Source organism: Cupressus sempervirens, chromosome 11 (assembly GCF_028749045.1).
Source record: "Cupressus sempervirens isolate cs-2001-9-10 chromosome 11, ASM2874904v1, whole genome shotgun sequence".
Classification (NCBI taxonomy): Eukaryota; Viridiplantae; Streptophyta; class Pinopsida; order Cupressales; family Cupressaceae; genus Cupressus; species Cupressus sempervirens.
In genome coordinates, this window is record NC_143128.1 from 301,972,834 (window position 1) to 302,117,012 (window position 144,179).

General features: G+C 34.3%; 1 protein-coding gene across 2 annotated transcripts; it reads right to left on the bottom strand.

Moving 5' to 3' along the window:
• Positions 1 to 26,101: 26,101 nt before the first annotated feature.
• LOC149529327 (protein TPR3-like) lies at positions 26,102 to 94,562 on the bottom strand. 2 transcript variants are annotated; one of them, XM_089808892.1, is made up of 25 exons: positions 93,877 to 94,562; positions 93,477 to 93,656; positions 87,106 to 87,219; positions 86,841 to 86,999; positions 77,027 to 77,201; positions 76,794 to 76,917; positions 76,463 to 76,545; positions 49,838 to 49,976; positions 49,612 to 49,721; positions 49,432 to 49,501; positions 49,227 to 49,297; positions 48,951 to 49,046; positions 48,773 to 48,868; positions 48,528 to 48,655; positions 48,190 to 48,424; positions 47,917 to 48,081; positions 47,731 to 47,829; positions 28,697 to 28,846; positions 28,163 to 28,273; positions 27,846 to 28,025; positions 27,621 to 27,749; positions 27,409 to 27,504; positions 27,100 to 27,288; positions 26,791 to 26,960; positions 26,102 to 26,567 (listed from the first exon to the last, which is right to left on the bottom strand). In XM_089808892.1, the coding sequence occupies exons 1-25, from the start codon at positions 93,954 to 93,956 to the stop codon at positions 26,360 to 26,362; spliced, it is 3,357 nt and encodes a 1,118-aa protein (XP_089665018.1). In that variant the 5' UTR covers positions 93,957 to 94,562; the 3' UTR covers positions 26,102 to 26,359. The 2 variants fall into 2 exon arrangements, with proteins under 2 accessions (XP_089665018.1, XP_089665017.1); XM_089808891.1 differs by having other exon boundaries at positions 76,433 to 76,545.
• Between the last annotated feature and the right edge of the window lie 49,617 nt (positions 94,563 to 144,179).

A 144,179-nucleotide genomic window follows, 5' to 3' on the forward strand; every position in this document is an offset into this window, starting at 1 on the left:
AAGTTGATACCCGATACCTGCAACCTGCATAAAATCCACGCATGTACAAACACAATATTCTAAGCTAAATAGGAAATGGTAGGAAGTGGTGCATCGTGGAGATCCTGACTAGCAAGTGACTATGAATCCCTTCCTTAACCACATTAGAAATGCCATACATAAAGAAAACGCACGCGCACACACACACACACACACACACACACACACACAATATGCATGTAGTATGGGGTAAGTATCCAAAATAAAACACATAATAATATGTCTAACTAATTATCATCAATAACTGAAAACATTGTAATAATCATCATGCATACATGAAGTATAAAGTACCAAGTAATCTCATCATATATCAACTGAATTTGAAACAATATCTGATAATCTCTAAATAATGCTACTAATAATCAAGCATAAAACTAGCCTAAAAGAGTTTGGCAATGATAACAAAATGTAAACTAGGGGCAGACACTACATCCACCCCCCCTAGACTTAGGCTTACTCCTGGAAGCTTACAAGAATGGTAATACTTAAAGAACTCACTGTCTGGGTCCCATTGGACCCTTTCCCCCTATAGGAGGATATGACTCCACTGAGAACACTCTCTGAGATCTACCCATGTCTCCAACTATAGGTTTTGAAGCTACGGGTCTCTAGCCTGAGAATTGTGATTTCCCTTGAGGGTAATGAGATGAATTGTGTCCACATTGCCCGCATGTGAAACACTCTCTCTTGAAACTCCTCTGCATCCTAGGTGCACTAGACTACTAAACACTACCCCCACTAAGATAAGATTGAACACTCTCAGATGGCTGATCATACCAGTTGCACCTATTGCATTGCGCCTATTGTGTTGCGCATTGCAGTAGTTCTTAGAGATAAAACCACCATTATCACCCTGAGTTGGAGGGTAAGATCCTCCTTGTTGTTGATTAACCCTAGAAGGAGGTTTCCTATTACCACCAAAGTTGTGGTTATCCTTAGGTCCTGATGTTAAAGGTGCTCCTACAAAATCCCCATGTCCTAGGTTAACACTCTGCTATACAAGAACGGCTTGGTGTACCACATCCTTGAGGGTTTTAGGTTCAAACACCTTAACACCCCCAACTAGAAAATTGTTAAGGCCTCTAATGAAATGTTGTGCCAACTGTGCTGGGTTGTCATTAATTCTTGAAAAGGGAATGAGCTCATAGAACTTGTGCTCATACTCTACTATGGTCATAGTGAACTGTCTCAGGTTGTGGAACTCATCTACTCTATGCTACTTCCATTCCTTTAGTAGGAATCACTCACGAATTTTTTTAAAGAATAATTCCCATGTGACACTGTTCATGTATATTCCCAATTTCTTCTCTTCGATAGTCCACCAAGTGGCTCTAAAGTTTTCCAGGTTGGTAATAGCAAACCTTGCTTTGACATTATTGTCAAAGTTAGAAATAGCAAAGACCCTGTCAAGAGCAATATGCCACTACTCGGCTACATAACCCGAACCCAACCCATTAAAGGGTTTGACCTTGGACCTCTTAAGGTCCTTCATTTGAGTAGATACAATCAATCTCTATCGATCCCTCTGAGGACTCCTAGACCTAGTTCTATGCTCATGTCCTGCCTGATGAGCCCCATCTTGACCAACACCTTGAAGAGGAGGTAACTGTTCAATGATGGTCTTCATCATTTTCCTCAAGTCAACTTCCTTTGAGTTAGCCTCCTGCTCTCCATGGTTCTCTTCCTAATGCCCACTAACATGCTCTTCCCTACCCTCTTCCTAATTAAGGTCTTCGTGGACAAACTCATGTACACTGATGTTTCTGCCTCGTCCACGACCTCTACCACAGCCTAGGCTATGACCTCTAACTGAAAATCTTGTCCCAGATACCATCCTACAATAATATCCAAGATACAAGATGCTATAATAACCATAAAACATACCACTAGAAAGCATATATAAAAGACACATGTTATGAAAATAGTATAAGTTCAGTTTTCAGTTTTGCCTATTTTTATGTTTAAGTATATTTTAGTTTTGAGGTCTAAATGTTCAAGTTTGAAAGTATGCAACTAAAAGTTTAAGTTTTGTTTCAATTCAACTAGCTCAAGTTCCAGTTTGGTATAGATACATATAACAATTTAAAGTTTTCATTTTTGTTCAACTAGTTAACACTAGTAGTGTTCCAATATACCCAGAGCTCCCAATGTAGAACTTGCGCTCTGATATCGGATGTAACGCCCTACCAAGGGATCCAAAAGAAATAACCTAAAGTATTACTAAGTTTTCCAAAAAAAAAATTTTGAACAAGAAGAATATCATATACATCAAACATAAAGTAACGAAAGCAATAACATACAATCATCTATAAGCATACATAACAGGTTACATTCCTTAAGGATCCCAAGACGTTGAGTCACATTTAAATTTAAATTAATACTAAGTCTAATAAATACCACATCCATATGAAAGAATAATTGAAAGTACAATGTCCATTTAAATAATTAACATTTGTTCCGAATGCCACTTGGCAATAAAATTCAGAATGCTCAATCATCCACTGTACATCACAAGGTATGAAAGGCTAAAAGAATAAACATTTGTAAAAATAGAATTACATCATCCTCCTCGAACTCATGATACAAAGTGCAATATAATAAATGAAAGCAACCACCATAAAAGATATATCCATCCATCATAAAAGATATAAACATCCATCGTAAGATATAAGCATCCATCATAACAATACAAAGATAAAGTAAAAAGGAAATGCATACAAGGAAGTTTCAGTTGTAGTAGCAATGGATAGATCTCAATGGTAAGAGTAAAAAAGCACTACCACCCGACCGCATGGTAACCCAAAAAGGCCCACTCCCACCGCGCTAAGGAGATAGTCTCAAGTCCCAAATAGGATAACAATCCAAATATCAAAAGTACTCTCTAAGTCCAGGAAGTTCTAAAATTAATCTAACTCAAAGGTGTTGGAATACAAACACCACTGAGAGGGGGGGGGGGAGGTGTAAATTAGTGGGTTAAAATACTTTGAAAAACTTGAAACAATTACAAGTTATAAAAATTTAACACATGAGCAAGATAGTTAATGAATAACAAGGTGACACAATATTTTAACGTGGAAAACCCCTTAGGGTAAAAAACCACTTTGAATTTGAAACTTTATTGTCCTCTTGGGAAAATCTTTTAGAGCTACAACTTTGGGAAGCACCAACATCTTGTTTTAGAAACAGCAATTTCAAGGAACACCAATCCCTTACACCTGAAGCACCAACTTCCAAAATGAAAAAATGAGATATAAAATCAGAGGATCATCTCTATTACAACACAAATCATGAATTACTAGTTTCAACTTCTTGTTGAAAACACAATGCAGGATATACTTCTATTCTCCTCAAAACATCCAATATCCAAATATATTTTCTTTTTCTATTAAAATATCTAATCAAAAATTGATATGAATGAATGAAGTAGCAATATATAACCCTTCTTTTACCTCTGATAAACTTCTTCAATAAAAATCAAATCACAAATATGATAATAGAAACATAAAGCATTACCCTCTTCTTTATTGTTAAAAATCTGCCTGCGAAGTGTTTGGTTTACAAGGAATTCCACACCAATTCTACAACTTCTATCAAAACCACCTATTGGATGTTCTAGAGGAATGTATCCTCTACTTATAAACTAAGAAAGTCAAAATTTTGGAGATAGCTACATACCCCAAACTTCCATTAGACCAAAACTGCTCAAAATCGCCAAAACTGTCATAAAATTTTGGTACTCATTTATGATAAACAAACCTTTTCTCCTTCTATACATGTGTTATGCAAAAACTAATGAAGACCCATTTTAGTTAACTCTGAGACCTTTCCAAAAAGGTATGATAGTTTGGACCTATCTGATAAAAAAGCTTGTCAAATTTCTAATAGACCAAAACTATTTTTTTTGTATTTGTTTCCAAAAACAATGTGAACATTAAGTGTTAATTATATAACACTTAAGTATTTGTCTTGAATATGTTTTGAACAATATTGAAGGACATCAAATAAGATAATTACATGATGTTAGCCATACCATATGCTCATTATTGACATCAATGACAACAATCAAAGACCAAATACCAAGGATTCAACATACTCCCCCTTTGGCATTGATGTCAATACCAACTTCCACCTGTATATCCATGTGTACCTATATATCTTATATTTGTACCTGTATACTTGTATATCCATGTGTACCTATACCTGTATATCCATCATGTAGACATCTTCTTCATTTTTCTCCCCCTTTGACATCAATGACAAAGGAGATATACCAAGGTTTCAGTGTAACAAAAAGATAAGCAAAATATGCTCTCCATGAAACTTTTGACTCATTTATGAACTTATGCAAGAGAAGAGAGGGATGACACCCCAATCTTGTTCTTAATCCTTCAAATGTAGCTTTTGAGAGAGGTTTTATAAATATGTCAGCAAGCTGATCTGAAGAAGGAACAAATTCTAATTCAACATTACCATTCAAGACACATTCCCTTATGAAATGATGACGAACATCAATGTGTTTGGTGCGTGAATGCATAACTGAATTCTTAGAAATGTTAATTGCACTCTAATTATCACAATAGATAGGAACTGGTTTAGACACTATTACTTTCATATCAGATAAAGTTTGAACCATCCAAAGAACTTGTTGACAACAAGAACATACGGCTATATATTCAGCCTCTACAGTAGAAAGTGTAGTAGATTCTTGCTTTTTACTATGCCAACATACTATCATATTATCCAAGAAAAATGCTGCTCCTAAAGTACTTTTTCTTTCATCTAGACAACCTACCCAATCTGAGTTAGTATAAGCAACAAATTTGAAACCATCATGTTTAGGATACCAAATCCCATAATCCAAAGTACCCTAAATATATCTAAAAATTCTTTTAACTGCCATAACATGAGATTCTTTAGGTGAAGATTGAAATGTTGCAACCAAACATATAACATGCATGATATCAGGCCTTGAAGTTGTGAGATATAGTAAACTACCAATCATGGATCTATAAGTAGTTTGATCAACATCAAGAGAATAATCATTTTTAGTAAGTTTACATCCTATTATCATTGGTGTTCCCATAGGCTTACAATCTTCCATATGAAATTTCTTTAACATTTCTTTTGCATACTTAGTTTGGGATAAGAATATACCATTTTCCAACTGAGAAATTTGCAACCCAAGAAAATAGGATAGTTCCCCAAGCATGGACATTACAAATTCAGATTGCATAAGCTTTGAAAAACTTTGACTTGAAGCATCATCATTGGATCCAAATACTATATCATCAACATAAACAAGAACAATGAGAACATCATCAAATGTAACATATATGTACAAATTGCTATCAACATCACCTCTTCTAAAACCATTTTTGATAAGATACTAATCCAACCTAGAATACCAAGCCCTCAGAACTTGTTTCAAACCATAAAGAGCCTTTTTTAACCTATAGACATGATTAGGATAGTCTTTATTTTCAAATCCTTCAGGTTGACCCATATAAACCTCTTCATCAAGATAATCATTAAGAAATGTCATTTTAACATCCATTTGGTACATTTTAAAGCCCTTGAAAGTTGAATATGCAAGAAAGATTCTAATTGCTTCAATTCTAGCCACTGGTGCAAAAGTTTCATCAAAGTCCACACCTTCTATTTGTGCATAACCCTTACAAACCAATCTAGCCTTGTTCCTTGATATCTTTCCATTTTCATCAAGTTTGTTTCTAAAGACCCATTTAGAACCTATTACATTTTTATCTTTAAGTCTAGGCACTAATTCCCAAGTTTTATTCTTTTCAATTTGACTTAGTTCCTCTTTCATAGCATAACCCAAAACTCATCCATACTAGCTTCTTGATATGATTTAGGTTCAATTTGAGATAACAAACATAGATTAGCACATTCACTAGATGTAGTTCTTGTTCTCATTTGAATACCTACATGTTTATCCCCTATAATCTGATCTTGAGGATGATACTTCTTCAATCTTGTTCCTGTAGCCTTTGTACCTATAGGTTCTAGTGTTTCTATTTGATCCTTTATCTCTTCTTCACCTTCATCAACCTTATTATCTACTTCTTTTCCTTTACCAACTTTATTACCAACTTCTTTCAATTCTTTATCACTACCTTGTAGTAAAGTATTATCCATTTGTATTTCCTTTTTATCTTGCACAACTTCATCCACTTTCACATGTACACTTTCAATAAGTTTATTCAACCTTTTATTAAAATATTTGTAAGCTTTACTTTGAGAAGAATATCCTAAAAATATCCCTTCATCACATCTTGAATCAAAGCTTCCTATTTTATCATCAAAATTCTTAATGAAGCATCTACTTCCAAAAATTCTAAAATGCTTAACAAATGTAGGATGTCCATACCATAACTCTTAAGGAGTGCACTTAGTTTTTACCCTTATTTGTGCCCTATTTAAAATATATATTGATGTTTGAACTGCTTCTTTCCAATACCTGTTTGGTACTTTAGATTCATCTAACATAGTCCTTGCCATTTCTTTCACTATTTGGTTCTTTCTCTCAACAACTCCATTTTTTTGAGGTGTCATGGATGTTGCATATTGTCTTTTGATGCCATGTTTTTCGTAATAATCAACAAATTCATTTGAAGTAAACTCACCACCTTTATCTGATCGTAAGCATTTAATCTTCATGTTTGACTCATTTTCAACCATTTTCTTGAAAATCTTAAACTTGTTAAATGCCTCTGATTTATGCTTTAAGAATGTTACCCATGTCATTCTTGTATAAATATCTATAAAATCCATGAAATACTTTTCACCATACTTTGAATCAATGGTTTAAAATACTTTGGAAAACTTGAAACAATTACAAGTTATAAAAATTTAACACATGAGTAAGATAGTTAATGAATAACAAAGTGACACAATATTTTAACGTGGAAAACCCCTTAGGGTAAAAAACCACTTTGAATTTGAAACTTTATTGGCCTCTTCGACAAATCTTTTAGAGCTACAACTCTGGGAAGCACCAACACCCTGTTTTAGAAACACCAATTTCAAGGAACACCAATCCCTTACACCTGAAGCACCAACTTCCAAAATGAAAAAATAAGATATAAAATTAGAGGATCATCTCTGTTACAACACAAATCATGAATCACTAGTTTCAACTTCTTGTTGAAAACACAATGTAGGATATACTTCTATTCTCCTCAAAACATCCAATATCCAAATATATTTTCTTTTTTCTATTAAAAGATCTGATCAAATACTGATATGAACGAATGAAGCAACAATATATAACCCTTCTTCTACCTCTGATAAACTTCTTCAATAAAAATAAAATCACAAATATGAGAATAGAAACATAAAGCATTACCCTCTTCTTTGTTGTTAAAAATCTGCCTGCAAACTGTTCGGTCTACAAGGAATTCCACACCAATTCTGCAACTTCTATCAAAACCACCTATTGGGTGTTTTAGAGGAATGTATCCTCTACTTATAAACCAAGAAAGTCAAAATTTTGGAGGCAATTACATACCCCAAACTTCCATTAGACCAAAACTGCTCAAAACTGCCAAAACTGTCATAAAAATTTGGTACTCGTTTTTTATTAACAAACTTTTTCTCCTTCCATACATGTGTTATGCAAAAACTAATGAAGACCCATTTTAGCTAACTTTGAGACCTTTCCAGAAAAGGTATGATAGCTGGGGCCTATCTGATAAAAAATCTTGTTGACATTCTAATAGACCAAAACTTTTTTTAATATTTGTTTTCAAAAACAATGTGAACATTAAGTGTTAATTGTATAACACTTAAGTATTTGTCTTGAATATGTTTTGAACAATATTGAAGGACATCAAATAAGATAATTACATGATGTTAGCCTTACCATATGCTCATTATTGACATCAATGACAAAAATCAAAGACCAAATACCAAGGGTTCAACAAAAGGTTTCAAGATAAATTGACATCTAATCCCAGAGGCACATAACGACATGTAGGAAACCTACTATGTAAGCAGGCAAGTGTCATCACACGAATCATGTTAGAGTTACCTTGGTAGTCTCTCAGGACCCCCGCCCCCTAGTGATCCCTATGCGGTCACTAGTATCCTCTCGTACTGATAAGGCATACTACAGATGCAAGGTCACAACCAAGTGTTCTCTCTACTCCCATCCTAGTTTGTACTAGCACTCAAGGCATGGGCGAGAACATACAAAGACTCTTATTAGGTTCATTTTATTTCCATTTAGTATAGTGTTTTCACTTATTAAACAACTTATAGTGGGTTACCTTGGTAGCCAAATAGGGCCCTGACCCCCATTGCAAGCCACTTCCCAACATGACATATAGATAACCTACCCTCGGATCATAAAAATATAAATCAAAGAACCATATAAAATCACCTCAGTCCTATACAAGTGACTGAAAAGCATCAAAAGATAAATCACGGTAATACATCAGTTCTCTACAAGCAACTGGAAAGCATCTCCAAAAATACTGATCGAAGACTCAAAAATGGTTATGTCAAGTATGTCATAACATGACATCACCAAGAAAAAAACAAACACTTCAGCCTTACACAAGAACACTAGAAAGCAATGACAATCAATAGACCAACACACATCTAGACACATTACCATGGTTGAGTATAAAAGATCGAGATCAAACATCATAACATCACAATCACATAACTCCCAAGCCTCTAGTAACATCCTGAGACTGGTCAACACTCTAGTCAACCCAAACCCAAAACATAGACATCACATAGAAAATAGAATAGTCTCATAGTTTGGTTTGATTTTGAAAACATATAGTTGAGTTAAAAGTAAGGTATCGGTTTTTGTTTTAGTGTACGTTTTCAAGTAGATAAGACTTACAGTTTTACCCTTCCAATTAATCTCATTCTCGTTCTTATAATTTAAAAAATCATAAGATGGCTTAAATGTAATAATAATCATCTAGTAAATTATTAAAATAATAACTATCAATTATTAAATAAAATAACCCCAATTCCATTAATAATCAAAATATTAAGCATCAATAATAATAAATATAATTAACATCATTAATTGATATTTATCATTAATTTGAATTAATTTCAATAATAATTTAAATTACAAAATTAATAATTATTAATTAATTAATATTCATATATTATTAAAAAATTCTCTAATAATTAAAATTTAATAATCATTAATTAGTTTAATTAATAATAATAAAACTGTTAATAAAAATAATTAATAATTAATAAATTAAAAATAAAATAAATTTAATTAAATTAAACTTTAAAAAAAATTTAAATAAACTTTTAAACGCATATATAAAGGTGTTTAGGGCCCGCTGGCCAGCCATAAAGGCTGGCTGCTTCCATGGCAATGCCACTGCCATAAAGTCAATACCTATTGCTACGACAATAGTCATAGCTGTTATGCAGCCTAAAAAACATGCGTCGTGGGGTGGGGGGGTAAAGATAAGAAGGGGGGTGGGGAGTTAGTGGCCCCCGCCTACTCCATTATTAATATATATATATATATATATATATATATTTAAAATTGTATTTTGTTTATATGTTAATAAAACAATAACCCCCTCCCCAATAAAAAAATTAAATATTTTTTTAATAAATTTTCTTATTGATTATTTGGTAGGAAAACTACAATGAACCATTCAAATTTTAATTAAAAAAATTTATATTATTTCAAAACCCTTTCCTATTTATTCTTAAAATTTAAGATTTACTAAACGAGGGTTCTATTGACATTTGAACTCTGCACATACAGAAGAAATTTGATTTGAAGAATCAAAAGATACAGAACAAAGAATAGAAAGGTTCATACACATGAAACTTGGAAAATAGATTCCACAAATAGGTTTTAGACAGGAATACCAAGTTACATAATTCATTTAGCGATTGAAACACAAGACCCTACCTGAGCTTGATGCTAATACGCAAACCTCCAGAAGATTTGTGAGAGAAATTTCTTCTCTCCAAAACCTTCTTTCTTCTGAAAATTCTCCTTCCAAAATTCACAGTCCTTCCCAAAATTTTGGTCCCTTGAAAATGAACCCTCAATTGGTGATAAGGAGTTCTCTCCTAAAATCGAGGCACTAATTGTGTGATCACTCGAGAGAAATCTTTGCTCACAGACTTTAACTCTTCATTAACTTTTCTTTATCTTTTCTATGTATGTTTATTGAATTATTAAATAACTTTATTTAATTTTCACTTGACTTCTCTTTTAATTTATTTATTAAATTTTAATCTCATGCACACATTATGCAATTTTGAAACTTTTAGTAAATTAATATATTTTTCACTTCTTAATTTATTTTCAAATGTTAAATGATAAAATATTTATTAACTTTAAATAATAATATTATTTAGTATTTATTTTAAAATAAATTCTAAATATATTATTATTAAATTAAATAAATATTATCACATTATAAAATTAAACTTTTAACTTTTATCTTGATATTTAATTAATTTCCTAATTAATTAAATATAATTAAATATTGAAATACCATAATAATTTTTCATTAAATTAAATTATTAATTTAATAATTTAATTTGACTTAATAGAAAAATCACCAAGGACTCATAAAATAAAATATGAAAACCCATCATAGAAAAGCACATACAAGATCAATCTAAAGGGTTATAATCATGAATTAACATCATTCGACACATTCAAAAGTTACTCGACTTAGATACTTGTCCTAATTTTCTAGGACAAATGGCTTAAAGGTTAAGGATTTGGACTTAACAATTTATCTTCCCTCTCTTACCATTGAGATAATGCGATACGGTACACTCATCTTGGCAATTTAGAGAAGTCGATACCCAGAACCTGGAACTTGCATAAAATTCACACATGTACAAACACAATATTCTAAGCTAAATAGGCAATGGCAGGAAGTGGTGCATTGCGTAAATCTTGAATAGTAGGTGGCTATGACTTCCTTCCTTAACCACATTAGAAATGCCATACATAAAGAAAACATACACGCACACCATACACATGCAGTATGGGGTAAGTATCCATAAGAAAACACATAATAATCTGTCTAACTAATCATCATCAATAACTGAAAACACTGTAATAATCATCATGCATACATGAAGTATAGAGTACCAAGTAATCTCATCATATATCAACTAAATCTGAATCAATATATGATAATCTCTAAATAATGCTACTAATAATCAAGTATAAAATCGGCCTAAAAGAGTTCGACAATGATAACAAAATGTAAACTAGGGGCAGGCACTACAACAACTGTGAAGAAGAAGCAGTGCGCTAACAATTAATTGCTAGTTTCTATTTTAGAGCATTCTGGAAACACATTTTGATGACGGTTCAACTCCCAGAAATACCTAGAGAATGTTGAGCTTCCATTTTTAGAGCTTCAAGAGACTTTTAGATCATCTCATGGCTCCTATCTTCTTGTCTTCTCATTCTTTTATTGTTTAAGTCATGTAAAGGCTCATGCACCCATTAATTGATATAAACAAGGGTGGAGACCTACTTAGCACCATTTAGAGAGTCAGTTTGTATATAATTAAATTTATTTTATTAGTTTTTAGCACAAGTTTTTATTTTAAGAGCTTTCACTCCTAACACAAAGGGAGGAGATGATTTATTATAAATACATGGATGTAATATGTACTCCAGGCTGTTATTTTGATGCAATAATATATTCTATTGGTGCTCTTATTTTCAATGTAGTTATTCTTGCTTGAGTGTGTTATTTTTGTGAATGCAAGTTCATGAATAATAATGGAGCCAATGGTTTTATTGTGTTGTTATGATTGCACAATCTTTTAGTTCTGGTATTTGCCTTGTGTTTACAAATTCTATTGTTGTGATGAATTGGAGAAAGGATCATCTATTATTCTTGCATAGTTTCTTGTATCGTATGAGTGCACTTTCTGTGGCCTTGCAATTTGATGAAACTTGAATATATTTCAATATATATTGAGTACCCATCGATGATTGCATCAATGGAGTTGAGGAAGCGCTAGTCCTAATTTCATTGGTTTCCTACCTAATCCTTTTGATGATTTAATTCACAGACGTGTTGTTACCTTGCTTTATGTCTGTTATGAATTTCCCTTTCAATTATTTTCTTTAATCTTGTTACTCCATCTTGTTATTTTCTTTTCAAACATTTGATTAAAATAGGAATCCATATAGTCACATTGATAAATTGCATTAATCATAAAACAAAAAATACAAAAAAATATATCTCTTTTGTGGTTATGTTTCAAATAACAACAAAATATGCAAATTGGTTTTGAACCAGCAAAGGCCTCCTCATGAACATTCACATTTATCTTCAATTGAGCGAACCCATTCGGTTGAAAATCCCACCTGAAACCTTGGAGTTGGTCCTTGATAAGCTTTTGAAGAGAGGGATTCAAAAAGATCCATGTTGTTCAACATCATGCAAAATGACAGCTCAACAATTATGATACCTAATAACAAAATAAGTTACATAAGCCAATTTGATTTCATAAGTGTCATTAGACACGTATAAAATATATTACAATATCCATAATATGCTATCATCTAATAGATTAAGATAATCATAATCATCCAAACAATCTATTTCTTGACTGAGTTAGCTAGGAAATAAATTATCTCACATTATCCAACAAGAAGATGAATTTTGAATCACCAATCACCAAGTAATCTACAAAGGCACGTGAATGTAATCTTTAAGAAATATCTTGAATCATAGACTAAAATTTTGCTCCATCAAAACTCACTAGACAAAATATTAAACCACTATCTGAGACAATTCTTAGTAAATACCGCCAGTAACTAGTGTTTAGTAATTCCTCTATAACTTATTTGAATCAAATCATGAACACCTGTGATGGAAAAAATTTCATAACATTTGCAACCTCAAGTTCAGAAAATGGTATCTTCATTGAAACTCTCTTTGCATTGATAAACAACAAAAACATTGCCTAATAGATGGATATGTTGATATTAATGACAAAACAATAATACCAAATAGAACCAATCATAATTTCACTCTCCAAAAATCTAGCATACTCCCGAATAATCACAATCTCTCCAACACCTAAGACTAGGCAAGTAGATAAAGACAATGTAGACAAAGTCAAGATAATATGGAAGATAACTAAAGGTATGTCCTAGGAAAAATACACCTTCTAATTTATCAAATGTCTCAAGAAAGTATAGTACCTAACCCTAGGGTACATGCAAAGTTTTTTGAAATTTTTAGATTTTTCAACACTAGAATGTTGACTATGCAAATAAGAAATTTTATAAATGTGAGATGTGATTATCTAAGTATTCTAATTGAAACAAATTGGGATGAAAGATTAGTGCAATGTTTACGACTCATTTTGATTTTGTTTTCTCTTTGCAAGACAATATTGTAGAACAAGTATTGACTTAGTTTTCTTTGTGTAGGACAATGTTGTATGGAAAATTTGAAGATGTGTACAAACTCAATAATCATAAACTCAAAATGGCTACTAGATTGACTAAAACAAAAAAGAAATGATCAGCGTATGTTTATCACCCTTTTCAAGTTGCAATATTCTCAAAAGGTCAATCAAAACAAAAATAATGTTCAAACATTCTAATATAAGGTAAAATGACTTCAATTTTAATAGTATAGGCCCACTATTTGGTATTTTGTTTGCTCGCACAATTGTGTCATACAACTACTAGAGCTTAAAAGTCCTCTTGAAAGTGTTTGTGTTCTTGTCTTTTTCCATATACCAGAACTATGTTAATAAATATTTATTTCACAACACAATACTCTGGGAAACATATGGGGGGAATCTTGGAGGGAGAATCCTCCATCCCCTTGCACTATAATAAGATAATGATTTGGAATTGAATAGGAGGGCTCTCAGTAATAGGGTTTTAATAAATTATGTGAAATCTCTCCAATAGGTTTGTACACATATGTGACATTTACATCTCTAGTGGACCACATTGACTCCTTAGGCACATAGGTCCAATCTAAGCTATCATCCACACACCTTGTGCGAGCTTTGTTAGATTGAAATGATTCCAAGATTTATCCTATGTCTTATTTATATCTCAACTAGAAGGATTTGCCTATTTGAGGTCATCCTCTAGTGGGTAAGCACACCCCCAGATGGGCCTTTTAGAAAAGCTCTAATCTTATAGAATGTGTAAGCACACCAATCACTTAAAACACGCAGTTAATTGAATTGAAAACCAATAACTAAATGCTATCTAATTTAAACCATCCAAACAAATATTTTTACAAGCTAGGGTTGTCATTGGACCAAAAGACCGACTTGTCAATGCCCAATACAACCACTAGACTTATAGAACATAGGAGGTTGTTAAGCCATGTCACAAATCTTGAAGAGGAATGTTAGTAATTAGTCCAAAAATTTACCCCTCAACATTACTCGAGAAGATTCGATCATCTGACCAAGATCTGATGCCACTTCTTACAAGCTAAGGTTGTCATTGCGTAAAAAGATCAACCTATTGGTGCTTGATACAACCATTAGACTTATTGAACATGGGAGACGATTAATCCATATCATAAATCTCAAAGGGGAATGTTGGTGGTTAGTCCAATAGATACACGGGTTCAAATTTAAGCCTAAACTAGATGCAATTTTCCTTATTCAATTTAGTGCACCAATCTCAAATGTATTTTTCATTATTCAAATGTTCAACCACATGTCAATTTTAAGTACCCAAGATGAAATGTGAATTATGATGTTTGAGCATGCATTATTTATTTTAAAGCAATAAAGGAAGGATGAATTGTTTAAATTAATTAGAAAAATATTTGTCGATGTCACGTGCTAAAAAAGAGAAATGTTAGTACAAAAAACCAAGCAACTAGATTTCGTAATCAAAGAGTGCACTAGGTTTAGCATAATAACAATCAAAATATTTGTGTTGAAAAGTCCCTCATAATTGATGTGTGCTTATAATTTATTGGTTCGTAGTATGCAAGATGGTATTTTGTTTTTCTTAATCTCTTTCTCCCTTATGCGTTGCTCAACGAGCTTTTGAATTTTATCGCTTTTGTGTTTTGATGGCCCACTACATTTTTGCATTAATTGTGTTTTTTGGATACAATGATTTCATCAAAATATAATAGAGAATATAAAATACAGATAGAGGAGACAATTTAATGATAGAAAAATGTGTTGCTTGGTTTTTGTGTCTCTGGCTCTGTAACCAAATGTCTATGGCTTTTTGAGAGTGAGAGAGAGAGGGGGGTCTAACAAGTGACACAAAGCGTCAAAGTTCTTGCCAATAGTGCAATGCATTTGGATCTTCAAAAATGTATAGGGCTTTCTGATTTGAGCATGAAAAGTTGTGAGTACTAGATTCCCATCCTTGTGAGTTGGAATGTGATAATTTTACACGACAAATGTGTAAATTTGTTAAGCTTGTTTCGAACAAGTCTTTAAAGAACCATCTTATTGTTGAAATAAGTAGCATATCAATAGTAGCATTATTAATTTGAAATCTTTTTAACAATTAAAAAACTAAATAAATTATAAAAATAGATTAAATGTGAAATTTATGTTTGACCATTTTATGTAAAATTGATAATATCTATATATATAAAAACTCATTCATTATTATTAATATAATTTATTTTCTATTAGTTTAGAAAAATGTCAAGTTAAATATATGCCAATAAATATATTTATTAACATAATTGTATTTAATTCTAATATTGTAAAAGTACACAAGTCAAAATAAGATTTCTAAAAAACATCTAATTAACCCAATGGTAAAAAGATAAAGTTGTTATTAATGAATGACATAAAATCATCATTAATGAAATGCCATCTTTTCATATGTTGTGAAAAATCTAATTACCATATGGTAATATAAAGTTGATATTAATGCATGACGTAAAGTGTCATTGATGACATGACGTGGCATATACTTTGTATTTTTTTTTCGTTGAGGGTGATTTTTATCCCACCAAAATTAGCATACACCAATAGGATTACTAAAAAATGCGAATTATTTAATCTTGAAAAATAAAGATGTAAACATTTGAAATTCCTTTTAACTTTTTAAACTTTATTACCTAATTGGTCAATTTAATTGGAAAGTGAATTGAATGAATGCAATAGTATCCTGCCTTTGGCAAGAATTAATAAAAAATATTATTCACATCATACATAAATCATTTATGTTAATTGAGTGTTCTAATCCTATCCACTAGTGTGACAACATAATGATCTATATGTGGTGATAACATGTTACAAGTGTGACGATTGCAATAGCCAAGTGCGACAATTTTAATAAAAATGTGTATAGATTTATTATATTACCTATAAAAATTTAGAAAAGTCAAGTAGACAAATTAAAAAATCTAAGCCTCAATGTTCTAGAACATGAAAACCTCTTGATAGATAATCAAAGTCGTTATGGAAAACTAATAAACGAAAACAAAAAACTCATATTGTATAATAATAACAACATAGTGGTAAAAATCAACACGTGTCACATTTGAATATGCAGTGTTTGTGTTTGCCATCTGCATATTTGCAGTGTGTCTTATGTAGCAATCTAACGGTGTGTGTGCTTCTTTGTAACCCTACAAGTCTGTCGATATGTTTTTAATATGTAAAAAAAAATTAAAATTCAATTATTGCAAATCCCAGTGTTCGTGGCGAGTTTACCATTTGTATTTAGCATAATTCATTAGTCTTAAACCTGTAAAAAATGGAAATCTCAAACCACAAAGAGATTTTTTAAGCAATTAGGACTCCAATATCAAAAGAAAAATAAAATAAATAGAAACCATAATCATTCTATCATAATGAAATCAAGTCAATGCATGCGGATATACAAAGCAATAAGTACCATGGCATTGTTCTCCTTCTCCATGCAATGTTGGGTTCTCAATATTGAGCTCAATGTGTGTTATCATAAGAATTCAATGCATTTTTGTAGTCCCCAAATTAAGAGAATTAGGTCTTTATTTATTCAATCAAGATTCCATGATTAAAGGGATTGATAATCTATGATAAGTTAATAGAATGATTGTTGAGTTAATTGAGTTGGTGTTTATGTTCACATATTAGATTGATCTCTAAGATAATTTATTTATTAGTGAAATAATTTGATTGTGGAGTTGACTAAATTGATTGGATTGGTAACTTATTAGACTGATTTGATAACAAATTTGCATGAAATAGAGATTGAATTGATTAGATTAACAACTAATTAGATTTATGAGTCAAGCAAGAGCTAACAATGTTGATTGTATGGTTACGTATTATGATTGACAAGCAAACAAAAAAATTGTATGAGCTAGAATTAGAAGGATAATTATGATTAAATAAATAAAGAGCTCATTTATTTACACGTGAGTTTGTAAATAAATAAATTTTTGTTTATTTAAGAGAAGAATAATTTATTTAATTAAATAAATATCATTTATCTTTGAGATAAGATAGATAAGATAATTTATTAATGTCCAACAAGAGATCACAAACGTGCCTAAGGGACTGAAAATACAAGCAGAGGCCAAAAGGCAACAGAACCCCCAAACGGTGTCCACGAAAGAGCAAACGTAAAAACAAAAGCAAAAGAAGAAGAGAGCAAGAATCATTGGGATGTTATGACAAACAACGAACAAGCGAGGGTGACCAGGGGCATTGCGATATCGAATAGTGCTACAGGAGGAGAGTTGCCAGCGAAGAGGTACATCGCGTGTATAAACGGGATGGTGCATGAAAACCCACACATTGAGCTAGAGATAAGGGCAAGAAGGAGGTTGTAATAGTGTGGTAAGGCAATGGAGACAGAGCATGTCACTTGGCCATAGAGGTCGACCTCAACTCCCAACCTATAGGAAAAGTGTCACGAATCAAGTGGCCTTGAGGTTTCTGATCATCACCCACTTACCCCCATGACGAGCAGCCACAACAAGAACCCGAGAGAAAAATGATTAAAATATTACAAAAATGTGACAACACAAAAGAGAGGGGAACACCCCATGACACAACGCGCTTGGGTTTGAGTCTACTCAAGCCACATGTTGATATTGGCTTGAGCCTATTACCAATCCAAAAAAAGAATAATATTAATTAAATATAAATATTTTTTGTAAAGTATAATGATATAGTGTATGATATGAGTAAGTAACATTAATTATTTAATTATATTATAGATGAATAATTGATCAATATCAATATTGATTAATTATTCAGTAATTAAAGTACCTAACTAAAATCACTTAATTATGAAAATAATGAGAAATGGTATTTTTTAATTTGGAATATATAATAGAATGATGCACATGATTACATGATAAAGACTACTTATTAATTTAAGACATGATACTAAAATTATCGTGTTAAAGCTATTGGTCATTTTTAAGTGAACATTCTACTCGTCTTTGATATAGTGTATTTTAAAGCGTTGATAAGAGCTCACATGATTGAGGACAAAATAAAACATATATGCATTTATGCACACATGGATACAACTCTTTAATATAACCCCAAATACAAAATGATTAACACAAACATAACTAGCACTTGCACCTTTGATGGTGCAAGGGGTTACACCGATAGCCTTATGTACTTTTGAGTATTTTTTTGAGTATCCTCTTTATGTAATATGTTTGATTTAATTGTGTTATTCTGATTTATTGTCACACTCAAAAGACAAATGATTTGTTTGAAGAACTATTTGATATAGGCAGTCCTCCTTTTGTTTGCATGTAATTGTATATGGATTATTTTTCATTTTTGAGTATCTTTCAAAAGTGAAAGCAAGTTGGATACAAAGACCGTCTATTTTTTTTAACTCTAGATATAGCTAAAAAAATGAGTCCTTATCTTTCCATTCCACCAACTCATCTTGATTCCATGGTGGTCCATTGTAGTTTTCAAAATGTATAACAACATACATGGACATGTCTGGTGGTTTGGTACCTATTCTATAGACAATATATGTGATTTCACCAATCGCTCCATTGACGAGTTTTGCTTCTATCCAAATGTTTGTTGTAAGCATTACATATCTTTTTAGTGTACACGTCAACTCATTTCCCCTTCCTTATGTCTATCTTATCTTATCCCTCTCTTTACCATTCACCTCTCATTATTTATATTTCATTTTCTCTATTTATCTTTTATCTTCTCTGTGTATCTATCTATCACCTTACATATCTCTATCAAATTATATTTCTTTATCTGCCCACTCTCCTATCTCTTCTTCCTATTTCTCTCCCTCTCGCATCCTTCATGTTTTCCTTTCCCTCCCTCATATGTGCACTCTCTCTTTCTATTTCTCCCTCCCTCTAATTATCATTTTGTAAATGATTTAGATAACCTAGCCTTCTAAAATGCACTCAATATATCATCTTAATACAACTTTCTCTTTCCAAGAGGCTTTATATCTGCATGTGACCTTGTTTTCTTTCTTCTATAAACATGTGTGCTTAGTGTATTTTGTGTCTCTCTAAACTTGGTTTACCAGTTCTTCGTAATCATGAGAAATAATTGCAGCAAAGATCTTAGTTGTATTCAAAAGACAAGGATCATCTAAGGGAGAATGATATACTATATTATTGTAAAGGCACACATTCACAAATTCTAGGTAGTAACACACATATCAAAAAAAATTCCCTCGTAATGAATGCCATAATGAATGCCTAAAGACTCCAAAAGACTCCCTAGAAAGTTAATAATTCAATGAGTGACAATGATAATAGTATGATTAGTGTAAATTTGTATGAAAGTGAACCTTGGGAACTCTTAGGTAATTCAAACAATAAAATAGTCAAATTTATATACAAGGTATCCAATATATTTTTTGTATTTGATTTTGTCTATCTTTTTAATGTTAATGTATAGAGAAAATATCTAAATACATACCAAGAAGAAGTATGCAAAAGATAAAACTTCAAAAGGTAATATTTAAAAAAAGAAGTTATTAACATAATAGATAATTTATAAAACATATTAAATTCAAAAATATAAATCTCAATCAATTAATTTTGACAAAAAAATAATAATCACCTAAATTTTAATTATAAATCTTAATATTACAAAAATCAATTTCAATTTTAAAACTTCTAAATGTAATAATAAAATATATTTAAATAAAATAAAATTAAAGTAATTTAATATTAATTCAAATGAAATAATATGAAATAATCTTTAAAATATAATATAGGCAAGAGCCTACAACACAACGGTAAATTGTGAATCTCTTATTGAAGAGGTCTTGGTTTCAAATCTACTCGCTAAATGTAATCGTGTAAGGAAAAAAACTCACAACTGTCACCTAGAATTCAAATTAACAAATAATTATATATTTAATATTACAATCTCAATCCTACATCGAATACAATTTATATTGTTGGCTTCCACTCATTCCTCTATTTCCTGACAACTTGGTAATGGATGACTATCGCTCAATATTTAATGTGCATTTTACTATCTATCACCTCAAATATCTTTATTATATCTCTTCATCCCCCTACCCTTCTCTCTCCTCTTCATCTACCTCTCCCTCCTCCTTCCTACTGTTCTCTCTCTCTCTCTCTCTCTCTCTCTCTCTCTCTCTCTCTCTCTCTCTCTCTCACACACACACACACACACACACACACACACATTTTGAATCAGTGTAAAACTTTTCACCTATCTATCTCTCTTTATATTATTCATCTTATTCATTCTCTCTGGCCTCTCTCCCCTTATCCTCCCATATATCCATATCCACCCAATATATAATACTTCTATAAAATAAAATAAAAATAAACACTTACAAATCTGCTCGAGTTATCAAATGTATCAATATTTAATTTGTCAAAATATTTCATCTTATTCTCTTAAGATTTCTACATATATACTTTTAATATTGATTTCTCTAACCTTAAATTTTAATTCATCCCATTCATAAATATTAAAATATAATATAGTTCTTAATTAGAATTTTTTTTTAATACAAGTTAAGATCAAAGTTAAATCTAACATTGTTGTTAGTAGGTACCTCTAAATTTGAATACTCTCAATGTAATGTTCTATATTAAATGGCTTTGAATTAGGTCTTATGAGTTTTGAATTAAGCACATCACCACTCTAGAATTAATTATAACTATAATATGTTTAACATTTTCTATTCTCAATATTACTTTTTTTAAATTTTAATATTATTAAAATTTGAATATTGTTGTAGTTTTAATATATTATGTTCTATTATAGATATTTTAAATATATTTACATTCATCTTTATGATGTTGCATATATATTTTTTTAAACTATTGTAATCATTCTTGAAATGAACAAAATCATAAACCCTAATTTCACAAAACTAACTAGTCTCACACAACACTTGAAATGAAACAAAAGTATATTTTATATTTGATTGTCTTTAAGTGAAAATGGGAATGTTAAGTAATAGAGACACCTAAATAAATAGATATATATAAACTCTCCCCATCTACTTCCCTAACCTAATTCTTATATCTCTCTTATTCAGATACATGGACAATCCTTTCTCTATGTCTATTTTATCTAACCCTCTTTACCCTTTTCTACTATGTATCTATATCCTATTTATTTATTTTTCTTTGATACTCTATGTATGTGCTATGTCTACCTATCAATCTATGTATCTATGATCCATATATCACCTCAAATATCTTTATCATTCTCTCTTTTTATCTCCCTCCTCTTCTCTTTCTATTTCTCTCCCTCCACCTCCCCTCCTCTTTGTCCCTCCCTTTATAACTATCCTTCACCTTGATATTCAATCCTAATCCATCTATCTATACACTGACTCTTCCTATATTTCCCTATCGATTTTTATCTCAATCAATCTATTCACCTCTCTACCCCTCTTTTTTCTTTATAATATTCATCTTACTCCCTCCCTTCCCCCTTCCCCACCCCACTCACTCTCTCTTTATCTCTTATTATAATTATATATCCCTCTAACTATTATTTTCAATATGAAATGGACAACCTAGCTATTGTTTCTATCTTGTCATCTCTATCATTTCCTCTCCATATTTCTCTATATTTTTTATATTTCTCTATTTTTATGTCCATATGTCTCTCTCTAATTTGCACATTATCCTTAACTACCTCCAAAGCATTTCCTTTATATATTTCTCATTCACACACATTTCTTTCTCCATCACTACCTTTATCTTATCTTACCCCTTTCTTCACCATTCACCTCTCACTATCTATATTCTATTTGTACTATTTAAGATATATATACTCTCTATCACCCCAAATATCTTTATTCTATTGCTCCAACTTCTCACTCTCCACCCACTTCTTTATCTTTCCCTTCATATTAATCTTCCTCGTAAATGCACACCCTCTCTTTCTATTTTTCCCTCTCTATTTTTTATCAACATTAATTTTTTTAGCTCTCTATATTATCACTATAATTATATTGAAATTCCAATGGAAGTATCAAAAAAAATTATTCAATCAATATATATTAAAATTTAAAAAATAATTTTTTTTAATATTATATTAATTATAATATATAGTACAACTAATATACTCTAATATAATTACTTTTGTATATGAAATTAAACTATTTTTAAAATCATAATATAATATTTCTAATTAAGATATTTAAATTTTTACTTAACCTCTATCTCTTTAACTTAATATAATTTACCATTTATCATTTACATTCATATTTATGTTATATATTAAAAAATAACAATATCACTTAAATCAATCCTAATAAATTATTAATAACTCTAGCTAAAATTTCTTTAAAACTATATTTTATAATTTAGTTATAAAATTATCAATAACTTAATCTTGAATTATATTTACTTTTTATATTATTAAAAATTTAATGAGTTAATTAGCCATAAATATTAATGTTCATATAAAAATAAAATCAAAATACACACGAACAGGAGGCATTTTCATGTACGAGTTCGGAAAGGACTTGACAATGATAATTTAATATTTGATTATTGTGTTAAATACGTTTTTTATTTTATTTTATTCAAATATCTTGTACTTGGGTTGGAAACCCATAGTTATCTGCAATTAGTTACGATTTTATTTGTTCTTAAAACAGTTAATGTGATATTTTGTAGGAGAAGATATATAGATTTTTGGTTTGAAAATAGTAGTTAATGGAAGGATACGCATGAATCCATGGCGGCGTTTGATTTAGATATTATGTACAACGAGAAGGCGCTAGGATGTTGCTCCTAAATCCTATTTTCTCGTGAATTTTTTGGCTCCAGATAAAATCCATCCATATGACATCGGAAATAGGGATCTCAAACTCTGCAACATCCATTATAATGATGTCAGAACTATCTCTCCTAAAATCTGTCTTACTGATCTCTAGAAGAGATCCAATGCCACCATAATTTCTTCTGAAATCCTACGTTTCCATGGCCAGATGTTTGTTCGATCTTTATTATAACGATGAAAACCATTAAGGAGAGATCTGCTGAAGAAAAATATAGAATGCGGTTGTTCACGATCTTGTTGGGAATGTCTTCGATTACACATACACTGTTCCTTATATTAGGGATACGATATTTATTTTTCTCCTACGAATTGGACTTCTACCATGCGGAAAACGAAAGTTTGTACTACTTACACAAACGTTGGACCCGATTTTCTACGTAATCAATGATTTCAGCTCACAAATTTCTTCAGACTTACAAACGTTGGACCCGATTTTCTACGTAATCAATGATTTCAGCTCACAAATTTCTTCAGACTTACATCTCCAGCTCACATCACGAAAAAATGACTTTCCGATACCTTTCTTAACTGCGGCAACGACTTCCGTTTTTGCGGCGTCCCACAACTCCGGAAAATCAGAAAATTCCGGCTAAAGTCCCATAGGGAAAAAGCCTATCGGCTTAATTATACAAAATAATGTCAGTATATACAAAATTATGTTTACGTAAATACAAATTATGTATCTACCTATACGTACATATACATCATTATGTTTACGTATAATCATTTAAATATCATAAGGCCCTAGATCATATAGAAATAATTGGAACATTGAACGAAAACTTCCGACCATCATAAAAATGATGACAAAACAAAGCAAAATGCACATAGAAAACATCATTTTACATTATTTTAATGTAATCCTTTATACATAAGAATAAATAAACATTTAACATGAAAATGAAACCTTTCATGACAGATACAAACACAAATGAATGCATATACATATACATATATCCTCACCATATACCAAATATAAACATTTTAAGAAAACTCTATAAGAATGACAAAAATAATGTTCAAAGGAAGCATCAAATTTCATCATTTTAATGTAACCTTTCATGCATAGAAATAATAAGGGCCCCGTTTGGTTGCTGGAAGATAAGGGCCAAAACCGGGTTATCAGAGGCAGGTTTTGCAAAAAAACTTTGGTGTTTGGTTGGTTAAAATTATAACCTGGTTTTCAATTTCATCTTCCAATTTTGGTCAAAAATTGGAAGAAGTTTCTTCCAACAAAAAGGTGGAATTCGAAATCAAAACCAGGTTTTGAATTTTATGACAATTTTTTTAATAATATTGTGGGGTCCACAGTATATTCATCTTCCGTGTCAACCAAACGGACCATTGGCTTTCCACCACAAAACCAGGTTTTCGAAAACCTGGTTATAAGATAACCTGGTTATGTCAAAAAATCATCTTCCCCAACCAAACGGGGCCTTAACAACAAAATTAAACCATCCATATATATTACCCAAAAAAAATTGTTGTCTAAAAGAAACAAATTTCATCATTTTGATGCAACCCTTTATACATATGTACGATCATTTGAGGGCACCAAGTTAGCTATAGCCACTATACACTACATTCACATATAGTAATTAAATATTATTTTATTATCTATTTTACAATATTTGATTTCTAAAATAGGAAAATTAGGAATAAGATAATTTTCAAATATTCAAAATATAAAACTGAATTAACATATTACTTCTAAACCAAAAATAATGATTTAAATTTGACTCTAATTTCAAAATATTAGTTTTAAAGACAATTTCAAATATTTTCTTGCTGTTTCACTCTCTTGTTTTGTAAATCAAGACTGCCATCAACAAAATGATGTTGCCACTGTTTCGCTGAATTTCACAGATAAGCTGGCCAGGAGACAGGTTTAAGGGATACCAAAAACATTCTACATTTGGTGGTCACTTATCAAAAAAAAAAACTTGGTCTTTAATTTTTTAAATATTAAAACATTTAAAATACCTCAACAAACCATTACAAACCTAATGAAGCTGAAACCCAAAGAGTACGTAAATTTTTATTTAATTTTTTTTTTGATAGATGGAACAATAAAAATGTGAAATGTGTCATCATGCATAATAAAGAACAAAAACAAGCAACTCGAAAAAACCAGAGCCATCAGTTGGTTCACTTCAGCAACCGCTAATTTTACTCTTTCTTTGCCCTCTTCATTTTCTTCTATTTTCTCCCTTTCTAAGATGGATGCAAAACGGCACGAGGCATGGGTTTTCGGAGTTTTTTGGTTGAAAGCTTTTGGTAGGGTCCCAATTCCAAGATTTTATCTGTTTTAGAATGTTATTTTAATCTTCGTTTTTTAACATTTACTTTGTAGGGTTAGCCTACTAAAAGAGCCCCAGAAAGGCCAATATTTGGAGGTATCTCCCCCAAAGCCTCAAGACATTCAAGATGTCACATAGTAAAACAAGATGCTACTGAAAAAACTGTCACCACAGAAAATAATCCTATCTAAGTTAAAACCCCAAGGCCAGTGGATAGAGCATTAAGAAACTCAAAAGGCCAACGATAGAAGGACACGGAAAACTTTAAGTATAAGAAACTACTTTAATAAACGCAGGGCTTGTAAACAAGAAATAGAAAAGCAGAAATAAATGGGTCCCTGAAAAGGGATTCAATTGAAAATATTGACTGAACTAAATTTAATTTAAAATAACAGAGCCAACGAAATGTTACAACAAAATATCATTACCCCCTTGAAGAAAGTACATTAAATATCAAGGTTGCATTTGTAAATGAAAACGACACCCAATAGAAAGCTTTATTAAATAACATTTTATATTACCTTCTTTGTCCACAAATTACAGAACGGGTATATCCAAAATGAAATGCAGATGTAAAGAATCGGAACATGCAATTCAAGTCGGCCTTTTTGTATTTCTATGTACAACCCATGTTATATTCTTCAGTGAAAGCTACAAAGCGTTGACGATGTCCCATAATGTTGAAAATACTGGGACTAACGTCTGTAGGAATTGGTAGTGGCCACGTCTCGTAATTGGCCCAAGTTGTCTCACCTAATGGTTTGCTCTGAACTCGAATTTCCTGTCATCGGCACCCCAGAAGCAGCACCCCCTGTCCCATTTTCGGCAGACGTGCTGATCCACGTGCCCTGTGAATCCAAGGGTTCCAATACGTGCACAGTTCCATCTGACAATCCAAGGGCAAACTGGTTTGGCTCTGTAGGGTGAGCTGCAACAACAAGTGGGTATGCAACAGAGCTGCAGGACGTATAAACATTAGACATGAGATCTACATTTCTTTAAATTAAAATTTAATTACTTTCGTTATCTTTAAAACATTGATTTACTACACACAAAATACCTGGAAACTAGTTTACAGTGAACATGGTTCATTATGCTAATCTACAATTATAAATTTGGATGAGCTCAGTAGTAGAAACTGCAGACCATTCCTAGCAATGGAGATTTCGCAACAGCTCACCTAACATTTGAAGGAATAAAAGCAGATGGAGCAATGCGGCATCTAGGCCTTAATGTTTGAGCATGGAATATGCCAACAGCACCATCACAGAAACTGGCAAATATTAGTTGACTATCACAGGAGTAGGTAGCATTAGATATTGCCGCCGGAAGCAAGTCAGATGGTACCCACTGCAAAAAATCATCAAAATGCAAACTGCTAGTCAGGCAAAATATACAAACAGGCATATTTTATACAAAATCAGAAAGAGGAAGTGCATACAGAGGAACTCCAAATTCCATGGACTACAGTGAGGGAATTTATGCATACCTGGATAAGAAGCTCAAGTTTTGTCGCTTCATATATGGCCAGCTGAGTTTCATGTACAACCAGAAACTGAATTTGATCTTGATGAAACTGAACTCGAGTATCAGCCAAGAGTGATGGTACTCTGCCTGCAGGAATTTGCAAGAATTTGTTCTTCTGCTTGTCCCATCCATCTATTCCCCACACACAAACCTGCAATGGATATAATTCAAAAGTTTACATATACTAGTATAGAAGCCAGGTTTGTCTGCAATTTCAAAATAACAAAACCAAAAATGTAAGACTTTCCTAACATTCAATAACACAACACACCTGCGCATCTGCTCCTGATGAAACGAGAACATTTAATACTTGTGAAAATGCAAGGCCGGTAATTCTTTTTTGATGACCCTTGAGTTTCATTTTTACCTGCACCCAAACAGCCCATAGAAGAATCTTGAGATTTAGAGCATAACAATAATAAACACAACAATAACATTTTTTTATAATTTGGGGACTTTCACCAAAGATTGGAACTAGAGGACCTCATCAACGCGAACATTATAGATTTGAATTGTTGAGTCTTCCATGCCAATAGCAATTATGTTGTTGTCCTGAGGATGAAAAGCAAGATACGCTGCAGCTGGTGGTGCTGGCATGAATGTCGTCATTGTCTGTTGTCAAGATATCAGCAGAGTTAAATCACTCATGAAAAAAAGAAAAATGCTTTTGTACAGTTTCAAAAATTGAACAAATATTGCAAGTATTACCTTGAATGTCATCATATTAAACAAGGAAACCTTCCCGCCAGATGCTGACATGACATAAGAATCATTCTTTGATAATGCAAAGCATGGAATAGCTTCTTCAGGATCAGTGTCACCTATGTCATTAGCCATCTGGATGCCACTTGGTGGTTGCCATAACTGTGGAAGAATGCTTGCATTTGCCTGAAAAGAGATTTTGTTTTTACTGACTTGCCTTTTCTACTACAGAAGAAAATCCGTAGAATTTCTCAAACATAAAATTAATAATTAGACTCGAGCAAGCCTGAGAATGGAAAGAAAGCATTGAATTTGCACACGACCTTGCCACTGGGATGGCTGTCATTTCGCGGCCACTTCCAAAGCTTGTGGATAGCGTTGGAGGCCAAAGCCAGAAGTGCAACTCCTGAATTGGTGTATATCAACCTTAAAATCTGCAATTAATGAAAAGAAATGATATTAAAATTTAATAGCCAAAAAAAATGGTCACATTTTTGGTGCATTAGTAGTTAAAATTTAATAGCCAAGAAAAATAGTCACATTTTTTGGTGCATTCTTAGTTTCTCAAAATAAGACCCCTATACCTCTAATATAACAGATTTAAAAAGGCCTCTTGTTAAACAAATCATCCATTCAATTCTTCAAAGTTTTTGAAAATGCAATTAACAGGTTCAATGTGCTGGAATATAATGCAGGCGAGATTTGCGTTCAGTAATACAATCATAGTAGTTAGCATCTCCATTCCAGAACAAAATTTATTGTAGACAATGAACACCTCATTTAATTTAAACATGAATCTATTTTAGCATGTTTAAAATATTCAGCAAAAGATTTTGAGGCTAACAAGTAGAACACACCTTGCTTGCCAGTCGACTATCAGGGAGACTTAGTGATCGGCATTGAGTGGGCTCTGTAATGTCGGTCATCTTCAATATTCTACTTTTTTCAACAGATTCATCATCCACCTTGACTTTGACTTCACCAAGATTTCTATTATCAATGCCACTCTGAGAAAAATGTCAATAAATAGAATATCACGACTCGATGAGCTTAATAAGAGTAGGTGAACAGAAACATATTGAACACTCGCAATACAAAGAAACATCCATTGCTATAAAAATAAGATGGAGAATTATTGGTAACTTTCATTATTTCATTAAGATCAGAAGTGAACCCATGAACACCTTGAAGACAAGCAAAAGATTTGCATCATTCTTGTATCTCTGACATATTCAAAAGATTTGCATCATTCTTGTATCTCTGACATATTCATGACAATATGCACACACAGGACATCTATCAAAATAGCTTTTCTAGATCCATGTTCACTGTATCTAAATCTCAGAAAAAGACCCAGGCAACATGACAAATCTTAAGTTATTCAAGCTAGCTGGCACCAAAATTTCTTTTATAACTGAAACAAGTTCAAATATAGAATCCTTTGCATTGATATATAAAAAATGAGAAATGGGGAATATCATTTTGTTCAAAAACTATTCAAAAAGGCTATAACCATCCAGCAGATCAACTTCATAGTAATCTTGATTCTCAGGCATGGAAGTCCAAATTAATTATTATCCTTCACTTTAACTTTGAAGTTTGAACTTCCTTTGAATTCAAACAGATTCAAGCATTTCACATAAAGATGTCCTTTCCAAAACATAAAAGGCATTTTTTCCCTCTAGTAGGTGGTCTCCTAAAAGGCTACCCTGTCATATACTCTGCAGCAGTATTCAACGTTATTGACTCGAGTTTGCAGACATGTGTCATATTTATTTCTCAGTGTCTATAATAATTTTGAAGAAATTTACTGCTATAACATAGTCATTGTCAAAACAGGGATGAACAAGGAGCCCCTTCAATAACACCCAAATCATACCATACCACTTGACCCTCAAACACAGAAACATTTAAATCTGCAACAACCAGAAAGCAATTTTCAACAAGCAAATACAAGAAAAGGAATAGTTTTCAACTCTACGTCATCATAACCACTCTACACATAACATTTTCTCTTTTCAAATACAAGAACATGGAAGATATAGAAGCTTTTGATGTTTTTTTAGATGATTATCTTACTTGGTCTTATTTTAGATAGTTTTTACATCCGACTTCTGTTTATGTATGTTTCTTTTAGAAACATTGTAATATAATTCCCTATATATGTGGACTCCATTTTCATTATTGAATATACAATTACCATTACATGGTATCAGAGTACGTTGATGTGGTATTTTAGAGTTTGGCAAAAAATTTAATAAAAAATTCATGTGCAAGTCCTGAGAAATCTTCAAGTTCTTTTGGCTCGATTTTTTGGAAACAAATAGAAAGTTTTGAGGGCATCTTTGGTCTTGTAAATTCGATGATTTTTTTAATACTTTGGTGTTTTGACGGTTTTAGAGGTCCGCGAAAGTGTCTTTCAGCTATTTTATCTTGGTTTCGTGGCTCTATTTTTTGTGCCTACACTTCTTCAGAGTTTTGCAATCTTGCACACATTTTTCTCATGTTTTGTACCTGTGGGATAACTCAGATTCGTAAATATGGGTTTTCTGCTTGCAAAGCTGTGTATTTTTTGTAACTCATGCTTGCACGACCTTGCTCAAATCTTAAAATCTTATTCAAGGGTTTTATTTGTGCAAAGGAAATTGCAAATCATGTCATTTTTTGTGCTCGACAGTCCTGGTAGACTTTGGCCTGTGTCCAAGCATTTTTATTTTCTTTTGTGTGCTCACACAAATGGCATTTTTTGGCCAACACAATTTTTGGCCCTTCCCTGCGTTGTTTATCCCATCAGACACCAACATTTTCTACAACTCCTGTGCAATCTGTCTGGTTTTATTGCACTTTTCTATCGTTGTTCTTATGGTCGGTTTTTCCCAAAATCGAAAATCTGTGCTTTTCTTGACCGCAACCTAGGGTTTCATGACTGGTCTTTTGCAACCCATGCATTTTTTACCAACCTTATTTTGAGCACCAACTCAAAATTATTGAAACTAGGGCAACTCCTTTCACCACACTCTCATCACATCTATCCTTTGAAATAATCATGCCAAAATCAAATTCCTTCACATGGCTGTCAATAACACAAACTGTGACTCTCCAAATAACATACTTGAATCAGAAAAACATCACAGCGTCTTCACAAAGAATAACTACACAACCAAATCGCAGCTCAACTCAAACATAACACCCCCAGCTATACCTAGAACAAACCAATGCTGCTCCAAAATTCAGGCATCAAATCCTTTTTTCGATACTGGTGTATACTAGATTGCAGGAATACCACAACAGTGAGGAGTAATTTCTTAATGGTCAAAGACCCAATATGTATCATGCAACTTAATGATCTCACATGGTATCTCCATTACTAGCCCCATTACAAGAACTTGATTACTTTAATACAATCCCACATGATATCATCTAAAGAAAATGCCATTTTGCACACAGATTGGTCACATCACACATATTAATGCCCAACCAATCAAAAAATTATCTCTGCACACCCTCCATAACCATTTTAATATCTTTCACGTTCATGCCATATCATTTTCATTTTTTATTCAAACCTGCAGTTCTATATTCACTCCAATATACTTATTTTTACTGCCCAGACAAGGAAGTAATAAATGCACAATAACAAAAAAGAATCCATCATGCTCAATAATTTATCATTGAACAAAATACAGCTTAAAAAAACAGCTCCAACACTTGCAATAGAGAGTAACACGTCCTAGTCAGATAGTGTTTGTCTTCAAACACACACTTTCTTCCATATTATACCTAATCACCCAAAAAATATTCATTGACCCATAAATTAATATCAGGCATTACGCAGGCAGCCATGTTACTAAAAAAAGTGTTACTTCAGCGTGGGGGTGCGGCGGTGCGGGGGGGTATTGGGACGAGTTTCGGGTGCGGGAAAAAAAGGGCCTCAATTTGGGGATGGTGGGGGTGCGGAGGGGGGAGGGAGTGAGTTGCATAATATATATATAATACATATGACTGAAAATGCTAATTATGAAATGATACTTCAATATATTATATAACATACCAAATATAATTAAATAGAGAAAATTGAAACGCGCTTCACAAACCATAAGTTCAAACTTAAAATTTGAAACTTCATAACTATTACCAATGACCATTTAACAAATTAACTTAGTTCAAGATGCAAGATTCAAAATTCATTGTTCAAATATGAATATCATAAAGATGCTCATGATGACAATGAGTCGAGTAGCATGAAACAGTGAAATGAAATAATATATTATAGCCATGTCAAAGTGAGTACAATCAACAAAATGACAAAATGTTAGAGAATGGAATCATCCCAAGTACTCTCTAAGAATGCAAAAAAAACAAACTAAAAATGAAAAGAAAAAATTATTATTTTTATAACTTTTTGGGCCATTGAGCCAGCTGCACCCCGCGAGCACCCCCGCACCCGAGCAACCCGCAACCCACTCGAGTGCTCGATCGATGTGGCCGAGGTGTGGTGGTGCATTTTCGGTCAGCATGGGTACTTAGGTGTGTGACGCACCTGCACCGAGTGCTTCGGATTTTTGACCACACTGATTCTAAAAATAAAAAATTTGTTGTGTTACAGGAGACATTAGAAGAACCTTTTACACCTAAAGTTGGCTCTTCAAAACAGAATAATAAATTTGTAATCTATTGTCCTGCATTTTGTCACCAAAAAATGCAAGTAACAATATGAAACTTTTTCAAACTAGTTTCTCATTTCTCTAAGTTGAATTTGTTATTCAATTGATTGATCAATCAAATCCAATCCACGTAACAAATTCTTTTATTGAAGGCTTTTGTCAAGTTTTTTTCGTTTTTCTCTTTGTCGAGCCTATGCTTGATTTTTGAAGCCTTCAATGTCTTTTTCCTCATTTTTTTTTGTGTTTGGTAGCTTTTGGTCTTTTGGTTTTGTTCAAAACATTGCTTTCGGTTTTCCCTTTGTTTTGGTCTATCTTAGACCTTAATCGGAGTTGGTAGTCAAAAGATACGACCATTTTAGTGCCCAAAAGGTGGACTCTCCAGGTGCAACTGCATGATTTAAAAAATCATGTTATATTTTGAAGTTGACATTCACTTTTTAAAAGATATAACTTAAATACACTTTATGTTATGTTTTTAAGTTACTTTATCATTTAATTTTTCACTTAAAGTAACTATAGAGCACTTTATGTTATGTTTTTAAGTTGAGATACTTTTTAATTTTTCACTAGTGACTATATAAACTATATAGTTTAATTTAATTTTTGAGTTTTAAATTGAAATAACCTAGTAAATATAACTTTTAAAATAATATTTGCATACCATATGATAAAACATAGTGTAAATATTATTTATGGCCTAATAAGTAGTATTTCATCAAAAATTAAATAAACATATGCTTATATAAATCACTTAAGTTGTGCAATTTTAACTTTAGACTCATTTGCATATTTTAAAATATGCAAATGCATCTAGAGAGTGAGCTTTTTAATTAAAAGCATGTAAATGCCTTCAATTTTAAAACATGCAATGACCTCCCAAGAATGAGTCAAGCATATTGCATATTTTTAAAACATGTAATCAGTTTCCTAGAGTGCGTTCAACAAAGGTCAGCACATAAAGCATATTTTTAAACATGCACATGCATCTTGAGAACCCGTTTTTAACCAAGATGCATGTTTTTACAACATGTTAGTGCATTCCTAGAGTGTGTTTGGGCTTGGAGAAGCCAAAGACATGTTTTTAAAACATGTAATAGCACTCCAAGAGTGTGTTTGGGCATTCTTTACATGTTTTTTCTTGTTGAGAACCCGTTTTTGCTTCCAAGGCCAAAAACGACCCATGCACATGCTCTCCAAGTCCATGTTTTTGCATGTAAACACCAGATCTCTCCATTCCATTGCATGAAATTCATTCCACAAGGGGCGTTTTGCATTTCTATGTCTTTCCATGCTTGATACTTTGAATCCTTTTGCAAAAACATTGTTTTTCATTGCATTTCAAGGGCATGTTTTAGTGAAAAATGCCCAGATTTGGGCATTTCCAGCTTGTATTATCCATTAATGGAGGGTTGTTTCAAGTTTGGAGGAATTATTTGGTTATTGGAAGTCATGTTTTTGCTTTCTAAAGCCAAAAACACTGCATTTAGTGCCATTGTGAAACCACATTTTAATCAAAAACAGGTTCTACACATGCATTTTGCCAAAAATGCTACATGCATTGGAGGTCGTTGACCACATTTTTGGGATTGGGCATGAAAAATGCCTCTTTTGCAGCTCATTAGTTATTCCTCATTGAGAGTTGGAAGAAATCAAAGTTTGTTTTGGAAATTTTCAAAGATAGAGCTTCTTCCTCCTTCATTTTTGGATCATTAACAAGCAAGTCGACATTTTCAATTTTGTTCATTAATTCATACTTATCTTGCTATTTTCTTGCACATTTTAGCTTGATGTATTATACTTGTTGATAGAGATGTCATGAAAAGTGTATTTTTCCTTTAAATATGATGTACACTCTCATTTTCTCACTTTTGGATTTTCCTCAAACTCTAAATTTGGAATTGCATTATAAAACCACTTGTCTCTTGACATGTTTGAGTGTCAAACCGAAGGTATGTGTTTGTTTTGTCCTCGTTTTCTTTGCATGTTTGTTTGCTCTCTTGTTTCTCTTCATTTTGAAGAAATTGCAAGTTCTTTCCCAAGTGCTTGAACATCTCATTTCACGTTCATCATTACATATCAGAACGTTTTGCATCTTACTCTTCACATATGATTACATGAATTTCCATCCATCATCTGCACGTACATATAATCTCATTCTCCATTCCCACTTTCACGCATCTCACTCTACACACCTTATCGCATGTCATGATTGCATGAAAATTCCTTCACATGTAATTGCATTTTGAGAACCCATTTTTTACTGAAAGTTACTTTTAAATAGTCAAAAAAATGTCATGTGCACGCATTCCCATGTACTTGGACTTCACCTTTCCTCAGAGATATCTATAAGAGCTCACTTTTCCTTATTTTCTCATCATCACAATTCGCATTGCAGCCTTTGTATATACCTTTCAATATCATTGCACAAGAGTCCTTTGAGTATTTAATCCATACTCTACACATTTGTCTTCCATTAAAAACCTTTGTTGCTGATCATGAATCAGTATTTTTATGGAAGCAATACTTTCTGATGATTTGTACATGTTTTGGGATTTTCATATTGCAGCACAAGCACAAGAAATGCCCTCATCAGCAAAGACGAAGGGAAAGATGAAATATTTCTATGATAAAGAGTTGGCTCATGCAACTCCATCTCAGGTCACGTCTATTCTTGATAGTGTGTCGAATACAGAGATTGGGCACGTAGACATGGCGGATTTCTTGCACAGAATACAAATTCCTACCACTCATGAAATGAAATGGGTCAAAAGAAGTAATATTCATCTAGTGTCCACATTTCCTATGGCTGCCTTAGAATCGGAATTCACTCTAGGATTTGCAAAGCATTTTAGTCCGAAGTCTAAAACGATCAAAGATGCAGATGGTAATGTTGTTCTTAGTCTTGATCCTGAAGTTATTGAACAAATTTTCAAGGTGCCTCCAAGTGTAGAATGTGTAGATTTGACAAAAGAGTCATCTCAAGAGATATGGAATGACAATAAAGCGACTTATCAGAGGTATGTTAATTCATACTGGTTGGACTCCAAGAGGCACAACTTCTCAAGGTGACCTAAAACTATTCACAGATCTAGTTTCAAACAAGAGTATAAAGATTTGATTACTCTTCTCAGCAAAATATGTGGCCTCAAAGACTTTGGAGATTTTGAACCATGGATGTACAAATTCATTTTCTAGAGCATGGATAATAAAGAACCAATATTTTGGGGAGAACTTATTAGTACTGCATTTTTTGAACAGTTACTCAAAGTAGGAACTTCATCATCATTTTATATGAATTCCTATCTTGTTTACATTGTTTCTGCTTTGGGGTCTTTTTCAGGACTTTCAACCAAAAGAGATCATCTTCAGGTGCCAGTCTAGGAGTATTATGATCAAATAACACTAACAAACAACAAATACCATTATAGGAGAGTCCAAGATGCATATTTTGGACACTTCGGATGTTTATTTGATAAACAGGTGTTTGTCAAAAAAGTGTCTAATAAGGCTTGGGCTAAGGTTAATCAATATGGCTGCATATTCCTTCAATTTCCAACCGTATACTTTACCTAGGTATGCCACTGACAGAATCATTCTAATGGAGTTGGCCAAACAGCTCGTGGAGGTACAATGTGATCAAAGCATTCTACATAGGCTAGGTTTTGGTATCAACTCTGCTAAGCCTTTGGCAATTGGTCATTATACGATCAATTCAGTTTACAAAGCTAAGGCTATGGAAATGCAACTTCAGCTAATCACATTGAAGAAGTTCAAGGCCAGATATGACTTTGATCATCATGGAATGAATTCAAGAATTAGGTCGGAATTCACTCATGTTCATCACATAGAAGACGTTTGGATTGAAATGCGGACAGAGTTGAATATTATGAAGGTGGCCTATTGCAGGCTAATGTTGCAGCAGGTTGTTGATTTGAATATGATTGTAATTCCATCTAATTTTCAAATTGAAGATGATGGTAATGTTCTTGATCCAGAATATCATCGGGCTGGTTTTGACAAACAATGCCCTTTTCCCACACAATGGCAACAAAAGGAAAGCACTTCTATCCTTGATTGATTTTAATCCATTTTGGCAAACACAAACAAATGGTTGAAGATCAAAGGTCTCAAAAGGGTAAATCCTAAGATGGGGGTAGATTGTGGGAGTTTTGGTCCGCTTGCGAGAAAGTAGCAATTAGAAGTTGTGGGTAAAGATGGTGCATCCTCCTCCAATGTGAAGAAATCCCTCAAGTTCAAATTGAAAGATGGGAAAGTATTTAAAACATCTCAAAAACCTGCGCAAGCTCAAGAATCAAAAGAAGAATCAGATGAAGAATTTGATAAAGAGGATGAAGAAGAAGAAGGAGAAGTCATGATCATATCTCCTCCATGGCTTAATCGTAGTCAAGGACAATCCATCTAGTGGACACCTTTCTTGGGTGTAATTGATGATGATGTGGATTCATTCTGTACGGTCTTCACACCTCCTATTCCATCATCGGAAGTAAATACATTTGCACTTCCTATATCTTCGACATGCCCTCCATTGTAACTAAGCAATGCAAAAATCTCGGAAATGTGTTCGAGGATTTTCCAATCTTCATAGAAGGTCAAGTTTCCCAACTAAACTCTTTCATGACTGGCTTTGAGTTGTTCATGACAGAATCTTCTTGTCATGCACACATGAATTCAGCTGTGCAAATTGAGTCATGCTCAATTACAATAGAGATACAATTAGGATAAATGTCAATGGCCTCCACTGTACCTGCTTCTACAGATGAAAATTTCAGTTTGCCTGCAAGGTTAAACAGGATCACAATGAAGAGAAGAAAAGTTGTGATACCCCTAGATAACATTCCTATAAAGAAAACTAAGTCTAAATCTTTGAAAGATAAGATTGTTTCTAGAATAGAAATTGGAAAGCAGTCACGACTAGGTTGTTTACAAGATGGTCAAGACGCACTTGCCATTGTGTCAAAAAGTAACTGTGAATTATGGGAAAAGAAAAATCAGCTCAAGCAAGAGGTTGCTCGCTTAAATGAGGTTATTCAACAACAATCCTCACAACATGCAGTTGTTGAATCTCAGACACCTAAGGAGAAATGGATTCGTGTATGTGTGTCTATATATGTGTGTGTGTGTGTGTAGATTGTTAAGTTTGGCACTACTTATTCCAAGTTTTCCTTGCAAGTCCCCAAGGATCCGCATGGATTTGCATCAAATCCATGTCCAAACTGCATAAACTTCCATCGGGTCCATGTGCATTCGTGACCATTCTACAACGAATTCGCATAGGGTCTAGACTTGACCCTATAGGTCCATCTGGGTTTGAACAGACCCACAGGGTCAAATTTGACCCTTGTACGAATCCAAAACCAATTCAAATCTGAATCTGATTTGTGGTCTAGATACCTTAGTTTGGTAACGCAGAAAAAAAATCAGCAATAGAGAAAAAAAGTTATTGTTCTTCACTCACAAATGCATAAATGAAATAGGTTTCACCTTTCTAGAGTTTAGTGGTCAAAATTAGGTTTTGAGGTTGAGTTGGCCTTTTTAGGCAAAAAGAAAAAAAAAATTAAATGTAAAAAAAAACTTAAATAGCATCAAGTTTTTCTCGAGCTTTACAATAGGAGTACAAATTCTTCCCAGGTCTGCCCCTAGTTTGGCAAATCAAACTTATAGTCCATGGGAAGGAATGTGTCTGAAGCTAGATCTAGAATCGCATCTCGAAGAAAAGTTGGGTCAAAAGAATGCACTATAGCATGAATTGACTCGATAGTTATTTAATAAATAGGTATGTAAGACTTTCTTTTGTATCCCAAGTGACATGACTGAGACCTTTTCAAATTTGGTTATATAGTCTTCGATAAATTACTGTGTTAATTCTTTAAACCGTCTTTCAGGGTGTTTTTAGTCAAATTGGTCCATAAGCTTTGGTATAAATTTACTATAGGTTGGTATGTCTTGGTGCCCTTGAGTACACAAACCATGGTGCCACTAGTTGTATGCAACCCCTTTCAAATGTAATGTTGTGAATTTGATGGCATCTTCTTCAAACATGGGACTAAGTGATAGAAGTCCATTTTTGGATTTGTGAATGGACGACGACTTTTTCCTACTACACTAACCTTCTAACGTAAATCTTTATTATGCCGACCCCTTTCTCTTCTAGGGTTACTTCTTGTTCCAACCTCACAATGCTCTCTAAATGGAATATTCCTCATAATTTAGCATTTATGGTCAAGTCTCAAGTAAGCTTATGTACACTCATCTAAGTTATAGTTTGTTGTATTGATTTCTTCTTCTTCTCTTGATGGTCCCTCCTGGAGTTACCCAAGGTGTTAACCATAGTGAATCTCTATTTCATCGAACGGTTAGAGGTGGCATCCATCCCATAAGTTTGGTTGGGTCTAAGAGTGTTAATTGTGCTTTCATATTTTGAAAGGTTTGTAGGAGTAACTAGATTCCCTTCTCATTTTTAAAGCCCAAGTTGTTCTTTCATAGTGTTCCACGAAGGCCTTCAACTCATTTCCCAATTGTTTACCCATTTTAATACTTTTTGTAAGTTGTCTTCTTTCCCCTTCAAATGCCCTTTGAGCCCTTTGGCATAGTTGCATCAACTATCTTCACTGCCCCAAGCTAGCTAGAACTTAGCTTTGATACCAATTGTATCGTCCCCTTTTGGGATATTCCTAAATTTTTCCCTAAAATCACAATTCTAATTATAAGAACAAATATAATACATTTAAGAGTATGAACTCACCAATTGAAATGCCCTCTATTAGAGAAATCTTGGTTTTGGTCTTGCACATGATATTAGTCATTGGATATTGACATCGATTCATGTCATGCTCCCTGTCATGATATCATCTCTATATTAATATATAGGAAGTAGTATTAATAGCGGTTGGGCAGATTATGAATGACGACATTGGCGATAGAACAATTAGATTAGTGCACCAAAGCAACCTTAATTATGCAAAAAACATTTACATATGTTGTTAGCGATATGCAATCCACTCAAGAGGTGAAATTTTCAATTAATGATAATAAACAATGAATTACGGCTGGTCACCAATGGGGAGTCTTGACCCATCATGAAAAGACAACACACAAAGGTTGCACTTGCTGAAAAAAATGAGAGAATATAAATGTCATGACCCTACCATAAGAGGGGGAGAAAGGAAAATGGTCTTGATCCTAGACTTCTTGATTTCTCACTTGGAAGATTACACCACAATTAACAACTTGTCACATAACAAATGAATGAAGGATTAACAAGTTTGAGGGAGATTAGCTAACACAAGAAATAGTTCCAAGAAGAGCAATCAATAAGGGTCAAAAGGCATGAATACAAGGGACATCCATTACAAACGATTTCTCATTGGAAGATATGTGCCTCTTCAAAGCCCTAAGAAGGTATAAATGATAAGCCCAACCTCCAAATAGAGGATCATTGAAGGGTAGTTACAGAGATCAATCAAGAAGACAAGATCCCAATCAAGCATAGGAAAGCAATAGACCTCTGATCATTTCAGAATTGTAATAACAAGCATCTAACAATCTTAATAACTACTCTTGTGGTAAACTTTTACCTATACACTGGTTTCAAACCCAAGCATTCAACAATCAATCATCGCATGACTTTGAGGTACATTCTTGAAAAGGGTGCGAAGTTAAGGGTGAATTATTTTGTTGCTTCAAAGACTTTAAAAAGGCTTTTGATACAATCCCTAGGGACAAACTATGTCTTAGAATGGAAGAACTTGGTATTCTTCTACACCTTTGAGCTGTTGTTCATAGGTGATGATATCAAAGTTAAAATCAAAACTTCTGGTACTTCTGAATGCTTTAGGAGTGATATCAAGGTCAAACAAGGTTGTCCCGTCACCTACTTTGTTTGATCTTTATATTGACAATCTAGAGGAGTGGCTAAACATGCAGGATGGTGAGGGTGTTCAATTGGGGGTGAAGACACCTAAAATTGGACACATCTTTTAATCAAGGCTTTCACCAAATTAGCAAGGGTTTTTAACCATGGAGGAAACTCCGTAGTTAAGTGCGCTCAGGCTAGAGTAGTACTGGGATGGGTGACCTCCCAGGAAGTCCCGGTGCTTCACCCCTGTGAGCATCACCTAGATCCAATGAGTGTTAAGTGTTCCATTTATTCTCAGAAGAAATGGATTCATGTTTAATCACTAATCATGAAACATGGGTCAATGGGTTTGATTCAAAATCACACAATTAAATCCTAATAGCAATATCACAAGGGTTTTTAGGTTAAAATCATATGTATTTTGTAGAATTGAGGACAAATCAATCAAATTTGAATTAAATCAAAAATTCAAATTAATCAACTAATTGAACCCATTTGAAATTTACACATGAAATTCAATTTTAAAGAAATTAAAATGGGCATTTATTCTCAAAAATCAATTTTATATTCAAATATCTCGAAAATCATATTTTAATCAAAATGGGGGCATAAAAATCATATTTTAATCAAAATGGACCCAAAATAATAATTTAATATTTGAAGTGGGATTCTCCATTATGGATATTTTATTCACAGTGGATCTCGTGGATATTATTATTTTATTCAAAATGGACCCAAAATAATAATTTAATATTTGAAGTGGATTCTTCATAATGAATATTTTATTCAAAATGGCTTCATGGATATTATTATTTAACCTTTACCCTTGGTAAAAACCAAACTTACGCCCAAGCCCTTTGAAAAATCTATAAATACAAGGCATTTCTAGAGCAAAAATCATCAAGTTTTTAGGCACTGGTATTATAGATCATTTTTGAGAGAAGCTTATGCATTATTATTATCATTGTTATCATTACCATTTTTAGGATCTTTATTTGTAGAACAATCTCATATCTATGCTTTGTTATTGTAGTTCATAGTTTCATTTGCATGTTCATGTTAGTTTGTATATTCATGCTAGTGTTGCATCATTTCATGTTAGATATATTGTTACATCCCAATTTTTGACCTAATTTGAAATATAGTTGTTGAAGTTCACATGAAGTCAGTTGGCAGTTTAATTTGTTATAATCTGGCGAAATGGTAAGATAGTTAGTCGTTATGATTTCAAGTGAAGATAACATGCTAGTTGATCATTAATCACGAATTCATGGAATTGAGATGAAGGTTAACCATTATGATTATTTATGATTAAATAATTTATAATTAATTAAGGAGAATTTCCTTGTAGGAAACACGTTGAAGGGGTGGAAGTATTGTCAGAAAAGAATTATCCAGGAGCATCACCATCACTGAGCAAATGGGTTGAGGACCTGACAACTTGAAACAAAATACATCTGTGGGACCGACATGAGCTATTTAAATAAATAAATTGAGAAAATAATTGGGTTAAAAATATTAAAATCTATGTCAAAGGATTTTAATTTATCTTTCATCATATTATTTTAATAAATATTTATATACGTGCATATAATATAAAAATGATTTGGCACCATTATAATTTAATAATTTAATAACGTGATGTTTATATGTACATATAAGATTTTAATAATATTCGAATTAAAAAATAACATTTGAATTATTATAATTTTTGAATTACAACTTTTCAACTCTATTCTTCCAATTTAATATTCTTTCTTTCAATCGATTAACACTTGGTAAGATAAGGCAATTTAATATTCGACAATTTGAATGGTCTTATAATCTTTCCAACTTCTTTTCCAACCTTTTTATTTTCTTTTCCCTCTCTTTTTCCAAATCAATTTAATACTTAGAATTCGAATGGTTTATAATCTCGAAATGGCGGAAGCCAAGAGGTCACGTCTTCTCATATTTTGAAGTCGTGAGTGAGGGGATATCTTTTGGAAGCACTCGACTACTTTTTTTTAGAATTGTTTTTCTTTACAATCCCCGACCCTCTTTCTTTTCTATGGTGGTGTGTGAGCGGATTTTCATGACTCTGATAGTATTTGCATTATTAACGTTGGAAAGCGGAGGTTTTATGTTACTTCTCTGCAATATGTCTTTCTTCCACAAAGCAAGACTCTCCTACCAGTCCTTGTTTTGTATAATGTGTATCATGACCACAACATCTTATGCCAGATATCCTTGCATTCGGATATGACATTTTATTTGTATAGACTCGTGTAGACTACCGCCGAGGTCTAGACTGACTACCATCTTTGACTGCACACTTGGTTTGCAGACTTAACTGTGTACAGGTCATGCTACTCTTGATTCTAAGTTACTCCCATTTTTCTTCTCCAGTGATTCATTCTATGTGAAATTTAGAATATATTTTGCTTATGTGGTACTTCAAATATTATTATTTGCATAGCTGAATCCATCACAAACTTTGACAACACAATATAGGAACGAATCATTGTCATCTCATTGGGTTGATATTACTAATATATTTTTTAAAGTCTTGATCCATGATTTCAATTTGACTCAATGTAATCAAGCATCTGTGACTACCGCTGAAGTTAATCGACTCCTGGCTTCTAAGTGTGGCATGTTCATTCTGGTAGAACCACAGACTTCAACAAATGAAATTCAAGCCAAAGATGCGTTGTGGGTAATGTTTGAATGTAAATGAGCTCTTTACATAACAAGGTATATGTTGACCCAGCCATTACAAATAAACACAATGTGTATGTACATTTATCACTTACATTGATATATTGTTGATACTATAGATTTGATTCTCTTTCTAATTTTGTCTTGTTCATGGCAAGTGATAGTCAAGTAATCACAAATAAACACAATGTGTATGTACATTTATCACTTACATTGATATATTGTTGATACTATAGATTTGATTCTCTTTCTAATTTTGCCTTGTTCATGGCAAGTGATAGCCAAGTAATCATAGTATGGATCCATAGATCAGTATGCCAATGGAGATTAGAATTATGCAATAAATTATGCATTCTTTAAGAGATCTTTTTCAAAACATAGACTGTGAATGCTGGATGCATGAAATCTTCTAGTATAATTGACAAAACCAGTTGTTCTGAGAATTCCGAACACCTGGGACTCACCCGATCGTGTAGCCAAGGAAAAGGGGTGAAGAGGTGAGAGCAATGAATCTACAATAATATGAATCAATATCAGTTATAACATAACAAGATTTAATATTTTTAAAAGGAAACATTTAATAGCTTATGCAAGATCCTATTTAATGTTTCTCTTGTTGTCAAGTTGAGAGATGTGTCTAGACACCAGGATGCCCAGAGGATGGCAAGATGACCCCTGTCTATTCCGGGTAGGGAGGGCCTATCTCATTGGAGATTGTGTGGGGATAAGATTTGGTCCGAGGTTGGGTGGTTAAGCCCTTGACAATGTTTCACCTCTCCATAAGTTACTAGACGCACATCGGACAAAGATAAGTCATACATTCAATTGGTTGTCAGAAACAATTAAGTAATCGGAAGGAAAGGAATTTGAAGCCCTAATTAATTGAGTGATAAGCAGAGCCCTAATTGAACTCGTGGTATCGAAAGCCTTATTTGAATCAATGGTATCGGGAACCCTAAGTGATACAATGGTATCAGAAGCCCTAGAAGTTTCAATGGAAATTGATGCCCTAATGATTACAGTGGTAAGTGATGCCCTAATTTTATATAGTGGTATTTAATGATAATCGTCTTTTGATTTTTGAATTAACAATATTGGATGGAAGTTGTTTTGTGATAATGTCATAGTGGTATTTGTGGACTAACCTAGGTGTTTGTAGAAGCATCCCTAGTTTGATTTCGATCTTAGTTTCCATGGTGTGTGGATTTCAATTTCTGAAGTAAATTCATTTGGATGGTGTTTTAAGTTTTTAGTTAAGAAATTTTGTTTCACTGATTTTAACCGTCAATCCCTTTCATATGAACAAAACTGATTTAACTGTTTCCCATGAAAATGAAGAGATAATTTCTTTAAGTATGTTAGTTGTTAATTAAGACTTGGGAAAACAAGATGTTACATATACAATATCCCATTCTAGGATGTCACTAAGATGCCTGATCTGAGAGAAAATTAGCCATCGTAGATAGGAAGAGATGAGATGTTCTTGAGTTGAGAGAGTTGTTTCGTTTACATTTGCTACATATTCTTTAGATTAACTCACTCACACACACTCAAACTAAAGTCTCATGAATACGCAATTTTCCATTGTGTTTAGGGGGAATTTGTTATAAGGCTGCTCCTTATTCAAATGACCATATGTTGATTGTCAACTCTGCTTGGGGTTTGCAAGAGCATCTAACTCCCCTTGAGCATTTTTGGACTATGGTGGGAATGCAAGTCAACATCAACAAAACTAAAATCATGGTGTTCTCCTCCTGGAAAAAGCAGAATCAGCATAAGTTTTATTTTAATGGCAACACTCTTGAAGAAGTTATAGATTACAAATATCTAGGCACGAACTTTAACAAGCATCTAAGATAGGAAAGTTGTAGAAAAAAAAGAATTGTACGTGGCTAGAAGGCCATTCTTGCTATTCAAAACAAGTGGACAGTTTGAGGTTTGGGATTGGAAGACTACTTGAACCCTTTTTAGTCTTTTGGTGGTGTCGGATGTCCTTTATGGTTGTAAGGTATGGGCTAGCAGCACTTTCATTTCCAAGTGGAAGCAAATCAAGGGTATTCAAAAGCGTTTGATCACTAGCGAGTTCAAAACCAAGTGCATGGGCCTGTATGATATCATGTTAAGTGAAACAAGAGCTGCCCCCATTGAGGCTATCGCTATGATTCGTTTCCTATAACATCTTAAAAGAATCCAACAAATGGAAAATGGTAGATGGCCTGAGATTGTCTTTAATGATGTTTTGTGCAAAAGGAAGAGGATGTGGATGCGTCAACACATCAAATGGATGAGTAGATGGAACATTCATTTCAACACTTGTCCCACTAATAGGAAAGCAATTAAGGTCTTCGTTCTAGATAAATTTTGTAAGAGGAATTGGGGTAAAGTGATAGACAGGAAGAAAAAGTATTATATCAGCGAGTTTGATCCCACATAGTGACAAACTTCAAAAGCCTTAAATTGGTGCCAATATTGCGTTGGAAAAGGCCTAAGGAGGCTGGAAATGTAGAAACTGAGTACCATTTTTTTGTTGATTGTGCTGCTTTTAAGGACAACAGGGCCAAATTCACGGATTTTCTAACCGCTTGCTACTGGCATAACCTTTTCAAAGAGGAAAACATTGAAAAGCTTGGGACCCTCATCATAATTTTGTATAGGAAAAGACTCAATCTGCTGAAAGTGACAAGCTGTCCCATAGACTATGTTTAGCCTCATGGATGTTAATTTTTTTCCTTTATTTCACTATTTTTCAATATTCATCTCTTGTACACATATATGTATGATTGGATATTGTGAGCTACCATCATGTAAGGAAAGAGGTGTAAGGAAGAAGAGAAGGTATGAGTAAGGATGAAGGGAAAGCATGAGATTGTCATCTTTGTAAGCCACCTTGAGTGGATATCCATGATGCCTGACATTGGTGCCAAAAGGGAAAAGATCCACTCTTGTGTTTAGATAGGATGATCAAGAAGCCCCCTATTATGATCTCCTCTTCTACTTTGTTGTGATGTATGATTGATTTTAATCTTCTTAGGTGATGAGGTATGGAAAGAGAAAGTAAGTACAAGCACCCCACTAGGTAGACCACCCTAAGTGGGTGTCCATGTTGTTCTCCCTTGGGGCCAAGAGGTTGAGTGCCTACTCTTCGGCTCAACACAAGATGACTTTAAGTTAACCTATCATGCTTCTTCCTTCGAACCCTAACGTGCTTGAATAGCAGGGAGTGATATATATATATATAAAGATAATTAAATGATATAATCTAACCTTGATAACTGGAAGTACATACATTCATATGTCCTCGGTTATGATTGCAAGGTCTAAATCCATGCTCAACGTATTTAAAGGAATTTTTTTTCTTGGTAAAGATATAAACCTAACCCTAACTTGTTGAAATTGTGATTCTAAGGCAAATTCTAGGGTAAATCCAAAAGGGGACATTACAAAGCATAAGCCATGATAACATCTATTTTTACTGAGCATTATAGGCATCATGATATCACATAAACATTCCTATTTAACTCCAACTAAGGGAATGACCATTCCAAAGCATATTCCTATAATAAATCTCATTAGGAATTTGTGCAAACCGCATCCTCAAGGTTGGTCGCCCCTGTATTGCAAGAGCATGGAAGGTGGGCCACCCTTCCATCCCTCGACTCACCTTGGAGGCTGGTTGTCCTCCTCAACCAAGCTCAGAAGCACAATAGGATTCGTGGTTCATTCCACCCCCAGCCCATGAGCATGAAGGTCGGTTGTCCTCCGTCTCTCATAAACCTGGAAAGCTGGCTGTCATTCCCATTTATAATCCATTTATCCCAAATTCAAAATGGATTATCATATGAATCTACTAATATATAACAACGAGAAGCGTTTAGATTAATCATAATAGTCAATAATTTCTTTAAGTACCACCATTGTATGTACACATTTATATATACTGATAATTTTACTGTATTCATAGATTCATCTTTTAATTTAATTGCCGCTGATATAGGTATTCATTTCTGCTATTAACCCTGTTCTAATTTCCAGAAGTTTTTCTTGCTTGATGCCTCTTCCTCAAATGAGATTTCCTTCCTTTATACCTTCTTTGGTGGGAAAGATCGTGTCTTTTAGTCTTTGAAAAAAAAACCTCTGTTTGCAAATTCTTCCTTTCTCATCTGAGTCGCTGTGTGGTAATGGTTAGCCATTGGTTTCTAATGAAAGATAATTAATATCATTTACTCAACACAAACTGCTGACATCAATGGGTTATAATTCTTTATCTTTGTAGGGGCTTTTCTTAGCAAATATATTTGGTATAAGGTGATTATCCATTACATATAACCTTCATTGTAAGCTTATTATTTCTTTGGTTCTCAGGGCATCCAGTTTCAGAGTGCCAACACAATACAATGTGCCTGCATGCAATGTTGCCTTGTTGACTAGTTACCAAACAACCTTTGAAACATCTCATATGTGGGAAAATAGATATGACGACGAAGGCTTTGCAACAGAAAGCAACAGAAAAATTAGACTGTGGAAAGATTTATTTCAAGTTTTGGTATAAGAAGCTTCCCGAAGCACCATGAATAAAACAGGTTTGGATACATACAAAGTTAATCTCATAAACAAGCAAGATGATGTTAGAAGTTAAAACATTGGAGTATACCAGTGCACCCACAGACGCTGCTGGAGAACCTTGCCTTGCAGGCCCAATAGACAATCCTCCAGCTGAGGTAATAGGTATCACTGCATTCACCGCAGATGCCTGCAAGGTAAATTCCTACATAATTAATATTCTCATAAGTTAAAACATTAAGGAGCCAAACATTGAAAAGAATAAGTAGAATCTTGCCTTTGTCATAGGTTCTAGAGGAACTCTAGCAATTTCAACAGAACGGTTATCATACATGTGCAGCAAACGTTGCCCATCAGAGTTTGCTAGAATCTTGATGCTATTGTCATTTGTTGAAACTGCGAGTAAGGATCCTTCCTTGTTGAAACGAAGACGAGGGCTAGCCTGCAAATAGTGATACAGTAAAGAATCAAGATACAAGAATAAAATATATTTTTACCAGTTCAAATGGGTTAAAATACCATCTTTAAGAAAAGCTGTTTTGACTGATACCACTAGTCCACCATCCGCATCCACAGTAGTCAGAAGATTAACATTGTCCATGTCCCAATACTTGATCACAAATTCATCTCCAGCAGCCAAAAATCGATTTTTAATTATGTCGAATTGTACAACACCCAGTGAGCGCTTTTGGAAACCTTGATAGGTACGTTTTATTGCTCCTTCACTTTCATTCCATTCAACAAGATACGATTCACCCTCCTTGCTTGTTCCACAAGAGAAAAGTCTACAAAAACACAATAAAATTTCCTTCAAATAGTAATGAATAAATACAAATTAAATGGAAAGATATTTTCAGACAGAGTTTCCATTGCTGAAAACAACTGAACCTTGTTCCATCAGCACTGTAGGCCATTGTTGTACACCAACGTCCAGGGGCATCATAATCAACCCTTGGTCCCCCTTGTTCATATAGCCAAGCCTTTATCTTTCCATCAATAGATGTTGAAAAGACAAACTAAAACATAAAAGGTAAACATCAGTAAGGACTCAGTTGGAGGAAAAGAAGACACTTGTAGATCATATCTGTAGGCTTCTGCACAAAGTTATCAACCACCAAAGGAGATATTTTTACCTGAATATTTTCTTTATGATGAGGGCATACTGAATATATAGGTGCTTGGTGACCTTCAAATGTGTACTGCTTGCGACCAGTTAGTGCATCCCAAACCTGGAAGGATCATATAAATTTTATTATCCTCGTATCTATAAAAATATTGTATTTGCCAGAAATGGTAGGTAAAGTTATTAACCTTTATCATTTTGTCATCTCCTCCAGTCACTATAAAAAGTTGATTGTTGGGATTTGAGAATGCAAGATCATTGACACCCCCAATATGAGCATCTATCTGCCAAAAGTAAAATGGGTATAATGTAAATAAAGATTCAGACTTGATGAAGTTAGCATCTTAAGATTTAGAAGCAATTCCAGCAAGCTGAAATTCCCTCCCTCAAGTAACATACTCATTCTGTGCCCTGGACTCCAATTTTTAAACATAGAATGTAACTGTGTGAGCTTGGACATGTACCTCTATGTGCTGTCGCAACCCCCCCTTTGGATTAGCATAGATATGTACTATATGCTTTGAATAAGCAACTCCTGTTCAAGTCAGAAGACCGTAGAATTAGATGTTTCAATTTATCCAAACTTGTGTGAAGATAAGCATTTCATTCCAAAATATCAATACATAACACATACAGGAGAAAATCCAAGGTCCTGCTATAGTGGCATACCAAAAAAAATGCCATCCGAACTCCACACAACACGATTTACAGAAACACTAGGCTCCCTCACAAGTGTCGTCTGCTATTCCAAAATGTAGTATTAAGAACATTTTAAGGATTTTTAATATGAAATGCAAGAAATACATAATAATTTACAAAGCTTGAAAAAATAGATAGATAGGTTGGTACCTGCAAAGAAAGAGTGCAAGCTCCCAACTCCCACACCTTGAAATTTCTATGGGCCAATCTCTCCCGTGAACCTACATCCCATAAAGCAATATCGCCAACATTTGTACCAACTGTATTCATGAATACACTGTACATCAGCAGCAGCATAGAATTCACATTTTTGAGATACAATATATGGAAATATACATTAAAAGTCCAGAGTTTTGAGATGTTCACACCATCTTACCTAAGAGTATAGTCTGCTGTGTAGGGTGAAAATCCATACTCATAATGGAAGATCCCTGATTCAATGTTCGAGCAACAGTCTTGGGAAGATCATCTTGTGAATACAAACCTTGGGTTTGACTCTGGCCAGGATAAGTAGCCTGCAAAAAATTCTTACTATATGAATAATATTTCTAAATAACCCCAGTTTACTCTCTTTATTAAGCTAAGGATGTTAAAAGACACTTTAAATTTTAAACCAGTTCACCCTGCCTATTATATATGTGCTAACTTCGTACACAGCAAGCAAAAGCTAAGCAAAAAGTTGTAAGCAGAAACAAGGAAGAACATGATAGCAGGGAGAAGGGAAGCAATCGAACAGACAAAGCAAAGAAGAGGTGTGCATACTTTTACAGACTTTCCTTCAGGAGGAAGGCAGACTAGATGGCTAAAAACAGGTCATCCATACTCTAGTATTAGTTAAAATATCACCTCACATTAGATATCGATCATGATCTGATAAAAGAGGAATTAGTAAACAAGCCCTGATTTAACAATTTCCAGGTCTATAGCCTTTATCTCAAACCTTGTTAATGAAAGACTGCAGGCATACAATTTTATTGTAAAAGGGCCTTCATCCTAGCCACTTTTCCATTAGATGTTCTCCAGGGTTTCAAATATATGGAGGTGCGGGGACATAGGGGTCGGTTTCTGAGATGGGAGGCCCAAGGGCCTAAATTTGGGAACAGCAAGGGGACAACATCGGGGCAGTGGTGGAGGGGATGGTAATAATATACAAATTGAGGTGAATTAAAATCTTCAAGGCAAAATCTGCAATATAACATCTCTCGAAGTGCCCAACGAAAGGCAAACTAATTTTCTGAAATACAAAGTTGCCTTAGTGCGTAATGGCACGTGCCATGTACCGAGTGACATGGTGGCATCCCCAACAGAGGTGGCATAGGTGGTAGTTTTGTAGGGAAATGTTTACCCCAAGTAGCCAGAGGATTCTTGCAACATTAATCCTCCCAAGCCCAAAATTCCAACACCCCCTAAAGCACTCAAATTGGGTTTAAGGCATGAATCCAACATCACGAGTAAAAATAGAGCAAGAAATTGTTAGGGAAGGTCGAAATGAGATGTGTTTAACGCAAAGAAGTGTGAAATCATGTTTGGTGGAAATCCCCTGACCAAAGGATTCCCACTATGGAAATCCTCTCTCCAAAGGATTCACACCACATTAATCCTCTCATACCAGAATGTTCCCATTTTACTTCGTGCTGAAATTGGCTCCAAGCAAGAGGTAAAGGATGTTGTGTTGAAGCAAAATTCATGAGAAATGATGAAGTTCTAGAATGATGGAGGGAAATGAAGCATTGAGTAAATTTGGGGGAAATCCTCTGACCAAAGCATTACCACCATGGAAATCCTCCAACATCAAGAATTCCACACTATATTCTAAGTATATGAGCTCCAACGCATTTCAACCTTCTTAACCAATAATATATTTGTATGCTTTCCTCCATTCATTATATACGTGTTCTCACACAAAAGCAAACAGTTGACAAATTATTTGTTTTGCAACGTTTCCACGATTTTGTCTAAATTGTGTCGGAGCACATTCTTAGGGTTGTGGGATTTTTAATTTTTCTATTTTTTCTTCTCCATCAATAATAGGTGCTCATAAAAAATGAACCCCTTTTATTTTGACATTCCTTTGTTGACGGATTTGAAACGTTGTGACAATCTCCAAGTAAGCTACAAATATGATGGATGCATACTTAGAGAAGATTGAGCACATTTGACAGTTTGGAGTTTTTGAAACCCTTTGTTATTACCTACCATGAGTTGATTGGTCTTGCGAGATGTAGAATCTGAATACAAATAGAATCTTTAAAGCATTCGTGCACATTGTTAAAATCGTGATGAAAGGAAATTGCAATTCTTTGGTGGAATTGCTTCAATGTTCTTTCATTCTTTCCTTAACGATCATGCATATGCGCTACGGGCGTGTAAAGGGGCTCTTGCGGATGCTTTCTCTATAGGCTCTAGTTGTGTATTGTTGAATTTCATTGAATCATTGTAGAAGCCATGTAATAAGTAAATGTGCAACTCATGGATTACAAGAATCTTTTAAAGCATTCGTCCACATTGTTAAAATTGTGATGAAAGGAAATTGTGATTCATTGGTGGAATTACTTTAGTGTTCTTTCATTCTTTCCTTAATGATCATGTATATGCGCTACGGGCATGTAAAGGGGCTCTTGCAGATGCTTTCTCTATAGGCTCTAGTTGTGGCAACCTCTAGTATTGTCGAATTTCATTGAATCATTAGAGAAGCCATGTAATAAGTAAATGTGCAGCTCATGGATTACTAGCATATCCACAAAAGGTTATTAGCATAATGAAATTCTTTGCATATTCAATAAGAATGAAATTTCCTGGTATAATTGTATTCAGGCACAGGAAAGTCAGAGAATCTACGCAATCATATATGAAGCATTTGTTTCAAAATTTGGACTTGTTCTCAAACCTATGCATTGATATTGGTATTTGATGTGTGTCTTGACCCTAGCTATGCAATTCCTAGTCCATGGATAAAATTCATGCTTTGATATAAGTTCTTGGGATCTATGATATCGACATCCATGAGTGCATTTAGAGTTCGCCCACAAAATTGTATTCATAAAATACTCCTTTATCAGGTTTATTTGGTGCAAGACAGGTCTTCCCCATATATGACCTGCATCATAGCATGCAACATCACAGATGCTTGAAAACCTTAGATTGGGATATAAGCCTTGTGTATGATTTGTCTCTCAAGCACATTCCTTCACTAAACTACAGTCATGCCCTAAGATATTTGATGTTTGGAAAACAATTCCATCTTCGATGTAACTCAGGCTTAGGCATGGACATTTTTGTTTTGAATGTTCCTTTGTATAACTATATTCGTGCTTTGAGCACATAAGAAAAATTGAAGGGATCTGAATTGTTAAAAACAAATTTGTTTCTTTATTTTTTGTTCCTAGGTTTGAGCTTACGATGGGAATGAGGTCCTTCCTATAGTGCTCAATTTTATATAACAATAGTTTGGAAGACAAAGCTATGTAGAGTGCACAAATAATTCATACAATGGGACATTTGGGGATTTTGGGTACAAACACACAATTTGAAAGCTCTGACTTCATAAAGAGTTTCCTATTGCACACATTTGAATCTTTGAAAATACTAGCTCATTGGATCATGGTTGTGCGTAGATATATGAAGTATCTCTGACCTTGAATTAACTGTTTTTAAATGTTAGGCTCGTGCCTTTGGGACTTGAAGGTGAGTCATTTGTATCTCAAATTGTGAATGTAAAATTAGTGCTTTCATCCCTCAACGAGGGAAGTTTTGCAATTCATTTACCGACCCTATAACCCTTTTTCACTTTTCTCCATGCTTGTTAGTACTTGGCTTGACCCATGCTTATTTGATTTTACTACTCATACTCTCTTTTCAAGCTTTTTAGACTTAATGACTTTTACATTCATCTCTAGGTGCTTTCACACCCCTTGTTGCTCTCTTAGACACATTTAGAGCTCATCTACATCACTCTCAAGGATTGCTCTCTCTATGCTCATTGATTACTTGGAATGTCAAAATAGGGGTTATATATAGACTTGAAACCTTATTGGCTCACTTTAAAAGGATTCAAAAATCAACACCTTACAACACAATCCTGCATTGGGAAGAAATTCAAAATTGGTACCTTGAAAATGCAAGGAACAAAACTCAACTCAAGACCCAATCAAGACTAACCATTTCTCAACTAGAATGGAAGGAACCCGAGAAGGGTGAAACTAGTGCCACTGATAAAGCTAAAACCAAAAAGGTTAGACGAACAAAAGATAGGGGTCCCACCTTTAAAGGGTGAATAGGTCACAATACTACTTTGCTAATTGTTTGCAAAATGAAGACGAATAGTTTAATTGTAAAATCAATTTTTTTATGTCTCAGTTTATGAGGGTTTCAATTAGCTGTTGGACTACATGAACAATTTTTAGTTACTCAACAAAAGTTCTAACCATTGTGATATGTTTCCCTTGTGTCTATAAAAGGGGAGCACAAACTGAATAATAAGGGGTTCAGATTTGAGAGAACAAGATGTAATAGAAAAAAAAATGAAATGGAAAATGTAGTACTTTCTATAAATTGCGGCACAAGCCTTTCCTTTATTAGTTCAATTCATTGTAGTTTTTGAATCAAGTAACTGAATGTTGTTTAAATTCTTATAGAAGAAGTTATTTGTGGTAGATTGACTTATAGATATCAAGTATACTTTAAATCACTTGAAGAAATTAAATTCTTTATCTAGCTCGCTTGATTGGTTTTCTCAAGTAGGAGTTAAATTCAAGTGGATGAGTTATGGTTGCATAAGTAATATGATCTTCTATTTAGAATTAGATAGTTGATAGATCTATACAAGTTATAGATTTAAAAATTGTCCTGAATAGTTGCACATTAGGTTCTCAGAAAGAGGTGACTTTGTTACTCGAAGGAGAAGGGAACTACTCTGCAATAGTATTTAAACTTATCAACAAAGAACTAGAAGTAATGGTAGAAGTAGAAGTCAAAGAATTAAAAGTAGAAGAGTAAGAAGTAAAAATTGTTAGAATATATAGTCCACTGATATAACTGGGAGAGGAGGGGGGGCCGGTGTGAATCAGTTATCCAACTATTATCACAATCATTAACTTTAAACAATCTCAACCATATGAGTAATGTTAATTGAAACCACAAGAAGATACTCATACACAACTAACACTAGATATGTTAACTAGGGAAACCCTTGATCGGAGGGAAAACCCCAGTGGGGATGGCACCCACAAGATGATGTACTAATATAAATATTTCTTGTTAGAGGATAGACCCTATTAGGAGTCTATTACAACATTCAGTACATATGAGTCCCTGTTAGGAGATTCAAACCCTGTTAGGAGTTGTAGAAGACAGCTGGACCCACTACCCCAACAATTTCAAGGGCAAGACCAAAAACCCATTGTCCAAATGATCTATGTATTATTCCTTGCAGAATAATAGAACTGAAATGTACTTCCTTCCTCTGTCTCATCCTGTCAACCAGACTTCTGCTCCTTCACATCTTGTAACCAAATCTCGTATTACACATCCAATGATCCCTTGGATTGCTTACACACATTCAGTAAGCATTCTGCTCCTCACACTATGCACTAATACTTCGCATTCCACTTGATCCTCTAATGCAAGTTCCACTTTTCAAGCAAGGAAAACAACTTTCCTTTATACCATATCTTCATAATAATTCCTCGAGTCAGCCTTGAGGCTTTCCCAATTAATTAAAATAAGATAATTAATTAATTCACAATTACAATAGTACTATTGGCTCATAGTTTATACAAAAATTCACATGTGCGACTCCAGGTCTTACGTACTTGCTGACGTCATTACCTGACTGTCTTTTGTCAACTAACTGCACATCACCTCATTATATCTTGGCTAAAAGATATAACGCAAACATCACAAACTGCCAAACAGATGCTTTGTTTATGTGTTGCTCTCAATAAATCAAGTGTAACTTCGTACACCATCGACTCAGACTTAGTCCTCTTAGCCACGTCATCAGGACAACCTCAAGAACATGTCCTCCACTGTGCATCATCTGAAACTTCCTCAGCTTCTATGCATCATAAGATTATTGATTGCTATTCTTCCAATCTTTATAGAATTACTACTATATCGACATCAATGACAAATACAATCATGAATGCAACATATCACTACTCTTCAATGCTTAGGATACTCCCCCAATGTAGTATCATTAGCATTCATGCTAACAATCTCCCCCTTTGGCATTGATAGCAACATAGATGAAAAACATCTATATTCCAAGAATACCAAACTGTACTCTGCTGTTGTTGTTGCTATCATCTTCTCAAATCCTCTTCATCAATCCGAAATCTTATGGCCATGAGTTGTTCATGGTGAACAAATTACAACACTTTTTTGGCTTCCTCATAGAGATATCCTTCTGCGCACTAACATATTCATTTGCACACTGACATATTCTTTTGTGCTCTTACACAAATCTTTCTAAATCTCCCTAAAGAGATAATACTCCCCTATTGACAACTCAACAAGTGCCTCTGTCATATTTTCTCTCCCCATTGCCTAGGAGATGTTTTTCATGTACACATTATCTCCCCCATTGACATCAATGTCAAAGTTATCAATAAAAGTACATAATACCAATTGTTAATATACTTCTTTTAACTCTTTCAATCAGCGCAAGTGTCCAAAGACACTATTTAATACAAAATACCAAAATACCAAGAGTCCTCAATGACTCACTACATACTAGATACTCCCCCATTCAAGAAGCATCAGCATACAATCTAGTCTAACCATAGTGCTCTATACCACTGGACTGATGCACTCCTTGCATCATCTACTCTGAAGTAGGTAGGGGCATAACCCCTAGCATACCTCTTAGGTACTCAAAAAGTATCTTTAGGAAAAGGTTTCGTAAAGATATCTGCAATTTGATCTTTACTACTTACATACTCCAACCTTATCTCTTTTTCAGTTGCCTTTTCTCTTAATGGATATGTGTTTTGTATTAGAATGCAATACTAGATTCTTAGACATAATTACTGTACTTGTGTTATCACAGTAAATGATAACAGGTTTTGCAAACTCAATCCCAATATCCTTCAACATTTGTTTCATCCACATAACTTGATTACAGTTATTTGTTGCTGCAACATACTCTGCCTCAGCTGTACTCTGAGATATATAGTCTTGTTTCTTGCTCAACCAAGAAACCAATCTTCCTCCAAGAAAGAATGCTCCACCATTGGTGCTCTTTTTGTCATCCATGCTACCTGCCCAATCTGCATCAATATATGTGCACAAGGTGAAATCATTTGATTTATCATACCAAATTCCATGATCAGATGTACCCTTCAAATATCTGAATATCCTTTTTACTGCTGCATATTGATACTCTTTAGGATTAGCTTGAAATCTTGTTACAATCCCAACCACATTTGCTATATCTAGTCTGGCGTGAGTCAAATATTGCAATCCTTCAATCATAGATCTATACTTCTTCTACTCAACATTAGGTGTTTCATCTTTACTAGATAACTTGTGACCAGTTATCATGGGTGTACCAACAGGTTTGCAACTTTCTAAACCACATCTTCTCAACAAGTCTTTTAGATATTTGGTTTATGAAATAAATATCCCATCTCTGCTTTGTGCAATTTGCAATCCTAGGAAAAGCTTCATTTCTCGTATCACGCTCATTTCAAATTCATTTTTCATCTCTTCAGCAAACTTATCACTTTCTTTATCATTTCCTCCAAATATTATGTCATCCACAAATATTACAATGATAAATAAACCATCACCAATTTTTCTCAAATACAAATTACCATCTATTGTACCTTTGATAAATCCAAGCTTAGAGAAATACATGTCCAACCTTGCATACCAAGTTCTAGGTGCTTGCTTCAAACCATAAAATGCTCTCTTTAATCTACATACAAATTCTTTTTCTTCTGTCAGCCCAATCTGCATCAGTATATGCGCACAAGGTGAAATCATTTGATTTATCATACCAATTTCCATAATCAGATGTGCCCTTCAAATATTTGAATATCCTTTTTACTGCTGCATAATGATACTCTTTAGGATCAGCTTGAAATCTTGTTACAATCCCAACTGCATTTGCTATATCTAGTTTGGTGGGAGTCAAATATTGCAATTCTCCAATCATAGATCTATACTTCTTCTGCTCAATTGTAGGTGTTTCATCTTTACTAGATAACTTGTGACCAGTTATCATGGGTGTACCACCAAGTTTGCAACTTTCTAAACCAAATCTTTTCAACAAGTCTTTCAGATACTTGATTTGTGAAACAAATATCCCATCTCTGCTTTGTGAAATCTGCAATCCTAGGAAAAACTTCATTTCTCCTATCATGCTCATTTCAAATTCATTTCTCCTATCATGCTCATTTCAAATTCATTTTTCATCTCTTTAGCAAACTTATCACTTTCTTTATCATTTCCTCCAAATATTATGTCATCCACAAATATTACAATGATAAATAAACCATCATCAATTTTTCTCAAATACAAATTACCATCTGTTGTGCCTTTGATAAATCCAAGCTTAGACAAATACTTGTCCAACCTTGCATACCAGGTTCTAGGTGCTTGCTTCAAAGTTCAAACCATACAATGCTTTCTTTAATCTGCATACAAATTATTTTTCTTCTGTCAGAGGGAATCCATCAAGTTGCTCAATGTAGACTTCTTCTTCAAGTTCTCCATTCAGAAAAGTTGACTTTACATCCATCTGATAAACCTTGAAATTCTTGCTTGCGGCATAAGCCAAGAACATTCTTATTGCTTCCATTCTTGCCACAGGTGCATAAGTTTCTTCATAATCCATGCCTTCTTGTTGTGAGTAACCTTTGCAAACAAGTTTGCCCTTGTTTCTCACAACCTCTCCTTGCTCATTCATCTTATTTCTGAATCCCACTTGGTTCCTATAACATTTTTGTCTTTAAGTCTAGGAACTAATTCCCATGTCTCATTCTTTACAATCTAATCTAGTTCTTCTTTCATTGCTTGCATCTAGTGATTATCCTTGCATGCCTCATCTGTGATTTTAGGTTCCACTTGAGAAATTAGACACAATTCCTCAATCACTTTGTTCCTTGTCATCACACCTTTATCTTTGCTCCCAATTAACTGCTCTGGAGGGTGATTTTTTGTCATGCTTCTGCTAGAGGTAGGAGTTGACATCTCAACTCTTATCTCTTATCTAGGTTCAGGTCTCTGTTCTTCTCTATGCTCAACAAATACATCATTTTGCAAGTCATTGTTAATCTCAAAAAGAACTTCAGCATTCTGTCTAACAATTCCAGAATTATCCTCCTCTTCATCAAAATTATAATCTACCATCTTCTTTTAGTACCAAGTTTTTCATCAATCCTTACATTTGCACACTCAACTATTGTCTTAGTTCTATAGTTGAAACCTCTATATGCTTTACTTTTCAAAGAGTAATTAAGAAACATACCTCCATTGCTTCTAAGATCAAACTTTCCAATATCATCTCTCTTTATGTAACACTTACTTCTAAATATTCTAAAATACTTGACTGATGGTGAGTGACCAAACCATAACTCATAGGGTGTCTTGCTCATACCTTTTTTGACCTGTACTCTATGCTGAGTGTATAATGCAATGTTAACTGCTTCTCTCCAAACTGTCTTTGAGACATCATTCTCAAATAACATTGTTCTTGTTGCTTCTGCTACTGACTTATTCCTTCTTTCAGCAATCCCATTTTGTTCAGGTGTTCTAGATGAAGATAACTATCTTTTGATTCCATTCTCTTCACAGAACATGTTGAACTCTCTAAAGGTGAACTATCCTCCTCTATCTAATCTCAAACATTTAATCTTGACACCAGATTCATTTTCAACTCTATTCTTAGATATCTTAAATTTCTCAAAAGCTTCAGACTTCTCTTCAAGAAATGCTACCCACATCATCCTAGTGAAATCATCAACAGAAATATAAAGTACCTTTCACCATATAATCCTTTGGTTCTTGCAGGACCACTCAGATCTGTGTGAACTATCTCTAGTTTCTCTGTAGTAGAGAACTTCTTGCTAGGAAAAAACACTTTCCTCTGCTTAGCCAAAATGCATTCGTTGCAAATAACATTAGTAGGCTTAATAATCTTAGACAAGTCTCTTACTGCAAATGTACTACTAATTTTCACAATATTATCAAAGTTTATATGACAGAACCTTCTATGCCATAACCAACTGTTATCAACTTTTGCAACCAAACATGTTATTTCAATAGGATTCAACTGAAATACATTACCTCTAGATCTGATTCCAATACCAATCAGCTTACCATTGTTGTCAATCTTTGTCTTTGATAATGCAAGTTTTCTCTATGAACTGCAACTGATAACCTTTGTCTAACAATTGTCCAACACTTAACAAATTATGTTTCGAACCATCAACAAAGTAAACATCATTACTGTTAGTTTTACCATCAAGACTAATAGATCCAATCCCTGTGATATGACAGGCTGCATTGTTACCAACTTTAACAATACCTCCATCATGACTTCTGAACTTAAAAAATTTATTCATATCACCAGTCATGTGATGTGAACATCCACTATCAATTATCCAATCTAATTTCTTCTCGACTTGGGTAACTAGAGCTCTCTCTTCTCTAATTTCTCTATCAAGATCATCTTCCTTGATGGCCACAAATCCTAATTCACCATCACTTTCACTTTGATCTTTTTCATCACATTCTTCATCCTCATTAGCATTTACACAATTTCTATCCTTATTTCTTCTAGGCTTAAATTTTCCTCTAAACTTTCTCTCTTTTAGGACATTTAGATGCATAATGACCATATTCATCACAAGTCCAACATTTAAAGATTTTTTTATCATATTTCTCTCTTCTTACCAGAAGGGCTATTCCTTCTTCAATCTTTTTATCTTCTTTAGATCTGCTACTATTGGCAAAGTCTCATTTTGCGCTTGTACTTCTTGATAGATTAGGTTGAATGTTCAGAGTACTAAAAGTTGTCTCAACTCTGACTAGTTCTCTAGATTGTCTCATTTCTGCTTGTATAGATTATAATCTTCCAAGCAATGTTTGCTTTGTGAAATCCTTGGTGCAGGGCATTACTAGCTCAATCATCTAAGCTGTTTGCTTGACTAGTGGTGTTAAACTTTTCAAGATCTTCCATATAACCTCATCATCTTCTTTAGTTCCACCAAGAGATCGGATTCTTGCAACAATTTCTAATATTCTTCCTACATAACTTGTCAGAGATTCATCTTCCATCATTTTAGCATCTTGAAATGCACAAATCCAATTTTGCAATCTCATTCTTTTTGTATGATCATTACCTTTCAAAAGTAACTTCTAATGCTTTCCAAATTCCATGAGAAGTTTGAAATGTCTTTACCTGATTGTATTCATTCTCTGGAAGGGATGACAGTAGGGCTTCTCTAGCTCTCACGTTACACATGAACAGATCTTTTTCACCCTCACTGCATTCCTCTAGCTTTGATTCTTCAACAATTGCCTTCTTAGCTTTCATCAAAAGCCAATATCCTGGACCCATGCATAGTAGATGAGTCTTCATCTTTTCTTTCCAACTATCATAGTTGGCCCCATCAAATCTTGGACTATCCTTCCTAAACATATTCGCCATTGATCTCCCAAAGCTGTTAAGCCTTATCTTCAAGGACCTGATGCTCTGATACCAATTGTTAGAATATATAATCCACTGCTATAATTGAGGTGGGGGGTCAGTTATCCAACTATTATCACAATCATTAACTTTAAATAATCTCAACCATATGAGTAATGTTAACTGAAACTACAACAAGATATTCACACACAATTAACACCAAATATGTTAACAAGGGAAACCCTTGATTAGAAGGAAAACCCTGATGGGGATGGTACCCACAAGGTGATGTACTAATATAAATATTCCTTGTTAGAGGATAGACCCTGTTAAGAGTATGTTACAACATTCAATACATATGAGTCCCTGTTAGGAGATTTCAACCCTGTTAGGAGTTGGATCCACTGCCCAAATAGCTTCAAGGGCAAGATCATTGAACCCATTGTCCAAATGATCTTTGTATTATTCCTTGCAGAATAACATAACTGAAATGTACTTCCTCTGTCTCTGTTCCGTCAACCGGACTTTTGCTCCTTCAGATCTTGTAACCAGATCTCATACTGCACATCCAATGATCCATTGGATTGCTTACACGCATTTAGTAAGCATTCTACTCCTTGCACTACACATTGATACTCCGCATTCCACTTGATCCTCTAATGCAAGTTCCACTTTTCAAGCAAGGAAAACAACTTTCCTTTACACCATATCTTCATAATAATTCCTTGCGTCGGCCTTGAGGCTTTCCCAATTAATTAAAATAAGATAATTAATTCACAATTACAATAGCACTGTCGGCTCACAATTTATACAAAACTTCACACGTGCGACTCCAGGGCTTGCGCACTTGTTGACGTCATCACCTGACTGTCTTTTGTCTCTGGCTGACTGCGCATCACCTCATTATATCTTGGTTAAAAGATATAATACAAACATCAAAAATTGCCAAACAAATGCTTTGTTTATGTGTTACTCTCAGTAAATCAAGTGTAACTTCCATACACCATCAACTCAACTTTGTCCTCTTAACCACGTCATCAGGACAACCTCAAGAACATGTCCTCCACTGCACATCATCTAAAACTTCCTCAACTTCTGCACATCATAACATTACTGACAGCTATTCTTCCAATCTTTACAAAATTACTGCTATGTTGACATCGATGACAAATACAGTCATGAATGCAACATATCACTACTCTTCAAGGCTTAGGATACTCCCCCAATCTAGTATCATCAGCATTCATGCTAACAAAAATAGTAGAGGATTAGTTATATGCCAAATCAATCAGCTAGGAATAGAACTTACAAGACAGAAGTCTAAATCTACGAAAAGGATCACCAAAATTCAAAGATCTAATCAAGATATCAGATATGATTTAGCAAGGACAGAAAAGTAGGGGAATTAAATTATTTAATCTATCTCATTCATTGGCCATATCAATTGTGGAACCTAATCATATAGACATTGGCCTAGCCTCAGGGTTTTATATTCTGTTGATATGGGAACCAACAGAGTTGACAAAGTCTACTCGTGATTTTTTCATTCTTATGCATGATGCCTTCACATTTTTTAAATCATGGTTTTGCTTCTAAATTTTGTGGTTGGTTTGCCCTAGTTAGGGTTTTGTGGAGCTCTTATGTCTAGGTTTTATTAAAAAATTAAATAATGTCTGGGTTTTATAATTTTTTCCTCAAAATTGTCTAGGTTTTATAGTTTTTTCCTTAAAAAATTATGGTTGGGTTTTATAATTTTTTCCCTACAAATTGTAGGGGCTTTTTTATTTCTCCTCAAATATTGTGTCTGGATTTTTTTAATTTTCTCCTCAAACATTTTGTCCAAGTTCTTTCTTTTGTTTTCCAAAAATATAACTAGCATTGCTAGTCTCAGGGTCTTCTCATTTTTTCCAAAAATAAATCATTGGAGGGTTGACAATTTTTCCACAAAAACCATGGTAGTTGCAATTTTTCATAAACGCAATTGAGGGTTTGGTAATTTTCCCACAAAATCATGGTTTTATTTTTTTGTTAATTCTTTGTCAACAAAAAAACAATGTTTTTTGAGCAGTCAATCTCAAAGGGGTAGCTTTATTACCCAACATCAGGTTGGAAGGATTGTGATTATCTTCACCACATCCAGAAGTTCTATAGAATTAGGAAGGATCTCAACAACAAGCTCATGTCACAGAGTCTTTTGAAGAGAAGGGAACAACATTTTGTACATTTGTCACCAAAAAGCCGACGGATAATGTCTTTTGTAGGGTAGCTACAATGATGACCATCAAGGTGGGGTATTTTAATATTCTAATATTTTTGTAATGGTGATCTTAGTTAGCTTCTAGTTCTAACTTCAGTTCATGATTGTGTCATTTAGAAACATTGTCTTGCAATATCTTACAAATAGAGCCTTTCGTCTCTATTCTATATAATAATTTATAATAACAAAGTAGTACAAACTCAATTAGAGAGCTTTGAAGAAAAGGATGTCACTAGTATGAAAACAGCAAATGGAGGAGTTTGTTAGATGGGACAAGTCGATACATCTAATGTTCCACCATTCTCTCCAAGCTCGAGACTTTGTAAATTAGACTTGATAATTGTATACTATCATGCATTTCTCCAAGTTCCCCTTCATCATTAGAGAACATGTATTGTCCCCTTCTAGGATTTAAATGAATTTAGTCATGAAACAGCAAATCCAACTTATGTCAAGAAATGCATTATCCTTGGTAACATACTAAAATTGTCAACTCTAGGGTCGCTTAGTGGAATTATTTCTAGTTTAAGACCTACACATCATTAATCACCAAAAACTTACATAAGTACAATAAATATTAATAATCCATAATAGCATTTCATTCCATACATCCATCATTAATGTCTAATTTCCACATCAATATCATTTTGAGCAAGTATATTCCAACAGTCAATCATATTGGTAACTCATTAGGAATATCTTGCAAACTATAATCTCAAGGACAATTGTCTTTAAATTGTGAAAACATTAGCGGATCTCCCATCCATCCATCTCGAGGTGGTGTACATGATAAGACTCTCAAACCCAAGGGCACACAACACTCCTTGGCCCACGAGCATGGTGGTTCCATCCATCTTGGGGTGGCATACTTGACAAGATTCTCAAGGCCTAGGGCACTGAACACATCCTGGCCCACAAGCATGGTAGGAGCAAGATACCCACCATCCCTCAACATCCCCTATCCCACAAGTATAGTAGAAGTAAGAACCCCTTCACCCCTCAATCCACCTTAAGGGTTGTCCTTCTTGTTCAAGCACATGACCATTCAATGCCACCTAGTCCATATCTATGGCTCCAACAATCTTGGAGTGGCATACTTGATGGGACCTCAAAACTAGGGGACTAAGTGCCACTACCGCACGAACATAGCATTCATCTTGGGGTTGCATACTTGGGTCTTGTGAACTCAAAAGATGGTCATCCTTTCTATTTGCAAGATATTAATATAAATTCAAAAGACTGCTCAAAATAAATCTGCTATAATAAATGTTTATAAATACCTTGTATGATTTTGCATAATTTTATTAAACATTTCTTGAGCAACTTACTAGAATTATATATGCATATATATAATGTCAATTGCTTGATTTCACTTTATTTGTTTCTTAAAGGATTGATAATGCTTTAGTGATTGATTTTTTTTTTTAATTTGATGATAGAAAGATTAATAATTGAATATTTGGTGTTTGCATGATGGATGTTTGAATGATTCACAGCAGCCTAATAGAATTGATGGAAATAGTAATTGTGGCTTGTTTACTTGATTCCTTTATTCACAATCAATGATAAATGGATGGTTGTATGATTTCCTTTGATTTGATGGTCCAATATATTGGTGTATGATAGTTATATGGGCATTGAATTCATAGTGTGATGAATGATAATTAGTGTGTGCTGATTTGATGCATTGGTGAGTGATGACTGGTAAGTGATTCTTGAATGCCTAGAATGATCTCTCCTTTAAACTTTAAATCATCGAAGTCGCCATCCTTCATAACAACTAAGTCACCACTTCTCATTGCTGCCTTTGAGAATAATAAATTATTTTTCAAATCGATCTCCCTTGGATGTCCTCCTCAAATGAAACCTTCTCCCCTTTATATATCCTCAAATACCTTGTACAACCCTTATTTGTGTTCCATCTAACTCTTCTTGGTGGACTATAGAATACAACATCATTCTTTCAGATGGCCATCATTCGGTGTACGCTCTCATTCCGAGAGTTCACAAACTTGGATGGGAATGGTGTAACCTCAATCTTAGAATGATAGTAATAACAACAATTCATAGAGGCACTATATATTGTAGTCGTTCCTATTAGAATATTATAATGTTTCTTTAATGGTCTTCTTAGTTAGTCTTTAGTTTCTTTGTTTTTTATAGGTAAAAGGCCATGAGGCCCAAGATTGTATTTAGATTTTAAAAACCATCTCAATTGGGCACCAAAGATCAAAGATGGATATGTATCCTTGGTGTAGCCCTAACATAAATATTTGAGTGTGATTTATCCAATTTTAGCGCCTTTTTTAATTTCCAAATTTATAACATTGCTCTTGATTCTTCCTTGTGGGTACAACCTGAAAATTAAACTTGGATACGATCAATTTCTTTGAACTATAAGAAGTATACTTCATAATAAAATTGAGATTATCTCCCCTTAACTGTAATTTTTGTAAGAATTTGGTATAGCTCTGATACCATGTAAGAATTTACCTAAGGCAAGAATGAAATGCCAAGATTTAGAAGCTCAAGAGATAGCACAAGAGAGACAACATATAATCAAATGAGAATGGATTAATCAGATAATTGGATGAATACATCATAGAAGTGCCTTGTATATAAAGGCAATTGATATGTTTAGGAGTCATGCAAGAGATAAGCAATAACAACTAAGCACATGTCCACCAAGAGTGGATTATTCTCCATTGTGCATGAATGTACGTGCAACAATGAGAGGATAAGAATACAAAGGTGTATCTCGTAAAGAGATATAGTAGACAACATGTGCTCAATTGGAGTGCAAAAAACTGTGTTGTCAACATGACAACTCATATGAATATGCGAACTCCTAGGTGTCTACATGACAACTAATATGAATATGCATTATCCTAAGTAAACTTAAGTAAAGTGTAAATAGTAAATACTTATTTACACAAACAATTTTAAAATCAAATGGTATATGAAGATAAGTTTTGAATAACTGAAAATATGCCGCTTATTAACATTAAACTTCTATGATATAAGCTAAAGTTAACATGTTTAAATTGACAGTAAAAGTTCTAAACCAATTTCGCTTCAAGAAGTGTTTATCTTATACTTATCGTATTAGTTTGTCTTATTGGATTCTCTTCTTCATTTCCTCCTTTTTTAGTGAGATTATTTACTTCTCTATTACCTTCACTATAAATATGTTTTATGATTATTTCTTTGAATTGATCAACGATATCTAGGGCATATTCAAGTTTAAAATTTAGGATCTCTTTCTTTTTCTTAACGCTTTAAGGATAATTTGCAAGTCTCCTTCTATAACTAATTTGTTAATACCTATCTCTCTACTTAGAGTTAAGTCTTCTATCAAGGCCTCTAATTCGGCTAAGTTATTAGACATTACTCCTAATGGTTTAGCATGTTTCGCTAGGCATGATCCGTTATCTGAACAAATAATACATCCGAAGCCTACTGGACCTAGATTACCTCTAGAGGCCCCATCAAAATTTGACTTTGAACATACTATAGGAGGAGGTTCCCATTTACATTCTTTCCTAGCGATCTCGTTGGATTTTGTGTATATCATTGGTAGGTTAATTAGTTTGAAGCAATTTTTACACATCTGCGTCCTAGTCCAAAAAGGAACTTTCCTCCTTATATGAGTTTCTGAGATTATTGTTAGCTACCTCAATATTACAAGCCTCCAATTTATTAAAAAAGGATGTTAGATCCCTCTTTTCATTACAAAAAATTCTTCTATTTCTTTCTTTCCATAATTCTCATAGGGGTATGGAAAGGGATATTTCCATAAATTACTATAAACCTCAGAACAACCATGCTTCGGCCAACTTTTAAAAAAAATTAATAGGCTATCAAGGGATGTAGTTTGCCAATTTAATTTCTTACATAACCAATACCAACAATTCTTAGCAAAGGAATAGTCATAAAGCAAGTGTTTAAATGTTTCCTATTCTTTTTTGCAAAGTGGGCATTTAGATGGGTCCTTCAAGACCCATCTCGATGAACCTACATGTTGTTAGAATTTTCTTTTGTAAAGCCTATATGCTGTTAGAATTTTCTTTTGTAGAGCTGCCCAAAGGAAGATACCTACTTTCGAAAGACGCGCCGGATCCCATCATAGATTCAAAGGGGTGTCAATCTTGTCCCATTGTTGAGAATTTATTATCTTTTCATACCCTAGTTTGACTTTATAATTTCCCTCTTTCGAAGCTCCCCGAATTAATTTATCTTTCCTATCTTTATGATTTCCCTGTCTATTGTTTAAAAAAATGATTGAAAATGTATTTTTCTTGTGATGAAAGTGGAGTTTCATCTAGGGATTTCTATTGCCATCCTCCGTATTGATTATCATTAATTTTAATTTTATAAACACTTACATTCTTACTCCACGGAATTGAAAGAGTGTTTTTATTGTTTATAGGTAGATTTACACTCTCTGGAGAAGTAAGCCCATCCGAAAAATCTTCCCAAAATAAAGCATCCTTCCCTAAACCGATATCCCAAGTTTAGTTATTAGCTATTAATGGGCAATAGTTCAACATAAAGTTCTAAATTCTTGAACATTTTGGAAGATTTTTAGTTCTGAACAAAGACAGAGGATTATTATTGTTTAAATATTTGTGATATAAAATTTTGGCCCATTTACTATTATGTTCTTTAAACATTCTCCAAACAAGTTTTGCCCCTAGTGCCTCATTTTGCCTACTTAGATTTTTTATGCCTAGGCCTCTAATTTTTTTAGGTCTATATATTTTTTCCCATTTTATCAAAGCTTTTTTTTTCTCATCTCCAATTCCTTGCCAAAAGATTTTTTTTAGTTTAGAGTCTAATTTCCTTTTTACACCTTTGGGTAAGGTTAGACATGACATATGATATGTGAAGATGGCCAATAATACTGCTTTATCATAGTCATTCTACCAACTTTAGTTAACCATTTCCCTTTCCAACTTCCCACTTTTTTATCCATTTTTTCTAAAAGCATATCCCAAGTTTTACTTTCTCTAATGCCTTTTTCAAGTTGAATCCCAAGGTATTTGCATGGAAAGGTTCATTTTCTGAATTCCATTATTCTACAAATTTCTCTCTCCACTTCCTCTTTGGTATTAATAAACAAAATCTTTGATTTGTTAGCGTTGAATTTTTGACCTGATGCTTCAATATAATTATTTATCATTTGCTTTAAATTTGAGCTTCTTCAAATGTGCTTTCTCCTGGTAAAATTATATCATCTGCAAATTGTTGATGTGTTATTTCAGGGACCTCCTCAGTTATTGTGATTACTCTTACTTTTCTTTTAGTTTGAGCCTTTATTATAGTTTCCAAGAGCTTCTACCATAATAATGAAGAGAAAATGTGAAATAGGATCCTCCTGTCTGATACCTGTAGATATACTAAAAAAGCCTTTGAGGGTGCCCTTTATGAGAAGGGAAATTTTTGGTGTCGAAATGCAGTTATAAATTAAGTTGACCCATTGTCGAGAAAACCCAAAAGCTTCAAGTGTTTTACATAAGAATCTCCAATCCACTTTATCATAGGCGTTTTGGATATCTAGCTATAGTAACATACAAGATTCCTAATTAATTTGTACAAAATGAATTAATTCTTGGACTGATGATACCGTCAAGAATTGACCTATTAGGAACAAAACCTGTTTGTTCCTCTAAAATGAGCTTTGGTAGTACTTTTTTAAGTCTGTTAGCTAGCACTTTTGAAAGGATGTTATGGATTGTATTGTTAAAACTATAACTCTAATCACATACTGGTCTGAATGTGCAGATCGCATTGACCTTAGCATTCTTAAAATACCTTATGGAATGCCTAGAATATATATTGTTCCTTCTAGACATGATCAACATCCCTTCTAGTAATTAGGTGTGTTAACCTTAACGAGTTTTAGTTTAGTTTGTTTACATGTTATTTACCTTGATTGAGCGGCGATCTTGAGGAGACATTCTAGGCCGACCTAGATAGGGTCAGGTCCCTTCTAGGGACATGCCCCTTTGGTATGGTATTTAGGTAGGGTGTTCTTGAAGGTTTAAGGACACACAAAAATATGTCTGCTCCTTACTCAACACTGCCCTAAGACAACTTGCAGAAATTAAAAAACAATTCCAAAATTGTATTCCTTCATTAAAGCAAGACTGAACATTAAAGATGTTACAAGATTCAAGAAGAGTTGGCAGATTAACGGATTTCCGGATGATTCATTGATTAACAGAGGAACAAATGTGTTCCTTATAAAGAATTACAAGGACGTTGTTTCTAAAAGAATCAACGTAGACTGAAGACGAAATTAGAAACAAAACTAGAGACAGGATAGGAAACATTCCTATCTGGACTGAAGAAAAAAGAGACGGGATAGGAAACATTCCTATCTAGACTGAAAGACGGACTACTGACAAGTAGTTGACTATTATAGAAAGTATAAGATATTATCTTAATAGAAGATTATCTACAGCAAGCATAAGAAAGGTACAAGCTAAGTTTGATTCAAGTTCAAAATTTATAGAAACTTTACAAGTATTGCATAAGGCTATGGGTCTAAAATCTCCTGGATCCATAAGTTCAATTTTCTTTGGAATTAAAGCTAAGAATGTATTATTAATTTCAGTTAGAAGGGATCCAAAATTCCTAGTTGCCTCAATAGCCTCCCAAAGGATGTCTCCCAAGATATCCCACATTTTTGAAAGAAAATAGCTTGAAAGCCATCAAGATCTAGAGATTTATTAGGATTCATTTGCAAGAGGGCATCTTTAATTTCTTCTTTGGTAAATTTCATATTTAAGTTTTTATTATCTTCTACAGTTATTGTTTTTGGAATAGAACCTAACATCTTATTCTGAGCTATTAAATTTGATGATTCAAAATTATTAAGGAGATTCGTATAATAATTCACAAAGGTTTTTGCTATCACATTTGGATTTTTAATTACCCTTCTTGAATTATCCTTGATTTTTATTATTTTATTAAAATTTCTCCTATTAATAGTACTATTATGAAAAAACTTCGTATTTCTATCTCCTTCTAACAACCATGTTTCTTTTGATTTTTGTTTCCAGAATATTTCTTCTTTTGCTAGAATATTTTCCTATTTAGTTAGAAATTCTTTTTCTTTGATATATTTTACATTATCCATTCCTACCCTAATGATTTCTTCATTTAAGTTTTCCAATTCTAGTTAGTCATTAGTTTTTATTTTCGTCTTTTGTTCATGATTGTTTCTTTTAGAAACATTGTCTTTGTAAATCTATATAAGGAGCTCCATCTCCTTTGTTTAATACAACTACAACAACATCGATTTACCATAACAGTTCCTGAGGGGTTTCTATTCATTAAAAGTTATAGGCATGGTGGGAGGTAGAGAAGTAAACAAGTCAAAGCCCCCAATCTAATTAGGGAAGGCAACTATAGATGGTAACATTATTGCTAACAACATCATTTCGAAGAGCTCAAAAGGTAGCAAGTATCACACTTAGTGTTAGGACATAGTAGATAACCATCCCCTTAAGGTGGCACTCACATGCAAAAGTAGATAAAGCGACATAGCTACCTATTTGAATGTTTAGAAGTTCAAGCCCTTTTGGAGAGCAATAGTGATACAATACAACAAACACTCCCACAAATTGTTCATCCAATGTAAGGGTAGCAATATTACAATCCCCTTCTTGCCTACTGAGTTTACAAGGATATTTGGCAAACCCTCATGGAGTGCATCCACTACCAAGTGAAGTGGAAAAATGACATGGCAACATAAGGGTGCCCTCCTTAAAAGAGTTTTTTGCATCAATGCAACAAAGGAAGAACATGATTGCATTTAGAGCAATAAAAATAGTGGGGACCAAAAAGAATTTTATTGCCATAGTTGAATGACAATGTATATTGGGCTTGATTAAAATAAGACTTCAAGAGCAGGGCATCTAACAATGCCCTTTGGATGATCAATCTCATGATAGGGGTTCGTTGATAAAGTGTACAATTAGGCATCCTTACCCTCTGAGAGGATCAAAGAGTACTTGACCTTGCAGCACAAAGCTTTCTATATGGCTCAACAAATGGTCTCTTCCTTAAATGTGGTTCGTCCTCAACTACTCCTAGGCAAGTGGGGAAGATTGCTTCGTGGTCAACAACGTTCTACAAGGCCAACTTGGGAGTGCAATCGAGTGGCATGGAACTAGTACCATCGATCAAGAAGAATAAGAAGCAAAGAAAGGGCTTAGAGGGCAACGGTAAAGGAAAGTAATTGTCTTATTTAAGTGAGAGTGCAAAGAGTGTTTCACTAGCAATGGAAGCATGCTCAAAGGGGGGCATTGAGGAGGTCATTCCTATGGAGGATATACACTTGCCAACAATTTCCAAATTGGTAACTTCACTTGTTCTACTATTGCCAATGCTAGTTGAACCACCTCCAACTGCACTTGCATTTCCAACAAAGGGTACAACTTCCAATAGATAGTACACTTCTAGCCAAAGGTACATTTTGAGGAGAGGCGCCAAAGACCTTATGGGGGTACAATAAAAGCCCCTCCAATGGAGTCTCATGGCCTACTTTTGCAGACTACTAGGAGATTGGACAATGCAAAGATGCAAGAGGCAATAATTACCCTAATAGTGGAAGTTCAGTAGGGTGAGCAAACATTTTCACCACTTCTTCAGATGACACACACCTAGGAGACAACACAACAATAGTTGAGCGGCGAGCCTATCCCACCTATAATCCAACCAACACTTGTTAAGGCTACACAATTGTCAAACATACCTACAGGGGAAGAGTCCTCACCCAATGACTTGGACAAAAAAATTCCAAGGCTAGGTCGACAAAAACCCTATGATTTTGTCGGCATGATCCAACATTGCATTCACCAACTGTGGAGTATGACTACTTTCATGAATATAGTGGGCGTGTTACATCAGACTTGACTACTAGCCAAGATCCCCTTGTATCACATGGAGTCAAGCATATTCTTGACTACATGCAAGTTGAATATCAAGGAGTGTTTTTCAAGTGCGTCATTTATCAAGGACGGTCACCATGGGGAGCCATAGGAGATGTTGGATGGTTGGCATCCTCAATGGCCAACAATTGAGGGCTGAAATGAAAAAGCATTAAAAGCACTCCATGGCATAGAGTTATGCTTTCAAGATATGTTCCTCCGCTACCGTTGGCATAAGGTTTCAATGGAGGAAACCACTCAGTCAAAAGACGAGGCCCTTCTTGAGGTCGAGAATGCTCGGGAGTTGATAGATCATATTCAAAAGTTGCAAGAGCAACTAGCTTAGGAGCACAATTGTGTTTTGGTACTAGAGAAGACAGGGGTTGAAAGGGAAGCAAGTTGTTAAAGAAGGATTGTCGATTTGGTAGAGAAAACCACCCAGTTAGTGGACAAGGATGGCCAATTGGTAAAAAAGACCACCCAAATTCACAAACATGATTAACAACTAGTAGAGAGGGATGGCAAGTTATCAATAGAACAAGAGCTTGATATGACCAAGAAGCTTTGATGGAGGTTGCATACATGGTGAAGTGCACTCCGTGGCATAGAGCCATGCTTTTGAGACTTGTTCCTCCACTGTTGTAGGCATGAGGCTTCAATGGAGGAAGCCACTTAGTCACAAGACAAGGCCCTTCTTGAGGTCGAGAATGCTCGAGAGGAGTTCACAGATCAGATTCGAAAGTTGCAGGAGCAACTAGCTTAGGAGCACAGTTGAGTTTTGGTACTAGAGAAGATAGGGGTTGAAAGGGAGAGCCAATTGTCAAAGAAGGATCAGCGATTTGGCAGAGAAAACCACTCAAATTGTAATGACCCTCTCTATAAAGGCCACAGAAACCCTCAAACTGAACTTAGGAATTTTGTCAAACACTTGGCGTGTAACAGTAACAATATTCAGAATATGGTAATTTCAGATTTGATACTTTCAGAATATAATCACAGAATTACAATATATATAAAGCCATTGAACTATATTTCAATTACAATGCAATAAATTATGAAATTATTTTATTACCAATTCTGGACTGATTATTACAACGACTGTATGACAGCAAATTTACCCAAAAATTGACATATATTTCAGAATGCAAGAACCTGGTTTGAAGAACTATGGAAGAACACCACGTTTTGCTGCAGATCGTTGATGAAGACCTCCAACCGCACCCCCCAAACTGTCCTTAATCTGCTGCTGCTGCCCAAACTAGCAGGGCCGTACCTGTACAGCTGCTGAAATAAAATAATATTAGGGTTTTGGGACCCCCAAATGCAAGAAAAATGGGCACCTAGGGTTAGGTAGTAACCCTGTAAAACCATAAAAAATAACTCCAAGGGGTTGAGGAGATATGAGCAATTATGTGGTTCCGAACCCTGCTTTGCCAATTCTGAAAATGCACTTATTCTGTCTTCAAACTCTTGTCAAATGCTTCTCCAATGATAGGGCAAATCTGAAATCCTTATTCCAACCAAAAACAAACCCTAACAACGAATTCTCAATAAGCTCCAATGAGATGGCTGAATACCAACTCCAATTATGCAACAATTCAGGTGATATTTCACACCCTCAAAGTCGCCAATCCAAGGGAGTGATCCGTTCCCAAAGATCGAATAATTTGCAGATCCAAAGTCCACAAATGTCTTCACAATGAAGAAGTAGAAGAGTTCTCCAATCCAAGCATGTCCAAATGAGAGGCCCAACCCTCTATTTATTCACTTTTCTAAGAAGTTGCTAGAACTTCTAGAAACATCCTTTATAATTTCTCATTATAATGCACTTTTTATAATAAAGTAATTTTATAAAATAAAAAGTGCAACTCAAATTAAAATTATAACATGTGGGCCCCAATATCACATAATGATAAAATATAACCTCTTAACACTTCTTCAAGAGCAAGATATGACTATCTGATCCGCACAATTGACTCTCTTTCAACACCATTTGCCTATGAGAGTCTGGAATAGGCAAATCCATGATCAATGCCATGTCGAACTAAAGAGGGGACATTACACAAATGGTGGACAAGGACAGCCAATTGGTAGAAAAGACCACCCAAATTCACAAACATGATTAACAACTAGTAGAGAGGGATGACAAGTTATCAATAGAAACAAGAGCTTGATTTGACCAAAAAGCTTTGATGGAGGTTGCATACATGGTGAAGAGCCTGAGAACAAGAGTTGGCAGCCAACCAATGCCCCTAGAGCCTTCAACGACAACACCCCAGATTCTACTCAGACGTCATTTGTTCACACCCAAGGACATCTTCACACCCCTCTCATTAGTTGTGTTCTTCTTAACTAACCTAGTACATTATTTGTTTGTTGTTGGTCTTAGTCGAAAGGATCATCTCTTTGTTGATAGTACTTATTGCATATTTGTTGGAATGGAATAAACGCTATATCTTTCTAGACACTATATTTGTACTTAATGTTCTATATTTTGTTAGTTACATTCTCATTTACTCTGTATTCCAAATGAGATAACCTTATTGGAATAAATAACACCATAAAGCCCTCTTTTATCAAATAAAACAAAATCAATAATAAGGAGAAGGATATTGATGTTTAAGAAGAGGTAAAGATAAAATTATAAAAATAGACAAAAACTAGATTCTACATATGCATTCATGAAAAAAGTAAAATTGAGATATACCATAATAGTAATTTAAATTTTAGATGCCAAACATCAAGAGCCTTGATCTTGGAAATGAACAAGTTCTACTAAATCACATTGATTAGGTTGTCAAACTATATTAATCGTAATTATTATAAACTTTTAAATGACAAGTTCTACTAAATCACATTGATTAGATTGTCAAACTATATTAATTGTAATTATTATAAACTTTTAAATGACAACTTTTGTATCCCGCATATAAAGATATTGGATGCCATGGTTTATAAAGGGGTGAACCTCCGATTCTTATTTTGCCACGATCTGATTTAAAAAATTCTCTATTTTCCCCATCTTATCGTTTTGTTTGTAGCTTCCATGTCCTTGTAATTTGGCATATTTTTGTACTCTTTTTTCTTGGACATATTTTTGTACTCTTTTTTCCAGTTGAGGTGCTCCATGAAGCCCTCCTTAATCAAATAACACAAATGGATAGGGCAAGAAATAAAAATGAATATACAGAACCATGCATATAGGAAGGATAAAAAATATAAACATATCCATAGAAGTGCTTTTTTCTTTTAGATGCTACGGTCATCTAGGAATCTTGATCATAAAATTGTACTAAGACTATCAATGGAAAGGTTCTTGCTAAATCACCTTGGAATTTGGAATCCTCAAACTATATCAGTCATAATAATTTTAAATTTTTGAATAAAACCTTTTATATCTCCTATATATAGACATTAAATATCACAGTTTCTTACAATGTCTTCTCATCTTTTCTCCAGCTGATGAACAGTTTTCTCTATCCTGTTATTCTGTCTGCAGATCCTGTGCCAATTAAGATGTTTCAAGTTGCAAAACATCTCTACATATCTGTCCAGCTAACAGTTTCACAATATCTTGCCTCCATATAGCCAAGTTCACCATCCATCAATTACAGATCACAAGATGTTACCCAAAAATGTTGCTCTTTTTCAAACTTTTAATGTAGTTTTATCCAGAAATTTCCTCCTCTTAAAAAAAGTAACTCAGAAGCTTGAGTTTCTATATCTAGTACCCCTACAGTCTATATACCTGTTTTCAGCACACATCTTCATAATCTAGTACCTCCATTTAACCGAACTCATCATCATCACAGATGGTTTACGAAGTAGACTCAGATATTTCATGCTCCTTATGCAGGTTTATCCCAAAAACTCTTTCAAAAATTATGGACTACAGAAGCTTGTAGAGCCTAACCTTTCTTCATTAAAAATAAGCTCAAATTTATAAAAGAAACCAAAGGATTTGATAACCATAATGATACTCAGCCATAAACGGTACTAAATAAGAAAGTAGAAAATTAGTAAGTGAGTGGTCTAAACAAGAAATTTCTTTCCAACAAAGAAAAACAACAATGTTTCAGCCATAAAAGGTGAATGCTACAATTCATTGTTCATTATATTAATGACAAAATCTCAGGGTACCTCGTCACCAGGTTGAGTAGCTGGCCTTACTCGTTTCAAAAGATGTTCAGAGTCAGCTGATTGATAATCTACAGACATGCCATTGATTGGAGAGGGTCGCTTGAGCAGAGCAACTACAAGTAACAGTAACAGTTCAAGCAGTGACACAAATTTTCAAATCAAACCAGCATTACAATGATGACAAGCAACATTATACAAGACAATGAGTCAGAAACTACTATTTGTAACAATCAACATAATGTACCTGGGATAGACAATATAAATAACAAACTACTATTTAAGTTACAAAATACATTCAAGGGCATACAAAAACAAAACCAAAAAGCAAACAATATTAACAGACTAACAAATTTTGGTTTACCAGTATTCGTTGATGTGTTTATTCCAGAAGGCCCTGCAGGCACAGCTACATGAGGTCCAGGTGTGGCATTTGCCATCCAGCCAGCAAGGGCAGTTGCAGCAGAGGCAGGTCCTGGTGGAAATGCCTGAAGGAGAAACCAAAAGAGTATATGGCACATTTAGAACTATTTTTGGTGCCTTGTAAATCATTTCAAAAGTCCACTTGTAAAATAAGGAAATACAAACTAAGCTTACCCCATGACCAACCAATTGTGGGAAACCTGCCCCTTTAGGTATCACTCCCATTATAGAATTGTTTGTTGGTGAAGCGCGAGCTCCATTTGGTTGCCCACAGTTGTGATCAACAAAAAGACTCTTTATATCAGGATTCGGTCTTGGATTTTTGCATAATTGATGCTGCCAATTCAAACTGCAAGAAATTCCATGATCCAGTCATTCAGGGCAAAAGGTCATCAACTCTAAGAGACTGACTAAAGTTATGTCTGACAAACTAATCAGATTAGATTGATTTCATCAATCACATCCCACGAAATTCATTTACATACATAATGATATTGTAGAGCTCCGTAGAAGATAAATTTAATGGAGAGGTATTGATGAGTGAGAGTCATTTAGCAACATGCTACATTTAGTTCAACAAACCCAACAATGTAAAATCATCAACCATATGAGGTAGGAAACCTCACTAGTTTTTTAAAGTATTAGACTACTTGTGGCCAAAATTCCTGAAATGAAGCTTTTTATTGGGGAAGAAAGAACGATGTTTCCAAAATGTAACTTGTCAGATATGATTTATCTTTATTAACATTGGAAACATGAAATTCGCACAGTAGATAGATTCAATCTTGAAAAACAGATTATGTAGTAAAAGCAACAGTAATAACGATAGCAATAATAGGAGATTCCATCTAATGATAAAATTATTAAGTGGTGTGACATAATATAGTTTTCATCATAAAATAGAGATGCCAACTTAAGTGCTAGAAGGACCTTGTAACCCAATAAATCCCTCACTGCCAGAGTCGAGGTTTGATAACATGGATTTATGGGATTATTGGCAATGACTTAGTGTTTATGAATCAAAATTAACTCTGAAGCTGCCTTGAAAGAAGTTGTTATCAAAGTGTTCTGCTCTACTAACTTTGATAGCTATCTGAACAAGCATTATGATGGCAAAGGTCAGGTTGAGAAGATCAACAAGAATTTGCTCAGCACAGGAAATTTCCCTATTATTGCACTTGTATGAAAAGTAGGATTGAAGGAGTGGACACTCTTCCAGGTGTTTCACTAACTGCTGTAAGCACAACTTTGAACTGTAGAGCTGTTCTTGAAAATCACAATCTTTCTAAGTCGGACTTTGTTATCAACCAGCAAGGAGAACCTTCTCTGTTCAAATCCGTCAGCCATTTTCAACTGAGAAAATTCAACAGGGACTTATCAAATGATGTAGAGATCAAGACTTCAAGCATGTTGGTGAGCATCTAAGAGGAGCTTATCCTCAATTTCATTAAATAAGCAGCCCCTTGAAAGAAACTTCTATAGATTGGACTCTGAGAATCAGCACCCTCCAGGCTAGATAGTGAAATCTACATGGAATCTAGGTGAATCTTATGTTTGCATGGTGCTAGAAAGTTAGAAGCAACAGCGAAAAATTCTAAAAATATGGTATTTCTCCAATCTTTACAGCATTAGATGTTTAATCGGCTGCCCTCTCCATGTCATCATCAACACTGGAAGCCAAAAGATTCTCATTTCAAATGATACAATAAAACACCTATGTCTTGCATTAGAGGCCATAGCTTTGAGTGGTGGCAGCAAGGAAGGGAATACAGTGTGACACTAATGCACATTCAAGTCTAGTAGTGGACCCATGCATAGTTTCACAGTTCACTAATTGTGATTTGGCATTACTTGAGACCCGTAATATTGTTCTTGGTAAGTCATATTTGCATGAGCAAAATGCTAGGTATTTATTTAGAAAACTATTAACTTGTCCACAAAGCTACACAGTTGTTTCTCATATTTCAGAATCCTTTTGAAGACTAACATCAATTGTTTTGTAAAACAATGCATACAGGCTTAATTCTCATGCACAATTTTTTTCGCAATTAATTGGTCCACAAAGAAGCTTTTTATTGCCACTCAGACAGTCACATTTGCCAACCTGACAAACTGCTCCAGCAATATGAAGATGTATTTAAAGGAAACCTAAATATATCTTGTTATATTGATTCAATGAGTATCAAATAAATGACAGTCTGAACTGTTTATTTTCAACCAGTCCTCGCTATTGCAGATTAGTACCGGTGAAGTACCAATAATTGAAGATTTGTTGACCAAGGAAAAATGCAGCGAAACTCGTTGTCTTGTCATAGTCCAATCATTCTTGCACCAAAGAAGGATGCTTGTAAGAAAACATTAAATGCTTGTAAAAGCTAATAAATACTTGTAAGAGATATTTATTTGTTTTGTAAGTCTTCATATTTTTGTAAGAGCTTTCAAACCTTACGTTGTCAATAAAACTTTGACTTTGCTTGAGACTGGGAAGGAGAAAAGTCACATTCCTCTTGGTAAGCATGGGGTGACAAGGCTTAAGTCTTATTTTAATCGTCATCTTGGGTTTAGAAAAGGGGTTAACTTGTTTTGTAATTCACCATTCCACTTGCAAATTAAAATTGGAAGAGAAGCATTTAAGCGAAAAAATGAGTAGAGGTGTTCTTAAGCTTGGAAATGGATTTGAATATGAAGAATCGTCCATTACCAAGGAACTTATTGTTTTGAGTTTGGCTCTATCTTGTGGGAAAACTGTGAAGGCATGTGGGCTTCTTGCAGCTTCTACAAAATCATTAAATGCTTGTAAAAGTAAATAAATTTTTGTAAGAGATTATTTTTCATTTTCTAAGTCTTAAATGTTTTTGTAAGAGCTTTCAAATCTTGTGTTGCCATTGTTGACTTCATTTTCGCTTGAGATCGGCAAGGGAAAAGTGTTTGTTTCCTCTTGGTAAGGATACATTGACAAGGCTTAGCCTTATGTAACGCCAGGCATAGCTTGTTTTATAATTAATTATTCCACTCGAGAATTTGGAATGGGAAAGCATTGTTGAAGGGAAGAAAAGCGCGGAGAGAACCTGATGTTCTTGAGCTTGGAAGTAGATTATATATGAAGAATCATCAATTGGAAAGGAACTTATTGTTTTTGAGGTAGGCCTATATGTTTGTATGCAATTTCCTATATAATATTCATAGTTTATTAATTAAATTATTGTCTTTTTAAAACCTATGGTTCATATGGTATAAGTGCAGTCGAAAGCTTCATCTATCTTTTACTTTCCTTTTCTTGAAAGGGTTTTCTATAATATGAAAATGGAGTTAGAGAACTTGATTTTTTAGCTTACATAAGAGAAAATCCTATATACGAGTGATTGAAGAGTCTTGCTTGTATGATGGTGTGCTTTAAGTGCATAATAGTGCATATTATTTACAAGTGTTAAAGAGTCTACTTATGTGAATTATGTGTCTATTAACTTGCTGAAAGTAGTCAATGGGGATTGACTCCTTTTACAAGTTTAGGAGAAGTACGAGTTATAGAAGGCAAGTAGTCAATGGTTCTATGATCAAGACTTTGCTAGCTCATTGGAAGAAAAAGTTTGTTGAGCTCTGTGAATTGGAATGCTATCAATCCTTAAGTGGATGTGTTATTTTGAATGTGATCATTGGGATGATGTATTACTTCTTCCTTCAAATCATTGAAAGGATGCTTATTGTGATATTGCCATCAAAGTTCAACTATGTAGGATTTTAGTTTGCCTCATTGACCCATGTTTCATGAGTAGTGATTAACAAGAACCCATCTCTAGTGAAAATGAATGGAACACTTAGCACTCATTACATCTAGGTGATGTTCACAGAGACGAAGCATTGGGACTTCATGGGAGGTCACCCATCCCAATAATACTCCATCTCGAGCGTGCTTAACTTCGGAGTTTCCTCCATGTGTAAACCCACTCTAGTTACAACCCCATTTGCAAAACCTTCAGCAAGTGTTGTACCTTATGTGAATATATTGCCCAAAAATAAAGATAAACAACAATAAACAAAAAGAAAAACAATTTGACACATAAAGACAAAACAATTTATCCTTCGAAAAAACCCCCAACTTGAGGGGAAAAACACAACCACACCAAAAAAAAATCTCTTTTATTAAATAACTGAGGTCCAAGTACAATGATTTCAACTGAACACACACTCATCACACAAAGCAATCATATATTATCTTGAATTGAGAGACTCTTCATATCATGACCAAGAGTCTCTTCATTTTCCAAATGCGAGTCTCTTCATATTCCAAACGCATGTCTCTCCACATATTGCATGTCTCTTAATATAATCAAATATCAAATATTTGGGGTGGGATACCTAACACACCTTGGATGCCACATCGTGCTTAATTGGTTGTAGGAAAATACAAAAGAATATGACAATAATATCATCATAAATCTCTTCTCTAGTTGTGATGTAATACAAAGACATATTGAATAAATCATATGGCGATTAAAGATCTTTATCGCAGTTATAATCTTCAACACTCCCTCCTAGCAAGAAAGTGATCCTTAAGTATGGTAGGCACAGATGGCTGCAACCAAAAATGTCAATAACAGGTTTTCTCAAAAAAATGTTATCTCAACATAACACTATTCACCATACTTATTTGTAGAGGGTGAAGCATAAAAGCATACGAGTAAAGTCATGGAGTCACACACAACTTCAAACATGCCTACTCGTAGAGAGTGGAACAAGGGATTTCACCTTAGACCTTTCTCCCAAAGTAAAATACATCTCCTCCATGCCTACTCATAGAGGGTGGATCCAACATACATACTTGCAAGAGGTGGAACAAGGGCTTTCACCTAAGTCTTCTCACAAAGAAGAATGCATCTTCACCATCCCTACTCGTAGAGGGTGGATCCACCATAACTACTCGCAGAGGGTGGAAGTTGAGGAACAAGAGATTTCACCTTGAACTTCTCTCACAAAGAACTCATTAGCAAGGGATTTCACCTCGAACTTCTCCTTCACAGAGAAGAACTCATTAACAACATGTATAAGAACGGATGAGACTCTATCTCAGTAGGAGCAACATTCTCGCTGCTTTGATTATCACAATAAGAGAGCTGAGTCCAAATTGACCAGACAGGGAGCTTTAGCAGTCATGCTATCACACAAGCTTGCAAAGAATTAGGAATTCTCCCTCTATCACGCAAACTCCCTCTAAAACTTAATAGTCTTCCTTTAAATATCATTTCTTCTTATTCATAATAATGACCTGTATATCATCTACCTCTTTAATGAAGATATGTATCATCAATTCAATCCCATGACTTCAAGCAGTGTCCCATGTTCATTTATATAGTTTGTGTGACTTGTTATGATCTCTCATTGTCTCATTGCTTCTTGCTTTGTTCTGCATCCAAGCAAGATTAATAATAATTCATAAATTCAACCACTCATGAAGAGATATATAGAGATCAATGCTAAAAGCATACACAATTCCCATTGATCTAACAAAAACTCATGATCAATATTCAAAGACATAATCATTGAATACTTATCTCTTTATAGTCTAATCAACACGCACACAAATATGGATCAATACACTGATCTCTTTAAAGTTTAACCATATAAATGTAATACAAAAAATTTGCCCCTTTCAATGCCATCAAAGTTTAACTCGATGATCAAAGTTGAACAACATTTAACAAGGTATATGATACACAATGTATGGAATTCATAAATAAAAAATAATGTGCCAAAAAATGCATGACACTACAACTGCTAAAAACAATAAATAAATCTACGATCATATATATTATGTGATATGTTTCTTGAGGATAAATAGACAATATAAAATATATGTTTGTTGTTTTCTTTAGGACCCATGACTCAACTAGCTTCTCTGAAAAAATAACTACAAAAGCTAATAATTAAAAAACACCTCAAAAGACACCCATGTAAAATGATACGCAGAACCCCACAGTGAAGTAGAATACGAAATGAACCAGCACCATTACAAATGTATTTTCTAGCATCCAATAAGAACAAATAAGATAATATCAAATCACCCCAATAATATTAGACTACATCGTATTATTTCTATCAACTTGACAACTTGGCTATATCCAGGTTCAAATGCACATAACACTATGAAGTTACCAAAAGAAAAAAAACATGCTTCTAATAAGCTTGTCCTTCTTGAATAAAGATGACACAACTTTGAACATTGTCGTTACAAGAATTTTCACCAAAAAAGAAGAGAAGCAACATAAAACAAATAATAATTGTTGGCGAAGCCCAGAAGAAGACAACGGACTTGAATCGCAAGATAGACAAGGTAACACTAATCTGAAGTGACATGATGACAACAAATATACCAAGAGGCATGATATCAAATATTTGAACTAGTAAACAATGAAATACACTCCACGACCAAATATGCCAAGTAGTGATTCATCATCCATGATAGAAAGAGAATGGCTGGATGACAACAATAGAATGGACCGAAAATAATAAGTATGAACATAAAAGATAACTCGCTAACGCTGAAGAAACATACAAACATAAATGACCAGAAATGATGAAGCCTCTAGAACTTAGAGAAGAACGAATGAATCTGAATAGGATTAACTATAAAGATGTAGCACAAAGAGAACAAAAGCTAGTCTTGCAAATAAAGATTTGGCTCAACTACGAATATTCAACATACATAGTTTGCATACAAAATACTCAATGCAATCTGCAACAAATACACATACTCAAGAACAAGAGAAACTTCCAAATTTGTTGTTATCTAACCTTCTCTGATACCATGTTAACGTATTGCCCATAAATAAAGATAAACAACAATAAACAAAAAGAAAAACATTTTAACACATGAAGGCACAACAATTTATCCTGGGAAAACCCTCCAACTTGAGCGGAAAAACCCAACCACGCCTAAAATATCACTTTTATTAAACAATTGAGGTCCAAGTACAATGCCTTCAACTAAACACACTCGTCACACAATTCAATCATATATATGTTGAATTGAGAGACTCTTCATATCATAACCGAGAGTCTTCATTTTCCAAAAGCAAGTCTCTTCACAGTTCCAAATGCGTGTCTCTTCACATGTGGCATGTCTCTTCATATAATATAATATCAGATATTCAAGGTGAAACACCTAACACACCTTGGATGTCAGGTCATGCTCACTTAATTATAAGAAAGATACAAATGAATATGACGAAAATATCATCATAAATCTCTTCTCTAGCTGTTGATGCGATACAGAGACATACAAGATAAATCATATGGCAATAAAAGATCTCTATCACAACTATAATATTTGACACCTTATGCACCATTCATTAGAAAACCCCTTAATAAACTACACAATTGAGTCTTGATAGCAATATCACAATTTGACTTGCTTTCCTACTTATCAATCGATGAGCTTAAGGGGCATTCTAATGAATGGCTCACAAGGCATGACACTTATTGAAGGTGTTGCAAATGGGGTTGCAAGCAGAGTGTGTTTAAACATGGAGGAAACTTTGTATTTAAGCATGCTTGAGATGGAGTAGTACTAGGATGGATGGTCTCCCGAGAAGTCTCAGTGTTTCAACTTTGTGAGCATCACTTAGATGCAATGGATGCTAAGTGTTCCATTCATTCCTGTGGGAGATGGCTCTGTGTGCACCACTACTCATGAAATTCCGGTCGATGAGTTTGACCATAAAACTACACGGTTGAATCTTGATAGCAATGTCACAATTTGACTTGCTATGGAAAATATCTCCAACTTATCAATCGATGAGTTTAAGGGACTTTCTAATAAATGGTTCATAAGGAACAACATTTATTGAAGGTTTTGCAAATAGGGTTGCAAGTAGAGTGGATTTATACATGACAGAAACTCATAGTTAAGTGTGCTCGAGATGGGGTAGTACTAGGGTGGGTGACCTAACCTACCGGGAAGTCTTGGTGCTTCACCTCTATGAGGATCACCTACATGCAATGAGTGCTAAGTGTTCCATTCATTCTCATGAAAGATGGATTCATGAACCACTTCTCATGAAACATGGGTCATGGAGTCAATTTTGAATCTTGATAGCAATATCACAATTTGACTTGATCTAGAAAACATCTCCTACTTATCAAAGGATACTTATAATCCTTGTTTTTCTCTTTTTGAAAGCAAACCCCTTATTTTTCCCTAATCAACTCACAAATTCTTGAAAAAAAAATTATGGTTTGCCAATTTAATTCCACAAGCATTTTTCAATGCTATGACCTCAACCATGATAATGGTATGGAGCTAAATACTTTATGGAGACTCATTTTCCATTTTCTTACATCACAACTGTTAAAATCATTTAATTTTGGATCTATTCAATAGTTTCGTATTCATTAAATATTTTTGTAAGGCATTCATTACAAAAGGATGTATTTTTATGTTGAAATCAGTGGTCTCTTATCTTCATGTGATTTGTATTATCAACAAAGAGTCCAATATGGTTTTGTAACCAATCATACTAAACCATATATAATGCTGACTTTTCCAACTTTGGTGTATGCAATTATTATAGAAGCTGTTCTCTTAGCATTAACCATGTTTGTGTATCTTAAAAACATGGTCCACACATATAAAAGGTGGTCCATAACCTTGCGCACAATTTTACCGAGTGAAAACATTATAGCTTATCTAAAACTATCTTTAACCAAACTAAGAATTAAAGAAATGCAAAAACAAGATCATGAGAAGCAGGCCCAAAAAGGCGAATTTATTTATTTCTATCTGTTTTCTTATTCACAAAAAGAAATTTCAGCACATCCTAATATGGATAGCTTCCATAACTTTGAGTGAAATGAATATCCAAGTAACCAAACTAGCTAGCAAACCTGTAACCAGATTCTGAAAAGTCAATAAGCATAGTTCTTATCTATCGTAAAAACATCATCTGAGTAATTTATTTTACTCCCAGATAACAGAAAGTGGCTAAGCCATTTTGATGATAACTATAACATATCTGCTAATAACAAAATACCATAAGTCTAAATAAAGTCAATAACAGGAGCATTAACTTTAGGGTTCAAACACTAAGAAACAATTTAACTTGAAATGAGAAATTAACCTGCATTGGACTACCTCCAGCATCATCAGCATCAGAATTACAGGCAGCAACATTGGGTATGGGTTTTGCAACTGTGAAGTTTCATCCCTTTCACCCTCACTCCCATATGCACATAGTTCAATAGGACAGGCTTATTGCAGCTTTGATTACCAACCCCATTAAACCAAGGATTTGCGCAACTCAAGTACCATCATCATGTGATTCTCATGCAAACTCTGTAATTTCACACATTTCAGAATGTATTTTTTTTTATTTTCTTTGCCTCTCTCCAGGCATCCATCATTTCTACTGGAAAGAGATTTAAGACATAAAACACAAAGGCATTATGATGGATGAAAGCTAATCTTGAAGGAGGCAGCCACATACCCTAGAGCTCTCTCTCAGTATTGAAGTAAACTTGGCATTAATGCATTGACATTAAAATGTAAGTCTTGACTCGAAGCACCATTTGTACTTTTTTGGCATTTTCATTACTACCACAACATCAGCAATTGATGTAGCATAATTTGATGCATGCATTTAGTTGGCTGACCTCATACATGTAACTATGTATGATTACTTACTCGAACATCTAATCTTCAACTTTTTCACATCCACAATTTATTGTATTTTATAAAGCCATTTACTTCCAACCAAAAGATATTCCAATTTAAACATATTCAGAAAGTGAAACCAAGCAAGTTTACTATCAACACTGATCTCTTGCCAATGCAGTAACTGGACTAAATATAGTTACAGTATAATATTTACTAAATTTGAATCCAGAAAAGAAAAACTTAAAACCTGAGCAATATCAATGCAACAAGAGAAAAGCAATTCCTTCAAATAGATTTTTTTTTTTGAATGTCACTCAAACAGAAAACTGGGAGGAAAACCTTTGATTAATCAGTGTCCGCAAACGAGAAGCCTTCAATGAAGGAAATTGCAACTTGTCTCGAAAAAGAGGATTTGCTTCTATAAGTTTCTTGAGCTCCAGTAACATTATATTCCTAGCTGCCTTGGTATCCGCATACTTGGAAAGCTGTTCATTTTCTCTATTGTTTATTGCAACAAAGTATTAGAATCCAAAAACACAGCACAAAACATAAAATTAACCATGAAAATTTAAATTGATAGAGAAACTGGTTCAGTGCCACAAACCTGAAATTATCTAGAGTGAGTAGTTGGGTAATCTCCTTGAAGAGCTCCTCATTGAAGGAAGCAAAAACTCTCAAATCTTTCACTAGTATTTCTACTGCTTTAGCTCGGTCTTGTCTGAAGGAAATGCATGAAAGTAAGGGTAAACATTAATATATTGACCTTAAAGTCTTCAGTAAAGACATTATTTATATGGTAACTTTTACAATTCTATCGCACAACATTAGCTTGTAACAAAAAGTGATCCCACTGACAACGAAACACCTGGGAAAATAATTTCCTTTATATTTTCCAGAAACTAAGTTCATTATGCTTCTCCAAGAAATTAAAGTTCAAAAATTCAATAGGATCAACTCTAAGTCTAGACTCCTCAAATATGCAAACATATATTATATTGCCAATGAAAGGGCTGCCCAGGCCTAATATTTGTGACTAAGTCATTAAAATGTGCTGTGTGCACCTAATGCAATATTGCAATGTCATGTAGGATACAAATAACCAAAGACATAAGAAAACAGACATTATTATTAAACCTTTAACACTTGACTAAATGAAAAAATGCATTATACAATGTCATCCATTTAGTAGTAATATCATACCTAGAGCATACAGAAAATAATAAGGAGAAGAAAAACATCAAATCAAGGTAAACAGATATTTAGTATAAATCCACATCACAACATGATTTTTTGCCAAAGTGGATCAGATCAAAAGCTCCAAATGTTTGTTAATTTGTAAAACAGCTCTCACATTTCAAATACATCTAACTCGAAACAAGGAACCTTATCTCTCTGTTAGTGAACAGATTGTCTTTTCCTACTAAAACAACAATTCAATCTATGCCCAAGGCTCGGAAAATCCAATAAAGTTCATAGCAGTTGGGTAAACATTGTGTTATTTGTTTCCCTCTGAATTTAACAGGTACAGCTCCCTTTACAAAAGATTTATCAATAAACTCTAAAGATCAAAATTAACTAAATGCACACTTTTGCCAGAAAGTGCATAAGGAACGCTCATGTACTCTTGGGTATTGAGGTAATAATTTATATACTCAAAGATTCAATGAATGAAAAGCTCATAGTCTTTCCACAAACAAGCAGGATTTAACTAAGGAATTTGAACTCTACAATAATTCAGACTAACCTTGGAAAGAGATAAATGAAAATGAACAACAAAGAAATAGCAATAGATGTCACACAGAACTAATCACCACAGTTCACAAAGTAACTATGATTGAATCCACTTTAAACACCAAGTTTTATAGCACAGCAAAATGTGATATATATATATATATATATATATATATATATATATATATATATATAAGGTTTCTTTAGCACCAAGTCATTTAAAAAAGCGTTCCCAAATATATGAATATCTGTCTATCGCTACTTCCAGATAATTAACTTAAAACAGTACTAACTTTATCAAAGTATATTTTTGGCTGCTAAAAATCTAACCCCTAACTAGCTAAATGCTCCAGCATTTATCATCTCATTACAAACCCGAAAAGGCCTAACACTAAAGCCCAGCCTTTCGGTTAGAAACAATTGTGAGAACAAGAAACAGTTTTTAAAACAACTTGGAAAACAAAATAGAAAATAACTGCTGTCAACTAAACACCATCGCCAGTATTCCCTCCATCCGCCGTAATCTGCTTCACCAGTTTCTAGCTCATGAAGGCGTTTGTGAACTCCTATATTGCATGGGAGTGAGGATTCTTCAGGCTGAGTAACTTTGACCTGCAAGCATCCTTTTGTCATTTTAGCTCTTTAATCCTTCAGCTTTGTCTTGGCTTGAGATTCTTGTTTAAATATAACATCGATTTGATGTTTGCCAAGGTAGTGAAGTCTCCGAGGGTAGGCGTGTCGTTTTCTTTGATTTCTGTCCCAGCATCATTGAAGTCCTTGATCAAAACCTCGGAGTCCATGTTACCATCTTCGAATTGCAGGATTCTAGTAGGGTTGACAACCTGCATGTCCTTTAGGAGTTCTTTGTGCATTTCTATGATTTCGGTTTCCACTGATCACATTTCTTCAATGGCTCCTTTGTAAATTGACTCCTTCCATCCCATATTGCTCTTAAGAATGAAAAGCGTGCATGAATCCACAGTTTTCATCGGGTTTTCATTTAGAAACTCCAATACCCCGTGTTTCTCAACTTCATGAACCTAGAACACAATGGCTTGGCAGCGATTTTAGTCAACTTCCCATACTGGCACAAGGGTTTGAATTTCACCCAACAACACTTCTCCTTCGGTAAATGCAGTGGTAAAATCTAAAATGAATTTACTACCTTATTTTACAATGGATGCCACCCATTCCTGTACTGCGTCTAAGAGTAGCTTACCCCTTTGCATCTGTTTAACCAACTATTGGTTGTCTGAGGAATTAGGGTCAAAAGACTGTGGGGTCTAGACCAAGGGAAGGGCACCTAAATTCATCAATGAATCTATATAAGCCGCCATGGTGATTACCAATGCCTTTAAATCTTTCTTCTCCTTGTTGTCCCTTTCTGATTGAGTTAGCATATGGTCTGCAGAGAATTTAAAGAAATGATTACAGGTGTCTCTAGTAATGGCCCCTAATTCTACAATCGTGACCTTAAAGCCTTCTGCATCAATTTCTCCGGATTCATCTTTCTGTTTGTATGCAGCCACTTCTGCGATTACCCTTCCGGTCACTAGATCTTTGATCAGGCGCGCATCACTCTTCATCTTTTTACTCTTAGAACCACAAGTTGCATACTTAGTGACAATATCTTTAACAAGTGTAGACACAGGCTGCAGGGTTCGCTTCTTACTGACTAAATTAGACAGCCATGATGGAATAGTAGGAGAAGCGGTCATCCCTTGACTTCCCCTGGGAGGAATCATGAACTTAGGTTGATCCAACCTAGGAGCTTCTACTAACTGCACATCACCATACTGAGTATCTAAGACGCTGAGTTCTTCTCCCAGACCTTGTCCTTGAGCCAACATTTTCTCTTTTTAAATCTCCTGTTGCATGAGTGCCTCAGATTTAGTCTTTGACCTGGTCCTAGGGGTCATGCTTCGTTTAGGGGACGGTGTTCTTTTCTGCTTATTGGGAGCCAAAGTACCACCTATAATTTGCCGAGAGAAAACCAAACCTTTTTCCTTCGCTTATTGCTGCTCCTCCTTCAATTTGCACTTTCACATGATAAAACAATGAAATGGGAAACTCATACTTTAAAAAAGGAAAGGAGTCATATTGGCGAAAGTACCGCCTCATTATGAGGTATTCATGGTGATTTCATTGCGGCTTGATTTGCACGCTTGAAACTGTGATAGGACACCTTCATTAAATGATCATCCTTCGCGAGTGTCCTTGCAATAATTACAAATTTCTAACAAATAATCCAACCTCTGGACGAAAGATTTGCCTTTTTTAATCATGATGACAACTAATATCATGTCTCAGACAAAATTTAAATCCGACATAATCCCCAATCATTACTCCTGACGTCTTAATTAGTTTCTCGGGGACCGGACGTCCTTGGAGAATCATTAATGCTTGCTTAAAAATCTTCAGCAATTGAACTACTTTGAACCGAGGTTCGAAGCGGTTCAAAGAGGTTCAAACAAACATTTTCATTATGCTCAACGGGTCCCACCTGCAGAAAATAATTAGTATCAAAACCTTTGGTTGAACTACTTTGAACTACTTCGAACCGATGTTCAAAGAGGTTCAAGACATGAGAGTTAATGGCACAAGAGAGTGTTAGCCTTAATTTGAGTCGCCATAATTTAAACTCTCTCCGGTTTCCTTTGAAGCACGAAGTCATACATTGAACAAGCCTTTCTCGGTTTCATATCTTATGAATATCCTCAATCCTTGCATATAGAGATTAATCCTGTGATGTCCGTCGCAACTCTCATGTCTTGAACCTCTTTGAACCTCTTTGAACATTGGTTCGAAGTAGTTCAAAGTAGTTCAACCAAAGGTTTTGATACTAATTATTTTCTGCAGGTGGGACCCGTTGAGCATAATGAAAATGTTTGTTTCAACCTCTTTGAACCGCTTCGAACCTCGGTTCAAAGTAGTTCAATTGCTGAAGATTTTTAAGCAAGCATTAATGATTCTCCAAGGACGTCCGGTCCCCGAGAAACTAATTAAGACGTCAGGAGTAATGATTGGGGATTATGTCGGATTTAATTTTTGTCTGAGACATGATATTAGTTGTCATCATGATTAAAAAAGGCAAATCTTTCGTCCAGAGGTTGGATTATTTGTTAGAAATTTGTAATTATTACAAGGACACTCGCGAAGGATGATCATTTAATGAAGGTGTCCTATCACAGTTTCAAGCGTGCAAATCAAGCCGCAATGAAATCACCATGAATACCTCATAATGAGGCGGTACTTTCACCAATATGTCTCCTTTCCTTTTTTAAAGTATGAGTTTCCCATTTCATTGCTTTATCATGTGAAAGTGCAAATTGAAGGAGGAGCAGCAATAAGCGAAGGAAAAAGGTTTGGTTTTCTCTCGGCAAATTATAGGTGGTACTTTGGCTCCCAATAAGCAGAAAAGAACACCGTCCCCTAAACAAAAAAGCATGACCCCTATACTGTTTCATTTTGCATTTCAAACCAATCAAAAAAAAATGAACCATTTCTTGATGTCTGCACCCCAAGAGTGCAAGCAATATACACTGACATACACAAAGTGGATGCATCTAATGTGCATGCTCACAAGGCATAGACAAGATGGTTTAGCTGTTCAAAGTCACCAATAATGCTCATAAATTTGAATCCCTGGCTTCCCTGCTTTAGCCATTGCATGAGTAAGAACAGCTCGTATGACTAGAGCTTATGAAGGCCAAATTATTAAAACCTCGCAACTAAGGAGTTGGCTAGTGCCAATTCATTTGTATCAAAAAACAAAATGCATCTAATGTGCACCAGATCAATACCTGGAAGTTGTGCCTGAGAATGAAAGAAAACAATTACAAGATACTAAATTAATGAATAGTTATTGACACCAATAAAAAATATAAAAGCTATGTTAATGTCTCGGGTTGCATATATATGTGTGTGTGTGCGTGCTTGTGTGTGTGTGTGTGTTTGCACGATGACATTTGAATTCCACAACATAGTAACATGGCCCTTGTGTTCTTTAACACAAGAAATGAAGGTGAATTGGAAAGGTTTGGCTTTGCACACAAGCTTGGTGATGAGGTTTAAGCCTTAGGGTTATGTATTTATGCCCATCTGCACAACAAATGCAAACGGATTGGTAAAAATTGACTTTGCACCCAAGAATGATAACAATGTCAAAACATAATATATGGTGCTAACAATCACTTACAGAACAAATGCTGGTGGATTGACCAGATTTGACATGCCGATGAAACTTGATGACAGTATCACATTGTGATGTGAATATCAGGATTTAACTGTGTGATTTTTGAGTCAAACTTGATGACCCATGTTTCATGAGTAGTGATTCAACATGAATCCATCTCTCATGAGAATGAATGGAACACTTAGCACTCATTGGATCTAGGTGATGCTCACAGGGGTGAAGCACCGGGACTTCCCGGGAGGTCACCCATCCCAGTACTACTCCAGCCTGAGCGCGCTTAACTACGGAGTTTCCTCCACAGTTAAACTCAAAGCTTGCAACCCCATTTGCAAAACCTTCACCAAGTGTTGTGACTAGCTGTGGAAATCATCTCCTACTTATCGACAGTATCACAACCAAAGGTTATAGTGTTTGTGTTCTTTTACACAACAATTGAAGCAGATTGGCAAGGTCTGACTTTATTTCCAACCTTGGCAACAGTCAAAACCTAAGATACCAAGGTTGAATAACATATTTGGTACGTTGGAAAGAAATATCATCGTGTGCCTCCCTCTACCTTTTACCACTGTTTCCATGTACTACGATTTAAAGGTAACAAGAGAGGAAAAAGAAAAGACCAAAAAGGTCACGAGGATTCAGTCTACTCCAGAAAGCAAGCTCGTTCTCGTTCTATTCATGTATAATTGGGCTCCATCCCTGGAAAGTTTCTCAGAGGGGAAATTATAATTACCTTTTTGGTCCCTTCCTCCCCCTAGTAAAAACAATTTTCGTCTTAATCTCATTTCACTAGGAATATCAAGCTTAAAAAACTCATGCGGTATATCAAAATGCTCGAGAATGTTTTCCAATATCCACCAAAAGAAAATTTCTCTTCAACAATCATAATTCGCAGAAATATAGCAGTCAGTAGAACCCCTGTAAATCTGAACGTAGAGCTCGCCAAAATAGTTCTAGCCATGCATGCTTAAGTCAAGAGAGCTGGTCAGAAGACCTTAAAGAAACAGCGAAACAAATTCAAACAAAAAAATCAAGCATGAGCATTTACTCACTTGTCGAGAGCCTCTAAATATTTCTGCTTGCGTATTTCGAAATAGATCTTCATGGAGTAACGATTGTCCTCCACTTTGGTAAAACCCGAAAGGTATCTCTCTACCTCCTCCCACTGCCCATTCTGCACTTGGTCCTCAAAGTGCTTCATGTTGAAATAAAACCCCGATTCCTGCTCCAGCCTGACAGAACCCCCAACCAGATACAACAATCAATCAAAACCTTTCAAAAAAACAAATTCAGCTACGTTAAAATGCATAAACTCCTTCCCCTCATTCCTAGGTTTTACAGTCAGATGTTTTTTCCTTGTAAACATTTCGCTTAATTGGTATAAATTTCCCATTTGTTCCCTAAATAAACCATACATTTCTCAGAAGAACTAAAAGAAAAAAATCAACTTACTTGTGAACAGTTTCCTTAAACTTTTCTTCATCCAGAAATTGCAAAATCAGAATCACCAGCTCACGGCTGAGAGACGTCATGTAAGCGGTTCGGCTGTCCTCTGGGTCAGCCTATTCAACCAAAAAAAAATTAATCTAGACCTACGTAGCTCTCGCTTGCAGAGCCTTACAGCTAAAACTAGAGCTTAAATTTTCTTTAATCCTCCACTCTGAGCCGCTACAAAAAGCTCGGATCCAACGACATCGGTAAGCCGGCCTGAACAGCGACCCAAGAAGAAAGAGCGGCGAGATTTTCTATGACTCGCCTTCCAAGCAGGGGCAAAGGTTGAGTTTCAAATCTCGTGCAACTTCAAAATAGACGTGCCGTATGCATTGGGGCGAACATTTTGTCAAACACTACGTGAAAGAGGAAGGAAAAAAGGAAAGGAAGGAAAGGGTTCATAAAAGGAGCTTTCAATTCACTGGAATAAATTTATGACCAGACAAAACAACCAACTAGCCAACGTCGGTGTAAATCTGCTTATCGTATGATAACCCATTCGCCTTATATGGCTGATATGCAGGATGTGGAACTGTACTTATCTGCCGTTGCTGTCGGACGGAGAGTCGAGACGTATTCAGGCAGTCAACGGACGTGGCCGTTAAATGACGTCGTACGGATACCCGTGACTCGAGCGTTTGCGCAATAAATCTCGTTCCATTGGGAAGAGGTGAAATAGTTGGCTTTTAATGCCTCAGTTAATCAAGGTCATAGTAGGGTCACCAGGCGGGGTTAGTTGATTCTTGTTTTTCTCCTTGTTTTGTTTGTACTAGGTGGGATCAAGGAATATTGGTGGCAATTGCATCTCCTGGCTAAAAACAAAACATCACCTACTACTAGGTACGTGCGTTGGGGGGAAGAATCAGGCGTAGACCTTAATGAGAGGGGAAATGAGAAAACACCCAAGGTTTAGGCATTTGGATAAACAATTGATTTAGATATTTAATGTTGTTGTAAATGTGAAAATGAATGAAATGCTTGTGTATTGAAATTTGATTATGATAGAAGAGAATATATAGTGATGGAAAGGGGGAGGGAAAATATTTTTTTAGTTTGTGATACAAGTCATATGTTTTTGGTTTACATATGGTGATACAAAAATGAGACTACATTATATTCTTTAAGAGAGGCACCTAACTATGTTACAAATGATGCATGCATACCTTACCTTCTCATGGCATTTAAACTTGTGACCTCTTTTTCAATAGTACAACTCCTCCATCATAAGGCCAACTTACACGTACACTAGGATTTAGTCCTAAATCATATAAACCAAAAACACAAAATCAAATCTAATAGAATTAAGCAACCATGGTTACGCTAGGCAAAGTAGGATCATTATCATCTGGTGCATTTGATATCACTTAACACATGTAACATAATATTCATGTACATCAATGCATAAAGCTATCCTCATGCCTTCATTTACGGTTATCGTGTCTACTGTGCATCACTACTTGTGTACACATTGTGACCTTACATAACAATGATAATTGGGTGTCCATTCCATCAAATTTGGCATGGCAATTATTTGGGCGCCATCAATTATGATGTTGGGAAATTACACTCACATAGACTTCACCCTTACTGGGCTCATTTTAAACCATTGAACTTCCCCAACAGACCAAGGGCCCATTGACAAGAAATATAATTCTTTTATTATCATGAATGGAAACATTATTATAAAAATGTCGAAATCTTATTCATTGTGATATTAGAATCTTAGAACTCATTGTCAAATAATTATCAATGATTTAGTTGTTTAATTATTTGTGAAACTTGAAATTTAGAATATGTCAAATGATTATAGTTGGCTTGAGCTTTGATTGTAAAACTCATTGGTTCACTTTTGTGAGTGCAGTGGTGATCTCTAGGAGTATGAAACTAAATTGATGTTCATACAACTTGTGATTTACTTATACGATCTAGTCAAATTCTTATAACTAAACTTGTTTAACTTTATGCAAGTGTTATGAATTGTAAGGATCATATAATATTTGCAAGCACTTTTGGATTTTTTTAAATTGTGAGGCTTATGTTCTCCATTAGCAAAGTCCTACATAGATTAATTTAACAAATTGTAATAAGGAATGAGAATTATAGAGTAAAAGTATGAAATTGTGTCACACTTTAGTCTAAACAAGAGGATTTGACTTGAATGAATCTAAACTAGAACAATTTCAACTAGAACGTTTTTGGTTGAACCCACACGACAACACTATAGTGGCTGCGTGGTAGGGTTTTCAGTTGAAATGGTTTTAATTGGACTCATTCTAGGTAAAGACCCTCCATTATATAATTTTTTGAAGAGCCTTCAACCCCTCATTTTGTACTAATATTTTTGAAGTCAATCGGTGAGGGGCTAGGGAGATTCAACTAAGATTTCATAAGTAAGAGTTTTTTTTTATGTTTTTCAATTATATTTTGACAAATGGTTTTTTATAGTTTTTAGAGTTTTTAATTAGATGTGTACATATATACATACATTTACAGAAACTCTAAACACATGCATATATATTCACAAAAATGCATGTATACACATACACATACATACATACATACACAAACCCATACATATATATACATATACATAGACACGTACATACATATAGATGTACGTGTATGTGTATGTGTATGTGTATGTGTATGTGTATGTGTATGTGTATGTGTATGGGTATGTGTAAGGGTATGTGTATGTGCATGTGTGTGTGTGTGTGTACATGTGTGTGAGTGTGTGCACATGAGTGTGTGTATGTGTGTGTGCATGCATATGCGTTTGTGTATATGTATGTGCATATATAAATGTATGCATGTATTTATATACGTGTGTGTATGTATGTGTATATATGAAAAGATGAAAAATAATCTAATTTTTCTATTTACCTATTTACCTATCCTTCTTACTATGTTAGAGAAACTTTCTTTTCTACCTCAACTCTTTGTGGTCTAATTCAACATAGATTTTTCATCACACGATGCAAATTAACTCATAATCAATAATATCTCTACAATTTGGTACCTTGAAACCTCATAACAACCAAATGCATACTACATTGATTCATGAAATGTGTGAAACAAATGTATATGTATATGTGTGTGTGTGTGTTAGATAATTGAGAGTGGGGGTGAATCAATTATATCCAGTCATCCTATAGGCCTTTCAAATACTCTAGTACTAATTCAAACTTCTTAAACTTCAATAACAATAACTTGGTGATCTCATTCAACTTCACAATTCGTACTTGTAATCAATTTACTTCAAACTATTATTTCACTGTTCATAGCTTTGCTGAGTATCAGAGATATAACTTAGCTTTTACCTAGCTTTACCAAGTTGCAATATTAAGTAAATAACATGAAAATTAATTTGAAATAGAAAAGAAATCACACTTTTGACACCATGATTTTACGTGGAAACCATATAAATGGAAAAACCACCTAGGACTGACAACCCAAATAATTTCACTCTTCTAAAATGAGTTCTGCTAGGAGCCAACCATGTTAAAGGTTACATACACATTTTAGTGTGACCTAATTAGAGGGCTTTAACATAAAGATCATCTAGACCTTATCTCTCCTTGATCTAGTGTAAAGAGTGACAAGCCCTAAAGGACTTACAAACATCACTAATTGATGTTACCATATAGGATTTCATAGACTTGTTAGGTCCACTCGGTTAAGAGATTTTTTTGCTACAATGGTAAGAAAGTAATAGTCAAATAATTTGTTAGGGATAGTACTATCGTACTTGTTCATATTTGTGTTTTGCTATGTCTTCTTCCTTCTTTGATCTCCTTCTGGTTGATTCACTTCTTCACACTTTCACTTTGCACTAACTCTACTTGATCTTCCTTCTGCTCTACTCAGTTCACCTCGCTTCATCTTCTTTGTCAATAATTCACATCCATTCAGTATTTAACCAGTAACCAAAAACTTTTATGATTATCACCTTAAATAGTAATCTTCCACCTTCTAGAATCCTCTAGATTTTGTTGCTTAACCGTGATCATAGATCTCATATTCAATTTATATAGTCACTTAGAAAATATAACTTGTATTGAACTTTGTGCTCATCCTTATCTTGCTTCAATATCCATCACGCGATCTCCATTACATTTTTCTAGTCATAGATCTTGTAACTAACTTTGACTAGCCTTTGAACTTCTCAAAGATTAGTTATTTTCATCATAAGTTAGCCTAAGATCTCATCTTTCTTAACTTGTTCTCCCACTTCATGCTTGGTGAACATTACATTTCACTCGGGTAATACCTCACTCGGTCAATGCTAGAATTAATTAGTTAAGATTGAACTTTAGCTTCGCTTTTCCAACTACTCAATGACAACTGTAGTCACTCAATGAATATTATATTCCTTCTTTCACCTTGTTACTCGATGTAGCTTGTATAGCTCAATGAAGACATAAACTTCATTATTACATTACATGATTATAAAATAATCAAATCAATATTACATTATCACATTCCAACTCATTCAAGTGCCCATTGAATACCAATACTTATCAACTTTGTCATCATCATACTCTCTTCAAATCATCTTCATCAATCAAATGATAAGGCATTCTACTGAATTAGCATAATGTCTAACCAAGACTTGACATCAATGACAACATAACAACTAATATGACTCTTTCGTATACTAAAATATATATTATGAAACATAATATACATTAAAAAAAATTAGAGAACATATTATATATTAAAAATATATAGATTATAAAGTTTTTTGTTAATGTCTACTTTTCTCACTCACAATTTAGTTTAAACTCATAAAAAAATTTAATATTTTAGTTTTAATGTTGTGTTTATGTTAACTTTATATATTATTATGAGCTTGTGATGATTATTATAAAAAAATACTAATATTACACTTATACAAACATTGAATTGTAAAATACCCTAAACTAACTTTTATCAGCAATTGCATGAGTTGCTTTTTCAAGAACATTGATATGCATATTGCCACTCAACAAGACTACCAAATGCATGGGTCTTCTATCTAATCTTGGGATGTGCAGCCAATAACAAGTCATTTATGCATGCCTAAGACTGTAACATCCATATGAATCTAAAACCTTAAAGTATATTATATTGCATGGTGCACATCCTAAGAAAACATACAAGCTTACAATTGGTTGATAAATTGTCACATGATATGCCCTCAAATGTGTTTTTATTAAAAACTAATAGTCAATTTAAAATTTATATAATTTTATTTGTATTAATTCTTAAAATTAGTTACTATTTTGGAGTGCTAATTTTTTCTCCATAGATAATGTGTAGTGAGGATGCTTGGAAACCGATGGTAAGGTTTAATTAGACCTGTAACTTTTGTTCTTTGCTAAGGGAACAAAAATCTATGATGGGCTTGTGATTATTATTATAAAAAAATGATAATGTTACACTTATACAAACCTTGAATTTTAATATACAATAAACTAACTTTAATATAAAAAAAATTGCATGAGTTACCTTTGCAAGAACACCAATATGCATATTATCACTCGACAAGACTATCAAATGCATGGGCATTCTATCTAATCTTGGGATGTGCAACCAATAACAAGTCATTTATGCATGCCTAAGATTGCAACATCCATATGAATCTAAAACCTCAAAGTATATTATATTGCATGGTGCACATCCTGAGAAAAGATACAAGCTTACAATTGGCTGATAAATTGTCACATGATATGCCCTCAAATGTGTTTTTATTGCCTCTAAAACTTTCCCAATGTAAGACCTCTTCCAAATCCTCCTCCTCCTCCCCTTTTTTCTCCTTTTTCTCTCCCCCTTCTGCTTCCATTTCTTTTCTTCCTTCCTTTCATCCTCCACCTTTTTGTTCCTTTCCTTCTACTTCTTTTTCTTCTCCTTCTCCTTCTCTTATTTCTTCTTCGTTCTCTCCTTCTTCCCCTTCTTCCTAGATCCTCTTTATTCTTCCCCTTCTCCTTTTTCATATTCCTTCTTTCTCCTTTTTCTTTGTCTTCCTCTTCCTTCTCTTCCTACTCTTCTTCTTATTCTATTTCCTCTTTCTCTTAGCATTATGTTTTTTATATCTTCCATTTGTAGGAAAATGTCTTAGCATTTAAGAAAAGTATTGAATACAACTTAATATAATCCTATCATTTTATGTTACTTTTAAAATCCTATATATAAGTCAAAAATAAATTATTCTATTTAAGAATTATAAAATCAAACAAATAAAATAATAAAATAATATTATAAATTGACTTCAACTTTTTTAAATTAAAAATATTCACAGAATTTCCCATATGGTACTTCTTGATAATTCCAATATATATAATTGTATTTAAAAATGGTAGAATTTAAAATCTATTAATAGTTACATTCTTGAAATATTACAAGCAATTATTACTAAAATTTATAATACAATTTATAAAATAGTTATTATAATGCAATTATATGAGTGACTTTTAAAATAAAATAAAACATATGAATATAGATTTTGTGGGGATTCATTATGAGGGGAATATGACAAATCTAAAATGGTTATAAAGGATTCTATTTTCGTGGAGAGAATGAGAAATTGAAATCTTTAACTTTTCTATTTAACTTTGTATAGAGAACGGAAAAGCTTTGTCCAATTATAAACAGATAAAAATCTTCTTTGTCTAAAACTAACACATACAAAAAAATTTAAAAATAGGAATATAATTTAAATATTCAAATGTTTATCTTAAAACGTAATTTAATAAAGTAAACCATAACTCAAATTGAAGTGATTTTTTACATAACCCTTATCTTCAACACAAATTATAATCATAAATTTTAGAACTAAATGCTAACTTAAATTGAACTCTGAATACAAATCCAACTTATCTCTAACCATAACCAACACTAAATTCTAATTTACATTTTCTTGAATTATAAGATTTTAACTTTTATTAAACCTCAACGAAGATTGAAAAGTAACTTCTGACATTGCATTAATTGAATCATAACCATACTCAATCCTTAACCTTAATTTATCCCCAACCCTAAATATAATATTTCTCTTAAAATCTAATTAAACTTTCAACATAGACAAAGATACAATCTAGCTCTACCAAAAAAAATTAATCTCAGACTAAACAAACTTTGTCTTAACCCCAAACTTATTTAATTGTAAGCACATTTCAAACAAATTCATACAACTATAACTCTTACAATAAGTAGTGGAATCTATTATCCCGTTCACAATTTCCATCATTATAACTCTTTCTAAATATACAATATTACATTCTAATTTACTTTTACTAATGTGAACTCTATTTGGAATTTGTATTCTTTGTATTGCAATGCTTTGTTCAAGTTCAAGTTTATTATTATCATGAAGGTACATTTTACAAAACTAGTAATGAGTAGAATGTAATGATATCAATATTAGATAACAAAAGTTATTACCTTTAATCTTAAATTTAATTGTCACTTTCATATAAGAATATTTCTAGTTAATATTTGTCAAATAATTATGACAGAATGTTTATGTTCACATGTTTAGACCTAAATTAGTTCAAGCTAAAATAATATAATTTTAAATAAATAAAATAGCTTTAATTAAATTTATCTTTATTTTTAAAAATAATTATATTTAATATATTTATGCTAAATTTATTTTAATTATAATATTCTTAACATGAATTCTAATTTTATTATTTATTAAGAAATCAAGAAAAGGAAATTATAAGAAAATGTATTTGAAATCTCGTAAATTATTCCATCTCAAGTGGAAATTTCTCATTATTTAAAAAACTATATACTTTACATTCCTTAATAGATGTAGTAATCACTTGATTACCAAAATTATTAAGCCTCATACTTATTTATTCTAAACTCTAACACATATAAAATAAGCATTTAAACACTCCAAAAATAATTTTATCTTTTAATGAAGTTTTTTTTAAAACTAAAAAGTGAAAAGTAACAGGATAAACAATACCATTACAAAATTTCCATATAGCAAAAGAGCTAACTATCGAATTTGACTCTTTTGAACCACAAAGAAAGCAAGTGAAAGAAGTTCTCGATGTTTTCTTCACGTCTTGATAAGAAAGATGCTACACAAGAATGTTAATGAAGCACAAATATTTGAAGTTGTGTGAGATTCAATTTTTTTAGAGGGAATTTTTACTTCATTTACTTTCATTTGGATGCCCTCCTTGTCACAACCCATTTTCTCACACCTGAATAAAACATTATCCTTATTTCTATTTGGATTTTTTTTTTTTTTGTTAACTCCAAATGGAAATGAGAATTTAGTATTTATCTTGTGATCTTAATAAAAATAATTTGAGATCGTTACCTAAGAAGGGGGGAGGTATTTTTCCTATATGTTTTCTTATGGTCTAATTTTTCACCTAGCAAAATTTTGTCATAATCTTGAGAAAATCAAGTAGAAATTGCTTTCACAATTGCTTAGGGTTTTTGAGATTTTGTTTTCCCTCATAAAAAACCCTAGGGCAATTGTCTTGTTTTCATTTTGATTGAATTTCATTAGAAATTGATGTGCAAATATTAAATAGGGGTAAATGATAAAAACCTTGCTTATGCAATTATATCCCTAAGTATTTTGACATATTGCCACATTATATTTCATGCTCCTTTTATTTCTTAAATTGTGATGTTGTGAATGCCTTTTAATTGCAACATCACTTTGTTTTGATCACTAACCTTGTTCAAGGATGTGAGGGTGCCAAACTATTCACCATTAGTTCATCGCGACATCAGAGCGGTTAGTACTAGCATGCAAGTTTGAGTTGTGAAGTAGCAATATAATGGAAAGTGCATGATCACAGATCAATGCAAGCTTCAAGAAATTCAAGTCGAGATGTTGCAAAAGATATAAACAATTAAGTTCTACAATTATCGCAAGATCACAGACTAATTATAAGATAAAGGTTTTTAAGTTGAGATGGTGCGAATAGAAGGAATCAGTCAATAGGATGGTTATCACAACATCTCAAGTGGTCAGATAGATTAGTTAGTCTAAGTCAGAAGGATTGAAAAAGACAACAGTGGTTAAGTTTTAAGACTAGCACATGCTCATAGGTGGTTAAAAGAAACCTTAGGTTAAGGTGGTGAGGTTGCGAAAGCTTGTAATCACACCTTCACGGGGTTAAGGAAAGAGTTAAGTATTTTGGATGCAATGTTGCAATAACATGAAAAGGTTAATATTAAGTGGATATCACACTATTGTAGGTCAGTTGGCATTGAAGGGTTTTTAGGTCACGATGTTGTGATACAAAGAAATGGTTAAACTCAAATGGTCATCACAAGATCGCAAGAGGTTGAATAGTTAAGAGAGTTTAAGTTGCAAAGCAATGACAATGTAGAAGACAGTTAAGCTAATAGTTGATTGCAACATCGTAAGGGTAAGATGAAAGCTGATGTTTTGAGTTTTGAAGCCGTGAAAAGTATTTGGCAGTCAGAAGAAATGCTCATTGCTCTTTTGCAAGGGTTTAAGATACAATGACATTTTCAGTTGCGAATGTGAAAAAAGTGAATAGGCAATTAAGATCTGAGCAGTCGCAATATTGCAAAGAGTTAAGGTCAACCTCTAGTTAGAGTAGCAAAGTGGTAGAAGCTTATAATCAGACCATCGCAAGGTTTGACTGTGAGTTAATTTTTAAAGTTGCGAGCTTGCAAGATGAATTCAAAATAGTTAAAGTTAAAAACTAGTGCAAGATCACAGGGTATTAATCACAGTTAAGGTGAAGGGTTGTGAAGTTGCAAAAAGAAGTGACAATCAAACAAAGTAGCAATCGCTCTTTCAAAAGCTACGGTTAAGAAATGAAGTTGTGAGCTTGCAAACAAAGTAAGTGTTATAGTTAAAGGTAACCATCACATCTTTGCATGGTTTTATTTGTTTTTAGTATTTTAAGCCGTGAAGTGGCGAAGAACTGTTTATCACACTTTCACAAGATTTCAAAGATAGTTAGAATGTTAAGTCGTGATGTTCCGAGATGTAGTACCAGTTAAAGAAAAGGTAAGTGCAACATCACATGATTAGAGAAAGCATCATGTTTGGTAGTTGTAAAGAGGTGACAAGGTAAATACATGAAGCATCACATCGTCGCAAGCATGAAAGATGTTAAGTTCCAAACCACGGTGGAGATATGAAGTAATGAATAAAGAAGTCATCGCCAAATCACAACAGTCAAAAAGATAAAGTGAAATGAAGTTGTGAAGGAGAAAACAAAGGGAATCGCAATGTCATAAGCCAGATTTAGTAGTTAAAGAAAAGAGGTGTGAGGTTACAAAATAGTAAAGATAACCTTATTCACTTGGTCACAACTGGAGATAAGAAAAGAAAGAAAACCTTGGTGAAGCAGCGATAAAGAGGTAATCACATCATCATAGCTTGCAATTTTAAAACATAAAAGTAATTTTTAATGACCATGTCTAAGCTGGATAAAAAGAGTATGAGTTGGAAGTACAAAATATGAAAAAGTGAAGATTTTGCCAGCTTTTTGAAGATTGATAGGTTTTGACATGTGCTAAGTCTAAATGCCATTAATGACACGCTCCTATTGCGTAGATAGATAAATTTTGAAAGATATGAAGATTTTCATTACCAGTTGCATAATTGTTTGAGTTTTTTGAGAAAAAATTGAGTTGCAGAGTGATTTTCAGTGATTATCCAACATATAACATTTAGATTTGATTGAATTACTTGGAGAAATGGCTCAAAAAGAAGGATAATTAATTATACATGCCGTGATTGAAGAATCTACATCTCAAGAAAAAAGCCCTAGCTCATTTATTAAAGAATGGATGCATATTCTACCTAGTTCTACAAATGCACAATCTACAAATGACCATGCCTTCATAGATCTATATGCATTTTGTAAAAATGTAGAAGTTCCAGATAGGAACAAATATGAATTGTTCTAGTTCTTCTATAAGAATAGAGCAGAGAAAGTCCCATCTGCAACCGTTGGGTTAGGAATTTGAGTAAGTTGATTATGCTAGAGGTATTTGTGGATGTTGATCTGGTAAAGGATCTGATAAAGTGTTATAATCTAGTCAACAAGTCATTCCAAAGGAAGGATAGAAGCATCTTCCTAGCCCTAGATAAAGAAACATTTATTGAAGCATTTGATTTGGGAGGCCCAATGACATTGCTTATTGACATAAATGACCTAACTAAGAATTTCAAAAGCCATAAGAGATTTTATATGGGTAGTGAAATCACAAGGTCCAAAAAGGAAAAGGGAGAGATTCCAAAGAAGAAGGAAGTAGAACAATTCGTGCCTCTTGCATTCTTTTAGAGGTATTTCTAGAATACTATCTTTGGTCTCAACAAAGTCCTAGGTTCAGATGGAACTATTGTGGTTTCACAACGCACACCCCATTTCCCCTAGAAATGGGGACCCCCTAGTAATTGTTTTATTTTTCTAGACCCCTAGTCTAGGACCTGAGTCATTTTGGAACTCCACCTAGAGTTTGGGTCAAGCCTTAGTCCTTTAACTGAGAAACCCTAATGTCAAAATAAAGACAAAGTGAGTGATAGGGTAAATTTTGTGCTAAAAGGTGCATTAGCACACCTATCCAAGGTGCACAAGTGTACTATATGTGCAAGTGCCTATTTTTCTCCTTTGGAGATGTGCACTTGCACACCTTGAAATGGTGTGCACTATCTTGAGCCTATAACAGCTCAAGACCCCCCCCCTCTTCATTATTTCCTTTGCACTCCTTGATACCACACATCCGCACATCTCAAGGTGCACTTCCACCTACAAGAACACACACACACACAAGGGTATAGACACTAAAAAGGTGTGCATGTGCACACCTCACCAAGGTGCACACATGCACACGCTTATTTGCAACACAAATCCTAAAACAAGGGCTAAAAATCCTAAGTCAAAGGTGTACATATGCACACCTTTGAATCACAAAATCTGAGACTCCTAAGATAATGGTGTGCAGATGCACACCTTGTCAAGGTGTGCATCTATGCACCATTGTTTTAACACTAGACAAACCTAAGACTAAGTAAGGGTGCACACATGCGCACCCCATCAAGGTGTGCATGTGTGCACCCTTAGTAAAATAAACTACTTTGTCTCCCTTTGCACATGGAAGAAGCATGTGCACAATAGCATGCATGCGCATGTGCACACTCTATATGGGTGCATAGGTGCACAATTGCAAACAAAATGATCATCTAAGAGTCATTAAGCACACCTAGCACATCTATCAAGGTGTGAAAGGTGTGCTAAATTGCTTTCCAGAGCTATTAAGGGGGGTTTTAAGTAGTTTTATTAGGTGTTGGTGTTCTGGGTTTGATTTTTTGGAAATTAGGTTTGTTTAGGGTTTAATTTTCACTTCTTTGGACTAATGATTTTCTATTTTGTGCAGATAAAATAGCTTCCTAATCATCCTCACTTGCTAAAAAGATTGCTCCAAAACCTGTTGTCTTCAAGTTTCAAGTGCACTAAAGAAATTGCATTTTCAGGATGGACATTCAAAGATCAGAGATACTAAGTTGGGACACATAGAATAGAAAAAATTCCTTGTACTCTACAATAAGCCTAAAGAGAGGTCCTTGATGGTGTTGAGACTTATCAGATCAAGGTTGGTGAATGTCACATCACATCCTACATTCATGCAGTCTTTTGAGCTCATTAGGACTCTGGCTGAAAACTATGTGTCCGAAGAAAGAGTTGTCAAAAGTTTCATAGGGGAGATAGTCCTAGACCTTAGACCTATGAATATTGACAAAGTATTCCATATCCCTAGAGCTGATTAGTATGTGAAGATAATGTTGGAATGTTCAAATAGAAAGAGTGCTTCTGAGGGGGGCGGGGGGGTGAATCAGAAGTACCTAGTTTTTATCCTTTTAAACCTTCATTAATCACATAATTGAAAGTAAAGTACATGCATGTAAACATGTAAACAAGCATGAAATGAAAGTATGCATCAACACATGACACAAGTGATTAGGTAACCTAGGGACCCTCTAGGAATAAGAAGGTAAAACTGGGGTGGGGATGACACCCACAAAAATTATTGCAGCAATATGTTCAACCACTTTTGATGGTCTGCCCTATTAAAGGCTTTACACTATGTCAATAGTGACCTAGTTAGAGGATTTACAAACACTTTACATGAAGTATCACCCTCTTAAAGGATTTACAATAGGTTGTTAAACCCACCTAATACATAGGTTTTTTTCATCACCTTCTCTAAGGGTTTTCCTACCTAGCTGTTAAGCTAACATATCACTATAGGATTTCAACATCTAATACAATGGTGAGAAAGTATTAAAACATTTGACTTGATAGAGTACAATCCTCAATTGTTGGGTACAAGTAATAGATCCATTCTTCCTATTTTGATCCTTGCTTGATCTGATTTTTGTATGTGTCCCCTGTTATGTTTTGATTAACTAGATATGAGACTGCTGCACTATTACTCTAAGTGTTTCCTTCTTCACACTAAAATTTTGCTATAATCTCCCCATACACTATTCTCTACCTCTCACTTAATGGAGTTTTTGACCTCCTTTTAAAGATTGTGAAGACTTAGGATTAGGTATGGATCTACGATTCACATTGAATCTCAAATTCTCGCTCATACCTTGCATTTTTCTCATTGGTTGCATGTCTTCTCCATTTTTTTGATTGGCTACATGAAAATTTCATAGGGAATGTAAATGATTCATCCTTATCCTTTTTCTTTTTTGAAATGTCTCTATGTCAGCTCCAAAAACAAGTTTACATTTGAGTTTGTGAGGGCACAAACTGATATGTTGATTCTATGTTACTCGACACATACTGGACTGTTGGTGCTCAACACATACTATCCTAAATTGCTTTACACCTATTACACTCTGTGTTGCTTAGCACATACATGATTCTAGCTCATTCAACATATACTGTATTCTGGCTTGCTCGGCATCAACTGTGACTCGACACTTATTTATCACTCGGCACTTATATACTGCTCGACACCTAAAGTCACTCGGCACCTGTTGAAATACTAACTTGGCACACACTGTGGCTCAACATAGATGGTGTATTCGACTTCAATACAAAAAATGCTTAAGTGTGTTAACACTCAAATGTCAAAACTATCTAAGGGCTTAACAATCTTCCCCTTTGACATGAGTGTCAAAAACACTTAACTAGACATTGTTAATCTATCCCTATGAGTACCTTATCCACAAAATTTCAAAATTGTTCAGAATTATATCAGAATACCTTAATTCCCCCTAAGCTAATTTGTGCCTTGTCATTTTTTCAATCAAAATTCTGTGTTGAATGTGCCTGATGCTCTCTATCCTTTCTCCTATTCTTATTCCGTATTTCAGATCTGGTTTCCACATGCTTGTCAAAATTTTGCATCTACCCCTCACTTTGTCTTATTTCTTGTCCCTTTTTGGCTACCTACAAACTTTCCACTTTATTCCCAAAATGAATGAAAGAATGTAATCAAAATTATCAAAATTTGGTATTTCTCCATTATCTTAATATATTTGCATTTATACATATCTCCTCCTAATGTATATATATATATATATATATATATATATATATCCCCCTTTTATGACATTGATGTCAAAGGGTTCTAAGGAGTAATACCATACTTAGCCAAAAATGTACTATTTACCTCTAGGAGTATCTTTAGAGCTGCATCCCAATTTTCCAATGCAATGTTTGGTGACTTGTGTTGGATGGTAGTCTCTGCAGCAAGGTGTACAAGTCCATCTAGGGTAGAAAGATTTAGATCTTTCTTTAGGATTGTTTCTACGTATGATTGCTCCTTGTGGAGGACCTCTAAATGTGGGGTTATGGAGGACTGGATTTGCATCAATTTTTCCTTTATGTTTGCCTCCTCTGTTGTTAACATAGCTAATTCCTTTGTGTGTGAAGCGTTTGTGCAAAATGCTTCTCACTTTGAGCTAGATTTGTTGGAAGTTGCATGCTAGAAATCTTGAGATTTCTTTCCAAGCTCATTATTCTGTGGCTAGTCTCTTGTGTGAAGTTGGAAAAATCACACAGTTTGGTGTATAATGAGAAAGTGTTCCCAAGTACAATTTTCACTCTTTCTAGTTTCTTAGCCAATTCAACTTGTGCTAATGCTATGTCATTTGATATTTTCTCATTTACTTTGCCTTGGAATTTTCTTTCTAACCATTCCATTAATTTTACATTTCTATCATGGTCTTCATTAGTCACCTGGTCAACTATATCTGATAGTTATTCTACTATAGGCCTTGTTTCATCTGGTGACTACAAGCTGAAGGCATCCATGATGATGCCCTTTATCTCATTCAGTGCTTGCCTATACTTGTATTCTCTTCTCAATACTTCTTGTCTCTTTCTCCTATCCAGTGCACCTTGTATTTCATTTATATTTTCTATGGTGAAGGTGTTGGATTCATAGGAGGGAATGATGATCTCTTCATCAAGTTAAGGATCTCCATGGTGAAGTATCTTGGCTACCTTTCTAGAGCTTGAGCCTGGTGTCTGGATTAAAAATTACTCCTCATCTCTTGTCTCTTCCTTCTTTTCTTTTAATTTCCCTATATCACTTACAATTACTCGGGTTGAACCTGTTAACTATTCTTGTTTTCCTGTATCTTCCCCTATTGCTACACTCGGCATTTGAAGTGCATTACTTACTGCTTTTGGTGGAGATGGTGGTGGAAGTAGTAAGAGTTTAGTAGTAGTGTATGTAAAAGGTTGTTCCTTTGGCTTCACCTTTTCTCTTTGAGGTGCTGCTACTACTCTTCCGAGTTCATCTACACTCACCAATATAGGGCTTGTACACAACTCTTCCTGTAGAGTAGATTGGTGAAGGATCTTTGAGAGATCCTCTGTGATTAAAGGATTGATGTTTTGACATGAAGTGTCAATAACATCCTTTATTTTTATGATCTCTGCAGGTGTGATAGTGGCATGAGGAGGGCTAGGAGGTGGTATTTGTGTGTCTTGCACACTTTGTTCTTCCTATCCATCTAATGCCTTTTCCTCTCCTTTAGCTGTATTCTCCTCTTCTTCCTTTGTATTTGCTTCCTTTTCTATTCTTCCTTCCTCACCTTTCTTCTCCTCTTTCTTTCTTGTCTCTTTTTCTTCTCTTCTCTTTGAGTTGGCCTCAGCCTTGTATCCTCATCAAATACATCATCAATTGACTTGTATATTGACTTCCACAATTTTGTGGATTTATTTACAACATCCTCTATCTAATTTTGGAGAATGCAAAATGCTCTATTTTTAGGAGAAAATTTGCTATTATGCCTTTTATTTTCCTTAGCTATTTGACCTTTAGTCAGGTCTGGCAGTATTCTAGCTAGGGTTGATTCTCTTATTTCCTTTTCCATTTGCAAACAAAAATGCCACTTATCTGCAACTATCTTGTATAGCTCCTTGGACAATGTACTATCTAACTCTAGAGGTGTGTGTTTGTATTCTACCATCATTGCATACACTGATTCCTCTATTTTATTTTGCTCTTCTTTATTGAGCTTATTAAACTCTATAGTCTTTAAACCATTCAAGTTTTATTTTCTAATATTTACACAACTTGTCAATGGCCGACTTTGTGGGATGACTTATCACTTTAAACTGGCTGATATCATCTGACTCTGTTCTTTCTTCATTTGAATCTAGCTAGGCAACATATTTTCTTCTCTTCCTTGGTTCTTCACTAGTTTGCTTTGTGCCTTTCTTCTTCTCTTTGGCTTCATCTTTTGCCTTTTGAGTTGTAGCCCTGGTGGTAGCCCTTATAGTAGGCTTCTTTACTTTGAATTCAATGGGCTTTGTCCCCTTCTTTGCCTTGGGCTGAGGTGCAGGCTGAGTTTTGGCTTTCCTTTTGGTGGCTTTGACTTTAGTGGGTGCTTCCTCAACACCTTCTTCTTTGTCCTCTTCTAGGCCCTATGTCAATTCTTCTAGCTCTTGCCCTTGCTCACTTTCTTCCTCATTGTCACCTTCTGCTTCTTCTACTTCTTCTTCACCTGCCTCACCTTCAATATCTGCCCCAAATGTCTTCTTTATTTTTCTTATCATTTTATCTTTCTTCTTCACTACAGAGATTGTCTTGAAATTTGTTACCACCCTGGATTTGACAATATCATAAGTTCCAAAATGAGGAGCATGCTTGTCAATTTCTTTTGCAAGTAAAGCAGTGATTGCAATTGAAGCCTGGTCTACATCAAGCTCATATCCAAGTGGCCTAAGCCATCTTACTCTAGGTATCACTATTTGGATGTAGGTGTAATCTATGTCAACCAAGAAACAAATATTATTTACATGTTTCTCAACTAGTGATACTGGTATCCTCATCCTTTGTTTCATGGACTTCTTGAAGTCCTCAAAGTAGCTTGTCATCTGAGCATCAAAATTTTCTCCCATTTGCTTAATAAACTCATTAACTTGTGTAACAATGGTCTTGTTAGATCCCATCTTACCTTTCCAAGTGAAGGAAATTCTTTCATGACATAGAAAAATATGCATACCAATACTGATCCAAATTTTCATTGAGCTCCTTTAGATTTCCTTATGGCTCCGAAATTTTCATTGATTTGTTGTAGCATGAGCTCTGCTAGATCATATATGTGGTCCTTCTTCACAAGTTTATATGCAACATCTACTGCTATGCGTGGTATGATGTTCAATCTACTTGATTGATATAATTTATGAGATATGACTTTGACAACGAAATCAAGTAGGGGATCAGTGATGGTATCTATGGTCATTCCCCTGTTGTTCCATTTGGCACTATTGTTTTTCTCTATGGCCTCCTTTTTGTCACTTCTCAAGGTCTTAGGCCGATCTAAGGTTGGAAATCCAGTAACCCTATGAACGATTGTCTTTGTGATCTTCATTGGCCCTGTTTCTAACCAAAATGATCCATCATGAATTCGGCTTAACACTATACAAATCCATTCAGTCTTAAATACAATGGGGAGAACTAGGGCTTTAGTTAAACCCTTCTTCTCAACAATTTGAAACTCGTCCTTCAATATACCCTTGTCATACAGTTTATCAAAGACATTGAAAATTTCTAGGTCACCTATGGTTCCAATTTTATAGTTATAACATTTTCTAACATCTTGGACCATTACAACTTTGTCTAGAATGACTAACAAAGCACTAGCTAGGTCATTTTTATAAGCAACTTCAGGTATTGGCCTAAATTTAGGTTGTTTAACCTCATTGCTAAGAAATTGAATCTCATGATCATCTTTTCCCTTTGTGGTTTTAGACCCAGATGCCATCTTGACCAAACTAGGGTTTAATATTAAATAAACTTTCAAATACTGCGTAGCTCAACACTTGATGAAATACCTTTGAATCGAAGAGTTCGAGTTGAATTATTGTTGGGATCGGTGCAAATCATTGTTGAATCATTGTTTGGTTGCCTCTTCGCTCTTCTCATTTTTGCTTTGTGTTCGAATGGCTTGAAAATGAGTGATTTTCAACATTATTAGGTCCAAAACCTAGCATTTATTGCATAGTGCTTATGGTTGTATACTCGAAACTTAAAGGTTTCAATATAACTCGGCTCCCATTATAATTCATTTACTTGGCTTCCACTAACATATCTCATTTGGCATCAACTAGACTTTCCAACTTGACATATACTGGAGTCTCACTCAGCATCCAAGGGTAGCTCAACATCTTCTATAAAAATTTAATTTTTAACTTGACATCTTTTCTCATGCAGATTTCTTCTTGGCAACACTTATTTGTTCTCTTGGGCTGATGTATGATATATCTTTATATATATCAGTCCCATGTACCTGTCTTGTGCTTAATTGGATGAAGTGCGATCACTTAACCTCTTGGGTGAAGTGATCCCTCTATTGGATGTACTTGATCCATCTCTTCTTTTCCATGTCTTTTTCATTTCTATTCTGATGTGTTCCACATCAACTTTTTCTTTACCCTTGTTGACTTCTGACTTGGGTGCTTTAGCCTTTGTTGGACAGTTCCTGCTAACATGTCCTATCTTCAAGCAACTAAAACATGTGGTTTGGCTTAACCATCTATTGTAATTTCCCTTGAAGTGTGTTCTTGTGCAGTTCTGAGTGACATGACCATATTCTTGACAGTAGTGACAACTTTTCCTAGTGTTGTAATCCCAATTGTAGTGGTGTGCATAGTTGTTTCTCCTTGCAGGCTGATTGGTTGTCCACATAGGCTTTGATATGCACTCAAAAGATCTATGTCCATACTTTTTGTAGTTGTAGCAGTGACCTTCAAATCTTGGTGTCCTCATGGTTTTGGTTCTGTAGCCTTGTGTTGAGTGTCCTTGCATGTTACACTTGTGACAATAACCTTTATTTTTGGATGTGTCCTATTGGTTGGTCTTTCTACTCCTGCAAACATTAGTAGTGTGCCCCTTTTTATTACAAAAAATGACAAGTGAGTTTAGTGTTCTTACCTTTGTTGTTCCTTTCTTCTGCAATCTTGGATGATTCTCCTTGTTTAGTGTTGGTGTAACCAAGTCTTGAAGTATCATTACTAGCCTTTGGTGATTTTAGTAATTGTTCAAAGTACTTGATAGCCTCATTTGGTTTGTTGTAGCTTTTTTCTATCTCCTTTTCTCTCTTCAATTTATTCTAAAATTGTTCATTTTGAATTTTTAGGGTAGAGATCTCAATGTCCTTCATGTTTAGCTCATGATGAGCATTCATCATTTGGCTTAAGGTGTCTAGCTACATATTTGAGATCTTTTCAAACTCAATTGTCTTCTCCTCCAGTCTATTGGTGAGATTCATCTTGTCATCTTCAAGCATGGCTCTATCCTCAATTTCTCTCTTCTTTTGTTTAGTTATTTCACATAACATTATGGTTTGTGATTCTTGTTCCATTTTGAGGGATCTTATCTCTTCTACTTGAGCTCTGTTTTTCTCCATCAATTCTGCTATTGCTACATCAAACTCCTTGGAATCTCCATTGGCAAATACTTGTGTGGTATCAATCTCCTTGTAGTTTATGTCATTATTAGCTATGGTTGTCTCCTTTCTTCTTTTTAAGGATTTTTTTAGTTCCTCTTTGGCTTCTTCTACTTTGTGTAGAGCTAAATGCACATCAATTACTTGATTGTTAATAATCTTCCCAAGTTTGAAGACTTCCATCTTATGATCTTTTTCTCCAAGCTGTTAGGGTTCTCCTTGTGAGAACCAATGCTTTGATACCAATTGTTGGAATGTTCAAATAGGAAGAGTACTTCTGAGAGAGGGGGGGGGGGGTTGAATCAGAAGTACTTAGTTTTTATCCTTTTAAACTGTCATTAATCACATAACTGAAAGTAAAGTACATGCATGTAAACATATAAACAAACATGAAATGAAAGCATGCATCAACACATGACAAAAGTGATTTGGTAATCCAAAAACCCTCAAGGAATAAGAAGGTAAAATTGGGGTGGGGATGACACCTGCAAAAATTACTATAGCAATATGTTCAACCACTTCTGATGGTCTACCCTGTGAAAGGCCTGCGTTGTTAAAGGCTTTACACTGTGTCAATAGTGACCTAGTTAGAGGATTTAAAAGAACTTTACATGAAGTGTCACCCTATTAAAGGATTTACAATAGGTTTTTTAACCCACCTAATACATAGGTTTTTTTCATTACCTTCTCCAAAGGTTTTCCTACATAGCTGTTAAGCTAACCTATCAATATAGGATTTCAGCATCTAATACAATGGTGAGAAAGTATTAAAACATTTGACTTGACGGAGAGCAATCCTCAATTTTAGGGTAGAAGTACTAGATCTACTCTTCCTATTCTGATCCTTTCTTGATTTGATTTTTGTATGTGTCCCCTATTCTGTTTTGATCAACTAGATATGAAATTGTTGCACTATTCCTCTGAGTCTTTCCTTCTTCACACTGAAATTTTTCTATAATCTCCCCATACATTATTCTCTACCTCTCACTTAATGGAGTTTTTCACCTCCTTTTAAAGACTGTGAAGACTTAGGATTAGGTATGGATCTACAATTCAAATTGAATCTCAAATTCTCGCTCATACCTTGTATTTTTCTCATTGGTTGCATGCCTTCTCCATTTTTTTGATTGCTTGCATGTAGATCACATAGGGAATGTAAATGATTCATCCTTATCATTTTTCCTTTTTAAAATCTCTTTATGTTGGCTCCAAAAATGGTTTACATTTGAGTTTGTGAGCAAAAACTTATATGTTGATTCTATGTTACTCAACACATACTGGACTGCTAGTGCTCGACACATACTATCCTGGATTGCTCAGCACCTATTACAATCTGTGTTGCTCAACACACACATGATTCTGGCTCACTTGGCATATACTACATTCTGGCTTGCTCAACATCAACTGTGAATCGACACTTATTTGTCACTCAACACTTATATATTGCTCGACACCTATTGAAATACTAACTTGGCACACACTGTAGCTCGACATATATAGTGTATTTGGCTTCAATACAAAGAATGCTTAAGTGTGTTGACACTCAAATGTCAAAACTATCTAAGGGCTTAATAGATAACTTATCATCAAGCAAAAAAATGGTATAGGGAGAATGACAAGAAAGCTACAAAGATCATACAATCATCCTTTTTGATTGATAGAACACCAATAGGATGTAGAGTTAGAAAGGTAGACATGACTAGGGGATATATGAAGGACGACATCAATTATACCATTATACTTTTGAGAAGAATTATGGGTCTACCGGTAGTTGGGAATCTTCACATCTAGATGGTCCATTTCATAGAAACCATCAGAATAACTAAAATACCAATTGATTGGACCACAATACTAAGTGAAAACTTAGATGAACAACTAGTAGGAGTTAAAGTTGACCCCAAGTTTTACATGACATCATATTTGGTATACTTATTGGCGGCAAGGACAACTGATTATCTATGACTATACAAGAAGGGAAGCATGTAAGATGCCAATCCTTGGCCCTATGTGATATATTCTCAGTTAGTAAAGAAGAAGCTCTTAGATCAGAGAAAGGAATTTTGGAAAGTGAATGATGCTTTCATATTTTCAATCATCTGATTCATAGAGGGTGATTATGCTAAATGGATATCACTAGAGGCAACAACAAGTATTGTTGAGATTAACACCTACTACATCTAGTTTAAAAAATTCACTTACCTATGGGTAGTTGGAACTGTGGTGAATCTAAAGAAGCTCCCAAGGTATCCATCGAATAGAAGATTGCAAGACAACCCACATCTACATATCATAGAGTAAGAAAACAACATAAGAAGACGTGGGTATGGCCTATTACTATAGGTGCATTTGAGGTAAAGAAGAAGCAAGATATGATGAATTTTGATTTGGATGGGATCAATATCCCTTGGAAGATTATAACTCCCCTCACCCTTATTTTGATAATATTGGGAGAGTTCAGCATTTGGTAGGGAAGCAATTTGTGCATGACGATGCCATAGAATATCATTGGATGAACACAATAGATGACTATGATATCTAGATAAGGGATTATTGTAGGATGACTCTATATTAGGAAGTTCCTTAAAAATAAAGGTCCCACTCAAGGCTGTTCAACAGGACACTCAAGATATCTTGGATCCCTTGTATAACCACAACAAGATATATGATAGACCAATTATGAATGCAGAGATAGATAGGGATGAGAATGAAAATATTAACCATAGGGTTAGGAAAATAATTTAGTTGACAAGGGAGTAGATCAAGAAGCCTTTTAACCTTGACCCATTTCCACATACTATTATCTTTCAAGCCACAACACACCCAATTAAGGGTAAAGGTTCAAAAGTTACAATAACAACTTTCCTTGCTCAATCTCCAGTCAAGTCAAAAATGGTATATCAACATGACACGGATGTTGGTACTTCATAGTAGATAAAGGAAAGAATAAGAGGAAAAGAGATTCCCCAAAGCAAGCTGAGCCCAAAATTGAAGAGCCTCAAGATGAAGCTAAGAACTTGCTGATTCATAAAATAAATGCATTAAAATTGGTTTCCCAGAATGTGCACAACAACTATATTGTGTTGTAGGGAGCAAAGTACAGATGTTCAAAGGTAGTTGCCTTATTATCTCCTATATTTACCACATGGGGTCCTTATACTCAATTTTTTGATAGCCTTGTACCTTTGTTGGCACAAAATAAAGGTCTACCCAAGGTAACTATTATAAACACTAGGAAAATGGTCAATAAGGTGAAGGATATGAATGGTTTCTTTACTGCCAAGTTGTAGCCAATCTAGAATAAAATGAAAACAATTGCCACAAAAACACCCAATTTTGTGTCTACAATCTTGGAAAGTGATGGAAGAGTTAAGGACTAGGTGGAGTGGTTAGCATCTTTTGATAGCATTTTGAATCATCCCAAATTGCTAGCATACTGCAAGGATGAGGTAGGTGTAGTAGTGGTGTATGATTTGATTGACATACTCTACAAGTTAGAGTCAGAAATGTCAAAGTGACTACAGAGGTTAAGGCAATAGCAAATGCCAAATGGAAAAAATGCCTTGAAGAATTTGATGCAATCAGGGATGCCACCTGGCTTGATATAGAAATAGACATAGCCATTTGGGAAGTCATTATAGATATAAAGGCCCTACCATTAGGGGAGAGTGACTAGACAGTTTTGAGGATGTAGTTAAAGGTAATAGAGTCAAAAGGAACAAAGAAAAGGAGAAGAAATCGATAAGAGCTTGAAGACAAACAAAATTATGTTAAAGACATTTGCAAAAAGTGCCAACTGCCAATTTTGTAATTGCATCCCAAATTTTGATCAAAGTACAAAAAATGTTTGTAAAGAAACTACGTAAAATATCTTTGTATTTTCTTTCAAGTAGGATTTTGACATGTGTCCTCCCATCTAAAGCTTGTTGCAATCCTTCCTATAAAAATATTTCCAAGATGTGGACCAAGGGTCTGAAGTTTGTAAAATTTTAGTGTTTATGCTATTTTACAATAGGTCTAGTTAGTTTCTGTGTCAATTTTTGTGATGTATTCAAATTTTGCAATCTAGGAACACAATTGAATCTTGAATGGCAATGTTTCATATCTTGAGTTGTTCTTGACTTTTATACCGGTAATGTCTTATTTTTACAGAAGATTAATACAAAGGAAGGTTATGCAATATCTGTATCTCTGAATTTTGTCTCCATTTCCATGTGTCTCTAATTTTGGGATTGAAATGAACAAGGTTCTTTCATTTTAATGCAACTTGGATGGGTTGTATATCTTTTCATTGATTGCTTTTAATTCAAAGAGTTAATTAAATGCTTTCATTGAATTGATAGGGTTTCTAGGTATTGAAGGTTTTGAGCAATATGGAAAAGCCTAAAGAATACCTACATGTAGAAACCTATCACAAAGAAGAAAAAGAGAAGAGGAGGCAAGGGTTTTGCTCTAAAAATATGCAAATTGTATTCTCAGAAATGAAAAAGATACAAGATACTTACAAATGATCTATCCTTATAGGGAGATCGATACCCAAAAAGGGTAACCTAAAAAGGTACAAAGGGTAACCCAAAAGGTAAAAGCCATTTAATAATTATTAAATGTGAATGCAAAAAGTGCATACAGTGAAATATTAAAAAGGGAGAAAAGGTAATTTTATTAATCAAATTAAATTAACCTTTTTCTCTGACATCCCCCCTGCCCCCCCTTAAGATGAGCAACAATGCAATTACAAACAATGTAGAAAGAGAAAGGAAACTACAATGCAATGCTACAAATGATTGTAGAAGCCTTCAACTAGAGGAATGTTCCAAAAAATAGGAACAAAGAGCGATCATGAAGAAACATTGGTGAAGCATGAAGAATTCGCAAAACTCTGTCAAAAAGAAACTGTGATCTGTAGATCCTCCTCTAAAATAGAACTAGGTAGAGAAGACTATAATCTACATTGAATTAGGAGGCAAACAAAGGCAAACAACTAAACTCAAAGATATAGATGGCATGAAACGTCAAAGCCTGAAGAGCTAATCAATCGAACCAAGGAAGCATGAGAAATAACAAAAGAACCCCCCTAATGCAGATAAGGGTGAGGTGATAGGAAATTGAGAAAGTGGGCCAATAATTCTTGCAAAATAGAAAGAACCAAGAACATCGAGAATGAGGAAGAGGTATAGACACTTATAAAGGCACGTTTCATCAACACATCAAGGGGCTAATGTCGTGGAAGGGACACTCACTTAACAAAGGAAGAGGGCACTAAAAGGAAACCAACAATCCACCCATGGCACTTTATAATGTAGTGCAAGTACAATAAGTCACAATGATGAGAAAGATCTTGAAAATACAAGGAGTGGCACTTTATCTTAGTGCATTTGCATAAACATGCTTACAAATGATATAAAAAATGATCAAAAATGGCAAAGAGCTGTAAGCATGCTTATGCAAATGCAAAGACTTGAAACACCTAGATATCCACCATAGTGCAATAAAGAAAAACCATAATAGAAAGATCTTGGAGCATAATCTGGAAGACAAACCAACATTTTTGGAACAAGAACTAAACCAACTTTCTAAAAGTATAAAGTTTTTGAAAAACAGAGTTGGTATGCTCAAGATATGCCCTCCAGAGTGAAAAACAAAACACCCAGCTTTGACTGCCCAAACAGGTAACTAAACTACATCAAAACTAGAAAATTCCCACACTATTGTCTTCATCCTGGAACTAGCTTTTTGACACTTTTTTTGGATCCAAAAAATACCTCTGTATGCTCAATATACGACCAAAAAATGACAGGACCCCTGAAAATGCATCAAAAAAGAATTTAAAAAAAAAAATAAAAAAAAAAATAACAACCACCCTTTGAGTAGAGCAGTGGTGATGACCGAATAGTAGAACGATAGTGAAGCCACTTGCGGGAGGTGAAGAGGTGGTCGGTGGGCAAAGTGGCTATTGCAGTGGAGTGTTAGGTGACAGCAACAGGTGTTTTGGTGGCAGGTCGGGGTCCGGTGGTGGCGCACTGGAAATTTGCAAATGATGGTCATCAAGAATTTTTTTTGCAATCGACAAACCTTCGGTGGTGCTGAAAAGTAATACCCATGTCGAAAAAGGGGGTTGCAGGCCAGAAAATGGCCTATGACCCTTTCTTTTAAATTATTAAAAAAAAATTGGATCAAAATGCATGCAAAAGGTCGTACAACATTTTGGGCAAATTTTTTTTGCCTCCCGTATCAACATTGTCCAAAATGGACAAACTTTTTATGGAAATAGGGGTTTTGATGCCTTATGAATTCATCCGTGAAGTCCATTTGGCCTCAAACTGCTCTAAATTTCAGAGACCCCCCTGTTTTCACAAAAAATACCCAAAAAAATCTAGATTTGATCTGTCAAAACCTTGATCTCCTTTCCTCCAAATACTGAACAAGCTATAATAGATCTGGCTTTGATACCATGAAGGTTTTGAGCAATATGCATGCACAAAGCCCGAAGAACACCTACATGTAAAAAATTGTTACAGAGAAGAAAAAGACAAGAGGAGACAAGGGTTTTGTTCTAAAAATATGCAAATTTTATTCTCAAAAATGAAAAAGGTACAAGATACTTACAAATGGTCTATCCTTATAGGGAGATTGAAACCTAAAAAGGGTAACCTAAAAGGTAAAAGCCATTTAATAATTACTAAATAATTATTAAATGTGAATAGAAAAAGTCCATAAGAGAAATCTTAAGAAGGAAAAAAGGGTAATTTAATTAATGAAATTAAATTAACCTTTTTCTCTAATAGGTATATCGGAGGGATATTAATAAGAATGAAATTTAGGTTAACTACTAATAAAATTAATTGTAAGGCAATTAATTAGGTGAAGTTTTGCTAGGTAGACTTTGTATAGAAAATGGATAAGGCACTAATCATCAATTTAGATGCAAATGAAGAGTTCATGTGGTTGCACAAAGTACAATTTAAATCAAATCAATATTTACTTTTCTGTAATGAAGAATCAAACTATTGATCATTACTTGTTTGTAACAGTATCTTTCTGAATTATAGTTAGCTATTGTAATCAGGATTCATTACAAATCTAAGAAGAATGATTTACCATTATATGCTATAGGGGATAAATCTAAAGAGAAGAGTGTGAATGAATGAACTGTGAAGAGGAATGTTAGATATCCAGTCATTTCCATCCCTAAGGTACACCTGCCTTGGCCCTACAAAGCCTAAATTATAGAGAGTCCTTTATGATTCTGTTAATGCTAGTTGAGATCTGAAGAAAATCCAGTTGAATATAGGAAATAGCTAACCCTTAGACTGAATTTTGTCTTCTACATCCTAGTATTGGGTCCTTTGCTACCTAGTAGTTTTCAAACACCAAAAATTTCAATGGAAAATGGGGGGATGTCTGTTAGATAGATATATTCCCTTTTGGCTAGGAGGCACTATGAGGGTATTCCAATGAAGGGGATATGGTTTTACTTTTAGATGGGACTGAATGACTAAGAACAAGAAAAAACATGGTTTGAAGGAGTGGTTGGACAAGAAGAGTTTGCCATTTTGGTTTAGGATTAAATTTACATAAATAGTTCAGGTTCTTTCCTTTAAACTATTTTTGTTGGCTATGAATGATGCTTGATAAATAAAAATTTATTTTCCTACCAAACATGTTAGAGGCACCAGTAGTTATCAGCCCAACTAAGCCAAACTATAAATATCTAGAAATGGACATGCATTTGTGTGCTCTATTTTAATGAAGCAAAAACTCATATAAAGCGCTTATTTGTCCCTTATTATTATTGTGTGTCCTTTTTCTAACTTATTAGATTGAGAATATAAAGTGCATATAAAATATAATTTTCTAACTTTGTACCAATACAATTATTAGTTGACAGAGACATGTAATTGTAAACACTAGATGGAGTCATCTCTCAATGACATTTGTGTATATTTGGTATGTCACCAGCTTTGTTGAAATATTTTAAATGTCATAAAAATATTAAAAGACATGTATCCAAGGTGATCTTGGATTGAGATTATCCACATTGGATGTACATTCCTTAGAATTAAACCTTGAATTAAGAAGCATTTCACAATTAAACCTATTGTTGAGATTTCATCCCAAGGATAGATTGTGCGAGTGTGGCTATTGTCACTACTATGAACTTATGTTAGCATTACCTGAGTCATTTTAGAAAGAGTCAGCATGATCCAAAAAGATAAAACATTTCCAATTGTTATAACTGCAAAATTTTAGGTCAACATGTGATCAAAATGTGGAAGCACTGATTGAACACATTAACTATCTAACAAAATGCCACAACTTTAGCTTGTCTATCATAATTTTTCCAAATAAAGAATTGTCATCTCATTGCATGATATAGTTGTAGCTTTGTTAATCAACATTGGAATCTTTCAAGTAGATGTGAATACACATGGTGGAAACAAAGGAAAGTCCAGAACCTTGTCTTCATTTAAATGTTGCATGATGGTGGAAATGTCTATAATAGTCCATCAACTGCTTACCATAATTGGTTCCAACCTTCTTTTAGTGATACCATTGTAGGAGCTTTGAATGCTATATATGTTTGTAAGTCAAGACTCATGTATCTGAATGGTTTGAAATGTAGCCCAAAGAGATTTTCTTCCATATTGAGTTGGAACTATAGTTAAGACGTGTTAAGGAGTGCTTAATCTATGTGTAAATATTTGCTACTGTGTACTTGTGAAATGGTGTATGGTCAAGAGTACATGGGTTGAGCCATTATATTGGAAGATTTCATTACAATGGTTGTCAAAAGAATGTTTATCTTCTTTCTCTATTTTATTCTTACTTTATGAAAAATAGAAATAGTTAAGTTCTGAAGTAGAAAAGGGTGTCTCTCTTATTTTAAAATAAATGCATTCAATTATAAACCATAACCTTTTGCCCAAAATTCAGATTGGTGTCACTAATGGTGGTATTAAAATGTTCTTATAAATTGGGAATGCCTTAAGGCCCAAGTTAATTCTGTAATATGTTACTGGTGACACACATTACAAATATTTTCTTGAGACTGTTATTGAATTATTACATATGAGATGGCTTAGACAGTACATGGTTAGTGGAGCCATACTCCTTTTTATTTTCTTAAGAAAATTAAATGAGATTACTTCTTGGTTGTTTGAAATTCAAATATAATAGATGAAATTACTTCCTTAAAACTTCTTGTAGCCTTAGCGGTGTTTGAAACTTAATCAAATATAGACTTTTTAGTCAATGTTGTTTTCATACATTAGATTATGTGACCATTTACTCTTCATCCTACTTAACATATTGGTTGGATATATATGATCTTATGATGATATGTTTTAACACATAATTAAGTATATGTCTTATACTGATTGAGTGATGGTTCTACATGACTTGTTTGATGAAGCCACCTTATGATTTTCTTATGATGCTTATATCATGTAATTCAAATGAAAATATGATGGTTATGGTGTGAATTTGAAAGCACAAATGATAAATCTCTTTGTTTATGATATAAGTTGGATACTGGCCTAATTATGTGGTTTTGTGAGTGACTAAGTAGTTGTAAATGGTTTTAAAACATGACTCATTTTAACCACATGATTCCATTAACACTCTTGGTTTTGTTCGATGCTAAGATGGGTATCTTTCACATTAGGAAAGATTTTGAAGAAGCTTAACAACTTTTTGGTAGGATGGTAAATCACTACTATAATATTTTCACCCATCATTTATTTGTATAGGTGTCTGGAGATCATATTAGGAAGGTCATGTGGTTTAGAACATTATGTTGTTTCTGGTAACTGGTTTATGGTTACTCTTAGAACTTTTTATTTTAGCTCCTATCTTAATACTTGTACATATATGTGTATTTATTTGAATTTAATGGTAATTAAATTTATTGTTGACCAATCAATATTGAATGACCTCAAGACTGTTGAAAATTCCACTTCTATGGAGATTGTTGATGTGGCAATGGTTTTGCAAGGGCATTCTTTGCATATGGCATTAGAGCTTTGGTTCCACACTAGGGCCTTGAGTTCACTTTGCTTAGTCATAACCTTGTGACACAAAAGTGTAAGTCAACCACAATTAGTCTATATGTATATGTGTTGGTTTTTGAGTTGATTCTTGTCTATCTGAGTTATGATTACTTTTAACATAAAATGACAAGATGCTCCTTATGTATGTCATGCATCTTGGTTGACCTTTTTTTCTTTTAAATATGGAAATATTTTGGAAGTGATTAGTAAAATGAGTACCTTAGATTGATATAATTTCATTTTGACTAAAATTTTGTGCTTTCATAATATACAAATTATTTGTATTACAATCTATAAATTAATACTTGTTTCTATGCACGTGTGAAGCAATAAAGATGTGAAATTCTATTATCTATTCAAATAATTAATTAATGGTGGAATTTTTGCACTAGATTATGAGTGCTCACAAATTCTAGACTTGGTTGGTGATAGCGATGAAAATATGACTTGTATTGTGTAAGTGACACATGTTTCATATGTGGTTCAACAAATTTGATACTAGATTCATGAGATTCTTGAAGTAACCTAGTATGATAAGTAGGAAGAACATGGGTTTTTTTTTGCAAAAGTATTACATGTTGCATTTTGCATTTAGAAATGCATGAGATTGCAAAAGAAAAGGATGTGATTATCCAAATGTATTGAATGTGATGCATATTTCTTGAAGTTTGGTCATGTTCTTAAGCACTCCTTCGATGCAAGTTGTCATGAAGAGTCTACTCCCTCTTGGTGACTAGTGAGAGTCACTGTCCTTTATGTGAATTGGTTTTTATTGATTATGTTCAGTTTTCATGAACTTTGATGTGATGAGGGGCTAACGTGACCACCTAACCACCAATTTCTTATGTAACCTATCTACTGTGAATCTTGTTCACTTTTATTTTATTGGTTTTGTGCCTCCTTTTTGGACTTTAATTTAAGAATTGTGAATCTTGATTTCAAGATTTCTTGATCTTGAGGTGGCTAGGGTGTGTGTGTTTTTATGATGCTAGTCCTATGATTTGAAAGTGATGTCATCTATTATGTTTAATGTGGAATATTGATAGGATGTTTAAGGAAGTAGATTGCAAAGAACATTCCATTCTTCCTCTTGCATTAAATTTTTGTCATTTTACATATGAAATTAGGAAAGCTTACCTTTTGGTGTGGGTGTAATTGGCTATTTAAGAAGGATAGAAATGGATACAATATGTTTTGTCTCTTTCTATCTATCATTTTTATTAGAAATGGATACAATGTGTTTCATTTCTTTCTATTAGCTAAATCTGGATCAAAGTGCTTTGGCCAAAGCCAGTTATTTTATTGCATATGTGTAGATATGTTGTTACTTTATTTTCTTGCCACATTCTATGATTAGGATACTTAGACATATGTGGAAAGTAGTATGTTTTAGGTTTGGAAATTCTACATGTTAGGTAGGACCCCAAGGAAGTGTAATGCTTCATGGTTTGGCAGGAAACCACCTCAACCATATTATGTGATGATTGAATGATGAGAAGGCCATACATCACAAATTGTACTTATATGTTGGTTAAGAACACTTACATAAATGAAACTATGAATGCATATTAATGTTAAGATGTAACATTTGTTGACTCAAAAATTCCTTTACATATTATGGTAATGATATTGGCTTGAGGGCCTAGCTCATAGAAATGAGAAAAGCAGGTTTATTAATCTTTATAGGTGATTGGCGAGCATATCTAGATGATTTACTTGATTGTGTGGATCACATGATATATGGTATTTTACTTGTATGATGTACTTATTGTTCCATGTTCGACATGCAGGTCGATATTTTCTATGATGCTCATTGAGGTATGACACTTTAGATTATACTTGATGTAACGATATGATGAAATGAAGTTTAACAGTTTGGTCGATAATTGCCTTATGAAATGTAATTATTATTGTATCTATCATTTCAATATGTAGGTCAAAAAATCAAAATGAAGTTGCATAATTAATTAGAAGATATTTTATTTATTTATTGATTCAACTATGTATTCAACTTTTGACTTTGACTTTGACTTGAATTTTTGGCCTGTGTGGCAAGTGTATGGAGATGTAGCCTTCCTATGAGAATTCAAAATGGTATGTATAGATCCTTCTTTTATCAATCTTGAGAATATATTGAATTGGTACTATGTATATATCATGATCCACCTTGTATGACTCCTACTTTATAGAAAGTCATCAACAAATTTTACTCAGCCAACTTGGTTGATGAACATTGGTTGACAATTTGGTCATCTTGCATTGTCCATTAGATTCCTAAATGATATAGTGTTTGACATGGGCTTATCAACTTAGACTTTTGGTCAATGTTTCTTTGATACACTTGGTTGTGTGGATTTCTACCATTCATCTTCCTATTATATTGGTTAAAGATATGCAAGTATTTTTTAGCTAAATGATAAATTTTGATGTAAAATGTAAACTTTTGCAAGCATTTAGATGCATAATGATGATTAAATATTAATGAGTACATTGATGATGCTATATGTGTATGTCATTATATTTCATGATGATGAATTAGATGTAATGTGATCACATTAATTGACTATGTTTTGTGGACACTGACCTATTGATGTGGATACTTACTCACTAAGTGAGCACCCATGTTAGATGGTACATATGGTACGTATGGTTGATCATTTTTGTTACTCATGATCAAGGTGTAATTAAAGATGAGTTCAAGGGAAAACATTGCCTCTTGATATTTATAATTGAATTCTTATCTTCTTGAGCTACTAACATTAGGAATGAGCTAAAAGCATTATGAGTGTATATGTATAAGTAGGATAGGAAGTGGATATGAAGTACCTTCTAGTTGGGTCAAATCCATGTGATGCCAAGGAATGGTAAGTAAGCACATGTATGTGTGTGTTATCATGTGATTTAAGGTAGGATGATACTTAATTTTGAGGATCATTGAGATAAGGAAGTATCTGATCTTATATTTCATTGGATATTGAATTTGATTTATGATATATACAATGGACAAATGTTTGGTGTTGTTCCTATAATCCAACAGAGGGAATGAGACATCATAAGAAAGGGAGAATATTGTTAGAGAGAGGTAATCTAACCATGTAAAACTATAAAATGGTAATGGAATTCACACACTCATGTAGAGAATGTTCTTGAAAGGATTAATTATTGCATGTTCTTATTTTAGGTGTGTGTTTATCTATCTTTTAAATATGTATTAGTGCTATCTTTGTAGAGTTGTGTGCTAATTTTATTAGAATGCATTCAAATGAAATGTAGGTTTCATTTAAATGAATGACAAGTTGATTTATTTAGAGTAGATGAAAGTCAACATTGTTGATAGAATTGAATGCAATTTGCATACATTTTTGTGAAAATAGAAGTTGGATTTTGGTCTTGTTAATATGATTTTCTTAAATTTCTTTGAATATGATCACATTTTCTTATCTGCATTATCTGGGGTGGGGGGGAGGGGGGGGGACGATGCATTATCTAGGGGGGGGTAGGATGTCACAACCCATTTTCTCACACCCGAATAAAACACTATCCTTATTGCCCTTTGAATTTATTTTATTTTTGTTAATTCCAAATGGAAATGAGAATTTAAAATTTATCTTGTCTATTATAATTTGGGAGTGGGAATTAAAGAATTGGTCACCAATTTTACTAAAGGATCTTAATAAAAATAATTTGAGACTATTACTTGAGAAGGGGAAGGTATTTTTTGGGTATGTTTTCAATGGAAAATGGGGGGATGCATGTTAGATAGATATATTCCCTTTTGGTTCGGAGGCATGACAAGGGTATTCTGATGAAGGGGAGATGGCTTTACTTTTAGATGGGACTAAAAGATTGGGAACCAGAGAAAAAGGTGGACTGAAGGAGTAGTTGGATGAGAAGAGTTTTCCATTTTGGTTCAGGATTAAATTTACATAAACAATTTAGGTTCTTTCCTTTAAATTATTTTTTAGGCTGTGAATGATGCTTGATAAATAAATGTTGTTTTTCCTACCAAACATGTTAGAGACACCAATAGTTATTAGTCCAACTAAGCTGGAGTATAAATATCTAGGATTGAAGATGCATTTGTGTGCTCTATTTTAATGAAGCAAAAACTCATATAAAACACTTCCTTATCCTATAATATGATTGTGTATCCTTTGTATAACTTATTAAATTGAGCATATAAATTTCATAGAAAATATAATTTTCTAACTATGTACCAATACAATTAACAATTAAAAGAGCCATGTAATTATAAACAATAGATGGAGTCATATCTCAATGGTATTTGTGTATATTTGGTATGTCACCAGCTTTGTTGAAATATTTTAAATGTCATAGAATATCAAAAGGAATGTATCTATGGTGACCTTGGATTGAGATTATCCACTTTGGATGTACATTCCTTAGAATCAAACTTTAACTTAAGAAGAATTGCACAATTAAACCTGTTGTTGAGATTTCATCCCAAGGATAGATTGTGCAAGTGTGACTATTGTCATTACTATGAGCTTATGTTTGCATTACCTGAGTCATTTTGGAAAGAGATAGTATGATGTAAAAAGATAAAGTGTTTCCAATTGTTATAACTACAAAATTTTAGGTCAACATGTGATCAAAACGTGGAAGCACTGATAGAACACGTTAACTATTTGACAAGACGTCACAACTGCAGCTTGTCTATCATAATTTTTCCAAATAAAGAATTATCATCTCATTGCATGATATAGTTATAGATTTGTTAATCAAAATTGGAATCTTTCAAGTAGATGTGAATACAAGTGATGGGAACAAAAAAAAAAGTCCAGAACCTTGTCTCCATTTAAAAGTTGCATGATAGTGGAAATATCTAAACAGTGTGTCGACTACTTACAATAATTGGTTCCAACCTTCTTTTAGTGGTATCACTATAGGAGCTTTGAATGCTATCTATGTTCATAAGCTAAGACTCATGTATCCAAATGGTTTGAAATGTAGCCTAAAGAGATTTTCTTCCATACTGAGTTGGAACCATAGTTACTTGACATGTGAAGGTGTGCTTAATCTGTGTAAATATTTGCTATCCTATCTTGTAAAATGGTGTATTATCAAGAGTACATAGGTTGAGCCATTATAATGGAAGATGTCATTGCAATGGTTGACAAAAAAATGTTTATCTTCCTTCTAAATTTTATTCTTACTCTCTGAAAAATAAAAATAGTTGAGAAATAGCTAAGTTTTGAAGTAGAAAAGGGTGTCTCTCTTATTTTAAAATAGATGCATTCAGTTATAAACAGTAACTTTCTACCCAAAATGAGATTGGTGTCACTAATGGTGGTTATAAAATGTGCTTATAAACTGGGAATGCCTCAAGGCCCAAGTTTATTGTGTAATATGTGACTGGTGACACACATCACAATTATTTTCTTGAGATTGTTATTGAATTCTTGCATATGAGATGGCTTAGATAGTACATGGTTAGTGGAGTGATACTCCTTTTGATTTTCTTAAGAAAAGTAAATGAGATTAGTTCTTGGTTGTTTGAAATTTAAATATGTTAGATGAAATTACTTCCTTAAAATTTCTTGTAGCCTCAATGGTGTTTGAAGTAATTAGGTGTAGAATTTTTATTCTATGTTGTTTTCATACCTTGGATTATGTGACCATTTACTCTTCATCATACTTAACATATTGGCTGGATATATGATCTAATGATGATATGTTTTAATGCACAATTAAGTATATGTCTTATACTGATTGAGTGATGGTTCTAACTGACATGTTTGATGAAGCCACATTATGAATTTCTTATGATGCTTATCTCACATAATTCGCATAAAAAATATGATGGTTATGGTGTGAATTTGAAAGTAAGGATGATAAATTTCTTTGATTATGATAAGCTGGATGCTGACCTAGTTATGTGGTTTTGTGAGTAACTGAGTAGCTATGATGGTTTTAGAATGTGACCCCTTTTAACCGCATGATTCCATTACCACTCTTGGTTTTACCTGTTAAGTTTTCCTCGATACTGGGATGAGTATCTTTCATGTCATAAAATATTTTTGAGAAGCTTATCAACTTTGTGGTAGGGTGGTAAAGAAATTCTAAAATATTCTCACCCTTTATTTATTTGGGCAAGTGTCTAGGGATTTTATCAGGAAGGTCATGAGGTTCAGAAAATTATGGTGTTTTTGGTAATAGGTTTATGGTCACTATTAGAAATTTTTGGTTTTAGCTCCTATCTTAGTACTTGTACATATACATGTATTTCTTTAAATTTAATGGTAATTAAATTTATTTTTACCAATCAATATTGAATGACCTTGAGTGCATTGAAAATTCTTCTTTTTTATGGAGATTATTGATGTGCAAATGGTTTTGTAGGTGCAGTCTTTGCACTCCTAATACACATTTTGTAAGTAAATATCAAAGTTCCAAAAATCTACACAACTCATAAAAAAAAAGGTCCAAAAACTACATGTCAAGACTACAAATTAAAGTAAGAACTATTAAAAAAAATTATTGCTTCTCCATTGAAACATAAGAGCATTAAACATAAAATAGGTGTGCTTCTTCGATACTCTATTTACTATAATTGACAAATAATATGAATAGAGAAAATTACAATATTTTTCCCTCAAACTATATAAAAATATACAATCATTTAAAATAACTTTGCAATAGTTCCAATGGAGCCAACCCAAAATTTTTAATGCACCCACATGATGAGGCAAAAATAGTTATTGCCTTTGCTGCCAAATAACAACCTAGACTTCCTTGAAGTGGGATTGCTTAAGTGCACAACTATTTCATTTTTTTCCCAATACCATCTATAATTGTGAAACTTATTTTTTTTCTATATCTAGTGTGACCTAATTTTTAAATAAGCACCTTTAAAACCAGAGAGGAGGTTGAGATATTATAGTGAATGATGTGAGAACTTAGTTAAATAGAAATAAATATCTATATAATTTTATTTTTTGCAATTTTTCATAATGATAGGAAATCAGGGAATCGTAAAGCTTAAATGATATGCACTATCAATTAATTATTGATGCATATATACTAGCTTGGTACCTAGGCGAGCAGGTCCATGGAGATCTTGCTCATTGAAATTCATATGTGATATGCAAGCATCAAGAAAACAAATCAACACAACTATATATGATTGAGGTATTTACAATCCTCGCCCATTAATCTTGAATGACTACATGAGCAAAAGATGTGGAATTTGGTGTTAAACCTCCTAATTGCATTTTCTTGGAATTTTTAGAAGCTATACCAATGAAACTATTTTGTATATATCTTGTAATCATTGGAGTCCATGGAAAGCTATGTCTTTGAGGCATCTAGTCAAACATTTCACATATAGTATTTATGCCTTGCATATTTTGAAATCATGTCTACCAAACACTTTTTTGAAAATAAACACCATTAGAAAATGAAGTATCTACATGGCCTCTACCGATTCAGATAATGCATAAGTGATGCAAAAAAATATTTTTCATTTTTCATAAATCACTCCTCTCCATCTATCTTTCTATTAGTATTGACCACTCTTCCAAGGAACATATTTGAAAAACCATCGTCAGTGGATTAAATTCATTTTTAGGCATCCAACCATCTAGAAAAATTAGACGATTCCAAAGGACATCTTTTTGGGAATAATCCTATTGGTTTAAAAATTTGATTATGATAGAGGGAAATATAGTGATTGAAAGGGGGAGAGAAGTGGAAATGTTATTTTATAGTCTATGATACTGACCATATGTTTTTTGTTCACATATACTGATACTAAAATGAGACTACATCATACTCCTTGCGAGAGGCACCTAACTATGCTACAAACAATTCATGACCCTACCCTCTGATGAGATTTAAATTTGTAACCTCTTTTTCAATAGTAAAACTTCTCCATCATAAGACCAACTCACACATACATTAGGTTTTAGTCTTAAATCATATAAACCAAAAGCACAAGATCAAATCTAATAGAAATTAAGTAGCCATGGTTATGCTAGGAAAAGTAGGATCATTATCAATTGGTGCATTTTATATCATTTAACACATGTAACATAATACTCATGTACATCAATGCATAAAACTATCCTCACACCTTCATTTATGGTTATCGTGTTTAATTATGTATCACTGCTTCCATACATATTGTGGCCTTACATACCAACTATAATTGGGTGTCTATTCCATCAAATTTGCCTAGGCAATTATTTGGGCACTATCTCTTATGATGTTTGGAAATTGCACTCAAATAAACTAGACCCTCCTAGGCTCATTTTAAACCATTCAACTTACCCAATAGACCAAGGGCCCATTGACAAGAAATATAGTTCTTTTATTATGACGAATGAAACATTATTATAAAAATGTCAAAATCCTATTCATCATGATATTACAATTTTAGAATTCATTGTCAAAAAATTATCAATAATTTAGTTGTTTAATTATCCATTAAACTTGAAATTTAGAATATGTCAAATGATTGTAGTTGGCTTGAGCTTTGATTGTGAAACTCATTGGTTTAATTTTGTGAGTGCAATGGTGATATCTAGGAGTATGAAACTAAATTGATGTTCGAATACAACTTGTGATTCACTTATGCTATCTAGTCAATTTCTTATAAATAAACTTGTTTACCTTTATTCAAGTGTTATGAATAGTAAGGAACATGTAACATTTGCAAACACTTTTGGCTAATTTTTTAATCGCAAGACTTATGTTACCCATTAGAAAATTTCTAGATAGATTAATTTAACAACTTGGAATAAGGAATGAGAACTATAGAGTAAAAGTATAAAATTGTGTCACACTTTAGTCCAAACAAGATGATTCAACTGGAATGAATCAAAGCTGGAATAATTTCAACTAGAAGGTTTTTGGTTGAACCCACATGGAAACAATGTAGTGGTCACATGGTAGGGCTTTTAGTTGAAATGGTTTCAGTTAGACTCATTCTAGGTAAAGACCCTCCATTATATATATTTTTGAAGAACCTTTAGCCCCTAATTTTGCACTATTATTTTTGAAGTCAGTAGGTGAGGGGCTAGGGAGATTTGGCTAAAATTTCATCAGAAAGAGTTTTCTCCATGTCTTTCAATTATATTAAGATAAATGGTTATTTTTGTTAAATAGTTTTTTTTATAGTTTATATAGTTTTTTGAGTTTTTGATTAGATATGTACATATATACATACACATATATAAACTTTAAACACATACATATATATTCACCAAAATACATGCATATACATACACATACATACATATATATACATAAACACATATGTACATACATACATACATATAGATGCATGTGTGTGTGTATGTGTGTGTATGCATGTGTATATGTGTACGCGGTATGTGTTTGTGTCTATGTATGTACATATATAAATGTATACATGTATGTATATATATGTGCGTATGCATGTTCATATAGAACAAGATGAAAAATAATCTAATTTTCCTATTTCCCTTTTTACTTATCCTTCTTACTATGTTAGAGAAACTATCTTCTTTACCTAAACTCTTTGTGGTTTAATTCAACATAGATTCTACCTCATAATCAATAAATTCTCTAGAATTTGGTACCTTGAAACCTTATACAAACCAAATGTGTACTATATTGGTCCATGAAGTATACAAAAAAAATGTATATGTATGTGTGTGTGTGTGTGTGCATCTATGTGTGTTTAGGTATATGTATAGGTCCTCCTTGCATCCAACACAAACCAAACATCAAAAATTGATATTAACCTCTAGAATATAATGGAATATGTCTTAGATCTTGAATGATACACGAGTTCCATATTGTTTAGTGTAGCTAGATAGATCAATTGAAAAATGTTTTCACTAGTGGTTGATAAAATTAAAATGTTTTTGATTATGGAAAACAAGATTTAAAAGGGCCATGAAACCCAAATAGTAAAAAGTATAGACTAAAACAAAACACTTAAAGTAAAAAAAGAAACTCTAAGCAACTAGCTGAAACAACCGCCCGAACAAAAGATACAACTAGGGAGTCAAGCCAAAAAAATAAGACTAGCTAAGAAAAGCCAGGGCACTCAGGCGATGTTTCTTAGCATTTTTGCTACACTTATCTCCAACTCCGACAATCTACCGGTTGCCTCCTTCAAGTTTGACAGTTCTTGGTTAGGTACTAAGGTGTCTTTCCTCATGTTGGATTTGGTACACTTTCTTGAGCTATCATTGGGGGTCTTGTCCTTTGCACTGTAAAGGGTAGGGTCCTCCTCCTCACTGATTCGTTTCTCCTCCATATTGTTAATGAACAACTTAATATTCTCATTTGCCTCTTTGAGAATATTATAGCTTTGTTCCACTATAATTTGTTAGAGTAAATAATTATTTATTCTATTACTTAAGTTTACTTAGGTTAATGCATTTACTTAATAGTTGTAGTTGATGAGTTGTTGACAACATGGGAGTTTGTTCCCTCCACCTTTTTGTGGACGTATGCTTTATTATCAACATTATCTTCTAGCACTTTCTATCTTGTTCTACAAGCTTCCTTGAGGCCTTTATATTCAATCTCTCTCTCTCTTATTGTAAATTCATTCACATAGCAATTGCATTTTCCTATTGTGAAATATTTTCTCTTGCATTGTTTTCTTCAAGTTCTTGCTCCTTCGGTTTCTCTTCATCAAGCTATTTGCATGCAGGTGATCTTGGCACATTGTGAAGTTTGATTTCATCAACTTCTACATGGTATTAGAGCCTCCTTCTTGCTTCTTGGTTCAGAGGATTTTTGAAGCCATGATTTAGAGACACAAACCCTAGTTTGTTTGTGATTTTTTCTTCAATCGAGAGGAAGAGCATTTTTTTAGTATTTGGAGAAAAAGGAGAAAGAGGGTTTGACATAACATATTTGACTTTTTTTGAGATTTTTTCTTTATATTTTGGAGGTGTGATGGTGACAATTCAGAAAAAATAACTATAGAGATGATTTTCAAACAACGATATCTCCTTCATACAGACTCGTTTTTTCAAGATTTTTTTTTTGTTTTGGGGTAGAATTTTGTGATTCTTGCATTGGTGTAGGAATTTTGAAATCTTTGTTCCTCAATTTTTCCACAACTTGAAAATCTAATTTTTGCACCTTCAAAGGCTTCATTCGGGCTCATATGGACACATATTTCAATGCTATTTTTAAAAAAAGTGCATGATTTATTATCTACTTTCCATCTCTAGAATCAGTTTGGAGTAATATTGAGCTCCCATTTTTGGTGTTGAAGTAGAGGCTTCAATTTCCTCCCTCTCTACATCTGGAATCCATGTTCTTTTTTCAGTTTTTGAGCTTTTTATAGTTGTTTTCTTTGGTATTTGAGGGATATCTTTATATGTTGTGGGGGGGGGGGGGGGGGTGGTGTGGGAGCATTTTCTTTTCTGTAATTTAATTTAGAATAAGACCCTTATACTTTTCTCTTCTTCTCCCAATGATAGATCCATCTATGACCTGTCTCACGCCACACAACTATCACACCTAGAAGGCACAAATGACTAGGCTTCTCATGTCAAGGGGCTTATGGTCATGTCTAGATGAGAATCAACCTATTTTCATGCACCCTTTTGAGGTTCTTCAGCATAGGAACAAAATGGATGAGGCCATGGAATTGATTGCATTGAACATTTCAGATAGTGTATTGTTTCACTTGGATGGTTTGACCACTCCACAGGCTTATTGGACCAAATTCTAGTTTTTTTTGGCACAATGAATGAGTTTTGGGTACTTTAGGTTGATGTAGAATCGACATCTTTGACATCTACAGACTTCCCCATCACTGAGGACTTCTTGATGAAGTTCAAATCTCTACATACACTTTTGCAGGGATGTGGGAAAAATAAGATAGATGATGAGTGTATCTTTTTGATACTCTTAAAGTTGAGAGGCCAATATCAGATCTTCTCTTCCACTTTCTACTCCACTATGGATGCCTTGGGTGATAGACACAGGATGCCTTCATTTGAGATATTTTGTGATCAGTTAATAGTCCAAGATCAATCAGATGGATTCACTTTCAAGTTCACAGTCGCAGGCATTTCTTGTCAAGGATACACAGGAACATAAGTCGAAGCAAATATCAGATCCCTCTTTTATTGGTTCATCATCTTCTAAAAAGGAGAAAAAGAAGACTGAGACTCCCACCTATTCCTATTGTCAGAAAGGATCTCATGATGAGGCACATTGTTTTCAGAAGAGATTTGATGACTATGAGAAACAAATTGAAGATTTGCAAGCTCTTCTTTAGAAGAACACTATTTCTTCTCCATCATCTTCTACCTCACAGGGGTCTACCTTTTAATCTTCCTTGACATCTTCATCATCTACATCAAATCTTGTAAAGAGTCATGCATTATAGGCTTCCATTGCATCTCCTTTATAGGTTCCTTAGATATTGGATTCAATTGCTTCTCACCATATGACATCTTCTCAAGGTGTCTTCTCTACTCTTGAGGCTTCTCTTGTTCCTCATATTTTCTTGGGGAATAACACTGCCCTATCAATCTATGAGAAAGGTTCAGTTCACATCTAGGATGGTATATTCAATGATGTATTTTATGTTCCATGTTTGTCTGCCAACATTCTCTCAATTTCTTAGATTACACGCAGTGGATTAGAGAAGACAGTTGAGTTCATTGTTGATTCAGTCTTCATTTGGGATCGTGTAATAGGACATCTTATTTCTATAGGGGCGGTTGATCCTTCCACTTGTCTCTACACCTTCTCGCACTTTGGTCCACCATCTCTGTTGTTGGAGCACACTACTTCTCTTTTGTAGGAGCATCATGTTGTGTAGTTAGGATACTTGAACCTTTGTATTATTCCCGAGATCCCTATTTTGACTACCACACCACATCCAGTTGAGGACTTTTCTCTTCACTAGGATTCTTCTTCTTCTGCTCTGCTTGATCCTCCAGCTCCATTCATTGAGCCTCCAAGTGCACATGTTGCAGATTCTATAGTGGACATTCACGACAATATCATCATACCTACCTTGGGGATTCGATTTCAAGATCCTCATATCTTCTCCTTTGAGCATCAGATAGGCCTTCTAGTTTTCCCTCTCATTCAAGGGTTCCCTTGTTTTGTTCCCTTATTTACTCTACATTGGAGTTTTATTGGTTTGATTCTTTCTCTGGGGGCTCCATTATTCTTGGGGGGCTTTGGCATCTTTTCTAGCTCTCATGGGGGGGTTGGTTGTAATTATGGTTTTGAGAGAGTGTCTTGAAACATTTCTGATGGAAGTTGTCCTTGGGAGGTCTTGTTGAGGCCTTCCTTCCTTCCTTCCTTCATTTTTTTAGCATGTTTGTACTTACCTCTTTTTGGGGGAGGGTTTTTCCCATGAGGTTTTCCCTCTTTCCCTACTTTCAAAGGTTGCATTTATTTGCATTGTACATGGGTACCTAACATGGCCTTGTTGTCGGGACCCATTTTGCATTTCATCTTAGTTTTTGTAAGCTTAAGGCATTCCTCTAAGTTGCACTTAGGGGGGTTGTTAGAGTAAATAATTATTTATTAATTGTTTATTCTATTACTTAAGTTTACTTAGGTTAATCCATTTAGTTAATAGTTGTAGTTGATGAGTTGTTGACAACATGGGAGTTTTTTCTATCCACCTTTTTGTGGACATATGCTTTGTTGTCAACCTTATCTTCTAGCACTTTCCAGCTTGTTCTACAAGCTTCCTTGAGGCCTTTATATTCAATCTCTCTCTCTATCTCATTGTAAATTCATTCACATAGCAATTTCATTTTCTTATTGTGAAATATTTTATCTTGCATTATTTTCTTCAAGCTCTTGCTCCTTCAGTTTGTCTTCAACAAGCTATTTGCATGTAGGTGATCTTGGGACACTATGAAGTTGGATTTCATCAACTTCTACATAATTTGCACTGAGCTCTCCGTCATTTGGACCCTATTCTTGACCTCCTCCACTCCATTATCCATGCTCTTTTCCTCCTTTGTAATCTTTTTATTCAAGTTGTAGTTCTCCCTTTCCAAGCTACTCACTTGGTATTTGGGCTCTTGGATTTTATGGAAAATCCACTTGGTGGTGCAGAAGCTATCCACTGCATTGTTTTTGGCATTGTTGAGGATGTCCATATCCAAATACTCCTTAGCGGTGTCGCTAAAAATCACCAAGGTAGGGTCAAGCAGCTCTTCCATTAGGATTTTACCCTCTTCATTTTCTTTCACAAGAGTTCTAATCAACTCACAATTGATCCCCATTTTAGCAGAATTAGTGTCAAAATTCTACCACACCACATTCCTATCCTTCCGCGTGATTGAGCATCTGTATTTGCTGGAACCAAATTCTTTAAAGCCCTACTCTTGCTCCTCCTTTTCTCTCTAGTTGATGTTCCCTTCCACCCCCTCCTACTCCTCCCCCTATTTATCCTCCTTGGCCTCAATGAGTTTCCTTTTCTGGCTCCTAGAAGTCTTGACCTTGTCCTCTTTGTTTGTCAACATTTTGATGGTGATGTTTCTCTTGCCCTTCTTTCTATCCAAGCCTTCCACTTCTTTGAGATCCTCCTCACCTTCAACACTTTCTTCCTCCATATCCATGCCTTCAACTCTTTTATTATAGTCCCTGTCCAAGGAGGTATCAAGGCCCTGCTTGGGGTCGGGAAGAATTTTTTTTTCTCCTTCCTTTCCATTTTGACAATTTTTTTCCTCAAGCCACACTGTTAGGAGTCATCCCCCTTAGAGTCTCTATGATTTTCAAGGTTGTCCTTTGTATCAGAAGGCAAATAGTCCTCTTCCGACTCTTCAAAATCCCCTTTTCCCTTCTTGCCCTCCATCCTATACTTAATTTGTTTTCCCATTGCCCTAGCCTTGAAGTATTCATACATTAACAGTAAAAGCCCCTCATGGAGTACCAAATTCCTAGTATGCTTCTCTTGATAATCATTAATATTCTCATTCATAGAAGAGTATAGGGAGAAGGGAATACAAAATTTCACCCCATACCTAAAGTAGTTGAGTAACATGAACTGGTGAATGCAAAGGAAATTAAATATGGTGTCAAGGGAGATATGTTTGATGATAACCCGCAACATGAATCTCCACAATGGTTTGATGGAGCTCAAAAGATAATGGGTTCCTTTCTTCACCAATGCCTTTTTTTCCTCTTGATCCTTTGTGAAATCCACGACCGCTTGCCCCAAAATTTTCCTATCTCTGTAGAATTTCTTTCCCATGATGGGAATGCCAGTAACAATGAAAATGACATCCTTCATCACCATGAAATCCACTGCATTGATTTTAACTATTCCATCATTCCAACTTTTTACCATACTCCTGGTAACAAAGGGCTTCCAACCATGGAGCCATTATATGAAATTCATGATTTCCCCTTTCTTCAGAATGTTCCAAACCTTGGAACACCTTTGACACTTCTAGTCTTCATCCTCTAGTTCCCTCTTGTGTCTTTGCTCCACCATTATATCCTCCTTAGTGCAAGCTCTATAACCAATATCCAAGCCCTTCAAATCTAGAAAAACTTTGGCTTGCCTCATGTTCTTGGACCTTTTATCCACTTTGTGAATTTTCTACCCAAAATTGGTCCTTCAAATAAGTTGATAGATATTGTTGATGTGAGAAGTACAAGTGTTATTGTACTTTCACATCATAATTCTGCACATTCCCCATAAAACACTAACAATCATAATAAATTTACACATTATATTTCTAACCAATTCCCAAAACTTATTAACAATCATAATGGCCATTTAATGATACCCAATCTACTTGGGTTCCTTTCCCTTTTGATTAGCTCATTAATATCTGATAGGATATTATAACCATCCATCCACTTAGCCTCTTCACTATACTTTACTGCCTAGTTGGCCAGCCTATCTGCCACCTAATTAGCTTCCTAGTACTCATGTGCCACATATGTTTTTTTAAAAGTCTTGAGAAGATGGATGCATTCCTCAATGATATTTGCACTCATCCATGTTGGCTTCTTCTTCTCATTTATTCAATCAATAATATTTTTTGAATCTCCTTCCAGTCAAAGATATTTCACTCCCATTTCTTTTCATAGTTTAATAGTATGGTGAGCCGTAATGGCCTTTGCATAATGATTAGTTTGTATTCCAAGGGGGGCAGCAATCATAGCAATCCCTATACCAAAAGAATTTTTGATGATGCCTCCCACCCTAGCTTTCCCAAGTTGCCCTTGGCCTCCCCATCACAATTAGCCTTATGCCATTCCTCAGGTAGAAGAGACCAACTACATCCATTCCTCTTGCTATTGTTCCTACCTTTAGTACCGAGAGAGGGGATAGGGCCTTTGATATTGGTGTAGTTTTCCATCAAGGCATTAAGGCATTTGTGAAAAACAACGTCTAGCTTAGTTTCTTTATCTCTGAAAATTATGTTGTTCCGCTCTTTCCAAACCCCCCAACACACATGGGGTAAAGTCTAATTCCAAAAGGCCATGGAATCACTCCCTAACATACCAAGGTGCCATTGATAAAAAAGCCCAAAAATGTTGGATTGGAAGCACTGGGACATGTTGAAAAAAGATAGGAAAAGAGGCCATATAGTACTAATGAAAGGACAATGGATAAAAAAATGATCACCACTCTCACAGTGATTTTTTACATAAAATGCATCTATTGGGCATCATATTTCCCCTCTTGGTGAGGTTGTCCATTGTAAGGATATGATTTTGGAGCATAGTCTAGTAGATGTTAATTTTTGGGATAAGCCCTGGGTACCAAGCTTTGGCCCACATAGAGTCAGGGCCATGATTTTACAAAGTCTCATAGCCTAAAGCCACAGTATAGATGCCATTCACAATCTCACCTTAGATGATGGAATCTTTGTTAAGGGAGTAAAGAATATATCTAACCATGTCCATCAGTGGCTTGAGCTCTTGGGACAACTCTGCCAGATCATTCCACTCATTATGATTCCTGTAGTCACTCACCCTACTCCCAATTCTTTCTATACAGAAATTGGCCCATTTTTTGAAAGGCTCAATATCCTATAGAGGGCTAAAAACAAGCCAATCATCATTCCAAAAATTAATATCTTCACAGTTACCCAGTTTCCATTTCACTTTCTTAAAGGCCAAGCATTTAGTCCTTAGAAGGCCATTCTAGATATTAGAGCCTCTTGGGTTAGGATCCCTACTGATGAACTATTTAAGATTGAGGTTTGCAACATACTTAAACTTCAAAATATCTCTCCATTTACCATTTTTATTAAAGAGTCTCCAAATCTATTTCACTTGAAGGGCACAGTTGAACTATTTCAGCTTTCTAATCCCTAGACCTCCTTTCTTCTTAGATATGCAGATGCTATCCCAAGCCACCAAAGGATATTTCTTGTTCTCATCGATGCTTGACCACATGAAATTCCTTTGAATAGCTTCCAAATGATCAGCCACCTTAGAAGGGATATAGAAGAGGCTAAGTGCATAACTGGGTAAGTTTTGCAATGTATATTTAATCAACAACACTTTGCTAGCCTGACTTAGAGTAATGCCTTTCCATCCTGCCATCTTCCTACTGAATTTGTCAATTAGATTGTCCCAAAAGTTGTTAGGAGGTTTATTCCCCAAGAGGAGGCATAAATAAATGGAAGGTAGGGTCCTAATATTACAACCCAAGATGCCAACAATTTTCTTCTATTTGCTTAATGGGGTGTTGAAGAAGAACGCCAGACTCTTATCCCAGTTGATAAGCTACTCAGAGGCCTTGGAATAAGTATTGAGGATGATTTTCATGGTCTTAGCTTCTCTCACTAAGGCCTCAACCCCCCAAAATGGTATCATCCATGAACTATTGGTGAGTGAAAACCAAGGGACTAGAAGAATGTTTCAAGCCCACCAAATCCCCTCTACTCCTTTTGGAATATATGTGATGCAGGAGCATCTTGCATGAAAAAAATTATTGGAAAATTTTTTTTTTTTCTGGAGGAGAGAGAAAAGTGACGAAAATTAAAGGAGAAATAATAAAAAATAAAAAAAGGGCAAAAGGAGAAAAAAAGAAAAAGAAAAGAGGAATTTCTATTTTCAAGGTGCGTAGGTGGTGTAAATAGAAAAATAAGAAAAATAGTTGTCATTCCATTAATCGAGGTGTGTAGGTAGAAATTCTAGAAGGTTTTGGATAAATCATGTATTTAATATTTGTTGGGTGCTTAGTTGTATTTGGGTGGGAATTTAATATTTATTTAAAGGTAGTTGTATTTACCTTTTATCCCACATTGGTTGTGTTTGTAATGTCTTGGGTTAGAAGTGCCTATTTAAGCAAGGCATATGAACATTTCTAATGAAGCTCAAAGAGAAGCTCAAGGGGAAGCTTGAGGAGTAGAAGCTCGAGAAGAAGGTGAAAGCTCAAGGAGAAGCTTGAGGAGTGGAAGCTCAAGGAGTAGCTTGAGAAGGAGAAGCTCGAGAAGTGGAAGCTTGGGAAGGTGAAGGCTTCAAAGTGTGAAAGAGAAGGAGAAAGTGAAGAGTGAGTTTTCTTGAGTTTGTGAACAGAGCGCCGAATGTGAGGCAGTTTACAACAGGATTGTGGTGGAATTGTGAGTGTGTAAACAGAGCGTCGAATGTGAGGCAGTTTACACTTGGATCTTGGATTAGGTTTGTGAGAAGAGCTAGTGACTGCGGTTTAGAAACAAGGAGGTTTCTTGGTGGCTTGCGAGCACAAGTTGAGATCTCAGAGGTTTCTACCAGAGTGTGGATCTGGACTAGCTTGGGTTTGGATTGGATCTTGCGAGATCTTGCAAAAATGTTGTTGTAATTAGATTTTCAAGTATAATAAAAGAGTTCTTTGGGAAGCATTTTATTTTCTTTGTCTTCATATTGTTGCATTCTTGGTTGTGAGTTGGTAAGGGTGGTGTGGCCCTCTATCAAGTGGTATCAGAGTAGGAGATCCTGAGTGTACAAGCAGATTGCCGAAGTGTGAGGCAGTTTGTACCAGGACCTTGGTTGGGAAAAGTTTATCAGAGCTTGTGGATTGCAAATCCGTTGTCCTAGACTTGTGATGTGGTTCTTGATTGTTCGTGCGAGGTGGCAGGTTGCGATCTGACTTGCAAACAATTCAAGGTTGTCACAAGGAGCGTAGGAAGGATTTTTTTGCAGAGGGTTTACGAAGATCTTGGGAGATGGATCCAAGAGGATTGGACCCTAAGATGATTGCAAAAATCCATGATATAGTGGAGAGGAATTTTTCTAAGATGTTTGCTCGATTGGATGCTAAAGCTAAGAAGGTCAAGGTGGAAGAGGATGGTTTTGCTGATCATTTTTTTGTTGCTAAAGATATTTCTAATGTTGTTGGGACAGATGTTGTTTTTCATGATCAATTGGTTGAATTTGACATGGAGATTATGGAGCACTTGGAGGTGGATGATCCAGTTGTTGGAGGTGAGTTATGTATTGCAGAGCATCTTGTTGTGAGCAATGAGGTTGCTGGTGTTGAGAGTTTGGCATGTTTTGATGGAGATCTACATGTGGCTGTTGATGTGGGGTTTGTTGCTATGGGTGTGAATTCACTACTTTCTGATGTGAATGGGAGTTTGGTAATGAAGCATTACATTCAGTTTGTTCTTGTGCATGAGCTTGTTGATTGGATGGTTGAGATGTTGGTGTGGAGGATTTGCATGGTGGTTTTGTTGTCCCTATTAAGGTGGAAACCTTTGGTGAAGATGAAGATGGTGGTAGATCTTTCTTTTGGCATCAAAGTGTGGGACACACTTTTCTATCTACCGGGGGAGTCTGATGTAGGAGCATCTTGCATGAAAAAAATTATTGGAAAAAAAAAAAAATTTCTGGAGGAGAGAGAAAAGTGACAAAAATTAGAGGAGAAATAATAAAAAATAAAAAAAGGGAAAAAGGAGAAAAAAAGAAAAAGAAAAGAGGAATTTCTATTTTCAAGGTGCGTAGGTGGCGTAAATAGAAAAATAAGAAAAATAGTTGTCATTCCATTAATCGAGGTGTGTAGGTAGAAATTCTAGAAGGTTTTGGATAAATCATGTATTTAATATTTGTTGGGTGCTTAGTTGTATTTGGGTGGGAATTTAATATTTATTTAAAGGTAGTTGTATTTACCTTTTATCCCACATTGGTTGTGTTTGTAATGTCTTGGGTTAGAAGTGCCTATTTAAGCAAGGCATATGAACATTTCTAATGAAACTCAAAGAGAAGCTCAAGGGGAAGCTTGAGGAGTAGAAGCTCGAGAAGAAGGTGAAAGCTCAAGGAGAAGCTTGAGGAGTGGAAGCTCAAGGAGTAGCTTGAGAAGGAGAAGCTTGAGAAGTGGAAGCTTGGGA

Coding starts and splice junctions, on each gene's coding strand:
- LOC149529327 (XM_089808891.1), bottom strand. CDS start 93,956: ATGACGTCTCTCAGCCGTGAGCTGGTGATTCTGATTTTGCAATTTCTG. Junction 49,502..49,611: donor CTTGCACTCTTTCTTTGCAG/GTACCAACCTAT, acceptor TTGGAATAGCAG/ACGACACTTGTGAGGGAGCC. Junction 49,298..49,431: donor TTCGGATGGCATTTTTTTTG/GTATGCCACTAT, acceptor TGACTTGAACAG/GAGTTGCTTATTCAAAGCAT.